Source organism: Malus domestica, chromosome 14 (assembly GCF_042453785.1).
Source record: "Malus domestica chromosome 14, GDT2T_hap1".
Classification (NCBI taxonomy): domain Eukaryota; kingdom Viridiplantae; phylum Streptophyta; class Magnoliopsida; order Rosales; family Rosaceae; genus Malus; species Malus domestica.
This window is the reverse complement of record NC_091674.1, coordinates 5,702,718-5,839,722: the sequence shown is the minus strand read 5'-3', so window position 1 is coordinate 5,839,722 and position 137,005 is coordinate 5,702,718. Positions and strand designations below refer to the sequence as shown.

Here is a 137,005-nt window from a genome sequence, read left to right as displayed (position 1 = left end):
TCTTGGATTCCTTTTCCTTCTTGGACTTGGAAAACTTCTTTGTTGCTGAAACTTGAGGCCATTGAGGTTTAACTTTCCTACTTCAAGTAGGAAACCTTGTTTGAGTAGGAATTTTCAATCTTCTAGGAATCCCACTTCAACTAGGAAACCTTCTTCAACTAGGAATCCTTTGTCAACTAGGATTCCATCTTTAATTAAGCATTTTCCTACTTCAACTAGGAAACCTTGTTCAAGTAGGAATCATCATCTTCAAATCTTCAATTTCGTCCATTCTTTTGGCTCCAAGTATGTGATGTCCAATCCAAGCTCAATTGTGCTCCAAAAGGTTCCAAAATGCACCACTTTGCATACTTTGCCCTTAAAACCTGAAAATACATAAAACTAGCTTAAAAGACTACTTTACTTAAGGAAAAACAACTTAAATGCACAAGAACTAGCTAACTAAGGCGCATAAATATGCTCCTATCAATGATAAGCAATATTTATTGGTACTGGAAAAGGCAGATAATGGAACACAACCATCAAATGTGCTATTATCCTATCAGGACTTTTGTGTTCAAATTAAAGGACTTTCGATTTGTTACACGACGAGATAAATGGGTAAACTTCTTGACAACCACATTTTATCAAACCAAAGTCGAAAGAATGAGTAATATGGGAGTATTCTCAGAATCAGAATTCGTATTAATGTTTTTAAGCCTTTGCGATGGTGTGTGGCTGTTCAAATTGATGTCTCTATGGTGACGGTCGATGTTCGTTATGAAAATCTACCCCTAAGTGCTTTCTCTATGGGATGATAGATGATAAGCTCATATTTATATATATTTTACATAAAATTCACTTGTCTTTTCTTAGTTAGTTCCTTATATTTTTGAGCTATTTACTATGTTTTTGTGTTTTGTGTGATTTATCAAGCAAAGAAAAGAAAAGTAGCACAAGTGAATTATTAAGTAACAAATTCGTCAAAACTGCCTGTGCAGATTATCTAACTTTGGAAGCATGTTACAAACAGCTCAAAATGAATGAGAGAATGAGCCTTATATGCGTGGAAAGCTACGGATGTCTATTTTCTGGATCAATTTACGGATTGTTAATCTCATTTTTCTAGAAGAAGTTATGGGCATTGTAACACTGAAAGGTCAGAAAAGGGCTAAGCAGATTTGGCTAATAAAAAGAGAAAGGCAACACATGGGCAAAGGAAACACACACACATGGGCAGAAAATGGGTGGATTGTTGGCTGAAATAATGAAGAACATGTGTCTACAAATGCAAAGGAAAAACACACACACATGGGCAAAGGAAACACACACACATGGGTAGGAATTGTGTGTGTTTTGTGGTTGAAATGATGAAGCATGTGTGTGTAAATGTAAAGGAAAATATGGCAGAAAATGTGTGTGTTTTGTGGTTGAAATGATGAAGCATGTGTGTGTCAATGTAAAGGGGAAACATGACAACACACACCCACACAAGCTGCACATGCAAAGGAAATGGAGTGGTTCTCTCTCAAGCCTATAAATACCACCTCCCATATTCATCAACAAAACAGATTTTCTCCTTGCTTTGGCCGAAACTTCCCACCACCATTCTCTCTAATTTCAGCCAAAAACCACCCCTAGCCACACCACCCATCAATCCTAAACCTTTCCATACCATTCCCCATCCATTCTACACCATAAAAACCACCCAAAACCGTCCAAAACCTCTAGTGCCGCTGCTTGCAAGGAAGGAAAGAGAAGGAACATCTTGTGCCGTGCCTATGCATAAGCCTTGGGAGTGTTGGAGCGTTTCTAGGTGTTTTCTATCTTTGATTTCAATGTTTAAATTAAGTTATCTTTGTGTAATTGCGAGTATGAGGAACTAAACCCCCCTTGGCTAGGGGGGGATTCAAAACCATGTTTATGCTTGCTATATGATTTGATTACTTCCAATTGCGTTTAATGAATTGTGAATTTAATTTACTTATCTCTATGAATTAAAACTAATTTGTGTATGTTGGTTGAGAGTGCACGCTTAATTTTCATGCATAAGTTTGATGCTAGGATATAAGGAAGTTTCACCTAATCGTTATGAACTTATATTCATAAGTAGTAAAGGTTGTTGATCACAATCGTGTTAAGTAAATTCTTGGCATAAGTTTCATGCAATTCATAGTAACGAGTGCCTCATCAATGCTTATGTTTTTCATAGAACTTAATGATTCTTGCGTGTATCTCTATTATGCAATTCATGTAGGGAACTTGTAGGGAATGTTTTGGGTTGTCGTATGCAATCATCCAACCTAATAACTTGTGGAAAAACTGAGGGTTAATTAGTGCAATTCACGGTTAATTTGGGGCGTTGAGTATTCATGGTTTGTCGAAGAGCAATTGGAAATCATTTTGTATGCAAGTATAACATGTGTGGAGAAGAACCCCTTAGCTAGCTTCTCATCCATTCAATTTGATCAATCTCGTTTTAAAACCTATTTTGTTTTACAAAGTTCTTGTTTTGTTTTCAAATTCGTCTAAAATCAATCCCTCTTTATTTTGTTGAGTCATATTAGTTAGAAATCAATTTAGTTTGTGTTTTTAAGTGACTTGAGTCAAGTTATAACATATTTTCGTTCAAATTCTTCCTTAGTGTTCAAAACTGCCCAGATTGTGTTTTTAAGGCAGTTTTGAGTGTTTAGGTGCTGTTTTGAGTCTTTTGGTTTGTTTTAGTGTTTTAAAGTATAGTTTTGCATTCTTTGAGTCTAGTTTAGTGTTTTAAACTTTGTTTTTACGTTTTCAAGTTAGTTTCCAAGTGATTTAGCAATCCCTCCTAATCCCCGGCCTAGAACGATCCCTACTTACATACTTTACTACATTTGATAAAAAGAGGGTTTAATTTGTGTGCTTATATATTTCGCATCAATAGACCATATTGAGGACCAGTGTGAGAAATTTTGTGGAAAAAATGATGATGATAAAGCTAAGCTTTATGGTAGATGGTTCCAAGATGATGTTTTATCCCCTGAATATAGAAAACCATCAAGGAAATGCTTTGGTCTGAGCCTAGATGGTCCATGAGAGTTTCGAATTCTATAGAGGTCGATGGAATGCAGAAGGAAGATGAAGTTACAGTGCAAATTCCAGAAGTGGTGTGGGGGGGGCATCGAGATGACCGGACAACGGACGAAAATTCCGTGAATGAATATGGTTGGGGGTTATAACACGATGATGATGCACATAACCGACAATTAAGGCCATTCATACCTAACCTTAATGATTTGGCACCGTTTTTGGATGTAACTGATAATTCCACTGCAATCATTCCTTATGAGGCTGCACCTATTTTATGTCAGAGTCAATGCAATAATGACGAGGAAAGAAGGAGCACAATTATGCCATAATCTTTGGACCTTCACAACAACATTATGATTTTTGGAATGCAAATTCAAGGGGAGCATTTACACCTCCCTATTAAAGATGTTGTTATGCTGGACCAAGACCGAGTTCAACCTAGGCGTGGGACTATGATCGTTATTAGAGGCTCAAGAAAAGAGCCCAACCAAATGCAATCAGGAATAGAACTAGAAAAGGTTGTCTTTGTACATGAGGCAGGGATAGGAACACGACAAGGGCAATGGGGATAACAAGTTTTGGGAGAGGACATAACTGAATGGTCGTTAGGATCCAAACCTTTTAATTTGGCCCCTTTTTATATATGACAGTCAGGCACATGAACAAAGAAGAAATAGACTGGGTAGGGTACTACATACATTGCTCGAAGGAGACAAAGAAGAGCACAACGGAAACTCCCTGAGTTGGGGAAGAGAAGTGAACAAGAAGTAGGTGATAATTGTAATAGGCATGAACCCAAGCGAAGGTTTGTGTTGTATTCTTATATGAATTCTACAACGACGGAGGCTGACGAGTATTAGCTTCGCCAACACCAATGAGTTGTGTAAGCCGGAATTACCTGGGGCTTGGGAACCACCTAGCAATTCATGCACTGAAGATACTAGTTTTCTCAAAAGATCCCAATGTGATTTTTCTATGTGAAACAAAAAGCTCAGTGGAGTACATGGAGAAATTAAAATCACAATTAAAGTTTGATTTTATTTTTACGGTACCTAGTAAAGGATGTTTGTGAGGTTTATGTGTGGTGTGGAATGAGAAGGCCAATCTTTCACTGCAAACGTATTCTCTTAACCATATAGGCTTAGAAGTAGTGGATTGGGAGATAGAGAGCATTGGAGATTGACATTCTTCTATGGTTTTTCAGCGGGGAGTGATCGCCATAAATCATGGTTTTGAATGATTGTATACGAACTCGACTCTACCTTGGTGTTGTGTGGGGGATTTTAATGAAGTTTATATATGAATGAACATGAAGGGGGAGACTTGAGAAGCGATAGACAAATGGAGGGATTTCGTAATGCATTGGGAACTTGCCAACTTACAGATTTGGATTTAACTAGATACAAATTTACTTGGGCAATGACACGCGGTTGAGGTATAAAAGTAAGATTGGACCGAGCAATGGCTAACCAGAAATGGCTTAACCTGTTCCCCAGATATCGTGTTGTGCATCTAAATCCTACATCATCAAACCATGTTCCTATCTTAGTTGATTGGCTGGGAAGAAATGAAGAACGACACAAAAAGTTATTTAGATATGAAGGGTGGAATATGAAAGAAGGGTGTGTAGAGGCGATAAAAACAGAGGGTGGGCAGCAACTTTCAATGGATCCCCAATGTATCAGGTTACAGAAAAGGTTAAATCAACAAGAGTCCAATTACTCCAGTGGGCTAAGAACTCAAAACGTACACTTCCAAGGGACATCAAAGCAACAGAGGATCAGTTGAATACTTTAGTTAGGCAACCATTTATGGAAACCACAATTGCACAACATTGTGATTTGTATACAAAATTCCACTCGTTACTTGAATAGGAGGAAGTGTTTTGGAGACAACGATCGAAGGAAAACTGCTAAAGCTTGGGGACCAAAATACTTGATTTTTTCATCAAAAAGAAAATCGAAGACAAATGGCTAATTGCTTATATGGATTGTCTGACGAGGAAGGTGTGTGGAAAGAGGATAAAGCAGGTGTGGAGGAGGTAATTGTGAATTACTTTTCGAAATTATTTGATTCTCAAGATTCTCAAGGACCTACAGTGTGTGACGAAATAATGGAAAATGTTGCACCACGAGTATCAGAGAGTATGAATGTGGAACTCCTCCTTCCATTTTCTAATGAGGAGATAAAGTTTGCTTTGTTTCAAAATGCATCATGAAAGCTCCAGGACCGGGTGGAATGTCTCCATGTTTCTATCAAAAGCATTGGGCAATTGTTGGCGAGGACGTTTACAATGTGGTAAGATCATTATTATCTTTCGGAGTTATGTTGCGGAAAATAAATTACACTCATGTCACTTTAATTCTTAAGAACAAAGATCCTACTGTGATGACACAAGTGTGCCCAATTAGCTTATGCAATGTAATTTATAAAGTCTACTTTAAAGTGATTACCAACCGTCTGAAATGGATTTTGTCATAAATTATTTTTCCATCACAAAGTGCTTTTGTTCCAGGAAGATTAATCTAAGATAACAACATGGTTGCATCCGAAATTGCCCATTATTTGCATAAGAAATCCAGTGGTTGGGATGAAATTATGGCATTGAAATTGGATATTAGTAAGGCCTACGATCGTATCGAATGGAGTTTTTTTTTTTTTTTTTTACAGCAAATGATGAGAAAACTAGGTTTCGTCGAGGCATGGATCAATCTAATCATGATGTGTGTTACAACAATGTCGTATTCATTTAAATTAAATGGGCATCCTATGGGATATGTTCATCGAAAAAGAGGAATTCGACAAGGTGATCCCTTTTCGCCATTTCTGTTTGTCTTATGTGTGGAGGGTTTATCATCACTGTTTGATGCATGGGAGAGAACAGGAAGAATTAGAAGGGTTAAAGTTTGTAAAGGGGCGCCAAGTGTGCACCACTTACTATTTGCAGACAATAGTTTCATATTTGCTCGGGGCACTCTTCAGGAGTGCATCCAAGTGAAACAATTATTAAAAACATTTGGCCAAACTATTAACTACTTGAAAAGTTATGTGGCGTTTAGTGGAAACCTTACTGATTGTGATGGACAACTACTAGCGAATTACTTGGGCATGGCCCGAGTGAAATACCATGATCATTATTTGGGGCTTCCGGTCTTTGTGGGGAATGAGAAGAAAGAAGCGTTTGCCTATGTTGATGCACAAAACCGAAGGGGTCTTGGAACAACGTAAATCCGACCGTGAATCTGCAAGAAATGTAAATAACACAAGATGTATTGTGGTTCACCCTAATGTTTGGGCTACGTCCACACTGATATTGTATTTCTCTAAGAGGGAGAGATAAAGAGCCTTTGTAATGAGAGTGAGGCTATTATCTGAATATGAGAGGCTTAAGGGTTGTGAGGGTGAGGAGGCCCTTTTATAGAATAAGGGCTCCTCACTTATTACATATTTGCTCCTCCATTTATTACATAATTACACTTGAGTCCCCCGAGTATTTATACGAGGCCTAAATACGGAGGCCCTAAGTATGGTACAAACAGTAGTCCCCCAAGTCTTCAGTCAAGAGAGTCTTTTGCTAGAGACTTGAAATTCAGTCCATGTGTGGGCCGAAGTAACTAGATGTCGTCTAGGACTGATACTCGATATGAGGCAGTGCCCAATCTAAAATGATGCTCAACTAGAAGTAGCACATGTTGCGAGGCTGTTTTGCTTGTGGCTTATGTTACCTTGGTTGGCTCGGCTTGTGGCGTTTGAAGGTGAGGAAGTCCCTTTTATAGAATAAGGGCTCGCTCCTTAATACCTAAATGATGGGCTAGAGTTGATGCTCGCGGTGAGGCGGTTGCTCAGCAGGCGGCGATGCTCTCTAATGATGGTGAGGGAGTCCCTTTTATAGAATAAGGGCTCGCTCCTCAATACATAAGTGATGGGCTAAGAGTTGATGCTCGCGGCGATGCGGTTGATCAGCAGGCGGCGATGTTCTCTAATGAAGGTGAAGGAGTCCCTTTTATAGAATAAGGGTTCGCTCTTCAATACATAAGTGATGGGTGCTCTCTAACGAAAGTGAGGGAGTTCCTTTTATAAAATAAGGGCTCGCTTCTCAGTATATGAATAATGGGCTAGAGTCCCCCAAGCATTTTTCATGAGGCCCAATTGTGTAAGCCCAATATATGGTACATAGTGTAGTCCCCCAAGTCTTCAGTCAATAGAGGGTGTTGACTGGAGACTTCAAATTCAATCCATGTATTGGCCGAAGTGGCGGTTGTTCGGAGGTGGTATTTGTATACCTTGCACTGAAGCTTTGTAGGTGAAGCTTTGTAAGTGAAGCTTTGAAGCTAGAGCTCTGTAAATGAAGCTTTCGAAGCTAGAGCTCTGTAAATGAAGCTTTTGAAGCGAGATTGACATGAGTGATGCTCATGAATGTTTATGTTGATTAACATGAGTGATGCTCATGGATGTTGACATGAGTGATGCTCATGAATGTTGACATAAATTATGGTCATGAATGTTTATGTATGATTGTCATGAGTGATGCTTATGAATGTTTATGTATGAATGACATGAGTAATGCTCATGTATGATTTTGGAGTATTGGATGTACTTTTGATCACCTGGTTGGTGATAATAGCGACAGGTTGCCGAATAATTTTGGAGTACTGAACGTACTTTTGATCACCTAGTTGGTGATAATAAAGGGCTTGGCTCTTTTGGGCATATGGGCCTTCGCCCTCCACATAACATTCTAGCCCATTACTTTGGGCTTGCCTTTTTTTTATTTTTTTTTATTACCCTCTGATGGGGTTATACAGATATCTCCGAAAGATACGAAAAATAAATTACATCATTCAAAAATAAATCTGACCCTTTGCTCAATGGGTCACGCCTATAATTCCCTTTTCTGCATGCCATCACCATCGCAATTATGTCTGCTTACTTTTATCCTCTTTTGCTTTCTGCTTTTGCTTTTACTTTCTCTTTTCCTCCAGACCTCTCTCTATCTCTGTCTCTGTCTCTGCGCTGCTGTCCATTTGTAAAGAGCATCTTTAGAGGTCATCACTCATGAGCTCCGCGACCACTTCTTTGGAGGTCATCAACCCACATGTGCTTGCATGCACCTGATCCATTTAATCACAGAGAATTAATGGAAAGCATCGCCGGGCAAAAGCAAAAGCATACCAATATCAGTCTCCTTTTTTCTTTTTCTTTTTTCTACTTTTTAGTAACATCATGATCTTTTTCTTTTTTCTTTTTCTGTTTTGTCCCTACTGTCTTTCTCTCTGTCTCTATCTTTTTCTTTTTCTATTTTGTCTTGCTTTTGCTGTCTTTTAGAAAATGGCAGACAATAATAACATAGTTAATAATAGAAAATCCTTGTAGACCTTCCCAAGAGCAAAAATAGAGTATTCTGCCATAACTTTGTCCACAAACCCTAGATGCGTTTCGAGCTTTAAACAGACTTTGGAGACCAGGGAAAGGTACTCCAACTTCTTTAGACCGTTGTCGGCAGCTGCCATTGTTTCCAGTAGGATTGATCGATTCGAAGACGAATTACAGCAAGGTTTTAATCTCTTGGAAATTTCAGGGACTCATTGTGGTGTGGAGCTCGTACTTAGTCTCTGGGAAAATCACCAAGACTTCGTCTTGCTCCTCTAGCCGCTCGACTTCTTGCTCACTTAGCCGGGCAGCGACGTCGTGGAAGACGTTCTGGTAAGTTCTGAGTTACTGGCCGTTGGTCCAGGGTCATTGGCACGGTCATGCCATTCAATCACCGTCGCATCTTTCCTGGCTCCTTGAAACATGATGTACGGCTTCATCATCGGCACTCCCATTTTCTCTATGTAACATCCAGGCTTGATTAGGATGACAACATTGATCGTGTTGTTCACCAGGACTGCATTGACGGTGGACTGGACAGACTGGAAGTCCCCGAAGCCGTTCACGTCGACCATGATCAGGCGGTGGCCGCTGGGTCCAACCCACTTGTGGTGGGGTTTGGAGTTGAAAACTTGAGGCTTCCCCAGATTCTCCACCTTCTCGTTTAAACATCTAGCTCCGGAAACGCAGTCGTTGCACAAGCCAGAGATGCCCAAGAAAATCAACAGAAGGCCAATAGCTTGATTCCTTGTGATGAACATGGCTTCTGTAGATACAAAAATGTTGTTTTGTCTCCCTTCAGGTTCTCTTTAAACAAACATGTGGAGAGTATATAGATCCGACTTTTGAGTTTCTTTTGTGTTGAGAGAGAGAGAAGAGAGAGAGATTGAGCGTGATGAGAAATGTGGCATGTTTTAAAAGGGATGAGAGAAGAAAGAGTTGGGAGTTACAAATGGAAATTATTTATTTGGTGGTGTCCTTGCAGCGGTGCACTGTAGGGTTGACATGGAGGTGAAGCGTTGCCGTAGCAGTCATAGATAGTGGGAGAGTTGGGTTATGGCTCGTCGAAAACTTGGTTACCTATGAATTTGGAGGCAAGGTTGCTACCACGGTGGAAAACACTCCTCCAAACGTTGTCTTTAGCATGAGCAGATACTAGTGTGTCTGGGGTTTCTGGTGTTCTCGGGCTCATCGACATCGCCAACTTGCTCAACTTTCCTTCCCCTTCTTTTACATTCAAGGACTTAGGAGACACCTTTCTAAGCCTGCCGAGGCCGCGTTTTGGCTGAGGTCCGACGACAATATCATCCCAAAGCTTTTCAAGAAGAACCATTTTTGCTCTCTCTAGCTATTCACTTGATAAGAGTGGATGAATGTCTGTGACTTAAGTGTTATTGCATGAGAGAGAAAGTGGGGAGAAAGAAAGAGAGAGACAGGGAGATGGGTTTTGCAGTGACTATGCAGGTGTTTGTTCTTGGGTTTCTGCAGATTCAAGGTGGAGTGTGGTGAGGTCTCACGGTGGTGAGATGAAAAAATGAAAGAGAACCGACATAGCTTTTTGTGTCGATTCCCACAGATGGCGCCAAATGTTGATGCACAAAACCGAAGGGGTCTTGGAACAACGTAAATCCGACCGTGAATTTGCACGAAATGTAAATAACACAATATGTATCGTGGTTCACTCTAATGTTTGGGCTACGTCCATACTGATATTGTATTTCTCTGAGAGGATTGTGAGGGAGAGAGCCTCTGAGAGTGAGGCTTTAAGAGGGTGAGGGTTAGGCCTAAGAATTGGCTTCCCTAATGAGGAGAGTGAGGAGTCATTTTATAGAATAAGGGCTCCTCACTTATTACATATTTGCCCCTTCATTTATTACATAATTACATTTGAGTCCTTCAAGTATTTATACGAGGTCTAAATACGGAAATCTTAAGTATGGTATAAACAGTAGTCCCCCAAGTCTTCAGTCAAGAGAGTCTTTTGGCTGGAGACTTAAAATTTAGTCCATGTGTGGGCCGAAGTAACTAGATGTCATCTAGGACTGATACTCGATATGAGGCGGTGCCCAATCTGAAATAATGCTCAACCAGAAGTAGCACATGTTGCGAGGCTACTCTGTTTGTGGCTTATGTTGCCTTGGTTGGCACGGCTTATGCCGTTGAAGGTGAGAGAGTTTCTTTTATAGAATAAGGGCTCGCTCCTCAATACATAAGTTATGGGCTAAGAGTTGATGTTCGCGGCGAGGCGGTTGCTTAGTAGGTGGCAATGTTCTCTAATGATGGTGAATGAGTCCCTTTTATAAAATAAGGGCTCGCTCCTCAATACATAAGTGATGGGTTAGGAGTGATGCTCGTGGCGAGGCGGTTGCTCAGCAGGCGGCGATGTTTTCTAATGAAGGTGAGGGAGTCCTTTTTATAAAATAAGGGCTCGCTTCTCAGTACATGAATAATGGGTTAGGAGTGATGCTCGCGGTGAGTTGGTTGCTTAGTAGGCGGCGATGCTCCTCTAATGATGGTGAGGGAGTCTTTTTTATAAAATAAGAGCTCGCTCCTCAGTACATGAATAATGGGTTAAGTCCCCTAAGTATTTTTTATGAGGCCCAGTTGAGGCCTAATATATATGGTACATAATGTTGTTGATGCACAAAACCGGAGGGGTCTTGGAACAACGTAAATCCGACTGTGAATGTGTAGGAAAGTAAAGAACACAAGATGTATCGTGGTCCACCCCAATGTTTGGGCTACGTCCACACTGATATTGTATTTCTCTAAGAGGATTGTGAGGGAAAGAGCCTCTGAGATTGAGGGTTTGAGAGGGTGATGGTCAGGCTTAAGAATTGGCCTCCCTAATGAGGAGAGTGATGAGTCATTTTATAGAATAAGGGCTCCTCACTTATTACATATTTGCCCATTCATTTATTACATAATTACATTTGAGTCCTCCGAGTATTTATACGAGGTCTAAATACGGGGCCCTAAGTATGATATAAACAGTAGTCCCCCAAGTCTTCAGTCAAGAGAATCTTTTGGCTGGAGACTTGAAATTCAGTCCATGTGTAGGCCGAAGTAACTAGATGTCATCTAGGACTAATACTCGATATGAGGCGGTGCCCAATCTGAAATGATGCTCAACCAGAAATAGCACATGTTGCGAGGCTACTCTGCTTATAGCTTGTGTTGCCTTGGTTGGCTCGGCTTGGGGCGTTTGAAGGTGAAGAAGTCCCTTTTATAGAATAAGGGCTCACTCCTCAATACACAAGTGATAGGCTAAGAGTTGATGTTCGCGGCGAGGCGGTTGCTCAATAGACGATGATGTTCTCTAATGATGGTGAGAGACTCCCTTTTATAAAATAAGGATTTGCTCCTCAGTACATAAATGATGGGTTATGAGTGATGCCCGCTGCGAGCTGGTTGCTCAGCAGGCGGCGATGCTCTCTAATGAAGGTGAGGGAGTCCTTTTTATAAAATAAGGGCTCGCTCCTCAGTACATGAATAATGGGTTAGGAGTGATGCTCGCGGTGAGCCGGTTGCTTAGTAGGCAGCGATACTCTCTAATGATGGTAAGGGAGTCATTTTTATAAAATAAGGGCTCGTTCCTCCATACATGAATAATGGGTTAAGTCCCCTAAGTATGTTTTATGAGGCGCAATTGAGGCCCAATGTATGGTACATAATGTCGACCCCCAAGTTTTCGGTCAATAGAGTCTGTTGGCTGGAGACTTTAAATTGAATCCATGTATGGGTCGAAGTGGCGGTTGTTCGGAAGCGGTATTTGTATACCCTGCACTGAAGCTTTGTGGGTGAAGCTTTGCAAGTGAAGTTTTAAAGCTGAAGCTTTTGTAAGTGAAGCTTTTCAAGCTGGAGCTCTCGAAGCTGGAGCTCTGTAAATGAAGCTTTCGAAGCTGATTAACATGAGTGATGCTCATGAATATTTATGTTGATTGACATGAGTGATGCTTATGGATGTTGACATGAATGATGCTCATGAATGTTTATGTTGATTGACATGAGTGATGCTCATGGATGTTGACATAAGTGATGCTCATGAATGTTGACATGAGTGATGCTCATGAACGTTGACATGAATGATGGTCATGAATGTTTATGTATGATTAACATGAGTGATGCTCATGAATGTTTATGTATGATTAACATGAGTGGTGCTCATGTATAATTTTTTAGTACTAGACGTACTTTTGATCACCTGGTTGGTGATAATAGAGGGCCTGGCCGCCAAATAATTTTTTGTAGTACTGGACATACTTTTGATTACCCGATTGGTGATAATAGAGGGCCGGCTGCCGAATAATTTTTTGTAGTACTGGACGTACTTTTGATCACCTGGTTGGTGATAATAGAGGGTCTGGCTCTTTTGGGCATATAGGCCTTCACCCTTCACATAACATTCCAGCCCATTATTTTGGGCTTGACGGTTTTTTTTATAATTTTTATTACCCTCTGATGGGGTTTATACAGATGTCTCTGAACGATAAGAAAAATAAATCACATCATTCAAAAACAAGAAAAGTAAATCACATCATTATTATGGGATGTTTATTCCTTGCTTTTGCAATGTGGGTGTTTATTCTTTGCTTTTGCATGTGGGTGGTTGATGGCGCACCTTCTTCTGTGAGATCCAGAACACATATCTGTGTTTGCCCCAGCATCAAACATTACTTTTACTTTCTTCTTTTATTCCTGTCATTTCTCCTTTCCGCTTTCTCTTTTGCACCACACTCTCTCTCTCTCAGTCTTTGTCTCTACTTTGCTGTTATGCATGTACACACTATCTTTTACCGTTACTGCTTTGTCAGACGCTCCAATTTGCAACTTTTGAGGGCCCAGAATTGTAACAACACAACATCTCAGAATACTTGCAGTACATTCTCCCCAAATCCAGAGGTAAATCCTTTAGTTCACCTTTCTTGATTCCAGCTTCAGAAAGGAATTTTTTCAAGGTTTTAGAGAACCCATTGTTTTCCAGGAACCGAGCCACGGCGCGGAGGGGTGGACCCTTCTAGTCGGGACTCAGAGTTTGTGCTCCGTTGGCAGAGCTATTGGGCTTCCTATGCTCCATGTCTTCGATTGCAAAGAGAACTTGGCCAGGCTTGAATGCGAGAAGGGTAGGGTAGGCTTGAACTGGGTTTCTGCAGATTTGAGACAGGCCCGCCGCAATAGAGAAGGACGAGGAGGGAGGTTTTGGGCCTCAAATTTCATGGCTTCTGAAGTAGCACCTCAGCTTCATTCTCTTCTTGATCGCTCTCCCGCTCCTTGCTCCTGCGATGCTTGTTTTCCGAGCACGGGATCAGCTACAATGGCCAGCTATTTTACAGCGCCATCAAACGACGAACGAGATTCGTTGTCCAGGACGACGTTCTGTACCCGCATCTCACGGTGACTGAGACTCCGATCGATGCTGGAGGACCCAACGTGGTTGTAACCGCCTGAACTATGGACCTGTCCATCAGGGCCAGAATTCCTGGAGCTCCTCAAATTCATTAGAGAAGTTGTCTTTGGACCCAAGTACTCAATCCATCTTGATGGACCCTCCCATTCTTGTGATCGCACAGAAGTTGGTGACAGTGATGAATCTTGGCTAGAGAAATGTTGTCTCGATTTTGCCATTGGTAATAGTAATCAAGACAAAAAGTCAAAGCTGCGAACTTGAAAGGCAGAGCAGGCAGAGGCAGGTGAAGATCATGGAGCTCAGATCTGATTTTTTTTCTCTCTCTCTCTCTCTATTTTCTCGCTCTAAACCCGCCACAGAGGCCTAGGCAAGAACTGGCTAACTCTCTGGAAGTTCTGGAAGACACTAAGTCCAGCAATTTTTAGAGTGGTGCTTGCGCTTTATGACGCCCTGAGCTCCCGCGATGTCGACACGGTGCTCCAGATCATCGCCCCGACCTCGAGTGGTGGTTCCACGGTCCGTCGACCCATCAGTTCTTGATGCACCTCCTCACCGACTCTCCAAACAAATCGTTTCAGCTCGTCCCCTAGTCCATCACCTCCTTTGGTCCCCCCGTTCTCGTCGAGGGCTGCGACCGCGACTGCTCCATTTCTTGGGTCCATGCCTGGACCGTCGTCCACTCCATCTTAAAGTTTCACCTGATTAGTCGGAGATTCAGAGAATCCAGTGAAATGGGAGCTCATCGATTTGACGAGGAAGAAGAAGAAGATGGAAGACTGGGCTGATGAAAAATGAGCAAAATACAGATAGGGAAAACAGGAGAAAGAGAGAGAGAGAGAGCTGATGAGTGTTTGAGATTTGGATCTTTTCTGTTTTTGGGTTTTTGGGATTTTGCAGATTCACGACGGAGGTGAAAAAAATGAAAGAGAACCGACACAACTTTTCGTATCGATTCCCACAGACGGCGCCAAATGTTGATGCACAAATCGGAGGGGTCTTGGAACAACGTAAATCCGACCGTGAATCTGTAAGAAAGTAAAGAACACAAGATGTATCATGGTTCACCCCAATGTTTGGGCTACGTCCACACTGATATTGTATTTCTCTGAGAGGATTGTGAGGGAAAGAGCCTCTGAGAGTGAGGCTTTGAGAGGGTAAGGGTCAGGCCTAAGAATTGGCCTCCCTAATGAGGAGAGTGAGGAGTCCTTTTATAGAATAAGGGTTCCTCACTTATTACATATTTGCCCCTTCATTTATTACATAATTACATTTGAGTTCTTTGAGTATTTATACGATGTCTAAATACGGATGCCCTAAGTATGATATAAACAGCCTACATTAAGGATAGACCATGGAAAAAGCTTAATGGTTGGAGAGGGAGTCTTTTGAGTAGTGCATGAAAATAAATTTTGATCAAGAGCGTTGCTCAAGTGGTGCCATTGTAAACTATGCAAACCTTTTTGTTACCAAAGTTTTTTTGTGATGAATTGAATCAAATAGTAGCAAAATCTTGTTGGGGGAGACAACAAGGTCAAATGAGAATACATTGGATTCGTTGGAGAAAACTATGTAAGCCAAAAAGTAAAGGTGGGTTGGGTTTCAAGGATCTCTATGCTTTCAATCTTGCGTTGTTAGCAAAGCAGGGATAGAGGCGCTTACAACAACCATCGTCACTTGCAGTATGGCTCTTTAAGTCTAAGTACTACCCTCAAACCGATTTCTTATCTGCACAAGTTAAACAGAATTCATTGTTTTGATGGCGCAACATTACTGTTGCCTGTACTGTAATCCGTAAGGGTGCACGGTAGAGCGTTGTAGATGGTTCAAAAATTTGCATATGGAGAGATAGTTGGCTGCCCAAACGTAATTTTTTTAAAGTTCTTAGTCCCATACCAATGGGAATGGATCACAATCCCAAAGTCATCAGGTTGATTACTGAGGATGGAAGTCCATCATGAAAATGGAAGCAATACATAACCTATTTGTTAAGGAAGAGGTAGCACTAATCAAACGTATCCCTCTTAGCATGTTCAATACAGATGATATCTTAATATGGAGTGTGGAGTTAAATGGAAAGTTTACAACGAGGAGTGCATACCATTTGGCACGGTATTGTGGGGAAGTAAACGGGAATGAACCTAGTGGTTCGATAATGGTTGCGGAGGTCAAATTTTTTAGGAAAGTGATATGGAGAGCTCACTTGTTGAGGAATGTAAAAATCTATGTGTAAAAATGTTGCATGAATGTATTACCGACAAGGAACAACTTGAGGAAAAAGAAATTAAATATCCTAACAACGTGTTTGTTTTGTGACAGGGATGTGGAAATGATTGATCACGTGATGAGGTTTTGTCCCCGTGCGATGGTGGTGTGGTTTTCTAGTCCGCTGGGTATCAGAAGCCAAGGGGATAGGCGACAGAGCTTGATGGAATGGATAATTGCCATTGCAAGTTCGATGTTAAGGGAAAGTTTTGACTTGGTAATGGTTTTAATTTGATGCATATGGATAGAACGTAATGCAATGTTGTGGTATGGAAAGGCTCTGGAGCCTTCGGAAATGCACTGTAAAGTGCAGACATGGCTACATAAATTCCATAAATGGCATGGGCCGAGGAAGAACACCAATGTGGTCACTGGCAGCCATGGAAGCTGCCAGAAAATGGGTGGATTAAAAGTAATTTTGATGCGACATGGGATGAACAGTTAGAGATTGGAGGAGTGGGGGTAGTGATATGAAACGACAAATGGGAGTTCATGGTTGTAGTAGCAATGAGAGTTGAGGGAATTGGTTCTCCATTGTTGGTAGAGATTATGGCAGCAAGGGAAGCAATGATTTTTTTATAACAGCAGCATACTACACACGTGGAAGTTGAAAGGGATGCTCTGATGGTGACCATGACACTTCAACTTGAGGGCCTAAATGATTCATCTCCTTTTGGGCACATTATTGCAAATACTAGACAGATTTCAAATGGTTTTTCTTTGTGCAAGGTTACATTTGGCCGACGCTCGACGAACATGGTGGCATATAGGTTGGCTAGATTGAGTTTTAGCCCTTGATACTCCGATATCTTGGTTCGAGGAACCTCCTGATGTAATAATAGACCTTTTAATTGAGGATAGTAATCATATGTAATCTCTCATGGTGCGGGACGCACTTTTTCCCTTCGTCCGAGTTGAAATCCCTAATAAGGTTTTTATCGAGACCCACTGTATGCATCCTATCCTGTTTGTACGTATTCAATTTCCTATCAATGAATATCGTACCTTCACTAAAAAAAAACACTTCCAAATGAATTCTTACCCTAATTACAACTCTTCTCATTATCTTTTATTGTCGTTATAATATCATTTAAAAATCATTAATTTTGGAGACCGTTATGAACAATTATCTAACAAATAAAATAATATCCTCGTTATGGAGCATCAATCAAATGACATTTGCACGAAGAAATGTTGTCACATTGTCCTTGAATAAAGAATGACTCATCATCGTTAATGTAAGAATGACTCTTTAACATCTTAAGTCCAACATTTGAAGTAACTACGACTACGAGCAAGGATTGGACGCGAACAACTGTCTCTAGCAAAATACTTTATGCACAAGGATTGGAAACTTTTCGAGTTCGTTTGAACGATTTGAACATAATGACGGGTTTTTACACGATTGCTAAACAGATTATCATCTGATACAGCCAACATTCTGGTTCCTCACAGAACGATCAACGATGTTAAAGCCACCTAAAGAGTTTCTAACAAGAACGACATCAGTTTATACATATAGCTAACATCGAAAACAAAATAGTAGGCAAGCGAGGGAAATGAGGATGCATAAAGTAGGCGCCTGTTATCTATCATTCAATCTAATCCAGAACTATGATACAGTACAGATATACAAGCTCTAATGAGACACCTCCTAAAAAAATTCACCTGAAAAGCAAAACTTCAAAAATATCAGCTACGATACGTGTACACAATCAAATCCCATACCCTGATCTACTGATGCAAAATACCTTCAAGTCAACTGTAAATCTTCCACACATGCCATCAGAAAGAAGCAAACATCATCTGAAAATATAAGACAAGGAAATCGTATGTTAGTCCTCAGAAAAATGTCAAATGCAATTACAACAGTCATGAAGGAGCTAAGGCTTTCCACTTACCTAACAATCAAGCAAAATAAAGTGATTTGGTTGGTCCCGTCAGCCAGCTGCAGCTGATTGTCAACCAGATGAGCAGAGACGATTAATGAACAAAAAATTAGTTTGCTCATGTCAAGAATTCCGATCGCATTTGCTTCAACTTGTATGTACTAGCTTGTTTTCTACGTACTAGGACGCAACTGGCTATAAAACTCAGTGAAGTCAAGCCGAAACAGGAGGAACTTTAAATCAACATGTTGTTGCATGGGTAACTTGGAAATAAAATCCTCAAGCAATGATGAATATTCTTTTGATAGTGTGTCTAAATCTTGTCCCATATTCCGAAGAAATTCACCAGCACGTTGTGTGAGGGCTTTCCTGCCTTCACTAATCCAGGATCCAGGCTCTGAGGACCTATCATTTGATCGCTTTTTTGTTTTACTCTTGTCTCGAGAGGGTAAAGAGGATTCCATGGTTCTGCAATAAACAATCTGAGACATTAGTTTATCAGTAAAAGAAAACATAAGGAAAACAAAGGAAACAAGAAATGAGATAGCAGTTTTTTGGTTCACAAACAGTGATCATAGAAAAAGAATAGTACCTTGCTTGCAACTCATTAATCCCTTCAGACAATCGATCTGCATGACTTCGGAATTTCAGTATAAGATCAAACAAGGCAAAGAGTGAATTGTAAAGGGTTTGGGACCGTTCTCCAAGGAGAGATTTCTCCACAATTGAATGGAGGTACTTTTCATGTGCAGCAAGTAGATCATCAAGGTCCTTGGCCACCTCCATTTCGTCCAAGAAATGGGACCAGGACACCTCCAAGACTTCAAACATAATATAGTACTGCAAGTTTGAGACAAAATGATTCATTTCATCCCAAAGAACCTGGCATCGTCTCAGAGTTGAAAGTAACTGCAACTTAACTGCATGGGGAAGCTTCATAAATGAACGAGAGGTGATACAATTTGGCTTCATTGTCTTCCAAATACCAATAAGGGCATGCTCTACTCGCCGAAGCTTCCACAAGAAATTAAAAATTCTTAAATACTTTGTCATCACAGACTCTGTAAAAACAGTATCTAAAGGAACCCTTGCATCATATTCCAATGAGAACACATCCCAGCCCCTATCTCCGGTTCCATGTGGCATCATCTTTACCTTCAACCTATCCAATATGTCACGATCATCATACTGAGCATTAGATGCTCGAATTGCAGTTTCAAGCAATCCAGCTAGCTGAAAAGAGCTTATAGTGTTAGCAGGTTCAGAGAGCTCAGGCCCAACAATATCCATTAGATACTGAACAAAGTCACCCTGTCCAAGGAGTAAATACCGCTTTATTGCAAGACAGTGCTCCTTGAACTTATACTGGTTGTAAATAACATCCAACAAATGCTTATCAACTCTCTTTGCTGCTCCATCCACCAAAGACTCAAGAGCATCACTTTCACCATATCCAAGACCCCATCTTTTTGTTGTGGTACCAGCAGCAGCTGCAGCTTCTGTTGCAGCATCAGCCCAACCACGATCCTCACAACAGACACGAAGGAAATTGATTGACTTGCCTGTCCTCAGGATGCGTTGAGCAAGAGATTGTGAAATAAAAGAAGGAAGCATTCCGGCATGGAGCATGTAACCCTCCCTCCAAAGGGACTCAGCTTTCACTGGCTGGCCCACTACAAAGAATTCTGCAAAAACATCTTCTAACTCCCCTTCCAAAACCCAACTCCTCACCATCTCAAATAGAGGAGAACACACCCTCCGAAGTAAACGTCCCATGAACTCGTGCACCAATGGGTCACCATGTTGGGCATGCAAATGAATAGCCCCAGCCATTGCCCCACCTCTTAAGACCCTACATTTATCAACCAAAACAGCCATCAACCGCATTTTCACCATTGGCTCGGCAAACCAAACAGACAATCTCCTCAGCGAAAGATAATTCCCTGAGCTCGCTGTCTCTGAAACCAATGGAATCGGATTCATCGACTGTGCTTCAAGCACTGCCAACAACTTATAATAATCGGAGAGCTCATCTTGCAATGCAGCACAAAAGGCCTGCCCGATGGTTCCAACGTCTTCAGATGGAAACCCATCCATACTCTCTGAAATATACCCTTTAACCTTCCTAAACAACCACCCCAATTCACAAAGCTTCCGAACCATAATGCTGGTTGCTCGAGGCACCTTAATCAGATCAGATAAAGCATAACCATCAGCACTACTATCAAACTTCACATACTTTCCATCAATTCCTTGGCAGGCATACAACACATCTCTCACCAAAACCTCTTCAGAAACTTCATTCTCTTCTTTAATCAAATTCACATACTCCCTAAACGCAATTTCACGAAGATTTTCCGGGTCTTTAGAAACCAACAAAACCCCATTATTCCAACCCTTTTCCTTATTTCCCCTACCCACCAAAACCCTCGATTCCTTCCCCGATTCGGCATCATTAAACCCCAAATTCGGCAACAAAACCGAAGAATCCAACTGTGTCTTCCCATTTTTCCGATCCTCCGATATAATTTTAAGCAAATAAACGACTGCCCATTTGTTATTTACACTCCCTGGTCCGGTTTTGGACGCGAATTTGGTATAAAGGTCGGCAAAAGTGAGAGCTTGCGAGGACTTACCTTGAGTGGCGAGGCGGCGCTTGGTGGACTCGGCTATGGCGGTGGCGTCGGGAGCCACGGACGGATTTAATCGGCTGGAGATCAAGCGGAAAGCGTAGCGAAGCGAGCTCTGGAATTCCGGGGAGTTTGGAGTCGGTGGGTGAGATTCGGAATTGGGGTTTTGGGAGCGGAGGCGGATGACGAGCTCTTTGATCAGATCTGCAACTTTTTGCTGGTCTTCTTCCTCCATTGGTGAGAGAAGAAAGTCGAAGTGGGAAGGGGAGAGTGGGGATCTTGCGAGTGTGGGAGTGATTTGGAGAGGGTGAGAGTGTTGAGTGTGACTGCAGGGTTTTTGATTTTTTTTTTGTTGGGCGCGGAAATGGGGTTCTTCTTTTTCGTTTTATCATCGAAAAACACCCTCTTCTTTTTGGGAAAACAAAAGTGCACTATCATCATGGAGATGAAAACAAAACTAATAATTCTTTCACATTTTTAACAATTTCCAACTAAAAAAAACAGTGTTATGAATAATTTTTCTTGAATTATTGACTAAAAAAAATTCTCTAATACTTTGTTTTGCTAGAAAAGCAAATATAGGTCCTGAATTTTGTGATCTAACACTAGTCGTAACATTTGCAAGAAAAAAGATCTACCGATACAAAAGAAAATCTAACGGATAAAATAATTTAGAAAATTATTTAAATTACCCAAAAACTCTATAAATACATGTTTCATAAAGTCGGTTTAATGAATTTTCAATTTTTATCGGAATCTAAATATTTTTGGGTTAAAATGTTCATAAAATAAATTATGATAATCTACATTAATTTTATTTTGAAAAAAAAGTTACCAAAAAAAATTTATCCTAAATTCATTCTTTAATAATCTAATGTTAAAATTTTAACCCAGAACCATTGGAATAGAAAAATTATTTCTAGGTTAAAACTTAAATTTTTTTAGTTAAAAATTTAGGTTTTTTCTTTCTTTTTTAGTACATCAATATTTTTACTCTAGGGAGAAGTTAGGCTAAGCCATACAATTGGCAGCCTAATTTGGTATGAGATTCGAACCTAAGACTTCATACTTCCAAGCGAAGATGAATATCGCCAGACCGTAGTATTAAGTGACAAAAATTTAGGTATTTACCCCAAGTATCAGAGTTGGTTTTAGCAATGAAGGTAAACTTTTAATTTATTTTTTATTTTTTAAGGTCACGTTTTGCTCGCTTGTGGATTAATGTCCATAGAAGCCCAACAAAACTCAGCATCCAACAAATCCAAAGACAAAAGGTCTAACAAACAAAGCCCACCATAAGAATGACAATGCAACCCAAAAAAAAGGAGGGGAAAGGAAGAACATGTGAAACAAAATGCCAATTGTTGTAAAATCGACTGTGTGTGCAGTGGAATAAATGAAACAAGACACAAAATTTACGAGGTTCCTCTACAGTCAGTGTGACTGGAGTACGTCCTCGGGGCAGCAGTGGTGCTTTCATTATAATTTGAAATAATAGGAGTACAAAGATAACTCTCTCTATTATCTCATCTCATCTTCCTCTATTCTCTCTCTTCCTCTTCCTTCTCTCTCTTCCTCTTCCTTCCTTCCTCTCTTTTCCTCTTCCTTCCTTCCTCTCTTTCTTTCCCGTGAACTCCCCTCACTTCATTCCTCTTCTTCCTTTATATAAACAAAAGAAAGCACTATTCACTTTACAAATTTTCCATAAATGAATAGTGAAAATACTGTACATAAATAGTAACAAACTATTCATGTGGACCATCCACGCACTATTTACAACACTCCCCCTTGGATGGCCACAAATCTTCGATTGACTCGTTAAAATCTTGATCTGTCTTGGATGCTCCCCTTGATGAGTATCTTCCCCTGATTTCAAATCATTTAGGTTGATCATTGATCGTTCTGCTTTAGTTTCTTAGTAAGAAGAGTTGCTGAAAGAGGTGCTTTACTTGTTGTTAACTTTCCACAGGCTTGTTCTTGAACTGGGCTAGAGGACTTTCTGCTAGACTTGCATCCAAAGGTCTGAATTTACTCCTTTGATCTGGAGCAGATTTGATTCAAAAGTGGTGGACACTTGATCTTGAATCAGACTTGTGATTTCTTCAAGGACCTCAGAGGCTTGATCTTGAATAAAGTTGTACCGTGAAGAGCTTCACGTGGCAAGTGATCTTCGACTTTGTCGGGGATGAGTCAGCACGTGTTTGTTGCGCTTGTCTCCACATGCTCCAATGTATCATTTTCACTTTCCTTACTTGCTCCCCTTGCTTAAGTAGTATTTTCCTTGGTTTTCCCCCATGCATGTGTGGCATATTCTCCTGCAGTATTTGCCTTCTGATGCAGGAGTGGAATGCAACCCTTGCATTTGGATGGTTCATCACTTCTTGGTGACCGGAGACCCAGTTCCAACAACAGTTGAAGATGACTACTCGAGAGCTAGGTAAGCAATCGAGAAAGGTTCCAAGCAGTTTGTTCCTTACCTGGAGTTTGAGTGGAGGTTCCGACATACTGCTTTCTTTATCCTTGTCTTTGCAGGTAAGAACAAGGATAAAGGAAAGGACAGGGAGATTGCATGATATGAGATAATCTTGCTCTGGTCCCTGAAGATATGTGATAATCTTGCTCTGGTGTGACATGTTTGAAGAGGTATTCTTGGAGAGGAAGAAAACTGAGTATTTCGAGATGCTATGTTGAAGATGCATTCTCGGAGATGAGGAAGAGTTAGGTATTCTTGCAGTGTTGCAGGTCTGCCTTGTTATGGAGAACAGAGGTCGACATATATAGAGATTTCTCAATAGCAAGTGGTGGTACTGTGCTTTTACTCTTGTCAGCAACTGTGGTGTAAATAGAACAGTAAGATTTACGCGTTTTCAACTTTGTCAGAGATCTTTGACAAAATTGCACGCGACATCTGAAAAAGCTGGGATTACGTCTGAAAAATGCCAACGAACTTTATTCAGGAAAATCTGGCTTTTGAAATTCGGAGAGCGGTGCCTCTTTGATCTTTGAACGAGTGGCTCTGTTGCCTCTTCTTTTATAGAGACATCAATTGTGTTCAAGAGTATGCTCAGAAAGTTGCTGCCTGTAGAAATTTCCTCGATCTTGCACTTCTGAAATTTTATTTGACCTCTGTTTTTCCTTCATCATTTCTGAAAAATGATTTGCCCATCTAACATTTGCTTAGATTTGAGTCTTAGGAGTGATACAGACGAGCAGCGTCATGATAATATATGGCGTCCGTCCTTCTTATCTTCTAATGGTCCTCTTACGGTTGGGGACTCTGTGATGAAGAATAACATAACCGCTACTGTGGTAGCTAGGAATCTTCTCACTCCAAGGGATAACAAGATCCTTTCAGAACGGTCTGAAGAGTTGGTCGTTCAAGACTCCTTGGCTCTCAGTGTTCAGTGTGCTGGCTCTGTGTCCAATATGGGCCAACGCCTACTTGCTCAAACTCGCCAAGTTGAATCATTGATGGTGGAGGTGGCAAGTCTTAAACAAGAGATCAGAGGGCTCAAGCACGAGAATAGGGTGTTACACGTGCTTGCAAATAGTTACTCTACGAGCATGAAAAGAAAGCTCGTCCAACTACAGGAATCCGAAAGTCGGATTCAAAGTGATCACCAGAGGTTCGTTGCTAGATTCCGAAAGCAACTGATGCCTTCCCCTTCTGGTGTTTTGCTAAGTACTGGGGTGCCACATGATCAATCTCCAGTGCCTCCCCCTTCTGGGGTACTTCCGAGTACTGAGGCTTCACATGAGCAACCTTTGTGAAGGCTCCATCCTGTTTGTTTGTTTTAACTCATGTGTATGTATATATCTGTAATTTCTTGGAGATATTAATAAATAAGCTTTATTTCATTCAATGTATTGTGTCAAATACAATAAAGCATATACTTCACTAAGATGTGGTACTTCTGAACCAAATATTAATTTATCTTTACCCTCATGAAGATAAATGATTATTCTTAGTGTCTTCATCATATGAGTATTCAACTCATAATCTTCAATCCATATGGTTTTTTAATATCATAAATATCATGGATAAGATTCGTGTTGGTAGATTGTTCGATCTGCAGCTCGAGACAATAATTCCTTCAACACTTTATAATTTTTTCTAGACTCTTCAGGAGTCCCAATTTAATATCATCAACTCTTCAAGAGTTCTAATTTAATGTCATTGACTCTTGCAAGAGATTTTAGTATGTTGCAACAATATTATAGTGATAGTACTCACTAAGGCAATTTATATCATTCATTGGTATTAAGTACATATTTTATGTTTTACCCTTCAGGGGCTTACTTCAAGCAGTTTGAATCCTTTAGGGATTTTCTACACTTCATGACACATTTTCCTTTGGAATTTATACAGAGCAATTTGCTCCCATGTATACTTGAGGGATTTACTTATGGAGATATGATGTGAGCGACTCACAACCCTTCGTATATAATTCTCCATTTATATGAACTCGTTTACAAGAGTTCAATTAGTAATCTTGTGTCATATCATGTGAGTGTATTTCACTGTATTACAAATGCCCATATGTAACCTCCTTGGTTCAACATCTTTTGGCTATTTGTATTTTATTCAAATATATAGGTCCATTTTTCCACGTTCTTACAACATTGTAATGGAATTGCCTTTCTCCATTTTTGGCCAATAATTTTCCTTTTGTCGACAAACAAAAGAACGTGACTCAATATTAACACAGCTCATTGATGAATTTAGTAGCTACTTGTAAAAACCAAAATTATCATTGGTTATCATCAATCCGTGATCCCATATTCTCATATGCATGCGCATGCATAAAAGCTTTTTTTTAATTTCTTTTGGATATCCATTGCCTCTTCAAGGGCATTATACTATCTCTTCCAGGATAGTCGTAATTTAGAGAATTCGGATCATAACCTCATTTTGAGCGTTATAGAGCTTGAATTTTAATCTCCACTTCTAGGAGTTGAGTCATTGGAACCTATACGTCTATCATGCTACATGCAAGAGACATCAATATTCCCATGTCTGCGGATTGTCCTTTCTAGAACGTATTATCCATGCAGCGACTGTCATGCTTCTGGCATGCAACAATTATGCTTCAGGAATGTAATAGTTCAGTAGTGCATATTCCTTTTTTTTTTTCGAATGACTGAACCTTTTGAGTCTAAAGGTCTGCCACGCTTCAGACGTGCAACAGATAAATCATTTACTGCCTCATTATATTGTCCAATGAGGACATCAATTCTTGTAGGCACATTTGCAGTAAGTATATGTGATTTCATCACTTTCGTTGCATCATTCAATTATTCCAATTTCATTTTCTCATTGTTTGTTTCGTGAATCAAAATAAGACAAATTATCTTCGTTCTTCTGGAACGATCTTTTCTCATCATTCTTCTGTAATGATATTTTCTCATCGTTCTTCTGGAACGATGTTATTTTCTCCCCCTAATGGCAGGAAAACTATCTTATCAAAATCATAGTCCGCAAATCATGCGGTAAACATATCCCCAGTCAAGGGTTCCAAATATTGAATGATAGATGGTGTTCAACATCAATGCCTAATCTACGATGATGCCTCATTTCAGTACGTTGTGGCAGTCTTACAGGCACATAGATAACACAACCAAAAACTCGTAAATGTATAATGTTTGGCTAGTTCCCAAACACGAGTTGTACTGAGCAATATTGATGGTTGGAAATTGGTCTCATCCGAACTTAATAATGCGTCATGTAAAATGACATGTCCCCATGTAGAAAACTGGTAATTTCGTTTTCATGAGCAGAGCGCGAGTAATCAATTTCATCCGCTTAATAAATGCTTCTGCTAAACCATTTTTAAGTATGGACATAAGGAATTTCTGGTCCTTATTAAATAGTCTATGGACTGAGACTTTTATGACCTTTATTATAATTAAGTTGAGGCACTGTGGCTCTTCAAACTTAAGGTACTCATCAAGGAATTTCATGTCCTGATCTTCAGGATCAAAGGACTTCATGCCTGATCTTTTTGTATGATGGAACTTCGGGTCCAATCATTTTATATGATGAGGATCAAGAAACTGCAGGTTCTGATCTGATCAAGGAACTTTGGGTCTTATATATACTCATTGTAACAAAAAATAAGTACAATAAATAAATTAAAGCAATAGGCGGTAATTCCAGCCATAGTAAATAAATTGAACAATAAATAAATTAAAGCTTGTGACAAGGGCTTTAATTCAGCACCATTCACATAAATCAAAACTTAAAGCAGTAGGCGGTAAAACCGTCCATGATAAATAAATTGTTTTAAAGTAAATAGAACTTGTGACATGGGCTTTAAACCAACACCATGCACATAAATATCAAAGCTTTAAAGCAAAGGGTAATAATTCTACCCACTGTAAATAAATTGCTTTGAATAAATAGAACTTGTGAAAGTGTTTTAAGCCAATACCATTCACATAAATAAATATATACATATTTTCTTCTTTCTTTTCAGATGGTGTAACACCATCCAAAAACCTTTACCTTTATTTTATTTTATTATTTTCTTATTCAATCACATGCTACAACATTCCAACAACTTTTGTTTTTATTTCTTTTATTTTACATGGTGCAACGCACCTTTCTAAATCATTGGCCCCATTTCCCCTTTTCTTTGTGTATATCTACCAGTCTCGAAACCCAGTACCAGCTGGGTTGTTGTGGGAGTTACACAAAACCAATTCAATCCAAAAAGGCTACCAGAGACTGGCGTTGTTCTTGCATGGCCCAAAGAACATGGCATCGCAAAGCAAGAACCTCTCCATAGAGACATAGATGACAATGAGGTTGACGAAGGCACAAGAGAGGGAGGCCTGTGTGGGGTCAGTCATGCCATCACCATCTCAGACAACTGAGGATTCATGGAGGTCCTCGAGATCCATTGACACGATCTGGGTTTCCAAATCTAATGAGATTCTTCTGGATCTCTGGAAACCAGTTGTCAGGTACGAGTTTTCTTATCTCGTGACGACTTCAGGTCGTTGGAAATTTCAATTCGCACCGGAATTCGGTGGGGCGCTTCTGGCGTGGTGGGAGAAACGAAAAATGGACATACCTTTGCTTGTTTTGCTGCACCTTTGTTTGTCTGTAAGATCTCTCCATCTTTCTTATCCACGAGAGAAAAATAGATTGCAGGTCTAGCAGGGATAAGGATTAGCACATCAATAGTTAGAGTGATAAAAGAAAAAGTGATAAAAGAAAGGTTGATGGATTTTTGTGACAAGATGATCTTCCCTGTTTGACATGTCTGGCTTGCCGTCTCTACTCTGTGAGATTTTAGCTGACCGATGTGAAAGGTAGATAATGCTTCACCAGATTTATGATATTGTGCTTTCCACTGACATGAGAGCTTCTCGTGCTGATAACGTGTTGTAAAATCGACTGTGGGTGCAGTGGAATAAATGAAACAAGACACAAAATTTACAAGGTTCCTCTACAGTCAGTGTGACTGGAGTACGTCCTCGGGGCAGCAGTGGTGCTTTCATTATAATTTGAAATAATAGGAGTACAAAGATAACTCTCTCTATTATCTCCTCTCATCTTCCTCTATTCTCTCTCTTCCTCTTCCTTCTCTCTCTTCCTCTTCCTTCCTTCCTCTCTTTTCCTCTTCCTTCCTTCCTCTCTTTCTTTCCCGTGAACTCCCCTCACTTCATTCCTCTTCTTCCTTTATATAAACAAAAGAAAGCACTATTCACTTTACAAATTTTCCACAAATGAATAGTGAAAATACTGTGCATAAATAGTAACAAACTATTCATGTGGACCATCCACGCACTATTTACAACACCAATTACATTTTTCACCCTTCTATTTTTATTTTTTATTTTTTTTAATAAATGATATTATCTATACTAAAAGGGGTGGGGGAGTGAGCTAAGCCTTACAATAGGCTACTCATAATAATGTGGTTCAAATTCATCTTTGATTAAAATCGAACTTAAGACCTCTCACTTATAAGTGAAAAGGAATATCACTAGACCGTAGTACTAAGTGACTTCACCTTTCTAGTTTAGGTTCAATAACCTTTTGGTCCGAGCCTATGAAAAACTAACACTTTTAAAGCACTTTAATTTGTGAATTCTTACACTATTAGCTTTTTTACTAAAAAATTGTTACATGCATTAAACCACAAGGGCGATTTACTCTATATCCTTTTGCATACTCGGCCTAGCCAAGTTAAATAGAGCAATGCGATTCGTTCTTTGCATCACAATTCAAATTCCTATTATTACAATAGTCAACTTTTCAGTATGGTGCCAATATTTGACCACCATATACGTTGTTAATGTGATCACTCGATATTTAGTTCGACCATTATTGCACACTTCATTTTATCTTTTGTACATATTATGTTGATTTTTGTTATTTGATTATCTTCAATTCATTCGATTCGATAATTGAAAATTGAGAGGGGTGAGTGGATAACACCAACCTATACGAATATGTCAATTTTAAAAGCTCAAATTTCAAAATGGTGAGACTTGGCTTTATACCTCAAGTCGTATATATGGCTCGTTTACTAATTCGTCACATGGATGAAAGAATTTGAATTAAGGAGCAATTGAAGCGATGAGGAGTTTGAATAGGTAGAGTCCAACTCATATTTATGTTGAAGTTGTTTATTAGAGTTTTCTGTAATCAAAGTAATACTATTACCGACTCCTCTATGTTTAATATACATGTACACCGTAACTAGAATTTGACTCCTTACTTTAATTCTGATTACGAATTGGTAAACGCCACTAAGTATTCATCTTCGTACTCGGATTCCTATATTTGAATGCTCCACCAATATCAATTACATTAGAAACGAAATAAATAACATAAATAACATTGAATCGACATATGTTTGTAAATTCAAACTTTCAATATTTGAGAGCCGGTCGCATTGCGTTAATTAGGTTTAGTTGCACCCAAAGCTTTGTAAATAGTCTAAACAAATTTGTCATGTAGGCAAATTAAGATTTTGAGGCTTTGCTTCTTAGGATCACTGGAGCTTTGGTTACTCATACACGTCACCAAGATAATGGTATTGCACATCGTCTAGCACACTATGCTCTATACAACGACTCTATCTTCTGTTCCTAGTTTGAGGATCCACCCGATTTCATTTCGAATTTGTTATTAACTGAATGTAATTGACTATGGTACTGCCTTAAAATGCCTTGCTTGTATGTTGTGTTGACACGCCCAACTCTAATATTCCCTGAACACCAGGGTAAACATGTGTTAGCCGACACCCGAAGGTGACGAAGCCATTTTAGGATGCATGAGAACAACGAATATAAATAAAAGTTATGAATTAAAATTTAATGATTATGCAAATGAGGAACGTGTTCAGAGCATACAATCTAACTAAAACACTAAAGGGAAGAATAATATAAAATTGAATGAGCAAAGAAATGGGTCTTACACCGAGATGACTCAAAGATGCCGATGCGGAAGTGCCTTGATGCTAGGATTGTACTCCTCAATTCTAAGTCATGAGGGGGCGCAAAACAAACATGAGGGGGCGCAAAGTTTTATGGAAAATTCAATAGGATAATATGTAATAGGTTTTCCGTAAACTCTAGCATGCCATAAAACCTTTCATAAAACATATATCGTATATAGTGTGCTAACTAGTGGTATCATAATCGACCCGAACACCCCTACATCACCCGACCCGAAGGCCTATATATAAATCTTCAAACGACCTGTAGGCCCCTACATCACCCGACCCGAAGGACAATATATAAATCTTCATTCGACCCGTAGGCCCCTACATCACTCGACCCGAAGACCAATATATAAATCTTCAAATGACCCATAGGCCCCTACATCACCCAACCCGAAGGCCAATAAATAAATCTTCATCGGCCGTTGGCATAACAATGACCACTATATGCGCACATAACATTGAATATAATCTTTCCAAACATAGGTATGTATATCTCAAAATCATCTTCATAGCATATAGTAATCCATCATATATACTATAAAGAAGTGTAAAGAAAATATGTTCATGAATAGTATATAGTCATTCATCATATATACTACAAAGAAGATAAGTTCGATAAAATATGGTATTCCAAAATATCAGTAAAGCATGATAATCATATAATGTAAATCCAATTTACTTATAAAACATTACCATTAAATCATCATTTTCATGTATGCATTTCGACTATTAAAACATGCATTTTAGAAGGGGTCCACTCACAGATACATCGCCATTGAAAAGCAATGCAAACTAGCGCAAACGGAAACACCACAATAAATGCACCTAAGCACATAAAGGGTCCAATTAATAAAACTCTATTAAAATGATTGAATTTGGGAAAATGGACGTCAAAAACGGATTTAGGATGTCGAAATTAGCCTAGGAAGGGTCTCGGACAAAACCTGAAAAAGTCAACGGTTAATAGGTCGGGTCAAGTCAACGTTAAACCTTAGGGGTTAGAATGTTGATAACTGTTTAGTATTATACATATATATATATATATATATGTATGTATGTGTGTATGTATATATGTATGTATGTATGTATGTATGTATCAACTTGGTCCACTCATGTTTGTTTTGCCCCCCCTCGGGATTTAGAATCGAGGCGTACAATCCCGCGTCAAGGCATCTTTGAGTCCTCTTGGTGCAGGACCCATTCCTTTGCTCATTCAATTTTATATTATTCTTCCCTTTAGTGTTGTAGCTAGATTGTATGCTCTGAACACGTTTCTCATTTGCATATCATTGTATTTTAATTCATAACTTTTATTTATATTCGTTGTTCTCATGCATCCTAATATGGCTTCATCACCTTCGGGTGTCGGCCAGCATTTGCCTACGCTGGTGTTCAGGAAATATCAGGATTGGACGTGTCATGTGTAATCTGCCTATTTTGATAAATGGAATCTACTACCAAATCGTAGTTTGAAATCATTGTTGGAGAATAGATCCTCCCATGTCGAGCATATGACAAAATACAATACAACTTATAAATATGATATTTCATTGTTAAGATCACCGAGACTTTTTGTGATAAAATTCAATACCTAATAATAAGTGATAATGTTGAGACACTATCAACGATATTGCTAGTGAATCCGCGTGGCCCTACAAAGTTTATCAACCATTGCAATACATAATGCATGGTTTACCTACCCATTAATTTTTCTTTTTAATATCAAAGAGGTTACCTAATATTCTAATTTTTATATAGTTGAAGCAGATACTAGAGTAGGAACAGAAGATATGACAAATTTTTGTTAATATTAATGGCCAATTATCTACTCGAGAACATTATCTTATATAAATAAAATTAATGTTTGGAACTTGCTCGAATCGAATAATTAAATAATTATTGTGTAACTAACGTTTCTCTAAGATCCAATATTTGATGGTCGATCTTACTAACAAACACTGTATACCCTAAGGATATTCATCTTCAAATGCTAGTGAAATGTTTCAAGCTTGACTCATATTGAAAAAACATATAATATTTGTATGAGTTCGATACTTATTTATATGACTGACCAATTCTATTGCTTAGCTAAATAGAAGTTGTGTTGAGTTCAACATTTAGTCATGACTGATAAACCATATTGCTTAGCGCAATTCTCCTCTTCTTAAAGTACGATATTGTTGCAAGTGGTGAATTGTCGTAGCAGATAAAGCTTTCCTCTTCAACTTACTGTGTTCCAAGTTCAACCCACCTCTGTCTTCTTATTTCTCTTTCTTGATATATTTTAGAATAGTAATATAGTTTGTAATAAACAAAATTTAAATGTTCCTAGAATCAACCAAGGACGTGCCAACGTGGTGTGGTCCATGTTTCTGGTGAATGCTGAAGCCATTATTAAGTACCATTTAACCTTGTATGGCTAAATATTGTATGTGTAATATGTGGGTTTGTTGCATATATTTTTGACAGGACCACCCTCCAAAGCTCCAAATATTGTTTGTATGATTGCATTGCACCCCAACAACTTTGGTCTCACGAGACAACAACACAGCTCCCAAATTACTACTTTTATGCTGGAATCACCAGTCTCAAGTGATCGTGATGCTCACTATCTTATTTATCACCGTTAGATGAGTTTAAATTTTGACATCTGTATAGTAGATATACAAAAAAAACTCAAAATTTCAACTCATCCAATGAATAAATAAGGTGGTAAACATTACCACCATTTGAAGATGGTGAGCAAAAATGCACTCAGAAACAGGGTCTTCTAAGAAGCAGTCAATACCCAAATGGTGAAAAGGTGAAAATACATACAAACTTCCAAAGTTCCTAGAAGCAGTCAAACTAAATTTTGGATTATCTTACTCTTGCTTTAAGGTTGGAGCGCAAAGAAATTATATCAAATTAATCATGTTTAAGGAATGATTATGTGTGAAATGTTTTCTACTTAGCAACTATATTAAATTTCCTTTCCTCGACATCAGTCCTGGTACTAAAACATGCATTGACATTAACCAATCAATATTGGTTATCTTAACAAACTTGTGTAGCGCCATGAATTTAACAATAATGTTAGAGGATTTCAGACCTGTGCATTAGAGGATTGTGTTTATGAATTATGTAGTCTTTGCATGACTTGGTCTTTTATCATCTAGACGTCTTGACAATATGTAGTTTCTTCTTCTTTTCGATCAATGAAATATGAAGTTAGTTAAGTGTTTTTTCACACACAACAATGTTATTTTTTATTACAATACAAGAGCTTCACATTTGAAGATGAGTGCTTTTAGAGACGCTTATAAAAAATAAAATAAAAAAGCAAACGATGCATATATGAGTTTAGCCGAGTTAATTAGAGCAGTTTGCACCACCTTCTGCACTCAAGTTCAAATTCCTCTTTTCATGATTTAAATAAATTTAATGTAATTATTTATCGTTTATACTTTAAAACAGTTGGAGAATAGGATCCCGCATCGGCGGGCATATGACAAAAAAATATACAATTAATATATGGGATTTAGCATCATTGAAACTTTTTATGATAAAACTACTAGTCTTATTCCACCACCATCGTTGCCACCGCCACCGCCGAGTACGCTACTATTGCCACAATCGCCGCCACTGCTACCTCTATACAATAACTACCGCACCCTACTATTGGCCCCAACACGATACCCCGCCATTGTCGTTGCCATTATCAACGAGGTCGTCTTCACCACTATCGCCGCCACCACCACTACCATGTCTATTTTTGTCATTTACACAAATTGTATCACTTACATTAAAATTTACCAAACGCTTTTACACTACTTTTCATAATCACAACACTTTCTAAAATATAGTTTATCAAATGCTCAATTATTTTATTTTACAACTGATAATTTTTAATGAACAACAAAAGCAATTTTGACTTCTTTTTCTAAATCTAACCAAAATGAAAAAGTAAATTATACAGTTACAATATACAAATTGCAAAAGTTCTCGAAATAGTAAAAGTATTTTTAGATTTTTTTTTCCTCTTATTGTGTACATCAACGCACCAAATGACGTGTTAATGTTGTGGTATCACATCTTGTTGACATGATATTACGAATCTACCAAAATTAAAACTATCATAGACAAAAAGAAATGTTTTTGTGCACTTTACTTTAGGGTAGGGAGTGATTTAAACCCGAAACACCGTGAATTTAAAAATAAGACTTTATTCACCCAAGTCTCTTTTTGTGACTTGTGTGCTGTGTGTGAAGTGGGAAATTCAAATTTCATCCTTGGAAAAAAGTGAGTCAGTCTAGAAACATAAAGCTAAAGGCCGTCAACGTGCTTGAAAAAAAAAAAAAACCAAAAAGGACTGGGATACATTCAAACGTCGCGTGCGGGTTGAGGCACAATTGGTCCACTCTTTAGGTAAAATTAAATTTAAACAAAAATTCATGAATTAATAATTAAAGAAAACATTTCACTATTTTCTTTTCTCATAAAACAAACTTCTTATACAATAATATATATTTTATTAAAATCATGTTTTTAGATTATATTTATAGATTATATGCTATAGCGATTGATGATTGAATTTTTTTCTTTAATGATTTACAAAATTTAATTAAAGCAGATAGTTTCCCTTGCATCACCTAAAAAACATACCACTACAAGGTATTACTACTTGGTTCCCATAAAATATACATAATATTTGTATGAGGAAAATAAAATTAAAAATTAGATAAGAGTTAGAATTTATAAATTGATATGTACTAATTCCCTTACTTAGATTCATAAATATAAAAATATAGAAATTCCGCGTGCAAAAAAATTAAAATTTGAGACCTCCAATTTCAGTTAAAATTCTATAGGTGTCATTTCCAAACTCCTATAATTGAGAGTTTGAAACCAAAAAAAAAAAAAATCTGACCACCCCCACATGTCACCACCACCTACCGCCTATCACCACCATCACCACCACCACCACCACCATCCCCATGCACCATCATCATCACCATTACGGTTGCTGCCACAAGCACATACTATTGTGGCCCCCAACTGCTGCCACCACCACTACTACTAACACATTTTCTAACTACTATATCTCATTTATATATTAATGACTCTATCCACAAAATTAATTTTGTATTCAACTTTCAATGTTATTCTAGGTTAATCAAACAAAAAAAAAAATCCTAAATTCTAAATAAAAAATTCGGCAATTTTTATTGGGTTTTGGTCATTTTGAAATTCCGTCATAATAAATTTTCTTGTCCAAATACAATGTTTAAGTAATTATAAATCCCAAAACAGAAATCAAATATTTTACTTTAAAAAACACACAAGAAACAAAAAGAAGCTAAATTAAAATAACAAAAACAAAAGCGCATTTTCTTAAGTGATTCTGAAGCATAGAGACAACAGAGGCCATCGATAGCCAGCACCGATACGAGCAAGGCACTCCCATTTTCTTCAATTTTCCATATCCTGGTAATCCGCGTGTTGCTTCTGGGCTCGCTGTTCGATTCTGTTTATGTTTTTGGTGTTGTTTTTGGGTTGCAATCTGGGTTCTTTGTCTGTTTTAGCAATTGGGAGGGAGACCCAGTTGTCTAATTTTGCATGAAATGGTGGTTTGGGTTGGAAATTTCCACTGGGTATCTGTGTTTTGGTTTCTTCTTTGTAATTTATGTTGTGGTTTTTGTTTTTTCTTTTGTAGTATTTGGGTTTCTGGAGGGGAATGGGGATTTTTTTGTTGTGCCTGGATTTATTTGCACTGCTATTTTAGACGAAGGGAAAGTTGGTTTTTGGCAACAACCCAGATTTTAGTTTAAAATTTGCATATCTGGGTTGAATATTTTTATTTGAATTTGTTTGCTCTCTCTCTATATCTCTAAGGTAGATTTTGGTAAGGTTAATTTGAATTTTTGTTGGGTTTTTGGGTGCAAAATTGGGGTATGCTTGTTGTTGTACTACTATTATGGTACCTTTTTTGTTTCTTTGGATTGATTGAGAGAGCTGGTTGCTTTTAATGTCCTCTTGTGTAAATTTTTGAACTTAGTATTTTTAGTGCAAATGAGGAATGTGGGTTTTAGTCAAAGCACAGTTCTGAATTGATCTGGGATTGTCCTTATCTTGCCGGATGTGTTTATAAATCTGAATTTGCCTATGTGACGGTCGAAAAGTCGGAAAAGGAAAATCCATATGTTCCATGTCTCATCTCTCTTTTGAAGTTGAAAACTTTACATATTTTAGTATAAAATTTTGCAGGATGCATGATTGCTTCTTCAATCTCCATAATTTCCTTGCTTCCATTTAAGATGAACTCTGTCATTGCTACATAACATCTATGCGGTAATAAAACTTGAACATTGATATGCATACTAAAGTTTTATAAAAAGCAATTGATCTTATAATTGTCGGATTCATGATTTACCAATAGTTTCAAGAGGGTTTTTACTGTGCCTTGGTGGTATGCTGAAATACTCATTGGTAAAACAAAATCCAATTTTATCCCAGTAATCGATTTACTGATATTAGAGGTCGCACTTGGTGCGATGGCAAGTGCCTTCGCCCATGAGCGGTAGGTCTCGGGTTCGAGACTTGGGAGCAGCCTCTCCATAAATGGGGGTAAGGTTAGCCGACATTCACCTCTCCCAAATCCTACGTAAAGCGGGAGCCTTGTGCACTGGGTACGACCTTTTTTAATCGATTTACTGATATTATAAGTGCTTGAAGAGCATTTTCGAAGCTACTATGGAAAAGTGGAGATATTTATAGGTCGTCGACTGTAAGAGATTGGGAATCTCCTGCTGCCAATCAAGAAGCTTTTCCGAGTTCTTTTGATATCACAAAGCAACTGGAGGTTGCATGAAACATTCTTGATAACCTTGTTATTTGTCATTTCTCTGGACTTTGGACTAGAGCCAAATAATACACTCTTTAGAAAGTATTTCATTCATAGTATGTGAAGTACTTATAAAACTCTTTATTCATCTTGTTTTGACAGAGATAAGCATGTCCACGGAGAACTGAGGATGGAATAGAGGGAAAGTAGATTACTCTGTGTCTTATGAGCCAGAATTTTTGTGAAATTTGAATCACTTGTGGCTCCTGGTGGAATTTTGTAAGGGGGTTCTTTAGATTTGCATCGTTCGTGCTCCTGGGGCACTTTGCAAGGGGGTTTTGAGTCTGTGGATTATGACATGGCAATCGCTAAGTCGGAGGCAGGTAGCAATAGTATGCTAAGTAAGACTACCCCTGGTTTGGGTGGAAAGCATGGTCTGTATTCAACAAATGGTGTGCATGAGTTACTTGAGTGCCCTGTCTGCACGAATTTGATGTACCCTCCTATTCATCAGGTACATGTGCATTTAGGACATATTGTGTTTCACCTGAATCTTCTTTTCTGAATCTGAATTGATCCTACTATATATCACTATAATCTTTGAAAATTTATTACTCTTGCCCTCATACTTGCAATAGCAGAAGTTCAACATTCAGTGAAGCAATGCAATCATGACCTGTTCTAACTACTCTTTAATGATGTTACAAGTTAAATATTATCAGTGTACACAGGATGGAGATAATTGGATGATGTTCGGTAATAGGTGTTGAATCAGCTCATTGTCAGTGAAGCTTTTGACTGCTGGTTTCTGGCAGTGGAGTGGATGGTTAAAGGAGGGAATATAAAGTTTGGTTGCTCCAACATAAAGTGATTCTCATTAGTGTTGAGGGAGACGTTTTGTGATTGTAGTAGAATATCGTTTTAGCCCAATTTGCAAACTTCCATCGCTGTTTTCATTTCTTTATCTCCTTTTGATTTTCTGGGACTGACTCATGATCTTCATATATTATCTTATTTTAGTTCCCACTGTAATTCTGAGCTGCCCTGGATTAATTTGGTCTGAGTTTACTTCAATATGTCAAAGTGTATGGAACTGCCATGCTGTCTCCTTCCTCGTTTTAACTGCCAAAAATAAGAATGTTATGCCTCTGTAGATGTTATGACCCCTTTGTTTTAGTTGTTATTGCTAGCTTAATTTAGGTAATTATGTGTATTATTATTCATACTATCCACAGGGTATTGTATATATAGTACAGTCAACCAATTAATTTTATTACTCTTAATTTTTGGTTTGCTGAAGGCTAAATTGCAATGGCTATGTGCTTTTATTCAAGCAGAACATTATTTGCTTGCTTACTGTTGGGGTTCAGATTTCCTTGAACCCCTTGAAGTGACCAATCTCTCACTTTCTCGTCTTTAACTTTACTCTCTTCCTGTAATTGAACACTGGGGGTAGTGTCCTGTCATCTGGAATCACATGTTCTTTTTACTAATTCTTACTGTTTCTAAATTCTTCTTTTGCAGTGTCCTAATGGCCACACGCTATGTTCAGACTGCAAGATAAGGGTGCACAATTGTTGCCCCACTTGTCGCTATGAGCTTGGAGATATAAGGTGTTTGGCTTTGGAGAAAGTTGCTGAATCGTTGGAACTTCCATGCCGATACCAGAGTTTAGGCTGTCATGATATTTTTCCGTACTACAGCAAGCTCAAACATGAGCAACACTGTCGATTTCGTCTATACAACTGCCCTTATGCTGGATCTGAGTGCTCTGTTACAGGTGATATCCCCACTCTCGTTGGGCATCTTAAGGAGGATCACAAGGTTGACATGCATGATGGGTGCACCTTCAACCATAGATATGTTAAAGCAAACCCAAATGAAGTTGAAAATGCAACTTGGATGCTTACTGTAAGTTTTTTATTTTAATATTTTAAACGTGTTACAAGAATTATAAATTTATGTAGTTAAACCCCATACCTTTTTTAATATTTTTTTTTGGTGTGCATACAATGTTCAGTAGCAATATTTATACTGATTCTGCTTGAAAATTTAACTTTTGTATTACCGGCACCATGAATTATTTTTTCTCTTTCAGGTCTTCAATTGTTTCGGAAGACAGTTCTGTTTGCACTTTGAGGCCTTCCAATTAGGAATGGCTCCGGTCTACATGGCTTTTTTACGATTCATGGGTGATGATATTGAAGCTAAGAAGTTCAGCTATAGTTTGGAAGTTGGTGCAAATGGCCGTAAGCTAATATGGCAGGGGATCCCTAGGAGTATTCGTGACAGTCATGGAAAAGTTCGGGACAGCCAGGATGGACTCATTATTCAGAGGAACCTGGCTCTCTATTTCTCAGGCGGGGATAGGCAAGAACTAAAGTTGAGGATTACTGGCCGTATATGGAAAGAAGAATGAAGGTCTGGGTAGATGATTGGTGTTTAGGTGTACAGTTAAAAACTGAGACTAGCTAGGGTAGCTCCACGTAGAAGCGTCAATGTGTTTCGCTTGGTTTTCTTCGTTTGAACTTGGAGTTGGAAGTGACTGAGCTTGAGGGTATTTTGAAAACTTGATTATCCGCTGACCGCTGTAAGATCAGAGCTGCAGCTTAGCGTCGGAAAATGGATATTTGGGTTATTTAAGGGGTTTGATTCTGTATCCTTTGCTCTCAAGACTGACACAAAGTCCCTGGCTTTATATGTATCTAAATACACCTATTGCCATGTATTTTGTGCCTGTGTTTCTGATGTAATGTGGCCATTAACACTGTATGGCCTGAAGTAATGAATCCATTCAAGAGATTTCTTCTTTTGCTTGGCTTGGTCTGAATCAAACTTCTGCAAAACTGGCATTGTTGGCAAATAAATTGGGCATAAATGTTCTCATGGTCATTGGATGACCTAATAATGCATGGTCGTTCACCCTTGGATTTGATATCAAAGGTGGAGAATAAATGGATGTGCTATTAGTGTGTTAATCTCACCTTTGACATCAAATTCAAAGGCGAGCGGGGATGAATCTTTGACCACCTGGTGGCTAAGAGAATGGAACTTATTGAGTATGATATTCCTTATAGAGCAGCAGCTGCTTGCTTTTGGGTTGGACTACAGCCTAACTCGGTCAATTCATGCCAAAAAATGTGGCAGGAACATGACATGATAGCAACCGTTTTCTGAAAGAGAGGAATGCCCAAGCTACCACATTTGTGAAACAATAATTTTGATAGTCTCCAACTTTTCATGCCAATTTTGTATTATCGACTGATATGACATTTTTTATTTGTTCTGAGTAGAAAAAGTCCCGATTGAGCTCAAATAAGAAGGAAACAAATAAAACACCGTCACACCAATTGATACTGTAAAATTGGTGTCTCAAATATTGTGAAAGCATGGATAGTATCTGGAGGTGATAAACCATGAATAATTGCTGCTATCACAGAAGAGTTTCAATAAGGGTTTATAACTCAAGACTTAGTACTAGGGGTGGGCACGGGCCGGGCCGGGCCCAATTTTGAAGGAACCGGACCGGACCTAGGCTCAAAGGAAACGGGCCGGGCCGGACCGGGGATTACATTTTCTAATATAGGAACCGGACCTTACTCGGCCCGGTTGAAATGGGCCAGTTCGGGCCGGGTCCATGGGTCCCTTTTTTTTTTTTTTTTGGTTTGAAAAAAAAATTGCACAGATTGCAAACTGCACAGATTTGCACAGATTGCAAAAAACAATACATCCAAAATGATTCCATCCAAGTTCATAGATTAACAACAATACATCCAAAATAACAATATTACATCGTCCAACATCTAAAAATCAAATCAACATACAAAATATCTGAAAGTCCAAGACATCTGCAATAAATTCCTAACTAACATCCAAAACCACATCCAACGTCCCAGTTCCAACAACAAACCTCATTGAATCTGTAAACAAAAATAGAATATAAACATGACATTTTTAACGTCCAACATCATATTATCCTCAAGAATTTGGCGCCAACCTTTCCAATCCCAAGACTGTGAGATAGCGAACTACAACACCATACAGAAAACCCTACATTTCAGATTCAATGAAATAAAAACAAACCAACACAGCTAGAATAGAAACAAGCCACTGGGACTTTTTTAACATTCATTATTTACTTCTTATCTTTATCTTCTTATGATGAACTGGATCTTTAATTATTTAAATCCCAACTGTACTAAAATAGATACCAAACCTAACCCTATTGATCACCAGGAGCCATAGAAAACATCGCTTTATGTTGGCAAAAACAAAATTTCAGGCACAAAAAATGCATAAGCTATTAATTAAAAAAAAAGAAGAGCCTTCCCAAGTTGCTATACCTCAAAAAAGCACAAATAATGTCATTACTCCTGCAATCCATACCAGAACCAGGACAGAAACGATGGAACACACAAACCACCAAGAATGAAAAAGGAAACAAATCACTTAATCACACACACACACACACAAGGACAGGACCAAAGAACAAAACCATAAAACCTTAAACTTTCTAAGCATAGACCAGAAAAACAAAATTAAAGAAAAAACAGATAACAACAACAAAATCCAAATATAGCAGTGATGTTGAAACTAAAGAATATGGCAAATTGAGAACCATATGCATATATATAATTGGTACCATACCACACACACACACACACACACACACAAAGACTGGTCCATCTATAATACGACACTAACAAAATCCAATGATAATTAAATCAACCATTACACAACAACTGATCCCAAGTGAGAACCATCTGTATATATATAATTGGTACCATACTACCATTAAAGTAGAACACAGTTCCCGCAAATTCATCAACAATACATGAGTTTGTATGAACGTAATTGTGACAATAAAAATTTATGAAAAGACTGTTAACCTTAATATGAACCTTTAGAGTAAAAATTTAGTACAAATTATGCTTCTTCTACAGGTACGAAAATTTAGCTCAATTAAGTATTAACTCTGAAAACACCAAATAAACAAGCTAAAAAAAAAATCAGAAAATCCACCAAATCAGCAAGAACAAACATGAATATCCCAATAGATTGAGCACATATTACATACATCCCAATAGATCAAAGTTCAAACTACAAAGTTACAAACATCAGAGGTTAAAGAACCTATATATATATAAAAAAAAGTGGTTAAAGAATTCACCTGAACTGGCGAGGGTGGAGTGTTGGTGATCGTGAGTCGCGACGGCGGTGATTTCGTCGGGAATGAGAGAAGTGAATCGAGAAGATGGGTGGTACATGTGCTTGGGTTCTCTAGGTTTGGGGTGAGATGTCGTTGAGGAGAACAATCGAGAAGAAGATCAGCAGTGGTGGTCGTCAGGGCCCAGACTCACGACGGCGATGATGTTGGGGGTGGGCAAGGAGATGACTGACGGGGAGTGACGGACTGTGGGTGGTGGAACCGTGGAAGGGAGGGGCTCAAGGGAGGGGACGAGGTCACTAGAGACGGAGAGGTTGAGGGTCGAGAGAGACTCGATCAGATTCAGAGATACTAAGGTAAAAACCAACAGTCATGATTGGAAGGTATGTTTATTTTCAATATGGGCCGTCCATTTCAATTATAAACAGGCCGGTTCGGGGCCCCGTTTTTCTATACATCTGGAACCGGCCTGCCCTGCCCATGTCATTGCCCCGGCCCGCCCTGCCCCGTTTCCCCTATTAAAAAACAGGAATCGGCCCGTACCCTCCCCGAACCTTGATTACCCATCCCGACCTGCGGTTCCTGTACCCGTTTGCCCACCCCTACTTAGTACTGGCTTGGTACTGAGGTGCTTTTATAAAAAGTGGGTACCAAAAAAAGCTAAGCTCAAAAAATTGTTTGGTAAACACTTAAAAACAATTTATTTTCACAATTTTGGGTGAAAAAAAAAAACTGAAAACGTGAAGTAGCAAAAATGAGCTTATTCTCACAACACACCAGAAACAGTTTTTATTTTTTATTTTTTTTATTTTTTATTTTTTATTTTTTTTAAAGCACAACAATACCAAACCAAGTGATGAAAATAAGTTTTCTTTTACTTTCAGCAAAATCAAAGTCACTGGGCAAGTGTGCTTGGCAGAGTAGTAGCAAAGCAAAGTTAACTTTGTATAGATTTCAAAAGTACACCATCACCCGCGTAACTAATACACTGCTATGTGGGAGGAAATTTACACATAACTTTGTATAATTGGCATCAGATGCCACGATAAAGAATACTCACGACTATAATTATTTGATTCACTTACTGAGATTTTATGTACAACACTTCAGATTTCTCGACTGTACCAGAGCTATAAGCTACATATTGGTCTTTGAAAATTCTTTTGCATTGTAGTATTTTCTCGCTCTTTTTTGGATTTTCTTTTACTTTCTTAGGTCCATTTGGTACCTTTTTTTTTCTTTCACCATAAATGGGGGTAAGGCTAGCCGACATTCACCTCTCCCAGACCCTGCGTAAAGCGGAAGCCTTGTGCACTGGGTACGACCATAACCAGTTTTACTTTGAAGTTAAGCTATAAAAATTGTTTGAGAAAAATAAAATATCATGCCTATTTTATTAAAAGCAATGATATCCAGACAACAAATTTTGTAAGTTTTTCATAAAAAGCGGAGTTGAGCTTTTAATGAATATTTTCAATTCCTATAACACCTTCATTAGGTTTTAAAATGACATTATTTATTCTTATATACACATTCTATCCATTGGAGAATAAAGTGACGGCCACCACTTACCAACACCACCACCGTCATTACCACCACCATTGTTGCCACGACCACAACCATAACCTCCACCTCTACCACCACAACCACAAATGCAACCACCTCCATTGCTGCCACTACCAGCGGCACTACCGCAACCACCGCCACTGTCCTTACCACTATTGTTATTTTGTACCCTAACCACCATATCCCTATAATTGGTAGCACCATCATACCCCAAATATTGCCGCCATCACCACCACCACCACCGTTGCCACTACCACCACCACTATCCCCACCACCACCCCTACCACTATCGCTGCCACCACTATCACCACCATCGTTGCCACCACCCCCCTACCACTGGTGTCGTCGCCACACCCCCACTACCATGTCCATTTTTGTTATTACATACAGTTATATCACTTTAACATTAAAATTTATCAAACGCTTTTATATTGCTTTTCATACTCACAACACTTTTAAAAATATAGTTTATCAAACGTCAATTGCTTTATTTTACAAGTAATTATTCTTAAAGTGTAACAACCCGTCCCTAATTTTACTACTTTATTAATTTTAAAAGTGTGAATTGATGAAAATATCCAGGTGGATTTTTCGAATTGGGGTGTGTCATAAAGCACATCAAAAACACTTTTAAAAACAATCTAACACTGACATCACCAAGCTGCTTTTGCTTTGAAAATCAATCACTATATAGCTAACTCATCAGCCTTATCTTCAAGTACTTCACAAACTGCTCATCAAACCTCTAAATATTAAAAAATATTGGAAATCTAGTACCAAAAAGAAAAACTTACAAGTTACAAGAACGATTCACTGTTATGGAAGTTATGTTCTCGTCTCTAATTACTTGCCAAGACTTAACAAAGAAGGCTAGATGCATATGTGGAGGTAGCCATGTTTAGCCAGTCGAGTTGGAATTGTATTTTGGATTTTCGGTTTTGTGGCTCTACGTTTCTCTCTGTTTTCCATACAATTTGATTTATTTAAACATCATAAGAAATTATGTAGCATAGCCCAGAAAGCTATTGAAAACCTATCATGAACAAAATCCATAAAAGACATACATACAACACCAGTCCTATCTCTATGCCTTAAAAAAAAAAAAAAGGTTAAAGACATTTTACACTAGTGACGTGTGCTTAAGTAAAAAATCTTTCCGAAAAAAATTACGCATGACAAAATTTTGGGTTAGAAAAAAGAGTGTCACACACATGCCAGCCAAGTCTATAATAAGGCAATTCGGAGTGGTAAACACCAATGCCTCTAACAAAAGTTTGAAAGAATAACGTGTCTTCGCATGTATATGTTTACTTACCAGGAATGAGGATTGAATATAATTCTTGAGTTTCTTAAAGTTACTGAAATATGCGTATGAATATCACTTCATATCCTAACTTTCGCATATATCTGAAATCGGAAAAGTATGTTTTACCCTTAAATTTGTAATCAAATACCTAAAAATTAGGAATCAAATCAACTAAGAAACCATGTGTTCTGATTCCCTTTCCTTACTTTCTCTATACTAAAACCCGGTGAAAAAGTACTGTTCACTAACAGTGCCGTTCCGGTTTCGTCCCTCATTTTCTTCAGAAAATCCTCATTGTACCCCAAAAAGAATTGTTAATCTTTTTTCTGGTCCAAAAAAGATTTGCTAATCAGATTATGCTTTATGTATATTTCAAAAATTTAAGCTCTCTTTATCAACTAAAAGAAGGTGAAAAAAAATATTTTTGTCTTCTATCACAAAATAAAATAATGAACGATAAAGTAAATTTGCACAAACTAAATTTTGCATTTTTTAAAATACATCACCTACATGTGACCATAACAAATCTCTAATTTTAAAAATAAAAACAAAAACAAAAACTCATCATCATTTCCACGTTCTCTCTTTCTCGCCCTCTCTCTCCTCATTTAAAAAAAAACATAACAATAACAGAAACGACAAGAAATAGATAATATTAATCAATTTGTCTGGTGAAGTTTTGGCCGTTGGATTACCATAAACATCATGCATGCATGATGCATGATATGAGGAAATAGGAAATAGAAAGAGGACGTGCAACGTGAGGACGTGCAACGTGGTGACATGTAAACGTAGACGAAGTAGGGTTTGTTTTAGGCCCGAGGTTCCCGCGAAATATAGAAGCACGACGTGCCCTCTCTCTCGTCCGGTCGTCCCAAAACAAGAGAGCTCATCCATCACAAACAAATATGCACAAACATTTATCAAACATTGCTGTTTTCTTCCTCCGTTTCTTCTCTGTCCCTCCTCTGGTTCCTCATCATTCTTTAAATTCTGCGGTCAGTTTTCGTTTCATCATTCTTCGACCTGCATTTCTTCAACTTGTATCATATTTCCGTTCTTTTTTCCATAAAAATCGACCACTTTGCTTTTTTGATTTGTTCTAAGCGGTTGATTTATATATTTATTATTTAATTTTAACAAGAGGGTATGCATCCTTATGTTTGGTTTTCATTTTTCTACTTCGCTTACCCAGAAACCAGATAGATCTTAATTGCTTGCTCCTGTTTGATTTGTGTTTTTATTTATTTATGAATTTCGGACAAAAATGAAACATATAGGATGCAATTTGAAGGCGGATTTTTCATTTTTGTTTGTTGTTGATTATAAATTGATGTGGGTTTTTTTTTTTTTTTTTTGGAATTGCAGGAATAATTTTATTCCGAAATATTTTTGTTGGTGAATAAAATTAATTGTGTAGAATATTAGCAATTGTGGTGATACATGGTTTGTTAATCTTGCTGTGCCACCACAACTTGAAAAATGAGCTGCTGCGGGGGTGCGGAGGAGGAAAACTTCGGCCCACCTGCTAATCAATACACCGCCCCGCCCAGAGGTGGGAATACATATGGAGGAGGAGGAGGAGGAGGTATTTTTTAATCTTTCTTAATTTCTAATAATTTGCTATTTGTGATTTATGAGGACCATTGTGTTGCTGGTAATTATTAGAGGACAATTTCATTCAAATTACAAGTTAAAATTAAACAATGTTCTCTTCACTTGTTTGCTAGGTCAAGTCAAAAACCATTTCTTTAGCAAAAATGCATCTCCTTACTGCAGTTATTGAGGCATTTCAGTATGAGCGGCTGTATTAGCATGAGTTTGGTTGTCCAACTTCTTAGCTTAAGTCCATTAGACAATTGCTAGCCGGTAGAAGTAAGGCCTCGCGAGGCCTTTAGGATTCGATAGGAATGGATAACCATTCAAATGACGGCACACGATGTAGGAAAATTTCATCTTACGGATTACCAAATAAGTGGCTTTGGGTTAGTCCAAGTGGTGAATGAGGGCAGGCAAAATCTAATATAACTGGAGTAAATATTGTGTGGAATGAGTTTGGAGGTTTCTTATTGAGAACCCCATTGAAACGAGAGCTATGATACCATGTCAGACAATGATTACATGACCTTGTCAAAGGCTAAACTGTTAATTAGATGATCAGTCGACAATGTATCAAGCTATTGAGAACACATTGAGAATCAGGTGGGAGGTTTTATATTGAGAACCTATTGAAACAAGAGCTTTGATACCATGTTAGACAATGACTACATGACCTTATCGAATATTAAGTTGTTGATTAGATAATCGGTTGACATTGTGTTGATCCTAAAAATTACCAAGCCTACGTGGCGCACATGCTGAGTAACTAATGAACTAACTACGTCCTTTGATTGTGTACGGGGCGTGCCAACTCATCGGCCGAGCTTGGCCGAGGAGTAAAATGTGTTGATGTGGTGTTGAATGCTGCTGACTTCTTGATCTCGCGATTGCGGCCGAGGAAGGAACACGTCTCGGCCTTCGGGTTCTAGAGCCTGAAGACAAGGTTGCTAGCTCTGCGAAGTTCACAACTCGTCTGTTACATCCCACATCACCCAGGGGAGTGGATCCTCTATGTCTTATATGTGTATTCTCATCTCCTATAGCACGGGGCTTTTTGGGAGCTCACTAGCTTCGAGTTCCATCGGAACTCCGAAGTTAAGCGAGTTCGTGCGAGAGCAATCCCAGGATGGGTGACCCACTGGGAAGTTCTCGTGTGAGTTCCCAGAAACAAAACTGTGAGGGTGTGGTCGAGGCCCAAAGCGTACAATATCGTGCTACGGTGGAGTCGAGCCCAAGATGTGACAATTTGGTATCAGAGCCAATCCTTGGCCGGAAGTGTGCCGACGAGGACGTTGGGCCCCCAAGGGGGTGGATTGTAACATCCCACATCACCCAGGGGAGTGGATCATGTATGCCTTATATGTATATTCTCATCTCTACCTAGCACGAGGCCTTTTGGGAGCTCACTGGCTTCGGGTTCCATCGGAACTCCAAAGTTAAGCGAGTTCGCGCGAGAGCAATCCCAAGATGGGTGACCCACTAGGAAGTTCTCATGTGAGTTTCCAGAAACAAAACCGTGAGGGCGTGGTCGGGGCCCAAAGCGGACAATATCGTGATACGGTGGAGTTGAGCTTGGGATGTGGTGGGGGCTCGGGCCAGGATGTGACAAAATTTCGGGCCCCTAAGAGGGTTGGATTGTTACATCCTACATTGCCTAGGGGAGTGGATCCTCTATGCCTTATATGTGTATTCTCATCTCCTATATCACGAGGGCTTTTGGGAGCTCACTAGCTTCGAGTTCCATCGGAATTCCGAAGTTAAGCGAGTTCATGCGAGAGCAATCACATGATGAGTGACCTACTGGGAAGTTCTCATGTGAGTTCCCAGAAACAAAACTGTGAGGTGTGGTCAGGGCTCAAAGTTGACAATATCGTGCTACGGTGGAGTTGAGCCTGGGATGTGACATCGTCGGTGTTGGATTCGGTCACAGTGATTATATTCGTGTAAGTATAAGCACGCCGAATTGACACCAAACTATATAGGCACAAGTACTCAAAACAAATGTACGTCTTGATTGTGAAAGTGGTTCTGCCGTCAGAATGCCGAACTCTAAACCCTACTTGTGAATAACCAATCATAAACAACTTGGCGTTCAATGTGCCGAGCCTAGTAATTCGTAACACCTACTTCGCCGAGAAGGCTAATGAGATGACCTCTCCCAATAAGGATTCGAAAATCCCTCTCGACTGAGACTTGGATAGATAACCAGTCAGCCTCGACGCAGTGCTGTTTATCCAAACTGAAGGTGCTTCGCGGTCGGCTGATTCTACAGCGGCAATGCTGTTTATCCAAACTGAAGATGTTTGCCGGTTGCCTTCACAGTGCTGTTTATCCAAACTGAAGATGTGTCGGCGGAAAAGAAAATGAAAAATTTCAAGGTTGTTGAGAGGTTTGGCGTAGAGCGAGAATTTGCGCATGGCAGTTTGTGTGTTGAGTTGGTGGGGGCCTTTTCCGTTGCACATTGCCTCTGTCTTTATAGGGACGTATCTTTTGCTTGGCATGGCCAGATAATTTTGTAGAGTTCCACTGCAACTCTAATTCGTGGAATTGGAATTGATCCACATAAGAAACCAAGGCATATCCTTCAAACTAAGCCGTGAGATTTGTTCCAAGACTTTTCAAACCTAATAAAAGTCCTTCTAGGCTTATCACATCACATTTCTAGCCCACCTAGGCTTCTCTTCATAAAAACTCCATCAGTAGCCATGCTTTGTCTGATTATCAAAACACCATAGAAAACGGCCTAGCCTACTTAGGTTCCTTGTGTCATCATTATCCAAGACCATGATTTTCCTTTATCCCATTATTCCACGTGGTTCTGCATGCAAATCCATTCAAATATGGAACTGTGCAACTAACTGGATATCAAGTTGCACGGCAAGCCTTCCATGACTCGCTCTACTGCCGTATTAATTGTAAGGGGTTGGCAAGCAGCCAGCTGTGCAATCTCCTTTAATTTCTCCACAACCCGATAAAACCCTTAATTATTTGCAATAAAATCCTACGTGTATCTCTGCAAGCTTTAAGGATATTTTCAAGATAATTACTACGATTAAAATCAATAGTAATGCCAACCAAATTATCTTAACGGTCTAGAACCATACCCACTTAACGGCCTTGATACCACGGGCCAATGGTGTAATTTTGGGTCCAAACACATTGTATCAAGCTAACAAAGTCAATTTAATTATCCATATGTCAAACATATTTTTTGACCTTCATGCATATGCATACTTGTGTCACAAAGGTTCTAAAAGACACTAGGCACTAGTCGGGCGGCCGGCTAGGTGGGTCCTAGGGGCACATAGGCGGCTAAGCGGGTCCTAGCTGGGCACCTAGACGGACTAGGCGGATTTAAGTAAATCTATATATTTCGTGTAAATAAGTGTTTGTTTATACTTAAAATATATATAATTTTATCATAAACTACAAAATAGAATGACATATATATTATGAAGTATTGGACATAATGAAAACATAGGGAACAATCATATAATGTGTGCTCATTTAAGTATTCAACAAGTCTTTACAATTTATTTTAAAAAAAAATGCAAAATGAAACCTATCTATTTTATGTTTAAGTGAGTCGCAACCTAGTCGATGCCTAGGCGGTTTTGGACGGGCTAGACGGGTGCCTAGGCGGTCTAGTTGGGCGCCTTAGCAGGTCTAGACGCCATTTTTTAATTTTCAAACACCTAGGCATTAATTGGGGCGGTGGCCAACCGCCTAGCGCTTAGATGGAGATTTTTAGAATAGTCTCACAAATCAGTATTCACCTCTTGAAGCATTACAAACCATTGCATTGTGTTACAGGCAATGACAGAGGAGAGCCAAGGGGTTCCAATACGGTTAAAAGCGGAGCTCCACAGAAGGCCTTACCGATTGAAATACCATCTATGTCTTTGGATGAACTAAATAGGTTAACGGGTAACTTTGGTCCGAAGGCTTTGATAGGAGAAGGTTCTTATGGCCGGGTTTTCCATGCAAAACTGAGTAATGGTAAGGCTGCTGCTATAAAGAAAATGGACACGGGTACATCTCAAGAGCCGGACTCTGACTTTTCAGTACAAGTAAGATTTGGGACCACCTGTTTTTCGACAAAGACAATGTTGCACTTTTTACTTAAAATGCAGGATCAATCTTGTACAGTTATCAACAGTGTCAAGACTCAAGCATGAGCATTTTGTGGAGTTGATGGGGTATTGCTTGGACGCAAATAACCGAATTTTGATATATGAGTTTGCAACCATGGGATCTTTACATGACATATTGCATGGTATACTTATTTACATCATCTGCTTTTGTGTTTGTTTCTACAATTTTTTTCGTTCAAGATCAATTCATTTTCTTGTTAATTCTGCTTCAGGAAGAAAAGGAGTACAAGGGGCTGAACCAGGTCCAGTTCTTAGTTGGAATCAGAGAATTAAAATTGCCTATGGTGCAGCCAAAGGTCTCGAGTATCTCCATGAAAAGGTTCAACCTTCAATTGTTCACCGTGACGTGAGATCCAGCAATGTCCTGCTCTTTGATGACCATGTTGCCAAAATTGCGGACTTCAATTTGTCAAATCAGTCATCGGACACGGCCGCGCGACTGCATTCGACTAGAGTGTTGGGAACGTTTGGCTATCATGCTCCTGAGTAAGCCTCGGTTCTTGTTTCCTGAATGTTTGATTTGATTTTACTAATCTAAAAGAATATTAACTACTAGCTTAGAAGTTGTTCATTAGCTTGAGTTTGATGTATTGCGTCCCCTATAATGGTTATAAAGTGATGCACGTGCTGCATGTTAAGGTTTAGTATATATGGTATTATATTCTCTTCCTAAACTGACGTTGTCAGATTGTGAATCTAACAATTGGCAAGAAAACATTTTTAGTATATAATATAATCTTCTCTACACTAACTTTACCATTATTTTCTGCCATCATGCATAATGTTTTCTCCCTGTGTTCACATTGTAATTTCCTTCTTTATTTATAAAAAGGATAATACTTGTATTTGCCCTTCGGGATGAACTCATTCCTCCACTTACAGATACGTTATTCACTGTTAAAATTTTATATTTGGAATTGCTCAGTTTCTTAATATCCATTTGAAGATCATCTCTACAAAATATCATTCGCATCGGACATTGTTTAGTCATATAAAATGTATCAAAATAAATCAACAATGTAGATAATGAATCGTTAATTTGTTTGATACATTTGAATGACTAAATAATCCCAGATTAGAATGACATTTTGTAGAGATGATCTTCAAATGAAGATTAAGAGAATTAACGGTTTCAATTAAAAAATTTTAATGGTAAAATAATGTTATTTGTAAGGGGAGAATGAACTGGGAATGCAAGCATTATCGCAAGCATTATCCATTTATAAAATCGTTGCTTTTATTTTTGTTTTTTATTCAGGTATGCGATGACAGGGCAAATTACTCAGAAAAGTGATGTTTACAGTTTTGGAGTTGTTTTACTAGAGCTTTTGACAGGAAGAAAGCCCGTAGACCATACAATGCCAAAGGGGCAACAAAGTCTTGTTACTTGGGTACACATATTTCTCAGACTCTCTAACTTGCTTTTAGCAGTGCTTTTCTGAAAACCTCTAATCTGAATACATACAATTTAAACATACAGGCAACTCCAAGACTGAGTGAGGATAAAGTGAAGCAGTGTGTTGATCCCAAGCTAAACAATGACTACCCACCAAAGGCAATTGCTAAGGTTTGCTTTGGAATCCTTTCTCTTAACAAACTAAATTACTATGAACACTCTGGGAATCCCATGAAACAAAAATGACCAAATCTCACAATCTCAAAATAGTTATAGGACTCATTTCGTGCTTAGAATTGGAATAGATAACTTATAAAATTCAAGGTATAGTAAGTACCGGTTTCGGATTGTTTAGCTTTCTTATAAGCAGGAGTGAAAAAAAGGCTCCAATTTGTGTTTGGTAACTCAACCTCATTCAAAGCAGAAAAGTGGAAGCAGCTGAGAGTTGCTTTTAAAATAACCCACTTTTTTTTACCAAAACACGGATGCACAATAGCCATTAATAAAATTTTCAATATGACCTCACCATCGTTCTTTCTGAGAATCAAACATATTTCCTTATCTCCTGTTGAGAAAAATTTAGAATAAACAACTCTAAATTTTATATGTCAAAGAAGAAATTCACTCGAAAATTTGAGACACAACAAAAGACTTTATTAAACTGAAAATATTACAAAGAAAGCTTTCAACTCTCACAAACACTATAAGACTTGTAGTCTTATTTTCTTCTTCACTTCTCGATGATTTACAAAGCTAGAGTACTTGGGTATTTATAGCAAGCTATATGAGATATACACCACACATAACCACACATTTATTTAAACTAATTAATTCCCACACAAAGTGCTTTGCAGCAAACTTGCCACAAAATATCATCTATTCCACACATGTTGAGAAGTTTCTATGAACTTCAACAAATTGCTAGAGATAGGACTTGGGCTTTATCATTTGTGCTTTGTATGACAGCTTGTGTTGGAATTTTGGGCTGACATTGATTCTTAACATCTCCCAGGCTCCCAACTCAATCTAGGAATCCCATGAAACAAAAATGACCAAACCTCATAATCTCAAAATAGTTATAGGCCTCATTTGGTGCGCCTAGAATTGGAGTGGGTAATTCATAAAATTCAAAGTATATTAAAGATATCAGCTAATGACTTACTGGATCGTAAGGGATTAGACATTAAGAAAAAATGGAGGACTGGAAGGGATAAATTTCCCGATTGACAAACTAAGAGTGAATATCAACTAGTTTCTCTAGAAGAAAGCTAAGACGCTCACACGTGCATGGGTGATTGTTAGCCATCAATGGGCGTGGACCCGTGAAAAACTAATCATATTATATCACACTATAGCTAAATTAGGCTATTCGTCTTGATTAGTTAATTTCTAAATTTTGGTTTTCATGCAATGTCTCAGTTGGCAGCAGTAGCAGCACTTTGTGTTCAATATGAAGCTGACTTCAGGCCAAACATGACGATCGTTGTGAAGGCTCTACAGCCACTGCTAAACGCAAAACCTGCAGGCCCAGAGACAAATGCTTAGACATATACTCTACCAAGTACCACATGCATGCATGCAGAATCAGCAACTTGTCTGGTGTACGTGTGATTTGTAACGTATCTTTCTTTTTTGTAATCCTATTCCTGCATTATGCTCCACTGAATCGATTGTCATTTATCTGATTCAGTGCCCGGTGTAAGATATTTGCATTTGGCAGATGGAATGGTGATTCCCTAGTTTGATCAACTTTTTTGTATTTTCTTTTTCTCTTTTTAACTCTCTTGTCACTTGAATTGAAAAGGTTTAGAAACTACGATTCAGATCAAACAAATAGACCGTCTACACATATACAAACTGTGGATGGAAATATCTGCCACAAGGCGATCTGCTTGAATGAGATGTGTGATTTGGTTCGGAAAATCTGCAACCAAAAAGCAATGTTTATGGGAGGGCCTCCTCAGCCCAAGTCAGTTGTGTTTGTTGCGTGCAATCAACACTTGAGTACAAGTATTTGAGTTTGTGGCATAAGTTTGACGTTAAAATAAACTTACCCTGTTGAGAGCAAAGTGAGGCTAGCTACAGTAGAAAACTAGATGTGATATGCAAGGTAGTTGCAGAGGACATGTAGCAGGCGCTGAGTCTATGTAGGAGGCACTCCTCTAAAATGGAGAAGATAACAGAGGCTATGGCAGGCAATTGAGCCATGACAACGGGTGCCTGGCTTTAGCCACTTACCATTGAGCTGCTACGCCAGGTCCATTATAATGGGCTTCGTGTGCGATTGATGTGGTGTGTGGTCCGCGTCGAGTGAATCTTTGGACTCATCGGGAGTCGTCCTCGCCGTGATTTGTGTAGCAAGGACTCCTGGACTGATTTTATATTTCCACACAAACTTCTGAAGCTATACCACATTTACTAATCACATCTTTATAATCTCTCTTAATTGATATGTATTTCATATTGTTGATTACTATTCCGAGATGAATCTCATATTTAATAATTGATAGCTTGTAGTGAACAGCCCTTATGAAAACAACCGAAAGCAGCCTTTGGTAAGCGCCAGTCGCATAAGACGACCAGGTTATGCCGAGTCAGAAAGGCTTACCAATCACATATTTATAACCTCTCTCCCAATCAAACCCTAGGTGTCTACCTCCATCGTCGCCAGCCTCTGGCTATGGCTGGGGGCCAGTGGCAGCCTCTCCCTTCCTTCTCCTAGCCCTTCCTCCCTTCCTCTTCCCCCTCTTCCCCATCCCAGCCTTCTCCCCCTAGCCATACGCGACTTCCCCTCCCCACCTCACGCCGAGCACTCCTTCCCGGCCATTACCTACCTCCTCTCACCTCCCGTGCTTCTCTCCCATCATTTTGGGTGCAGATTTCCATGGATTTATGCCTTATACCCTGGCTCGGGCCATGCCCTTTCAAGATTTTCTTTGATTTGGCGTTCGTTTTCTTGGTGTGGGGTTTGGATTTATGTTGCAGATGGGTTGGATCCACCTTCGTCAACTTGATTCCATGGTGGTGTCACCTTCCTTGCCTGGTTTGGGTGGATGCACTAACTTGTGCACAAAGATTTGGCGGCTCGACTTTTGCGGCTCGTTTGTGCGGCTCAGCTTGATCTGGTGGCTCGACTTGTACATCTCGATGTGACTTGGCTTGTGTGTCTTGGACCTGACGGCTTCGCTGTCTGTTACGCTTGCTCTTATGGTTTTCGATGTGTGGATGTTGGTACCCCATTGTTCGGTGTATTTGTAGATGGCCTGGGTCTAAGTGCATTATCCCCTACTGTGATGAGTTGACCAACATATCCCTTCTCGGTGTAGTCTAGTTGTGTTCCACTCGCCTTATGTGGACCAAGGTGGCGCTGATGTTTTGGCTAGATTGGTCTTCACCTTTGTGCGATACGTGATGTAGTCTCGTCTGTCAACTATGGCTTGGTGTGGTCTCACTCTAACGCGATGACTTTATGTGGCCTCGCTATTCAGTGATGACCATTGTGGTTGCCTGTATTTCTCTGTTGCGATTATCATTTATTATGACAAATCTGTACTGGTAGCACTTGTGCACTTGGTGATTGTGTGTTTGTGCTTGTGGTTGTCTACTAGAAGTTTACTCTTATTTGCCTGTCTATGCAAATTCACACTAGATCAATTTATTTGTCACTGGAGTTATGTACCCAATGACACCCTTGTAATTGTTTGTGTTGATTAATGAAATACTACGCTATCGTTTCTTGTCAAAAAAAAAATAAAAAAAAATAAAACCTCTTTAATTGATGTGTGTTTCATATTGTTGACTACTTTTCGGGATATATCTCATATTTAATGACCACTTGATTATCCTTCTTCTAAAATACTATTTACTTATATAAACGTGTACACCAACATTTCTTCAAGAGAATTTGTATGAAATGTTTAGGGTTAACTCCATTGCCTATGCTGTTTTTTAGAACACTAGGTAACATTTGTATCATTGACAACATAAGGCAGTGCCATGCCCCACAATCAGGTTGGATAAGTCTAAAAGGGATGTCAGTGGATGATTAGGTATGAAGTTAGCATATAGAACCACATAGCTAACTTCCCCACAAAAGATACCTAAGCATCACTTAATTGAAATCGTCACATATATTAACTTTCATCAATTAACTCGTATTCGAGAATAATAATGTTATCCAAACACCAAACGTAAATCCAGGAACATATGATATTGTTAACAAGTAAACCAAATCTACTAGGGAGTTTGGCCAATGTGGCCTTCCATGTCAAAATTTTGCTCTTCAAAATGTGTTAGGTGGAGCAAAATTAGTCTCATGGATTGACTACGGGAATGAGACTCCTCAACAACATTGGTAGGAGTACGGACAAGTGTATAACCAATGATATATTCCGTCAGAGTGGAAGTAAATTCTGCAGGGTTTTGGGAAGATTGTCCCTTATTCTTGAAGTTTTAGGTCTTAGGTGCTAAGGATCACGCTTTTGATTGTGATTGCATCCCTTAACAGGCCTGATTCTACCATATGTTGGGAAACAAGCTCGAAAGCAGAGTATGTTTTTGGTGCATCCTTGCCAAAGCAGGGTAGAACCATTCGGTAGACTCTAGGAGAAATTGAATCTTTACCATTTGGTGCATCCTAGCGGAATCATTGGGTACCTTTCTCTCACATTTGTGGTAGTAAACAGATCCGAGAATTTGGAAACTTTTGCTTTCTACAATGCTGCTGCAAGAGCAAGTTAGACATGGAAGGACGAGAAAAAATCTTCTCCAGTTAAAATTCGATCGGATATAAACTTTAAAATTTTACCTATTCATGGACATAAAGATTTTAATAATGTCTTGCTTCAAGCAAGATATCATCTTTGCATGATTGGAACGGTTCGTAAAAGTGAGTCAAAGGGCCAGGAAATCCTTATTAGTGAGGTACTTCAATGTGTAATGCTTTAAGCAAAAGTCTTCGAATGAATATTATGCGGAGGCTTATTGAGCTCTTCCACACCATAGTTGGCTACAATTAATGGTTTCGCAGCTTTTCGTAATCAAGCAGAGTGTCACATTTGGTGTTCACATAAAACAGTTTTTAATCAAAACGTCCAAGTCAGTGAAATGCAGTTTGACAATTCGCTGAATGGAGGAAACAATATTGTGATTGGTGCTGTGGGAAATAAAATCTCCATGAGCACCAAAGTTAAAACATTCGGGTTCTAAGACATGGTTTGGTTTAAACTGATTAATCATGGAGAATTTTGGATCTCAACATGAGTGGTGTGTGTTAAGAAACTTTTCCGAAACTTTAGGTTCGGATTATGAACTTTAGGTTTATAATAACTGTAAAAAGGCAATATATAAAAGACGAATATAATGATAGTGGGTAGCTTCAGATGCTTTGTGTGAAAGTTTAGAGAACGACCATAAAAATATGGAGCTTTAAGTAAAAACAAAAATTATTATTTTGATCGGCTGGGCTGTGAGTCAGCGAGAGAGAAGTGGGGTTTATAGAACCCAGGCCCAAATATTCGTATTTTCTTATATAAAAGATGACAAAGAAAATCAAACAACAATTGATTACTGTTGCAGTCATATTTAGAATAGGAATGTAATTGTGTAAATCCTAGGGAATCTGGAAAAGTATCTTATATTCCTATTAGGACTAGATTACCTATTAAATGTTGTAATCATAAAGGGAAAGGTTTTATCCTTCCTACTACTATAAATAAAGGAACAATGGGGTGAATCAAACACACCTCACAATTAAATCAATCTCTCTTCTCTCTATAGTGGTCCGCCCCCTCTTTCTTTCTCTAAACCCTAGATCGTTCAATCAAATAGGCCAACAATACGTTATTAGCACGCTCTTGCCAGAAGTTAAGGAATTGACACATCGTTGGAGGAGGCTATCATCCACCAAATTCAAAAGCTTATTCGTTTTCTGCTTATCAGGTACGCTTAAAATAAAGAAGATATTTGAAATGTCCACGAAGCATGAAAACATTCCCCATGATGCATGAACCCCTCTATGTTTATATTTTTCTTTCGATTCATATATATATATATATATATATATATATTGTATATGTTAATATATTTGGCAATATATATATTTGTTTCATGTATCGCACAATTAAATTGTTATGTGGAATTTGTGAGTCAATTTATATAAAATAAATTAGAAGCATATTTAGGGTTTTTCCTAAACCCTAAAGGATTTTGAAAAAAAAAAAGAAGGGGGGATTGGACATGGTGTGGCATACCACCGCATTATCACTGTGGAAGCAGCCACCAGGCCTCGGCCTGGCACTCACCTCGGCAGGGCCTGAAGTCCCATGCCCATACTGCTGCATTGGCCTGCAGCTATGACACCAGCCTTTTTTAGGCTGGGCCTTCACTCAAACCCACATGCCAGCCCACAAGGCTGAATTTTTGTCCTCATGTGCATCACCTACAAGGCCAGCTCCTGCTGGGCCTTGTCCCGTGCACCCTCTTTCGGCCCAAACGAAAACCTAGCTGCAGCTGGGGGATTTCTTGCACCCCGTGGCCTGCAGCCACCATTCAGACCGATCGCTTGCACTCTGCAGATAACTTGTACACTATTCACCAGAAGCCAGAAGAGTCATTACGTATGTATGCTGGCCGCTTCAGCCATGAGTATTCCGGTTGTGCCGAGGCAGATGACAAGACTGCCCTCAAAGCCTTTACGGCAGGCCTACGTGACTGTTTCTTCAAGTATATGATCAATGCCAACACTTGGAAGACTTACTCTGAGGTGATGGCATAGGCTTACAACCATGCCTCCGCTGAGGTAAGGACATATCAAGGGAAACCCCCTACAGCCACCCCTTATCAGAAAGTAGGGAATGGAAGCCAGATCCAACCAAATGAGAAGACCTCGACCTTCCAAATGGCAGCGGTGCCTCCCCCTGCCTTACTTAATACTTTGTCAAGTCAATAGACATATCAATCTCATGGTAAAAGGAAAGATTTCCATCCTCATCAGTCTCATTTTAGTAAAAAGAGTACGAGACATTACCCCGATAACCAAGGGTATCGCCATGATAATCTCAACCCCAGGCAGTCAACACAATGGGTCAAGCACGTGTCAGGATAGCCCCTACCTCGAGGTATGAGGCATACACACCTTTGAACGCCACATGTGTGGCCATTTACCTTAGCATAGCACACTTGATACCGAAGTTAAAGCCAAGGCACTCGGATTACAAGCCCACGAAGAACACGGGCATGTTTTGCTACTACCATGAGTATAACGGCCATGATGGCGAGAAGTGTATCACCTTCCGTGATCATATTGAAGCATTGGCACGTGAAGGAAAAATTGATCAATTCCTCCTTCACCCTCCAAGGGGTAACCGTAACCAACGCTAGGTGAATTTGATATATTCCATAAATGGTGGCACACCCATAACTAAATCTTCCAACAGGGCCATGAAAAATAGTGAACGAGCTTTAAGGTCTGGTCACCAAGTGTTTCATGTAGAAGACATCAGGGGAGGTAAGTATCAAAAGCCTAATTGGGATCCAATATGTTTCTACCCTGAGGAAGAAACAGGTATAATTTACCCTCACAACGACCCACTGATCGTGGAAGCTCACATAGCCAACTTTGAAGTACGACGAATTCTGGTAGACACGGGGGCTTTGGTCAATATCATGTTTACTGAAGCTTTCAGGGCACTTAATATAGCTGAACACTTGCTCGATCGCTCAATTTCCCCTCTGATAAGCTTCTCTGGTGATATCGTGCAACCTTTGGGGAGCATACACTTACCTTTCACCATTGGTACATGCCCTTACACAGCTACCATTACCACTAACTTCCTGGTGGTTGATTGCCTAACGGCATACAATGTCATCTTCGGACGCACAGGTATCAATGATCTCAAGGCCATGGTATCCACACATATGTTGTTGATGAAATTTCCAACCCCTTATGGCAATGGTTACATCAGAGGAGATCAACTTAGTGCACGATCATGTTACAACACTTCGGTCAAGCAACAACATTTGCCTGTGCCCAAGGAAACCCTTTCTATACATGACCAAGTCATAAAGACCAGCCCAGACGAAGCCAACTTGGATCTTCATGGTGGCAACAGTCAACCCAACGATCATCGATATGACTCTTTCACCCAGCAAGCACAACCCGCTGAAGAGTTAGAGAAGGTCTTTATATCAAAAGATTATCTAGATCGTTTGGTGAAGATTGGCACCACCTTGTCACCATCAATTCGGTTGGCATTGATCTCTCTTTTGCAAGAGAACACTGAGGTCTTCGCCTGGTCATATGAGGACATGCCAGGCATCTCTCCCGATATCATCTGTCATTGCTTAAGTATTGACCCCAATACCAAGCCAGTGAGACAGAAGCGAAGATCTTATGACGCTGAACGGTACGAGGCAATGAAGGTAGAAGTTGAAAAACTCAAAGGCATATGCTTCGTTCGCGAAGTCAATTATCCAACGTGGGTAGCAAATGTTGTCCTTGTTAAGAAGAATCCGATCAAGGAAAGTCTCCTGCTCCAAAAGGTCTTGTGGAGAATGTGTGTCGATTACACCGATCTAAATAAAGGATGCTCGAATGATAGCTTTCCTCTTCCTCTCATAGACAGACTTATAGACTCTACGGTAGAATGTGAACTCCTGAGCTTCATGGATGCTTACTCAGGATACAACCAAATCCTCATGAACCCTTTGGACCAAGAACACACAGCCTTTACTACTGATAGGGGACTATATTGCTATAAAGTCATGCCCTTCAGCCTAAAGAATGCAGGAGCGACTTATCAGAGACTGGTTTATTCAATGTTCGCAAAACAGATTGGGAAGAGCATGGAAGTTTACGTTGATAATATGCTAGTCAAGAGCAAACATGCTGACCAACACATCACCAACCTATCTGAAACTTTCACCATTCTGAAGAGGTATCAAATGAGGTTGAACCCCAACAAATGTGCCTTCGGCGTTGGCTCTGGCAAATTCTTAGGCTTCATGATAAGCCAATGAAGCATTAAGGCTAATCCCGAGAAGATCAAAGCAATCCTCGACATGAAGGAACCGATAACTTCAAAAGACATCCAGAGCCTTACTGGCAAGGTGGCAGCCTTAACTAGGTTCATCTCTAAGGCTACAGACAGATGTGCTCATTTCTTCAAAGTACTTAAGGGAAGTAAGAAGTATATTACATGGACTGATGAATGTGCTGAGGCATTTAAGAACCTCAAAGACTACATGAGTAAAGCCCATTTGCTTTCCAAACCTGAGGTTGGTGACACTCTCATTATTTATCTATCAGTATCGGCTTCAGCAGTAAGTTCCGTTCTCATTTTAAATGATGGTAATGTCGAACGACATGTCTACTATTCTAGCAAGGCCTTACAAGATGCGAAGACACGATACTCCAACATTGAGAAATTGGCTCTAGCATTGGTCATGTCTGCTCGAAAACTTCGCCTTACTTCCAAGCACACTCAATCATCATGCTACCAATCATCATCTTCGACAGATACTCCAAAGTCCTAACACTTCTGGACGAATGATCAAATGGGCGATAACATTAGGTGAGTTTGACATCTCCTACCAACCAAAGCCAGCTGAGAAGGGCCAAGCAGTGGCAGACTTCATCGCCGACTTCACATATCCTGTTGAAATTGTTTCTATGCCTAAAGAAGTGGTTTCATTACCATCAGTAGCTTAGAAAATAGAACCAACAACACTAGCATGGAGTCTATATGTTGATGGCTCGTCCAACCAACAGGGTTGTGGAGCAGGACTAGTCCTTATGACCCATAACAAAGTGGCAATGGAGTATGCTTTTCGTTTCAAATTCAAGGCGTCAAACAATGAGGCCGAATATAAAGCCCTCCTAGCAGGCTTACGTTTGGCCAAACACCTTGGGGTTAAACGAATTGATATCTTCAGTGACTCCTAATTGATGGTTAACCAGGTCACCAACAACTTTGATGCTAAAGATAGCTCCATGGCAGCATATCTGGCACAAACGCAATTGTTGCTCAAGCATTACCACTACCAGATCACCCAAATTCCTCGTGCGGTAAACAGTCATGCAAATACTTTGGCTCGCCTCGCCTTAGCTATCGAAGACAAGATTGGGAGAAAAATTCAAGTCGAATTGTTGGCAGCACCAAGCACCATGGATGCGAAAGTGTGCAACTTACAACTAGGGGATATTTGGATTGCCCCGATTTATAGATTCCTTACTCATGGCACCCTTCCAAATGACAAAGTCCAAGCTAAGCAGATTCAATACAAGGCTACCCGTTACTTGATCATTAATGACCAACTCTAAGTTCAACATCAACTTATGTTTTGCCTCCCCAGCTCATCCCCAGTCTAATGGACAAGTTGAAGCCATCAACAAAATAATCAAGCGAACTTTGAAAACCAGCTTGGACAAGGCTAAAGGTTGTTGGCCAGAATTTGTACCCCAAGTTCTTTGGTCATACCGCACTTCATATCGGACATCAACAAGAGAAACCCCATTCTCACTTGCTTTTGGTACAGAGGCAGTTGTCCCAGTTGAGCTTGAGCAAGCAACGTTCCGAATCCAGAACTACGTGCAAAGCGAAAATGACAAACAACTTACCCTAAACTTAGATCTAGTCGAGGAACATAGAAACCAGGCTTACTTGAGGAATGTCGCCTACAAGCAACGCATCTCCAACTACTATGACTCAAGGGTCAAACCTCGTTTTTTCAAAGTGGGGGACTGGGTATTGAAGAAAAGATTACTCTGCGACAGAATCCCGAGTGAAGGAACACTTAGTCCAAACTAGGATGGATCGTTTGAAGTTGTTGGCATCAGTTGCCCTGGCTCCTACAAGCTTAGAAGCTCTGATGGCAAGACCCTTGGCCATCCATGGAACGCTGATCACTTGAAGTACTATTACAAGTAAACTCACATTGTACAAGTGTTAAACTTCAGCCGTTCGGCATCCTATGTAATGAAGATTATTGGACATGAATTCAATAAAGAGGTGGTTTAGACAACTTGGTCCTAATCCTTTTACATTCCTAGCAATGAAACACTTGGGTTCAAAGCTTCAACATGAATGCTTCCAACATGAAACAAAGTCTAAGTATATGTCAACAAGACTATACAAATAAACGAACAGCTTCACAATATATTCGTTCAATCATATATTCTAACACATTCATACATAAGCCAACTGTGCTTTGAAAGGGTTCAACATACTTTGTGTCATTCGACACTTGCTACAATATGCCTAGACACATTGCCTTTATTCTCACCAACCAGGTGATGAAATGTAAAGAAGACACTCATCTTTATGCCACCAATCAGGTGATGAAATGTACAACCCCTACTCTCCTTCATGCCACCAACCAGGTGATGAAATCTACAACCCGTACGGTAATATCATTTGGCAACTTGCCACTCATGCCACCAACCAGGTGAAGAAGAAACTCATCTTCATGCCACCAACCAGGTGATGAAATGTACAACCCGTACTCTCCTTCATGCCACCAACCAGGTGATGAAATGTACAACCCGTACTCTAATATCATTTGGCAACTTGCCATTCATGCCACAAATCAGGTGATGAAATGTACAACCCGTACTCTCCTTCATGCCACCAATCATGTGATCAAATGTACAACCCGTACTCTAATATCATTTGGCAACTTGCCATTCATGCTACCAACCAGTTGAAGAATGAACTTATCTTCATGTCACCAACCAGGTGAATAAGGAACTCATCCTCGTGCCACCAACCAGGTGATGAAATGTGATGAAAGGTGATGAAGGAACTCACATTCATACCACCAACCAAGTGATGAAAGTAACTCACCATTCATTCCACCTACCAGAAGACGAATGGTATAACTTGTACATGTGAACTCGTAGCATTCATAAATAATCAAAAACCCTCAAGCTTGACAACTCAACTAAAGGAGCATTTATGCCCAATAAGAGTTATAGTCACCAACAAAGTTTTATTGCAAGCCAACAACATCTTTAGTGCATGGCATACGAAGATCAAGCTATTCAGCCTTCTTGCATCTGCTTCAGACATTTCCCCTCTGTAACAATATAAACACTACAACTCGTAGAAAGCTTCACACATTATTGATCAAGATAGTGTGAAGCAAAATCAATTTATGGTGCCAACAAGAGCTTCATCAAAGGAGTTTAACCACAATTCTCAAAAGCTTCACACACTCTTGATCAAGACAGTGTGAAGTAAAACCAATTTATGGTGCCAACAAGAGCTTCATCAATGGAGTTCAACCACAATTCTCAAAAGCTTCACACATTATTGATCAAGACAGTTTGAAGTAAAACCAATTTATGGTGCCAACAAGAGCTTCATCAATGGAAGGTAACCACAATTCTCAAAAACTTCACACACTCTTGATCAAGACAGTGTGAAGCAAAACCAATTTATGGTGCCAACAAGAGCTTCATCAATGGAGGGCAACCATAATTCTCAAAAGCTTCACACACTCTTGATCAAGACAGTGTGAAGCAAAACCAATTTATGGTGCCAACAAGAGCTTCATCAAAGGAGGGCAACCACAATTCTCAAAAGCTTCACACACTCTTGATCAAGATAGTGTGAAGCAAAACCAATTATGGTGCCACCAAGAGCTTCATCAATAGAGGACAACCGCAATTCTCAAAAGCTTCACACACTCTTGATCAAGATAGTGTGAAGCAAAACCAATTTATGGTGCCAATAAAAGCATCATCAAAGGAGTTGAACCACAATTCTCAAAAGCTTCACACACTCTTGATCAAGAAAGTGTGAAACAAAACCAATTTATGGTGCCAACAAAAGCTTCATCAATGAAGGGCAATTACAACTCGTAGAAAGCTTCACACACTCTTGATCAGGACTGTTTGAAGCAAATTCAATTTATATGGTTCATCCAAACCTTCGACTACTACAAGGTGTGGCTTGCATCACAATCTCTTGCTCAACAGTGTGGAAGCAAAATTTGTATGTGTTGTATCTCCCACATTTTCAAATTTCTAATTTTCCCAAAAAAAGAAGAAAGGACATTGGGAAATTCAACAAAGTTTCACCATAAAAGCTTCAACAACAAAAGCTTCATTAATGGAGGACAACTACAAATTCTCAAAAGCTTCACACTATCTTGATCAAGAGAGTGTGAAGCAAAATGAATTCATGGTACCCAACAAAGCTTCACCACAAAAGCTTCACCAACAAAAGCTTTATCAATGGAGGACAACTACAAATTCTCAAAAACTTCACACTATCTTGATCAAGATAGTGTGAAGCAAAATCAATTCATGGTACCCAATAAAAGCTTCAACTCCAAAGCTTCACCTACAAAGCTTCAACTCCAAAGCTTCACCTACAAAAGCTTCACCCACAAAAACTTCACCCACAATAGCTTCACCTATAAAAGCTTCACCCACAAAAGCTTCACCCACCACAAAAGCTTCACCCACAAAAGCTTTCACCCACCACAAAAGCTTCACCTACAAAAGCTTCACCCACAATAGCTTTACCTACAAAAGCTTTACCCATAAAAGCTTCACCAACAAAAGCTTCACCCATAAAAGCTTCACCCACCACAAAAGCTTCACCCACAAAAGCTTCACCCACCACAAAAGCTACCCCCACCACAAAAGCTTCACCCACAAAAGCTTCCCTCACAAAAGCTTCCCCTACCACAAAAGCTTCACCCACAAAAAAAAAAAAAAACAAAAGCTTCCGAAAATTCAGAAATTCGAAAATTAAAAAAAAAAAAAATTGCTTAGGCCTCTTCTTCTTTAGGCCTAACAACTTTTATAACAAATATATATGAATGAGGAGTTTTGGGCTACCAGTTAGAAAGGAAAATAGTGAAATTTTTTTTACTTTGGAAACTTGGCTATTAGCAAGACACCTCCTTCGTCAACTCCCTCGACCGGAGACTTGGGGGACTCCTACCATATGCTACTACACCTTGATACTCGGAAGTCTCACAAGCACTCAATGACTTAGATTTTTTCAAGTCTTCAATCGAGAAGTTTTCCTTACTCGGGAAATTAAGGGAGCACTACCTCAACCTACATGCTTCACTCACAAAGCTTCAACATACAAGCTTCAACAAAAGGAAAAATTCAAAGAACTTGGTGAAGAAAGACCTTGGTGTATTTAACACAATACGTTGAAATAAAGCAAAGTTTATTTATTGATATCTCTGATAAGTTACAAATATGTACATATACATGAATCAAAATAAATAAATAAGAGGGAGCCTTCACAAAGGTTGCTCAGGAAAAGTTTCAGTAGTCGACAAAGCCTCAGAAAGAGGAGGCACCAAAGGGTGATTATTCGGAGTCTCAATACTAGGCAGAACCCCAGAAGAAGGAGACACCGAATGTTGATCATTTGGAGCTTCATTACGCGGTACAGCCCCAGAAGATGAAGGCAATAAATGCCTTTGGAACAAACCCACAAACCTCTGATGATCAAGTAAAATCTGACCATCAGATCCCTGCAGCTGGTCGAGCTTCCTCTTTATGTTTGTAGCATAGTCATATGCAAACCTGTGAACTGTTTATTCTCATGCTTGAGCCATCTGATCTCCCATTTGAGACTTATCACTTCAGCAGCCAATGATTCAACTTGGCGGGTTTGAGCAAATAGGTGTTGGGCCATATTAGACACAGAACCTGCACACTGAACATTGAGAGCTAGAGAATTCTTAACATCCAACTCATCATACCGTTTGGAAAGTAGTCTGTTATCTTTGGGAGTGAGAAGGTTTCTGGCCACCATTGCAGCAGTCATATCATTCTTCATCACAGAGTCCCCAACGGTAAGAGGACCAGTAGGGGATAAGAAGGATGGGCGCCATATGTTGTCTTGAGAAGGCATGGTTGCCTCTTCATCAAAGTTTAAGTCAAAACGATGGTCGGATAGGCTAGACATTCTTAGAAATGATGAAGGAGAAATGAGGTGCAATAAATCTCTGAAGTAAGGGGAAAATTCCTACAAGCAATAACTCTCTGAATGTACTTCTTGCACACAATTGGTGCCCTTATAAAAGAAAGGGCAACAGGACCGTTGATTCAAAAATCGAAGAGGCACCACTTTCCACATGTAACATTAGCTCCTCGGGTACCGTAGTTAACTTTGCCAAAGATCTCTGACAAAGTTTAGACACATAAATTTTGAAGGTCCAGCTACCCTACTATTACCCACAAGGGTAAGGGAACAGCACCACTGCTTGATAACTAGAAAGTCATAATGTGTGTCAACCTCCGTGCTCCGTGGCAAGGCAGATTGGCAAAAAATGCCTAACCTTTACTCACATTCGAGAAAACACTCATAACAAGATTGCTAGCTTAAAAATCGAAGATGCACTGCTCTCCGAATCTCGAGAGCCAGACTCCCAACATGATTATGTGCTCAAAAATCGAAGAGGCACCGCCTTCAGAATTTCGAGAGCCAGACTCTTAACAGGATTACTTTCTAAAAAATCGAAGAGAGACTGCTATCCGAATCTCAAGAGTCAGACTCCCAACATGATTGCTTTCTCAAAAATCGAAGATGCACCATTATCTGAATCTCAAGAGCCAGATCCCCGACATGATTGCTTGTTCGAAAACCGAAGAGGCACCGCTTTCCGAACTTCAAGAGCCAGATTTCCTTGGATAAAGCTTGTCTACAATCTTTACACGCAACATCAGCTTTCCAGATACCACATACCACTTTTTCAAAGTGCTTTGACAAAGTTCAAACACGTGAAGCTTGCAGCTCCCACTACATTGCTATGACCAAGAAGAGTAAAGGAATAACACTACTACTTGTTGTTAGGGAGACTCTTATATATGTCAACATCCATCCTCCATAGCCAGGCAAACCTGCAAATAAAAAAAATGCTCAACTTTTCTTCACGTCTAAGAGGGCACTCTCAGCAGAGTCTCTCGAAATACTCAGCTTCTTTTCCCCCCGATAATACTTCTACAAACAAGCCACACCAGAGCAAGAGTATCTCATATCATCAGGGTTAAAATCAAGAGTATCTCATATCTCATGCTTTTTCCCTATCTTTTCATTTGGCCTTGTTCTTACCTGCAAGACAAGGAGAAAGAGAGAAATCAGTTAGCACTTGGAATCAAGCTTCTAGTCAGGAACTGACTGCCTGGAACCCTTTGCCTGATTACTTACTTGACATTGCTCTCGAGTACTTATCTTCAACATCTTATGCTTCCAGAGAAGATACCACATCTGTCTGAGGAACATATAGGGTAAGTGAGAAGGATACAAGGAAGCATGTGGAAACAAGCGTAACAGAACACGTGCCGATACATCCACTACTTTGTCAACAACAAAAATACCTCATATCATCAGGGTTGAATGTACTCTAGATTTAATGGACTTGTTTTGACCCTCAAATTCTTGAGTCGGCCTCATACTCTGGAGGAAACCAGAAAACCCTCCAGCCCAGTTCAAGAATAAGCCTGTGGAAAGTTACTTATTCAAAAGCAAAAGTATCTCATATCATATTTTCTCATTTTTCTTCTTCTTATCCTTCTTGCTACCTGCGAGACAGGGAGAATGAGAACAATCAGCTGGAACTCAAAATCAAACTTCTGATCTGGGACTGATTACTTGGAACTCTGATTGCTTACCTTGTTTGTCACCTCTTTCGGCAAATCTCCTAGCTCGGCGACTTGGGGGACTCCTACTACATGGTTTGTATCGCGCTTGACCAAGCCTGAAACTACAAGTAAGCTTCAAGTCAAATTGATACATTACCTTGTGCATCTCCATCTGTTAAAGATACCACCCTTGGACAGAGGAAAAGTACTTCCAGAGAAGATGCCACATCTACATATAAGACAGATAAGGCAAGTGAAAATGATACCACACTTCATTACTTAGAAGTTTCATGATTACTTAATGGATTGGATCTTGCAAGTCCCCAATCGAGGAGTTTCCCTTACTTGGGAACTCATAGGAGCACTGTTTGTACCATACTTGACCAATCTCGAAACTACTAAGCATCGGTCAACGTTATACTATCAAAGACGCATAAGAGTTTCCCTCAAACCAGGAGGCCAATCACAACGCGACACGCGTCGACATTAGAAGCCAATCATAGCGTGACATGTGTCAACATCAGAAGCCAATCACAACACGAAACGTGTCAATGTCAGAATGAAACTAGAAACTTTCTTCTATAAATAGAAATCATTCTCTCACAATATTTCCTAATGTCATTTGTACTAAATCATTCACTAGTACTCACAAAAGGAGAGCTTGAACCTATGTGCTTGTGTAAACCCTTCACAATTAATGAGAACTCCTTTACTCTGTGGACGTGGCCAATCTTAGTGAACCACCTACATCTTGTGTTTGCTTCCTTGTCTCTATCCATTTACATACTTATCCACACTAGTGACCGGAGCAATCTAGCGAAGGTCACAAACTTAACATTTTTTGTTGTACCAAAGTCCTCACTGATTTTGTGCATTAACATGGTGGAATAGAACACACCTCATAATTACACATCTATCTCATTCTCTCTGCCTATTGCCGCACCCCTCTCTCTAAGGCCTCTATAATTGCTCAGTAAATTATGCCTATAACACGTTATCAGCACGCTCTTGACGCTGTGCTAACAAGAAAATTTATTCTTTAATCAGGGGAGTATTACGTTTTAATCATTCTTCTTATGATTAATTCATTATTTTATTGAATTGATCTACATGCTATTGATTTAATTTAATTTTTCTATGTTAAACGTGATACAACACATTGGAGATGCAATTCAGGCTTTCCGAGAAGGATCTTCTACAAATTCAAAGGCTTTTGTTGTTTTCTGCCAGTCAGGTACGTTTAAAATAAAGTAAGATATTTGAAATGACCATGAAGTATGAAAACATTCCCCCCTATGTTTATATTTTCCTTCCGATATATATATATTGTATATGTTTATATATTTGTCAATATATATATATTTGTTTCATGCATTACGCAATTTTTGCTATGTGGAATTTGTGAGTCAAAGAATTGAAAGAAATTAGAAGCAAATAGGGTTTTTCAAACCCTAGGTATTTTGAAAAGAAAAAAAAATTAAATTTTGGAAAAAAATTTCAGTTGAGTCGCGACCTGTAGCCACGCCAACCTAAACCGAGCATGCATCTTAAGGCTTGGGCACTGGACCCGTGAGGCAGCAGCCTTTAGGCTTGCTGCATGTGCATGAGCACCAGACATGCGCCTGGGTTTCTTATTGAAGGCCTACAGCCTTTTTCCTGCTTGCAACAATCATTCATCTCGCCCCAAAGCTCGAAGCCTGGTGTTGACTGGGCCTACTCTAGCGTCAACCAGAAGCCAGCACAAGTTGGGCTTTTTTCATGAGTTAGCCCAAAGCCAGCAAGCCTAGGCCTCTAGGATCTAACCCTTTTTTTTTTCCTGATCCGCTGACCTGCATTTATGGTAGGCTGTTTTGCAGCCTTATTCCCGTGGCATGTGACATCACAGCAAGCATGCAGACTTGCTTTACTTGTTATGGGGCTACCCAATTGCAGCCTACCCGAGCCTAATATAGGCCTAATTTATTTGTATAGCCTGCATCTAATATTAAATAATTATTGGCCTTACACAAATTTTATTTTTGCTTCTATGATCGATCCCAAATGGTCTCGATCTTTTGAATTAATTAAAAGTGACCTGCAGTTCATTAATCTGATAATGAATCCAAAATTATTGACCTGAAAATCACTTTTGGACATTAACGATTTAATATTTTATTTCTTTTCTTTGAACCGTTGACATACTTTCGTAGTCTCGAAGCACTCAAACTTGAGTTCCTGAAGCAACCCAAATCCACCACACTTAATTGTATATTGCATTATGTGTTCTTGTGGGAACCTCTCTTTTATGAACTAAACGTTCATAAACTAAATTGAACATGTAGTTTCCAATTTAATGCCTTTGAAATCCGAAGTTTTCATAAAAGAATACACCCATGAAAACCCGACTTTTTCATGAAAACCATGTCTTAGAACTCGAATGTTCTAACTTTGATGCTTATGGATGATTCATTCTCATAGCACCAATCACAATCTTGTTCCTTCCAATTCAATGGATTGTCGAACCGTCATAAGTTTGATTTTCCTGATTTGGGCGTTTTCTATTAGAAATCACTTTATGTGGGGTACAAGACGTGAATCTCCACTTGACTATCAACAAGCTAAGAAACCATTGCAGCCAACAATGGCATGGAAGAGCTGAATAAGCCTCTGCCATTACCTTCATTCTAAGACTTATGCTCAAAGTATTACAAATGGAAATACCTCCCAATTGAGGATTCCATGGCTCTTTGGCTCGCTTTTACGGACCGTCTAATCATGAAGGACATTGCCTGAAGCACACCATGATTATGTCCATGAATGAGTATAATTCTGAAGTTTATAAATCCAATTGAATTTTTTACTAGAGAAAACTTTTCTTGTCTTTCCATGTTTCTAACTCGTCCCTGAAGCAGCAATGTAGAAAACGAAAGTTTACCAAATTCTCGGATCTGATTACTACCACAAACGTGAGAAAAAGGTATGGATCCAGTTTGGCTGAAGTCTACCGAATTGCTCGACCCAGTTCCTCAAAGCCTACCGAATGGTGATGCACTGCTTTAGCAGGGATACACCTAATGACATATTCTCTCACAATCCAATTTCGAGTTTGTTTTTACAACATATGGTAGAATCAGGGCCTGCCAAGGTGTGGCATCATGCCCAAAGCATGATCCTTAGTACCTAAGACCTAAAACTTCAAGAATAAGAGAAAATATTCTCGAACCTTAACCTTGCAGAATTTACTTCCGTCTCAATAGAATAAATCATTGGTTATGCACCTGTTCGTGCCCCTACCAATGTTGTTAAGGAGTATCATTATAGTAGTCAATATGTGACACTAATTTTGCTCCACCAAACACTGTTGGAATAGCAGAATTTTAACATGGATAGCCTTGTTGGCCGAATCCCCTTAGTAAACCATTTACTTTGTGAACATTTTTCCATGTTCTTGGATTCACGTTTGGTGTATGTTTTACTTATAGATAATCTTATTGATATTGTCCTCGAATATGAGTTAATTGAATAATGTTTCTTAATACATGTGACCGATTCAATTAAACACGTGATTAGGTAGGAATGTGGGAAAGTTAGTTGTCTGGATGAATGCGTACTACGCACACTAACTTTACACCTAAATCACATCTCTAACAACGACTGCAGGTCTATCTAACCTGATTAAGAGTATTGGCACGCTCCTCATTGTATGAATGGTACTGAATTACCATTTAAGGGACCTTAAATTATCCATGACGTTGAGTTTTTAAGGATATTCGAGATGACAATGATCATAAATGAAACCACTGAAGAAAATAAAGTGAAATATCTTTGCACCACCTCCAAAAAATGAGCCTAAAGCTTTGATTTGAGGCCAATGGATTGTTTCCCAACTGGGAACACGCCACATGTGGCTGGCCTGGACCCTGGTGATTGAGTAGTTTACTTGCTTTGGCATGACCTTTTGGGACACTTAAGTCGAACAATGATGCTACAACACATCTCCTTACCTGAAGTAAAGATCTTGTGCTTACAAGCACACTTTGCCAAGCATGCTCATTAGGGAAATTGATTTTCTATATCATTCCTCGCAAAGATACGACACGACTATCTTTTCACAGTGGATTCAAAGGAATATATGTGGACCAATCCAACCAAAATGCGGACCATATAAAATACTTATGGTTTTGGTTGATGAATCGACAAACTGATCACATGTTTGTCCACAAACATTGCTGCTAAACCTCCTGGCCGATTACGGGTTCACCACCCTACTTATCCCTTAAGGTCTGGGAAACTGGATAATGTCGGAGAGTTTATATTGATGATTTTCGATAAAATATTGCATGTATTTTGGGTTTATAATTGAACATTGAAATCCCATGTTCACCCCAAAGAGCCTCGCCTAGTAATCATAAAGCGCAATTTAAATGATCGCCCGAGTTTTGGTAAACGTACCAAGTTTTTAGTTTCTGCCTAGGGCTATGCAATCCTTGTACGCAGTTATGTTGGTCTGCCTTGAGGCCCATTGCCACCCAACCTATATGACGTTACAGTTGGTTACTGGGTACGAACCTGACGATTTTCGTATTTACGTATTTAAGTGTGCATTCCATGTGTCAAGTTGAGCCGTCGCAACGTACCACCATGGGTCCTCAAAGAAGAATGTGTATCTTTTGTCGATCATGATTCTCCTTCACACTAGCTCTATTTGAGCCCTTGCATGCGATCTCTTTACCGTTCATTTGCGGGTTATCACTTTAATGAGACAATCTTCCTGCCGTTAAGGGGAGATAAGAACGTCAACGTTCTTGGAGAACGACATGAATTTGCTTGGACGTTGCCTACTATGTCTCATTTTGATCCCCATACCGCATAAGTTTGATAAGCAAGTGCGATGAATTCTAGTTTTTAGAATGTTGCTCCAGACGCATTCATCTGATCTAGCTAAAATGGTGAGATCATATATCAGTTGCAAACATGCCTGCAAGGATAGATGTACTTAACGGACGTCGAGTCAACATCTTTAAAGGGTGTGCCGCCCCTGTTGGACGATTTGGACGCCCATGTTGGACGGTTCGGTACACTGGCGGATAGCCAATCAATCTATCTTGGCCTAAAGCACAACATATTATTCGGTTCGTAGGATTCGCTTCCCTAGAAGAGGAAGAGACAGCACAACAATGAATCTAAACTCGATCGCTGTCTCAAATCATTTCCATCTCATGAGATTAATCCGGATTACTCCCAAGACTTGAAGTTCTTGGTCCAGTATACTAGTTTGGGGTGAGCTGAATGGAATTGAAATGAGATTACCATCGATGATGTTTTCACTTATATGGTAGCTACTGACATAAATGAAAAGCAACGATATCAAACCGTGTTCCGTTGATTAAGTGACAATGTAGAACTGATTGGACAATTACAATCCAGGTCAAATTCCTTACCAAAGTGTGTATTGGATCTGTTGTTCCTACACTGCCCAAGGTAACTCTGTTGTGTTCCAAGTGAGAAATGAAGCATTATGAGATAAATAAAATAGTGCAATATGATGAACGTCTTACAACGTAATGTTTATCTCAAAATGTCATGTGATTGATAGCAGCATTATGAAATGTGGTTAGTATTTTCTCCATGGGGATATAGATATGGAGATTTACATGTAAATTCTCGAAGAATTACATAGACTGGTTCAAATAGTTCTAAAACCACGGAACACCCTTTTAACTTGCTTGAGGTTTTCACTTACAATCCGACGGATGTGGTATACCTGTCTAAGTGATTATGTGATTAGTTAGGGATATGAACTACGCCTTTGCGTGTTAAACTATGAAGTTTTATTCCAAATTGCTAGAGCTACAGTTTATGTCGTTGACATGAATCTCACTAAAACTTCAGAAATGCTTGAGAAAACTGCCTCGCACCTGAAGATGGAATTTGAGACGAAAGATCTTGGGAAAACTCGTTTATACCTTGACCTGAAGTTGAAGTATTTTTCTGACAGTATTTTGTCTACCAGTCGAACTACACCCTGAATGAGTCACCTTTGAGTATGCCCATGATCGTCTATATGTTATATACAAATGAGACCCTTGAAGAGGTTATGGAATCTAAAATTCCATATCTAAAGTTCAACTTTACGCTTCGTTGTACTTAACTCATTGTATTTAGACAAGACATCTCATTCGTTGTTGATCTTGGTAAAAATGCAGCACCGCGCCTATATGCAACCACTGAATTGATATTAAAGACGTACCCTAAAGGTACTACGAGGATAAATCCTAACGCATCTCAGCGAATCCAACCCCCCTGATCCTCGAAATTATGCTTGCCTCGTTTGTTATGCTGATGCAGGTTACTTATCAAACCCGCACAAGGCAAAATCCCAAAATGGTTATATCTTTACTGTTATGGATATCGCAATATCTTGGAGGTCCATGATATGACCTTAGTTGCGAAATCTTTGAATCGTTCCAAGACTCACCTTACTTCACTATGTCACAAGTGAGACATGGTTAGGAGTTCTTGTTGAGCATATTCGAAGTACTTGCTATGTTTTCATCCATCGTTGAGTCTGAACGACGATCCATGAAGATTATGCCCCATGTATCAACCCGACCAAGCTATGATACATCAATGAAGTCAACACTAAGACATATTGCGTTTACATCTACATCAACAAAGCATCATGAGATTGAAGTTATGCAAGCCGATCCCAAGCAACCTTGCCGACCTCTATACGATATCACTGCCGAAGTCAACCTTCCAGAAGCTTGTCCGAGGAATTGGTATGCCTAACTATTCATATGCAATGCTTGTAGTTCTCATTTGGAAGTTATGTCAAATTCAGGGGAGTATCCAGAAATATACTCACTTGATCTTAATGTACTCTTTTTACCTACGATTAGGAGCATTTTTTCCACTGGGTTTTTGCTACCTAACTAGGTTTTAACGAGGCACCTATCTTGAGCTGATCATACCTTTGTGAGCTCTTCTACTTGTGTCCAAAAGACGTATAGTTTTGACTTAATGCAACTTCTCACTTTTCTCCTTAGACTATGAGTTTTTCTCCCACCTTGGGTTTTACCATAGCAAGGTTTTGTGAGTTTTACCTTTTTATGCATTCTTCCGTTGATTTGAGACTTGCATTTGCTTATTGTGCCGACAACTTCATCAACTATACTTACTTCATCACTGAAGACCTGATGTGCCAAGGGAGAGTGTTGCAGTCCTATTAGATTATGAATGTGATTGTGTAAATTATAGTATAATTTGGAATATCTCTTATATTCCTATTAAGAGTAGATTACCTATTAAATGTTGTAATCCTAAAGGGTAAGGAATTAACCTTCTCTACTACTATAAATAAAGGCACAATGGGATGAAATAGAACACACATCACAATTACACATCTCTATCATTCTCTCTACCTATTGCCGCACCCCTCTCTTTAAAGCTTCTATAATTGTTCAGGAAATTATACCTACAACATATATAAATGTATGTGGACAGATGATTGAAAAGAAAGTATCAAATTATGAAATTATTTTACCTTGGAATTTTAATCCTGTTAATTTGTAACGTAAAACAGTATTTCTCTCTCTCTCTCTCTCTCTCTCTCTGTGGCTCATTTCGTTTTAACCGCCTCTCGTAGAGCTTACCATTACCAAAGCCTTGAAGCCTTCCCTTGTCCCTCTCCTCGCTCTCCAAATATATACGCAGCACCAAATCTCATCGTCCTCAACCAAAACCCCCATTGCATCCCCCTTTCTCTCTGAATCCCTTCTCACTTCTCACCCCTGCAATCCAATCCAATCCAATTCAATTCAACCCACCATCCCAATCCGATTCACCTCCGACGCAATTCATTTCGATCCGAGAACCGTCAACTTCTCGATCTATAATCCCCAGATTAATTATCGTTTGTTTTATTCATTAAATGCTTGATTTTTGATCGGATTGGATCCGAATCGGACGGCGAACGCGTGCCTGGGGATGGGAAGAGCCGGTGAATGAGAATTCTATGAGTGCTTGAACCAAATATGCCCGGTTTAGCTCAGAGAAATGACCAATTCAGTAATGGGTCGTCGCCCATTTACTCACTATCTTCGCCCAACGGATTTTGGTCCAAGCATCGTGGCGATGTTAGCTACAATCAGCTCCAGAGGGTACTCTATTTTTTTTTAATTTATTCGATTTTTTCTTTAAATTTGGGTTGAGATTAATTTGGATTAGTTTTCATATTGTGTTTGATCAACGAATTAAATGGGTGTTTTGCGTTTGAATTGGATCTTGTACTATTTGTACTTGTTTGATTGTTCATTGGAGAGCTAGTTTTCGTCGGAATATCGGTGTTTTGTTAATCAGATCCACTTTACTTGTTTGTGTGTATGTATATATGTCCTTAGTGAGAATATAATCTTGTAATTATGTACTTGAGTTAATAATTGCGTAATGTGTACCGTTATAGGAGAATGTTTCTCATTATGTTTTTGTTTCCAAATGGCTCTTCACATGCGTGGTAACGGAAGAAAAGTAAGTACAAAGAAAGAAATTTTATGTTTTTGTATTATCCAGGCGCGATATCTGAATGAAGCTGTCTGGTTATACCAAGTTTAGTGCACCTTTATTGCTTAGTTTATAGTAAGTTAGTAATGCTTACAGGCTTGGACTTAGAACGTATTCACAGATATACACATGTAGACTCTTTCATCGATGCAAGCACGTTACAGGTAGAAAAGTTGCATTCATTGCTTCTTGATAAATGATATCATTTCCCAGTTACTGATCCTAAAACTGTGGTTCGTTTGATGGTATTTGCAGTTGGGATTGAATAAGAAGTTCCTTGTAGTAATACTAACATTTGGGAATTTATGGATTGTATAATAACCTATAATTATTCCATTTTTTTTTTACTCATTGATGTCTGACAAGTCTCTTACGAAGTTCTATATACCTTTGATGTAGTTTTGGAGTGATCTATCACCACAAGCTCGACAGAAGCTTCTCAGGATTGACAAGCAAACCCTTTTTGAACAAGCTCGGAAGAACATGTACTGCTCTAGATGCAATGGGTTACTGCTTGAAGGTTTTTTTCAGATTGTCATGTATGGCAAGTCTTTGAAGCAGGAGGGAACATGCGAGCAACTATCCTGCAACAGGTCAAGGGCCCCCAAAAATCAAAATGATGGTGGATCAAGTATTAGTAATGGGTGCCATGACGAAATACCAGATCCATCTGTCCATCCTTGGGGTGGTCTAACCATAACGCGTGAGGGGTCATTGACGCTGATTGATTGCTATTTGTATTGTAATTCTCTCAAGGGACTTCAAAATGTAAGTTATAATTTTATTATTTCATGACTTTGGTGTACAAGCCAATTTCATTCTAGTAGCTGATTTTTTTTGTTTTTTGCTTGAATTAGGTGTTTGACAGTGCACGTGCAAGAGAACGAGAACGTGAGTTGCTTTATCCTGATGCATGTGGCGGGGGAGGTCGGGGTTGGATAAGCCAAGGAATGGCAAGTTATGGCAGAGGACATGGAACAAGAGAAACTTGTGCATTGCACACTGCTAGGCTTTCTTGCGATACATTGGTTGATTTCTGGTCAGCACTTGGAGAAGAAACTCGACAGTCTCTTCTTAGGATGAAGGAAGAGGATTTTATTGAGAGGCTCATGTACAGGTGTTTAGCTATTCATGTATCCCTTTCTCAAGAGATTCAATATAAAATAGTGGAAGTGATGTATTTCTTCTTTCTGGTTGAGAGAAGCGCTGTATGTTTAGTTATGGTTTGTGGAGGAAGTTTTGGTTATTAGAACTGCAAGATTAGTAATGATATTGAGGATGTTCAGCCTGGTGAAGCTAATAGGGAAGAGAAAAGAAGGTTCACTTGGTACAATAGCTGCCCATTATTAGCCGACGCATCCTTGAAGGCTTTACATAGGCCTGAAACATACTCTTTTCTTTGAATTACATTTGAATTTGGGTTCATGCGCATAGTAACTATTATGACGGTATTTGAAAATCCTCACCAAAACATATGCAGGTGAATAAAAAGTAATAGCGTGAATGATTAATCTACCAGTGGCTTTTCATGTTGCAACATCTGGCCGTTTTGTATGTAGCATGAAGTTATACGTTATTTTGTCCTCTAAAATTGCCTAGTCTAGAGTTATGTTTGCAGCAATTACTTCCTTAAGTTTGGATATCCTAAAAGTCCTCATCATTTACTTTTATTCTGGGTTGTCTTAAGATTTTGATGTTCCTGTCACAGGTTTGATAGCAAGAGATTTTGCAGAGATTGCAGAAGGAATGTGATTCGTGAGTTCAAGGAGCTAAAGGAGCTGAAGCGCTTGAGGAGGGAACCTCGCTGCACTAATTGGTTTTGTGTTGCAGACACCGCATTTCAGTATGAGGTGTGGCCTCATATGTTTCTTTAATTTTGTTCTTTTCTCTGGTTTTTGTTGTGATTTTTGTGTTCTCAAGTTTTTCAAGAGCAGACTAGTGAGAATTTTTTTTTGATAGTTGAACCATTTTTTATAAGTACGGATGATGCGACTGTCGTTTTAATCTCTTTTTTGCTGTCATTACAGGTATCTGATGCCTCAGTACAAGCTGATTGGCGCCATACTTTTGCCGACACTGTTGGTACATACCATCATTTTGAGTGGGCAGTTGGAACAGGCGAGGGAAAATCAGATATTCTGGAATTTGAAAATGTTGGCATGAATGGAAGTGTGAAGGTCAATGGTCTAGATCTCGGTGGTTTAAGTGCATGCTACATTACCCTGAGGGCTTGGAAACTAGATGGCCGTTGCACCGAGCTTTCTGTAAAAGCTCATGCATTGAAGGGTCAAGAATGTGTTCACTGTAGGCTTATTGTCGGAGATGGCTATGTAACAATCACAAGAGGAGAAAGTATTAGAAGATTTTTTGAGCATGCTGAAGAGGCAGAGGAAGAAGAGGTAGTTAAGATCCCTAAAGGCTTAGTGTTATTATTTATGTTCTCAGTTCTCCAGAAACAGTTGAGATTTATATTATATCTTACGGGGTTAGACCTAAAGAAGTGTTGTTATTTAATGTGTTTTTCAGGATGATGATTCTATGGACAAAGATGGAAATGAACTGGATGGAGAATGCTCCCGTCCGCAAAAACATGCGAAGAGTCCTGAACTTGCTCGAGAATTTCTACTAGATGCTGCAACTGTTATTTTCAAGGAACAGGCATGTTCAGTCTGCTGATGTTGTTGTGTGTTAAGTTTATCGTTGTTCATTATATAAACTCAGCTCCTTTGTTTGTTTACCTGTGTTAACATAAATTAAGATCCTTCATATACCATATTGTATTCTTAAACCTCAGTTAGGTAGTATACAATTCGGTCTATAAGACATCTGGGTGCAATGTGGAAAGTAAGAGAGAAATTATATTTTCTATGCTAGGAATGATGTCAAATAGTGGTGTTGTCAATGGTGCCTAGGGAATGCAATCACAATAGTTCGGTATTGTTACTATTTAAACCTTTTTATTTAACTATTGAGGAAATGGTATTTAAAAGTTGTGTTTTCCTTGGAGAAACTACGGTAGGGAGAGGGTTAAAGATTCAATGTTAGGTTGTAGTCTTGGCCAACAAGAGGAAAAAAGGCAAAAGAAAGTGAGTGTGGCTGCACGTTGCACACAATGTCTTCATAGCAGAGATGCTTAGATTTTTGGAGTTCGGAGTTATGTTGGCATGATGCTGTAAAACTACTCACTATGTGTGTGTGTGCGCATTGCTGGCAGATTTCTTAGTATGCATGTTGTGTGTGACTGTAATATAAGTATTCTCTGTCTGATTGTGAATGTCAATCTTTCAGGTGGAAAAAGCATTTAGAGAAGGAACAGCTCGTCAAAATGCACATAGCATCTTTGTTTGTCTTGCACTAAAACTGCTGGAAGAGCGAGTTCATGTTGCCTGCAAAGATATAATTACTCTTGAAAAGCAGGTCTTAAATCTTGTTATATTTCGGGCCGTAAAAATCTTGTTATATATTCAAAGATAACATACTAGGTAGAAAAATGAGGAGCCATTTTACGTTTTAGGAGAAACACTTCTGATGACTTTGCACCTTTTCTCTACAGATGAAGCTTCTAGAAGAGGAAGAAAAAGAAAAGCGTGAAGAAGAAGAGCGCAAAGAGAGGAGAAGAACAAAAGAAAGAGAGAAAAAATTGCGAAGAAAGGAGAGGTTGAAAGGGAAAGAAAAAGACAAAGATATGGAATGTTCTGAAGTAAATGAAACTCCTGCTCTTGATGTTGTCTCCAAGGAAGAATCATCACTACATGCTGATGAGGAGCCTAATAGTTCCATTAGCTGCAAGGATTCAGTTATTGAAGCTGATGATCAGATTTTATCTAGGCCTGGATCTCCTGAGACACGTGATGAACAGTTCCAAAAAGATTTTATCATTTTAAAAAGTGAAGACCACTGTTATGAAAGTCCTGATGGTGAAATCACCAATGGAAGAGGTGATACTGGTTCTTTTACAGTTGAGCAATCAAAGTTTTCACGACGGAGATTAAAATATAGGAGAGAAGCTCAACTAGATGCATCTTTGAAGTGGTCTGACCGACACAGATATGCCACTGTTTCAGACAGTGCTTCTGTGGTTAGTAGATCTGAGTCGAGATGTAATGCTGACAATTTTGAGACTCCATCAAGGGTCATCAATGGATCAAATAGGCAATTAAGAGTGAATGGCCCGAAGTCCAGTGGTCGACATAGTGGTCCTAAGTTTACTGAGAAGTTTCTCTCCCCAAGTAACAGGATGAGTGACAGATACGACTTCAATTCTTGCAGCTGTAACAAAAACACTGAATATAGAGCAAAGGTAGAACCCCATGTTTCTGCTGCCAGATTGGGATGGGATACTAAAACTGCAAGTAAGTCAGAATCTGCATTAGATATGTCCAAGCAATTCTATCGTGGTAACAGGTATAACCAAGTAGGAGACTTGCGTGATAGTTGTGTAAGACCCAAAAGCAAAGTCAATTATGGGGACAATCCTAGTAGAGATTTGGTTCATCCCAAGAAAATTTGGGAGCCCATGTATCCTAGAAGTAACTCAGACTCCGATGTTACCTTGAGGTCATTTGCTTTCAAGCATGAAGATAAAATCGTGAAGTCACCTGGTGATATATGTGCAGGTGAAGATGGGGTAGATGCAGGTGAGATTGATGAGGATAATAACTTGAAGGAATCAAGAAAATCCAGCACAGGAATGGATGTCAACTGTCAGAGTGGATTTCATGCAGGAGCACAGGATTCTTGCAACTCAACAAAAGCCACTTATGAGGAGATTGGATTATGCCCTACCGGTTCTGTACTTAATTCCATTGACTCTACATCAAATGGAACTTCTGACCCCACTGTCAGCAGTACTTCTAATTCTGATAACTGCTCGTCATGCCTAAGTGAGGGAGATAGCAATACAACCTCGTCACATCATGGACATCAGGAATCTTCATCCACATCAGATTCAGAAGATGCCAGCCAGCAATCAGGAGGAAGGGAAACTTCTATATTCATTCCAAATGGTTTCCGAGACCATGAAGTTGGTATGGAGAATAATCAGAGTGCAAAAGGAGAGTCTATCGAAAGCAGGACACCGATTGGTCCTTCTCTGAGTGGAGCAGGGAGTAACATTTTTGGGAATCCATCAACAAAAATTGCTCAGAGTTTTGATAGTGGTTTGTCTGCTGTTAATGTGGGTTCACAGCATCATGGCATGCTTCCTCTGATGCATAACCAAAATGTACAGTTTCCTGTGTTTCAAGGTCCTTCAACAATGGGTTACTATCACCAAAGTCCAGTTTCATGGCCTGCTGCTCCAGCAAATGGAATGCTAACATTTCCGAACCATTACTTATATGCTGGTCCTCTTGGGTATGGTATAAATGGAAATTCAGGCTTCTGCATGCAGTATCCTGTGCAGCACATACCTCCCTTGTTTACTACCCCTGGCTCCGTTCCAATTTATCAGCCAGTCATCAACAGAGAGGAGCAAACTCAGATATCTACCCCGTGTATGCAAGACTATCCTAATGAAGCTAGTACAGAGAGTGTGGATCCATCTGGAGCTCATTCAAGGCAAGCAACACCAACTGGAGAAAGAGCGAACGATGATAATTCTGGAAAATTGCATACGAACAATGATGGCTTTTCCTTATTCCATTATGGTGGCCCTGTTGCTAATCCACCGGGATATATGCCTTCGAAAGAACAGACTGTTACGGATTCTCCTTTAAAATGTTCGGATCATGTTGAGAATGATCAGGCATGTTACAAGAAGGAGGCTACCATTGAAGAATACAACCTGTTTGCAGCAAGTAATGGCATAAGGTTTCAATTCTTCTGAGGTAAGAAGGTGTGAGGCGGCTGTTGAGGAATATGCAGTCCCTATCTTCTTATATCGAGATGAAGGTTTGCGGTACTTGGTACTCAATAATCTTCCTTTGAAAAATTCCAATTTTTAGCTCAATAGTTTTGCGTTTATCGATTTGCCCCGTTGGTTTTTGTTTTTCCTATAGTAGAGAGAAAAAGGTTGGGAGAGTGCTACAATGTTTGAAGAGTTTTCTTTTTCGTTGTTCTTTAATTAATGAAGAATTTGTTGGTATGGAAGTTTACTCTTGTATTTTAGAGCCTGTTTTAGGATTTTGAACCTCCTAAAGCATTTTATTAAAAGAATTTTCTGGGATGATGAAAATAATGGAGCTTATATGATGAGGAATTTATGTGTTATGTCTTGAGTGCAAATCTTTTGAGTTTTCCATCAAATTTTGATGGCTTGAAATTTTGTTTACCATCTGTGACTGAATAAATCTTCCTCTATTGGTTGTTGGTCAAGGACTTCTTCACCATCACTCGATCATTATCAAACTAATTGCAACCCCTTGTTTTTCGTTCGGAAGGATCGTGTCGGAGCACCTTCTACTTCTAATCGGTTATTAACTAGACCAGAATGAGTCCCAACGAGCCCATAAGACGTGATACCATTTTTTCTCATTGGGTTGGATTAGAAACCAAAGTTTTTGAGCAACCAGTCCCGCAAACAACTCAAACGATGAAAAGTATTGTTAATTCCTCCTTGCTCATTCCAAGTTCGAAGTTCAGTAAGTTCAATGACCTTCAACGAGAGTCCAATTTTTGAACAGAGGCAAGCGAAAGCTACCTAACTTGCTCAGCACGGCACAAGGGTTAAATGGCCGAAAAGAAACATAAGGCAGGGAGTAGGGCAAAAGAACCAGTCTTCAAAAATAAAACGATGTGTGAATCTATAAATTTTCAATTGAATCCACTGTTTCTTGCACATGAAATTGTCAAAGTTTAAATCAACCATCAGTTTCTTGCCCCAACAAACTTTAATACAGCAAGATAAAAACAAGGTTCATCAACATATTCGGTTAATTCGAAAGAATGTTCGGTTGCCGCTTCCTCTAAAGTACTCTTCTCAGGCAAGTCAGAAGTTACAACATCTGGATACTGTCGTCGTTGCTGCTCCAAAACTTCTCTTCCTTGGGGATGGCTAATAACAAGTCTCGCACCTATACGAGGAACACCCACAACTCAGACTCAAGAGTGATACATTGAAAGAATGCAACAGCTAATGGTAGATTTATCACTCTCCAAAAAAATTTCTCCTTACTAATTTTAACACGAAACTTTCAATTTATGGATTCATACAGGCAAATACGTATAACTTTGGGTGAGTCCTGAATGAAATGTTAGGACGAGTGTATACCAATTAATGACATTTCATTAAGGCTGAGAAGCAGTAGTATATATCAAGCATGAATGAAAAGAAAAATGGATGATATTATGAAAATCACCTTGTGTAAAACACCTTGCAAGTGTTTTAAACACTTCGTCAAGCTTCAAGGGCACGGCTGGAAGGCAATAAAGGAACACAACATCTAAGGGCGCCCACTTATCAGGTACATATATCAATTCTCCTTGCCAACACTTAACCTTGTCATATTTTTCTTTAATGCCAGCTAAAACAAAAAGTGAATCATGGACAACAAGCAGGAGACTGCAGGGTGATGATTCAACCAACCGATCCACAAATCCTTCAGAACCAATTGAAACCATAACCCTTGAAGCTTCTTCAATCTCTCCTGCGGATATAATGCGATCAATCTTAAGGTTATAATCTTGGTTGGAACTGAAATCACCTGAATCAAGAAAGGACCAGTCTTTCTCAGCAAAATCGTCAAAGTTGATTACAGACACTACGCCTTCATTTGATGGAGCCGTGGCACCAAAAGGTGTTTGGCGAGTATGCAAAGACTGATGTGCAATAAAAGGAAATGAAAGAGAAAGATGTGGGACACAATGATTCCGGCGATAAACACGGTTTATGACCACATGTTGAGGTTGTGTTTGAATACAAGGCAGGAACTGACATCTAGGCAAGGAAACGAAAAGAGAGTGAGATGAGAAAACAGAATTCATTGCAAAGAACTACTGAATTTCCTATTGGATGTTTCTGGTGTAAAACAAACAACTTCAGAAGCTTAATTATTGATAAACAGAGATGGACCAAAATGGTTTCTGTTAATATTTCGAAAGTAGCTCAGTTCAACTTGTTATCGCCACCCTTACACTTATCTCTTCGATCAAAACCCCTGCATATAAGAACAAGAAGAAAGCATTACTCACAGTCCTTAAACTGACATCTACAATGCTTATTATTCAACTTCAAAAAGATAACATCAACTCTCCTTCAATTAAACAGAAAGGTACAACACCACACGAAAACCAGAGACTCGAAAAAGGTGATCCTACAGTAGCATTACCACTGTTATCAATTTCCACACAGCCTCAAACCCCTATACCGGTATCCGACGGAGATTATCTCTTATCGAATCGGAATTCTCTTGCAACAATAATTAACTTTCTTCAAACAAATATACCCAACAACAAATGTTCGTTTGTTTCACATTTCAGAACCTGAAAGAAGACAAGATTATAAAACCCAACCCAAAGTTCCAAAAGTCATCATCTTTCTCTCGATTTTCCCTCCATTTTCCAAGTAACCAAACACAGAACTAAATTGGTAAACCAAACAAACAAACAAACAAACCCAAAATAACTGATTTCTTCTATGCACAAATCATAAAAACGACGACCCAGAAGAGGAAATTTGAAAGCATAAAGGGAAAACGAAAGGGAGTAAAAGGAAATTTCGACAGAATTTCAAATTCGAATTCGTTTCTTTTGGGTGATGGTTAGATCAAAATTTACTTACCCAGAGTCCTGCTTTGGAAATTGAACCTCGATGGCGAATGCAGAACTCAGAGCCTCCTCCCAATGGGTATCACTGCAAAGCTCTAGTCCTGATAGTTCGACTCCTATCTCTTTAAACCCTAATTTTGAACTCTTTTTGGGGTTCAACTTCCGCCGCTACTTTATCCTCAGAAAAAGTCACCAGAAACGATTACTGTAAAATAGGATTATGTTTCCTTTGGCACAATTGAAAGATAACTCTTTTAAGGATCTTAATCGTGTCGTTAATCGTATATTGTACGACCAATTTTCATAAGATATTATTTATATTTAATTTAAAGTAAAAATATTTAAAATAATTTTTGATCTATGATGTATAATAAATGGATACGATTAGAGGATTCCCAAATCCTCACAAGGAGGATACGAAGTGAATCCTCATTCCTTTTATCCTACCTCACTTCATTGAAGTATCAAAAAATAAAAAATAAAAAATTTAGGATTTACACCTTAATTAATTTCTAAAATGGGATGTCCGACATCAAAAAACTTTTCATGACGCAAGCAATGTTGTCGGTTATTTTATCTGTCACTACATGAATTTCTGATAGATTTTTTGCAAATATCTGACAGAAATAAGCTTTCTCCTTATGAGAAGCTGTTCTTTCGCAAAATGCATGTGGCCCGCATCTCCAATGGGTTACCCACCCACCCCTTCTCGATCCTCATCTATCCTAGATTGCCTGGCGAGTTGGGCTGCGGACCTCAATTCGCATACATTCGAGGTGTGCCTCATGATTCTATAGGCTTTTCTTGTCGTTGCTCACCGTAAGAACCGCACAAAACACAGTACGGTTCGGTCTCGACTCTCGACTCGCCTCTCCTAAGGTTATCATGAGTAGGAATGATGTCAAGGGCAATTTTCCACAGCCCGATCTTTACCTTAGGTGGAGCACAAGCAGCCCATAGTTTTTTCCACAACGCCCCAAAAGGATTGGAGACAGCGAACGAAGATGGCGCATCCCTGCGAGATTGAACCCAGTCCCTGGCATTATGATATGCGCTTTTCACACTGAACAACCCTTTCCTATCGTAGTGCCTAATAAGTCTACGGTTTAGATGTGTATAATTTTTTCTTTCTAAACGTTAATAATTGAATTACACGAACTATGTAAAAGCTACAAACAATATCAATAAAACATAACTAAAATCACGCTACTTAATTTCTTCTTATCACATAAAATATTAAAACTTTGAGACTTCTATTCCTCCTAAAGAGCAAATTCATATATGGATTGTCATACATAATATTGACAATGACAAGCCTTATGCTGTGGATCGACACGATTGTTAGAAATCATTATGTAAGCTCACTAAAACAAGGTCAAATGTGTATAAATTTTTTCTTTCTAAATGATCATAATTGAATTTCACAAATTGTATAAGTTGAGAACAATATCTATACAATATAACTAAAATCACACTACTTAATTTCTTCTTATCATATAAAATATTAAAACTTTGAGACTTCTATTCCATCTAAAGAGCAAATTCATATATCATATATGGAGTGTCATATAATCTTCACAAGCCTTATGCCATGGATCGACACGATTTTCGGAAAGCACAAGACAAACCTTTCATAATATAATTACTCGGAAACGAGTAATTATTCATCCATAACAACACATTTATTTAATCTTAAAAAAAAAAAAATTTACAATGTTTATCCACCCAAATCATAAACAACAAAGCAATCTTCGTTATAAAAAATAAAAGAACAACAAAATGTCTCTAAAATACAACACTCAAAAGACATAGCACAAGAGTGGTAACGGCCAACCCAAGCTTCGAAAAATAAATAGTCGGGGCACTGCTTGGATTTGAGTTTGGATGAGAATCTGAAGGCAAAGATTCCTGAGGTGCCGGGTTAGGACTTGCCAGCGAACTCTGCGGTATAGGAAGTGTAACCTTGATATCAACCTTTTGTCCCGCTTGACAGTGGCCTGGAGCACCACAAAGAAAGTAATAGTGGTCGGGCCTTCTAAGGGTGATGGTATCGGAACCAGAGGTATAAACTGTGATCGCAGCGGTAGTATTGCAAGATTCAAAATCTTGCTTGGTAACTTGCATCAAGTTGTGGTATTGACTATTGTAAGCGAATATAAGAGTATCGCCGACATGAAACTCTTTTGTTGAAGCCCACTTGTTGTAATCAACGAGACCTCGAGATGTCCACCCATCAGAATCGCCAACTCTATAAACATCACCTAAACAAACACCAGAAAGCACCATCATCACGAAGAAAATTAGTGCAGCAGTATTTCGCAGAGCCATGGCTAAAGAAATAGAAAAGGTAGGACAAATCGAGAGTGATTGACTGAAATTTGTTTGAGTGAAAGACTCGACGCGACCTTGCATATATATAGATCAACTTGCTTTCTCCTAGTCCGGTTCGGAATAGGTTTCCAAATTCCACTTAGTATTAGTAGTAGGAAATAATATATACACATTGTTTCATAAAATGAGTAGTACTACTAACCGGATTCAGTTTTTGATAATAAAACAATCTACTAGTAGGATACGGAAGTATACATTTTTCTCATAAAATAGGTTTTTATATAATTGCGGCAATGTTAATTAGGCCCGGCTCGCAAATTATATATACTAAAACTGGGTTGGAAACGGCACTATTCATTAATAATGTCCGGACGGAAATGCCCTTGCTTCTCTGTTTTCTTTCCGTTTGTCTCGCTTGCTTCATGCGCCGGAGAGACGTTTTTGCCCCTGTTTTCCACGTGTCGGTCATCCTTATTCTCTCGACTTCGAGAGTCTTCTTAACGAGTTAGGGTTTTGTTCCTTCGTTGCCTTTCCTGATTTCGGCTTTGGTCTTTTCGTTTTGCCCGTTCTTTCTTCCAATCCTCTACTTCTATGTGGTCTCCGTTCTTTGTTTCGCAGAAAGGTTTGCTGATTTTTGTGGTTTAAGGGACTTTGTGGTTGCCGGGCCGTTATGCGTCTATTTACACTTGGGGTTTTTTTGCGTTCCGAGGGTTTCGACATCTCTGATCCAGGGTAATGAATTCCTGATGTTTGCCCCTTTTTTCCGTTTTGGATTTCTGGGTTGTGGCTATGATTTTGGCCGATTTCCAGCCCTTTTCAGGGGTGGCGTCTTTCCACCCCACTGTGGAACAAGTGTGATTCAGCCAAGGTATATTTTATAATCATTTTCTTTCGGTTTTTATTTTTTATTTTTCCTTTGTTTCAATGAAACCTTAATCGTTTCCTTTTATTGCCAGTTGTGGTGCTCTCTTGGGTTTTCCCTGTTAAAAGAGAATTTTGCATTTTCGTTCTTCGGTTGGCAAATCTCGGATGGCATATGCAATGCTGCTGTAATTTTTTGGGTATGTTTTTTGCGCTTCTATTTTTTTTCGGTTCGGACATGGATTGATAATTATTGGATTTAAATGGAGTCGTAGTTTTTGGGGAAAATATGGGAGGAGTTGTTGAGGTTGTGTGAAGGTTTGTTTTTTCTGGGTTTTATGCTGGGGTTACAAACACAGAGAGGAGGAGAGGAAACATTAGTTTAGATTGTGATTTAATTTTTTTTTTTATGTTCTTGGTGGTATAAATTGTGTGAGTGCAGTTGTTTTAAAATTATTTGGGTGCGTTTTTTATGGTTATGCTTTTTTCCAGTATGGATTAAAATGGATTTGGAATTTTTGAGAATAAATTAAAGGGTCGTTGGAATTTTGGAAGCCTATGTGCTTTTGCTGAACGTGCAGACAATCTTGAAAATGTGTGTCAAAAGACTAATGTTTGTATATAAAAATTGCAGCCATGTGGTAAAGAGCAATGGTTCATTAAACTAAATGTCAAAGAACAAATCCATGTGTTGACTGCGTTGAAAGGCACAAATTTTTTTGACATGTTTGGGTTTTATCTCATATGGGTTAGATGTCTGTTTGATTTGTTAAACCTGTGTATCTGCATTTGTCTTATTCATGTGGATTAGTGGAAAAACAAAATGGTATTGCTCTGACAAATTGTTGCTCACTTACAGGTCTGAAGACTAATGTTACAAATTGTGATTCCAAATCAGCTTATCCTTAATTCACAAATACCAAGATCGTTATTTATCTGTGAGTACATGTGATTTATAAATTGACATTCTCACAGAGTTTTTTCTGATTGTGTTGGTTGTCATATCAATTGGTGTTATTCCTTTTTCACAGTTCAAAAATCTCTTCCGTCTTAAACTCAATGTCAATGGATAAATCCATATATTGGCTACCTTGAAAGACACAAATTGTTTTTACATGTTTGAGTTTTATCTCAGGTGGGTTAGATGTATGTTTGATTTGTTAAACCTATGCATTGCAGTCTGTCTTATTCATGTGGATTAATGCAAAAACATAATAGTATTGGCCTGACAGATTGTTGTTCACTTGCAGGTTACAAAACTAATACTACAACTTCTGTTTCCAGATCAGTTTATCCGCAATTTGCAAATACCAAGGTCATTAGTTATCTTTGAGCACATGTGATTTAAAAATTCACTGTCACTGACTTTGCTCTGCTGATTAAATTCTGTGATCAGTTTAGTTTTTTTGCTTTGTTTGATCATTTGATTAGTCGTTGGACTGTACGGATTAAATTACGTATAGAGATAAGAAGTGTTGTTTTTTATTTTTTCCATTGAGATTGGTTTTTAGATTTGATTTATAAAAAATAAAAATAAAAAAACTGACAAAGAAATGATACGCAGTGATATAGAATGGTTAAATTATGATCTTAGTATCTGTGAGCACATTCGAATTGTAAAATCTGGCAAATTATTTGAAGCAATTCTGATTTCAGCTTTTTGGACTATACAAATAGGAAGATGAGGAGATAAAAAGAAGTACAAAGGGATGCATTTAGCTTCCACTTTTTCATCATTTATTTGGTCAATTCTTGCATTGTTTTATTTGGTGAATTCTTGATTAACGACTGGTTCTTCTTGGTTGGTCTAATTGGGTAACTTAAGAATTTCATCTGTTGATTAAATTTCATGTCAGAATTTTTTTGTCCTGATGGATCCTTTTTTTTTTACCATTATTCAATTTTTTTTAATGATGTAGCTGAGTTCAGTATTCCTTTGGAGTCTCTGCAAGTTTAAAGTAATCTATGTTGTTGTTGTTTTGATTGTGCGTTTTGTGACTTACGCTATTTTAATAAGAATGTTTTCAATTTACTGTAATCTCAATCTCAATGGATTTTTTATGATACGCCTTATTAGTGAATTTATCTACATTTTTCAAATGTTGGTCTCGACGATTGTGATCATTGCACTGTGGATTTTGTTTGAATTCCTAAATTGTGTCGAACATTTGACAAGTGCTTCTTGAATAAATTTCGAGTAAAGAATGTCCAAATATGACAATTTCAGGGTTTCAAATTCATTGGAAAATATGAAATAATTTTGCATAGTTTATGATTAATGCGAAACATTGATACTTTTGTAGTGATATATGCTTTTGGAGAAAGTTGTAAAGTTTGATACTTTTCAGCTTTAATCTACTTTTTCCGTTGTCTTAAGGTATAGATTCCCGCATTTAATTTACTTTTTTTTCCAGGAGCAGTTTGAAGGATTAAAATGTTGTCATTTGGTATAGATGATCTTGGTTTAGCAAATTGATAGCGAGATGGAACACTCCTAACTGCATTGTAACTCCTAACTACGTTGTAAGTTCTACTCACTCATCCTATAAGAGTTGCTTCATAATTGTAATATTCAAAGCCAGATAGCTATTTCAGTTATGGTTCGATTATTATTTTCCTTTTCAATTGTTATTCTTCATTTTTGATGTGGTTGCTGTTTGTGATTTCCATGCAATATGATCCATACTCTCAGTTTTCTTTTGAGAATTCCTCTCTTTGCCTTTTCCCAATGTTAATATTTTTCGCTATGATAGAAATTTTAGGGTCTATGTTAGTATATATATTAATTTTGATCCTACAAGTTCAAGGCATTGATGATGGAATTAAGTTCAACGCTGCTCATTGTTCCTTTTGTAGATAAGGTTGTACAGGAGCAAGACGTAGCACCGCAGCATCGCGCGGGTAGTCTTGCTAGTAATTACTATTAACGAGTTAAGGGCTTCGCTATAGAAAATGGATCTACAACCAAGACAAGATTAGAAAAAATTAAATGGATTTATTTGTTACAAATCGTAGTATATAATAAACGCTTGAGTCCACCGATGAAGTAGGCATTCACCTAATAAGAATTAAAATATATAATCTCACAAATTCATTATAATTATACAAATGAGATGCATGAATGTATTCTTACTCCCTTCTAATTTCGCTAACACTTACCTAGGGCACCCAAGTTGGCTTGCACGTCTTATACCATACTTATACCACTTAACTTTGAATACTATAGGATATGAGTTAGCACCCATCTATCCCTTGATCACAAATTTCAATTTAATTCTCAATTTTCACTTGTCATATAGGCCTTTTCTCAACACCCAAATTTATTCAAGTCTTTCCTCCAACGTCTAGCGAACATATACAAATTTTCAGATTATATATCCAAAGCCTTCTATGTCTTCTGAATATATTCACAACTCAACACTTCACACAACTCATGCATCATGTTTTTCTTGACTGCGCGAGTGTTTATGCTTATGCAATACAACATTATGTCAACAGTCACATACTATCTAATAATCGTACAAATTTCAATATGGATCAAGCTATAGACATCAAAGTGATAATCGTACTGACTATTGACCAACAGAAATTTAGTACATTGATTTAGGTTTCGGACGCAAATCACCTACAAATACCAAACTTTGCCAATCTGCAATACTGCTAATCGTTGACCTCACGGAAATTTACTATGAAAATAAACAAGAAAATGACGAGCACTTGGTAGATAATTTCACAGAAACAGGTGCAACTTTCAAGCGCCACCGGCAATCGAAATTTGTAACCAGATTCACGCATAGTTTCATTCAAAGTTTACGGCAGTCATAGAACTACTCAACAAAATACACCAGAATTTCTGATTAAAATTTGCATGCAAAATTCAAAAATTAAATCAGCTTTTGAATGATGTGCAACAAAAGAAAACAAAAGCAGGTAGACAATCACGTAAACAAAACAGGAAAACAGAAAAAACATGAAGAACGCAGTGGAATTCGACATGAAGTCCTATTCGTAGGCAAAGAGCAAGTACCTGCTCTTTTTCTTAGTAAGAAACTGCCTTGGTCTCGTTGAGTAAGAAGAGGCTCTCGTCATAAGAATCGACAGAGCAATATTGATATCGAGAAATCCCAAGATTTTTCAATTCTTTGTTTACAAGTTCTAGGGAAACTAGTTCATGCTTTGATATTTTGATGATACTACCGAAACAGTGAAGGTCTCCTCCAATAAGCATCAATAACACTTCGCCATTGTTCCTAAAGCATAATCTCCCATCGGCATGTGTAATCTGGAAATCAATGTTTGGATGCAGTGGCTCCATTTTTGCATCTGAGAGTGAGAGCTTCTCCATAACTTCCAATATCGACTTCTCTTTTACAGAATCCGCTCTTTTACACTCTGAATTGAACCTTCTATCTTCCCTATCAGACGACATCATTTCTCAAGCAGGTGTCTTTGCCACTCTCTTTTAGTGATAAACAGAAATGAACAATTCAAGAAGCCCTGCATATAACAACAAGAACAAGAAGAAAGCATTATCCTCAATTCTTAAACTGATACAGTGCTTAATTATTCAACTCCGGAAAGCTAAAATCAACTCTTTTTCAGGGATTAAACAGACACGTGCAACATATTAACACACATTCCAACTCAGCATAATAGTTTTCTGTTTGTTTTGTGTAACTAATTTTGTCTTAATGTAATTAGTTACACTTGATTAGGTGCTAATCATTATTTACAGATGTATATATACTCAATTGTAAACATTCTTTCATTCAATGAAAACATAACAGTTCATAAATGTCATATGGTATCAACCGCCTCTTCGCGATCCTCACCAACATCCTATGATTCGTAACTTCACCGACCTACAAATCTTGATCGATTTTCTTTCAATTCTTGCTCTCTAATCTCTGTTCTTCTTGATCTTTGATCTCTGCTTCTCCGATGACATCTTCAACTTCGTCTTAGATGAATCCTGACATTCTCGCCCCCAATTCTTCTCTGATGAACCCTAACCCTAATCCCCCAATTTCATCAATTCTTCTATTACAGTCTAGAATATCAGTTGTATGGTTCGAACAAAGCTTAAACGAGATAATTATCTCATCTGGAAGATGCTTTTTGCTCCAATTTTTCGCCGGTACAAGCTTATTGGAATTCTTGATGGCACTGAAGCATGTCCACCGCCATATATGCTTGATATCCTTTGCCAAAGCACTGGTGTTCCGAATCCAGCTTTTGAAGCTTGGTATGAGAAGGATCAAAACATCCTCATCTGATTGAATTCGACTATTTCTGAAGAAATCATACCTTTCATCGTTGGAGTCTCCTTTTCTTGAAAACTTTGGTTGAATCTTGAACAACGTTTTGGTGGAGTTTCAGTTGCACACATTTACCAGCTCCGCACTCATCTTCACTCGGTTAAGAAAGGTGATCTTGCAATATCTGAATACCTTCAGCAAATTAAGAGTATCTCAGACGTTATAATGGTTGCCGGCATGCCAATTTCCGATCATGATATCATTGTAGTTACACTCAATGGTCTCTCTGACAAGTACGAGTCATTTATTGACTCTATCATGCTGCGAATTTCCTCCACATCTCTTGATGAACTTCATGGCCTGTTGATCAACAAAGAACTTTTTATGAATCGAAAGAAGAAATTTGTTGTTGCAGCAATTATAGAACCTTTTCAAGCCTTTGTTGCTTAGTCTCAGCACTCTCATGCTCCTCTTCTTCCAACGCCACAATTCAATGCTTTTCCACAAGCCTTTGCTGCACCGTATTCTATCTCCAAAAATTACTGTAGTAACAATCGTGGCAACAATCGCAATTTCAACAATTATCGAGGCAACTCTTACAATCAAAACCGTTCTTCAGGAGGTTATCGCCAGCACTCTGGTGGTTGAGTTCCCTGTCAAATCTATCACTCTCTGGACCATGAAGCTATTGATTGCTTTGACCGCATGAATCATGCATTTGCTGGAAAAACTCCACTGGCAAAATTGGCAGCAATGTGTGCTCATACCACTGCTAAGTCTTCTTCTCCCACTTGGATTTTGGACTCTGGCGCTACCTCCCATATCACGAATGATATCTCTACCATTCATTCTCCTATGGCTTATAATGGTGAAGACAAGGTTTATATCTGTGATGGTCAAGGTATGCCTATTCACCACACTGGTACTTCTGTTCTTAAAACTTCAGTTGCTGCATTTAAGTTGAATAATGTTCTTCATGTTCCTCAAATGAAGTTTAATCTTCTTTTTGCCTATCAATTTTTAAAGGATAATTACTGCAAATTAATCCTTGATTCTGATGGTTCCACAATCAAGGATCGTTCTACGGGGAATATGCATTTTCAGGGCCAGATAGCTCTGGTTTTTATCCAGTACAAGGCACTTCCCATGTTACTATCAGTGATCCAGTATCTACATCTTCCTATGCTAATGTTGGTACTCCAACATCATTACAACTTTGGTATAAGAGATTTGGTCATCCCTCTTCTGCAATTTTCAAGAAGATCTTATGTAGAAATAAACTTGCTTATACTGGTAAACAGTTTGTAAAGTTCTTTTGTCAGGATTGTGCAAATGGAAAAAATCACAAATTGCCATTCTCTGTAAGCACTAGTAGTACTACTCATAGTCTCAAACTTGTCCATTGTGATGTTTGGGGCCCTGCTCCCATCTCTTTTGTTAGTGGATATCGATTCTATGTCTTGTTTGTTGATGAGTTTACAAAATAAAATTGGTTTTTTCCTTTGAAGTCAAAGTCTGAGGTCTTCTCCATATTTGTATACTTTAAATCCTATGTTGAGAAGTTGACTGGAAATCAAATAAAAATTCTACATTCTGATTCTGGGGGAGAGTTCATAAGTTCTCAGTTTAATTCATTTATTCTTCAACATGGTATTCTACATCAATTTAGCTGCTCTCATACACCGGAGCAAAATGGGTGTGTTGAAAGGAAATATAGGTATTTAACTGAGACCACTAGAACATTGCTTGCTGCCTCTAAAGTTCCTCATAAATTTTGGGTTGAGGCTTTCTCCACTGCATTTTATCTAGTCAACAAATTACCTATTTCTAGTTTAGATAAATCTCCATGGGAACTTCTATTTAATAAACCTCCAGATTATTCGAGGTTAAAGGTTTTTAGGTGTAGTTGCTATCCCTGGCTAAAACCTTATGTCTTATCTAAGCTTGATGGTAAAAGTAAACCATGTGCCTTCCTTGGCTACAGTTTGCAGCACAAGGGTTATCGATGTTTAGATATGCAAACATCTTAGATATACATCTCCAGGCATGTATTGTTTAATGAGACTCATTTTCCTTTTCATCAGGTGCAACTTCAACCCCCCTATCAATCTTCCTTTTCCACTCCAGATTCCTTATTTGTTTTACCATTTCCAACTACTTCCCATCTCTCACCATTGCACCTTATATTATATCAATTTCACCATTACAAAATGCTAGTACTATATCTTCACCTTTTACCTCTCATCCCGATTCTCCATCCATTCAATCTTCTATTTCTCCAATTCCCCCTCCACCTCCTACCAATACTCACCCAATGATAACTTGTTCCAAAGATGGAATTTTCAAACCTAAGGCCTTGACAGCAACTAAACATCATATTGATCATCTTCAATTTGTTCCTACCACATATTTACAAGCTGCTAAGCATAACCACTGGAGACAAGTTATGTTAGAGGAATTTCAGGCCTTACAGTCCACTGGTACATGGACTTTTGATCCCTTTTCTCCCAATCAAAATTTAATTGGTTGTAAATGGGTGTTTCGGATAAAGAGAAAACCTGATGGCTCCGTTGACAGATACAAGGCTTGTTTAGTAGCCAAAGGCTTTCATCAACAAAAAGGTGTGGACTTTAAGGAAACTTTTAGCCTTGTTGCAAAGCCAATGACTATTCAGATCTTATTAACATTGGTTGTTCAGTTTGACTGGTTTTTAAACCAACCGGACATAAGTAATGCTTTTCTTCATGGTTCTCTCAAAGAGGAGGTATTCATGCAGCAACCTCCAAGTTTTATTGACTTTTCTAAGCCTTTTCATGTTTGCAAGTTACAAAAATCACTATATGACAAATTGTTTCAAGCTTTGTTATCTCTTGAATTCTCAAATTCACAGTTAGATTGCTCCTTGTTTGTCACATTTTCTCCATCACTAGTGATTGTCTTGGTGTATGTAGATGATATCTTGGTTACTGGTCCCAATTCATCTGTCTGCAAGATTTTATTACTAAACTTCGCAAACTATTTTGCAGTCAAGGACTTAGGTCCTCTTCATTATTTCTTAGGACTGGAAGTTCACAGGTCTTCAGAGGGCATTTTCCTTTCCCAAGGGAAATATGCACTTGATTTACTCCTCAAGACCAAGATGGAAGACTACAAACCATGTTCCACACCTCTTGGCAGTCAGAAATTAGATTATTTTGGTTTTCTGTTATCTAATTCTCATGAGTATAGGTCCATTGTGGGTGCTCTCCAATATTTGACATGGCCACGCCCTGACTTATCCTTTGCCGTTAATCAAGTTTTCCAATTCCTTCACTGTCCAAGAGATACACATTATCAAGTTGTGAAAAGAATCCTCCGTTTTCCCAAAGGATTTGTTGATCAAGGTTTATGGTTTCGAAAAGGTCCATTACATCTCACTGCATTTTCTGATGTTGATTAGGCTGGATGTGTTTATGACAGGTGCTTAACTAATGGATATTATGTGTATTTGGTTGGCAACCTTATCAGTTTGAGTGCTAAAAAGCAAAGCACTGTTGCTCGATCTTCTATAGAACTTAGTATCGGTCCTTAACACATACTGCAGCAGAGATTACTTGGGTTTGTAAGATTTTTAGAGACATTGGCTTTCCCTTATGCAAAGTTCCTGTTTTGTGGTGTGATAATGTCTCTGCCATCTCCTTCTCTTCGAATCCAGTTTTTCATGCTCGTACCAAACATGTAGAAATAGATTATCACTATATTTGAGAGTGAGTTCTGTCTTATCTTCTTCATGTCAACTATGTGTCTACTCAACACCAAATTGCTGATATTCACACAAAAGCTCTATCTAAAGCTCAGTTCCAGCTTTTACAATCCAAGCTTTCACTCGGGTCTCATCCTATCAGCTTGCCGGGGAGTATTAACACACATTTTAGCTCAGCGTAATATTTTTCTGTTTGTTTTGTGTAACTAATTTTGTCTTAATGTAATTAGTTACACTTGATTAGGTGATAATCATTATTGACAGATGTATATATACGTAATTATAAACATTCTTTCATTCAATGAAAGTTCATAAATCTCATACAACAACCCATGGAAACTGCAAACTCGAAAACCATTGCTACTAACAACAACATCTATGTCTACTGATAGCCAATGAAAGCACGAACACCGTCATTACTGCAACGTTGACATGATCGAACCATTGCCATTACTTAGTTTGATTACTCATAACCATTGCCACATAACAACAACAACAAAGGCTTTTCCCACTAAATGGGGTATGCTATATGAATCCTAGAACATCATTGTGCTTAGTTCTGTGTCGCTTCATCCGTTAGATCTAAGTATTCTAAGTCTTTTCTTAGAGTCTCTTCCAAAGTCTTCCTAGGTTTTCCTCTACCCCTTCAGCCCTGAACCTTCTAACCGGAGCGTCAGTAGGCCTTCTTTTCACATGTCCAAACCACCGTAACCGATTTTATCTCATCTTTCCTTCAATTTCGGTTACTCATACTTTACCTCGGATATCCTCATTCCTTATCTTGTCCTTTCTCGTGTGTCCACACATCTAACGAAGCATTCTCATCTCCTCTACACCCAGTACATGTTGATGCTTCACCACCCAAAATTCCATGCCATAAAGCATTACCGGCCTTATTGCCATCCTATAGAATTTTCCCTTGAGCTTCAGTGGCATACGACGGTCACACAAAACTCCTGATGCACTCTTCCACTTCATCCATCCAGTTTGTGTTCTATGGTTGAGGTCTTCATCCAACTATCCGTTCTTTTACAAGATAGATCCTAAGTAGCGAAAGCGGTCGCTCTTTGTCACTTCCTGATCTCCAATCCTCACCCCTAACTCATTTGAGCCTCTGTTTGCCCTGAACTTGCACTCCATATACTCTGTCTTTGACCGACTTAGGCGAAGACCTTTAGATTCCAACTCTAAGATTCCTTCTTAGCCTTAACCTTTGTCTGTACCTCCTCCTTCCACCACCAAGATTCCTTTTGGTGTGGAGCAAAGCCCTTGGACTCTCCTAATACCCCTTTTGCTACTTTTTGGATACAACTAGCCATGAAATCCCACATTTGGCTAGCTTCCCCCTCTCTATCCCAAACAAATTGGGTTATTACTTTCTCTTTAAAAATGGCTTGTTTTTCTCATTTTAGATTCCACCATCTAGTCCTTGGGCACTTCAAGGTCTTGTTCTTTTCTCTCTCTCTCTTTTGATATGTACATCCATCACCAACAAGCGATGTTGATTAGCCAAGCTCTCTCCCAGTATAACTTTGCAATCCTTACAAGTTATACGATCCCCCTTCTTCATTAGAAGAAAATCTATTTGTCTTTTTGACGACCCGCAATCACATGTTCTTCTCTCTTCTTAAAGAAGGTGCTGGCTAAGAAGAGATCGTATGCCATTGCAAAATCCAAGATAATTCAGAAAATATAATGCAGTTCAATGTAGTGGCATTTTAAGCATCTTTGAGTGATAAGATTGTTCACAACATAATTACTTAACAAAAAGTTTGATTATTTTGGTAAATAATACATGAAAATTGATAACAATAACTGTAAAATATCCCCAAAAATGTCACCACAAACGATTACTGTAAAAGATGATGACATTTCCTTTGAAACAAATTAAAAAAAAAAACTCTTTTATCCTATATCACTTCAATGACGTACAAAAAATAAATAAATAAAAATGAGGAGTTAAACATTAATTGATTTTTAAAACGGGTATAAGGAGGTTTCAATTTAAGCATTTTTACGCCCCTAGCAAAGCTTCCTTTGTCAAGTTGATATCATCCGCTAAATGATGGCTTGCTCATGTTTCAAATCAACTTTAGTAATGACGTGTGGGATGGGGGAATTGAACCTAGAACCTTGGGGTTAAGTAGTTGTCCAGCAAAAAAACGTATTAAAGTCCCTACACAAACAAGTAGTTGTCTTGAGTCACACCGAGATCCTCAAAATCTCACATCTAAACATTTAGAGGTAATTAAGTTAAGAGATAAAATGAGTGTAACATAAAAACATAAAATTTTAATTAGTGGTATTGAGAGATAAGGATTAGACTGGCATGAGACACCTCTGAGATAATTATTTAAGCTCACTAAAGAAGGTGAAATGTGTATGATATTTTTCTTTCTATATGATCATCATCGGAATTCACAAACTATGTAAGTTGCGAACAGTATTAATAAAACATAACTCAAATCAAGTGACTTAATTTCTTCATAAACTACTCGAAAACAAGAGTAAATTCATCCATAACAACACATTTATTCAATCTTCAACAAAAAATTCTTTTAAACAAAAGTTACGAAGTTTATCCACCAAAACCATTAAGAACACAAGCAAACTTAGTCATAAAAAGTTAATAAATATAAGAACTACAGAATTTCTCTAAAATACAACACTCAAAAGACATAACACAAGAGTGGTAACGGCCAACCCAAGCTTCGAAAAATAAATTGTCTGAGCACTGCTTGGAGTTGAGCTTGGATGAGAGTCTGAGGACAATGATCCATGAGGCGCCGGCTTTGGACTTGCTAGTGAACTTTGTGGTATCGGTAGGGTAACCTTGACATCAATCTTTTGTCCCGCTTGACAATGGCCGGGAGCACCACAAAGGAAGTAATAGTGGTCGGGCCTTTTAAGGGTGATGGTATCAGAACCAGAGGTATAAACTGCAATCGTAGCGGTAGTATTGCAAGATTCAAAATCTTGCTTGGTAACTTGCATCAAGTTGTGGAACTGACTATTGTAAGCAAATATGAGAGTATCGCCGACATGAAACTCTTTCGTTGAAGCCCACTTGTTGTAATTGACGAGACCTCGAGATGTCCACCCATCAGAATCGCCAACTCTATAAACATCACCAACACAAACACCAGAAAGCACCATCATCACGAAGAAAATTAGTGTAGAAGTGTTTCGCAGAGACATGGCTAAAGAAATAGTGGAGGAAAGACAAATCGAGAGTGAAGGAAAGGAATGATTGACTGAAATTTGTTTGAGTGAAAGAATCTACGAGACCTTGCATATATATAGAATGTGCTTTCTCCTAGTGTGGTTCGGAATAGGTTTCCAATTTCCACTTACTAATAGTAGTAGGAAATGGTAATGTTTATTGCTTCATAAATGGATAGCAGAATGAGTAGTACTACTAACTGGATTCAGTTTTTGATAAGAATACTGTCTACTAGTAGGATACGGATGTATACATTTTTTCCATAAATAGGTTTTTATATAATTACGGCAATGTCATGACCCGACGAGCTAGGGTGTCCGTCATATCTTCGCTATAGAAAAAGGATCTATAACCTAGACATGATTAGAAAAAATTAAAATTATTATTTGTAACAAATCGTAGTATACAATAAACGGTTGTGTTCATTATAACTTGTATATAAGATTTATGGAAGGGTAATGCTAGGGAGAGCAATTATTTAGACCAAATTTTGTAAATCATATGACGTGGTTATTGATGATTGAATTATTATTAGTGACAAGTCATATATGGTTTGCAAATTTAATCTAAAAGTTGATCTACCCAACAGTAGTGTTTATGAAATACACAACAGAATAACATTGTACAACGAATACTAGTCCACTGACTAGCTAGTTCACCGACGAAGTAGGCATTCGCCTAATAAGAATTATAATATATAATATTTTGCAAATTCATTGCACAAAACAAGGATTATAATATACAAATGAGATGCTTGAATGCACTTTTATTCCCTTCTAATCCTGCTAACACATACCTAGGGCACCCAAGTTTACACGTTCCATACTATGCTTATATCACTTGACTTCGAATACTATAGAATATAAATTAGCTCCCGTCTATCCCTTACACAACAACAACAACAACAACAAAGCCTTTTCCCACTAAGTGGGGTCGGCTATATGAATCCTAGAACGCCATTGCGCTCGGTTTTGTGTCATGTCCTCCGTTAGAACCAAGTACTCTAAGTCTTTTCTTAGAGTCTCTTCCAAAGTTTTCCTAGGTCTTCCTCTACCCCTTTGGCCCTGAACCTCTGTCCCGTAGTCACATCTTCGAACCGGAGCGTCAGTAGGCCTTCTTTGCACATGTCCAAATCACCGGAACCGATTTTCTCTCATCTTTCCTTCAATTTCGGCCACTCCTACTTTACCTCGAATATCCTCATTTCCAATCTTATCATTTCTTGTGTGCCCACACATCCCACGAAGCATCCTCGTCTCCGCCACACCCATTTTGTGTACGTGTTGATGCTTCACCGCCCAACATTCTGTGCCATACAACATCGCTGGCCTTATTGCCGTCCTATAAAATTTTCCCTTGAGCTTCAGTGGCCTACGACGGTTACACAACCCGCCGGATGCACTCTTACACTTCATCTATCCAACTTCTATTCTATGGTTGAGATCTCTCTAATTCTCCGTTCTCTTGCACGATATATCCTAGGTAGCGAAAACGGTCGCTTTTTGTGATCTTCGCTAGATTGCTCCGATCATTAGTGTGGATAAGTATATAAATGGATATAGATAGGAAAGCAAACACAAGATGTACGTGGTTCACCCAGATTGGCTACGTCCACGGAATAGAGGAGTTCTCATTAATTGTGAAGGGTTTACACAAGTACATAGGTTCAAGCTTTCCTTTAGTGAGTACAGGTGAATGATTTAGTACAAATGACATTAGGAAATATTGTGGGAGAATGATCTCGTAATCACGAAACTTCTAAGTATCGGAATGTGGTATCGTCTTGACTTGCCTTATCTGTCTCACAGGTAGATGTGGCATCTTCTCTGGAAGTACTCTTCCTCCATCCAGGGGTGGTATCTGTAACTGGTGGAGATGCACAAGGTAATGTATCAATTTCACTTGAAGCTTACTTGTAGTTTCAGGCTTGGTCAAGCGCGATACAAACCATGTAGTAGGAGTCCCTCAAGTTGCCGAGCTAGGGGATTTGCTGAAAGAGGTGACAGACAAGGTAAGCAATCAGAGCTCCGGCTGATTGTTCACATTCTCCCTATCTTGCAGGCAGCATGAAGGATAAAGAGAAGAAAAATGAGAAGAGATGATATGGGATACTTTTGCTTTTGAAGAAGTAACTTTCCACAGGCTTATTCTTGAACTGAGCTGGAGGGTTTTCTGGTTTCCTCCAGAGTATAAGGCCGACTGAAGAATTTGAGGGTCAAAACAAGTCCATCAAATCTATAGTACGTTCGACCCTACTGATATGGGATACTTTTGCTTTGACAGAGTAATGGATGTATCGGCACGTGTGCTGTTACGCTTGTCTCCACATGCTTCCTTGTATCCTTCTCACTTGCCCTATCTGTTCCTCAGGCAGATGCGGTATCTTCCCTGGAAGCATAAGATGTTGAAGATGAGTACTCGAGAGCAATGCCAGGTAAGTAAGTTCCAGGCAGTCAGTTCCTGGCTGGAAGCTTGATTCCAAGTGCTGACTGATTGCTCTCTTTCTCCTTGTCTTGCAGGTAAGAACAAGGCCAAAGGAAAAGACAGGGAAAAAGCATGATATGGGATACTCTTGCTTTTAACCCTGATGATATGAGATATTCTTGCTCTAGTATAACTTGTTTGCAGAGGTATTATCGGGGGGAAAGAAAGCTGAATATTTCGAAAGGCTTCGTTGAGAGTGCCATCTCATATATGAGGAAGGGTTGAGCATTTTTGCAGGTCTGTCTGTCCGTTGGGGATGGAGGTTGACATATATAGGAGTCTCCTTAACAACAAGTAGTAATGCTATTCCTTTACCCTGTCAGAGCACTTTGAAAAAGTGGTATGTGGTATGTGGAAAGCTGATGTTGCGTGTGAAGATTACAGACAGCTTTATCCAAGGAGATCCGGCTCTTGTAGTTGGGAAAGTGTTGCCTCTTCGGTTTTCGAACAAGCAATCCTATCAGGGATCTGGCTCTCGAGATTCGGAGAACGATGTCTCTTCGATTTTTGAGAAAGCAATCCTGCTGGGGGTCTGGCTCTCGAGATTCGGAGAGCGGTGTCTCTTCAATTTTTGAGAAGGTAATCATGTTGGGAGTCTGGCTCTCGAGATTCGGGGGGCGGTGCCTCTTCGATTTTGGAGCAAGCAATCTTGTTGGGAGTGTTTTCTCGAATGTGAGTAAAGGTTGGGCATGTTTGCTAGTCTACCTTGCCACGAAGCACAGAGGTTGACACACAGGGACTTTCCAATTATCCAGCAATGGTACTGTTCCTTTACCCTCTCTTCGATTTTTGAGAAAGTAGTCATGTTGGGAGTCTGGCTCTCGAGATTCGGAGGACGGTGCCTCTTCGATTTTGGAGCAAGCAATCTTGTTGGGAGTGTTTTCTCGAATGTGAGTAAAGGTTGGGCATGTTTGCTAGTCTACCTTGCCACGAAGCACAGAGGTTGACACACAGGGACTTTCCAATTATCCAGCAGTGATACTGTTCCTTTACCCTTGTGGGTAATAATATGGGGTAGCTAGACCTTCAAAATTTATGTGTCTAAACTTTGTTAGTGCTGTTTCTTTGCTATTCTTTTACCCGTCTTGGTCAGAGCGATGTAGTGGAAGCTGCAAGCTTCACGTGCTCAACTTTGGCAGAGAACTTTGGCAAAGTTATCTGTGATACACATGAGCTACTATTGCGTGTGGGAAGTGGGTGATTGAACAGTAAGACTCATGTGCTTTCTACTTCACCAGAAGTCTTCGACAGAATGCCCATAATTTCCGCAAAGCTGAGTGTGCGTGTGACAGGTGCTGCCAAGGCTGGAAAAGTAGGTGCCTCTTCGATTTCTGAGATCGGCCCTCGTGGTCTCTGAGCAGCCCAACTTTTGAGAAAGCAAGCGCCTCTTCGATTTCTGAGATCGGCCTTCGTGGTCTTTGAGCAGCCCAACTTTTGAGAAAGCAGACGCCTCTTCGATTTCTGAGATCGACCCTCGTGGTCTCTGAGCAGCCCAGCTTTTGAGAAAGCAAACGCCTCTTCGATTTCTGAGCAGGCGCCTCTTCGATTTCTGAAGCTCCGTCGAGTGCAGATTTTTATAGGGGCTGGCATTAAGTTCCAAAGCACACTTGAATCTCCACCAGTAGAAGCTCCATTCTTACACTTCTAAGATCTTGATTTGTTCGACCTCTTCTCTCTTCAACACCTTTGAAAATGTCTGGCCCCTCCGACCGTCGTTTTGACTTGAACCTTGTTGAAGAGGCAGCCCCGCCTTCTCCAGACAACATATGGCGCCCATCCTTCGTCTCCCCTACTGGTCCTCTTACCGTTGGGGATTCCGTTATGAAGAATGATATGACCGCTGCGGTGGTGGCCAGGAACCTTCTCACTCCCAAAGATAACAGACTACTTTCCAAACGATCTGATGAGTTAGCTGTTAAGGATTCTCTGGCTCTCAGTGTTCAGTGTGCAGGTTCTGTGTCTAATATGGCCCAACGCCTATTTGCTCGAACCCGCCAAGTTGAATCATTGGCGGCTGAAGTGATGAGTCTCAAACAGGAGATTAGAGGGCTCAAGCATGAGAATAAACAGTTGCACCGTCTCGCACATGACTATGCTACAAACATGAAGAGGAAGCTGGACCAGATGAAGGAATCTGATGGTCAGGTTTTACTTGATCATCAGAGATTTGTGGGTTTGTTCCAAAGGCATTTATTGCCTTCGTCTTCTGGGGCTGTACCGCGTAATGAAGCTCCAAATGATCAACCTCTGATGCCTCCTCCTTCTAGGGTTCTGTCCAGTACTGAGGCTCCGAATGATCCCCCTCCGGTGCCTTCTCTTTCTGGGGCTCTACCGACTGCTGCGACTTCTCCTAAGCAACCTTTGTGAAGGCTCTCTCTTGTTTGTTTATTTTGACTCATGTATATGTACATATTTGTAGCTTATCGGGGATATCAATAAATAAGCTTTCCTTCATTTCAACGTATTGTGTTAAATACACCAAAGCCTTCTTCTCTAAGTTCTTTGAATTTTCTTTTGTTGGAGCTTTGTGAGTGGAGCATGTAGGTTGAGGTAGTGTTCCCTTAATTTCCTGAGTGAGGAAAACTTCTCGGTTGGAGACTTGGAAAATCCAAGTCACTGAGTGGGATCGGCTACATGAATCTTAGAACGCCATTGTGCTCGGTCCTGTGTCATGTCCTTCGTTAGATCCAAGTACTCTAAGTCTTTTCTTAGAGTCTCTTCCAAAGTTTTCTTAGGTCTTCCTCTACCCCTTCGGCCCTGAACCTCTGTCCCATAGTCGCATCTTCTAATCGGAGCGTCAGTAGGCCTTCTTTGCACATGTCCAAACCACCGTAACCGATTTTCTCTCATCTTTCCTTCAATTTCGGCTACTCCTACTTTACCCCGGATATTCTCATTCCTAATCTTATCCTTTCTCGTGTGCCCACACATCCAACGAAGCATCCTCATCTCCGCTACACCCATTTTGTGTACGTGTTGATGCTTCACCGCCCAACATTCTGTGCCATACAGCATCGCCGGCCTTATTGCCGTCCTATAAAATTTTCCCTTGAGCTTCAGTGGCATACGGCGGTCACACAACACGCCGGATGCACTCTTCCACTTCATCCATCCAGCTTGTATTCTATGGTTGAGATCTCCATCTAATTCTCCGTTCTTTTGCAAGATAGATCCTAGGTAACGAAAACGATCGCTCTTTGGTATTTCTTGATCACCGATCCTCACCCCTAACTCGTTTTGGCCTCCATTTGCACTGAACTTGCACTCCATATATTCTGTCTTTGATCGGCTTAGGCGAAGACCTTTAGATTCCAACACTTCTTTCCAAAGGTTAAGCTTTGCATTTACCCCTTCCTGAGTTTCATCTATCAACACTATATCGTCTGCGAAAGTCTATCCCTTACACAAATTTTAAAATTTAATTCTCAATTTTCAATTGTTATATAGGCCCTTCTATCAATGCCCAAATGTATATTCAAGTCTTTCCTCCAATGTCTGGTGAATGTATATACAAATTTCAAATTATATATCCAAAGCCTTCTCCGTCTTCTGAATATATATTCACAACTCATCTGAACACCACTCATGCACCATTGTTTTCTTGGTTGCACGAGTGGCTTATGCATATGCAATACAACATAGTTTCAATAGTCACATGCTATCTAATAATCATACAAATTTCAATACGGATCAAGTTATTAGACATCAAAGTGAATCGTACTATCAACAATATAAATGAAAAAAATATCACCTTACCACTCTCTTGAGCCCCAAACATCCGTACAACACCATAACCTAATAGGTGCCCCTCCTCCTCCTCCTCCTCCTCTCTTTCTCTCTGTTTTCACCTTCTATTTTCACTAAATCGCTATAGTTTGCTTCCATTTGTGTTTCACTATATGTGATAGACTTAACCAATACAATAAAAAAATTGGCTTGAAGCCTTTACATAATATAAAAGTAACAGATGGATGACAGGTAGAGTGGTATGAGAAGGGGAGAAATCTTATCTTGCTGGTGTCGTTCCTTAGTTGTTCTTCTTCTTCTTCACTTATATCAAGGTTGTTGCTACTGGATGCTTAAAATATCTTCACTTAAATCTCAAGTAGTCCACCTCTTATCATCTCATTGCAAAATTTAGAACAAAAATGAATACAGAATATTGCAGCTAAATGATTAAGGTTTGGGTTATGCTAGGAAGATCACATTTGTAACCACATTTAGTAGGTCTCATTTTTTATTAGAAAAATAATTTAGATGTAGTTACGAAATATGGTTTCCCTAGCAATTTTCTTAAGATTTCTCTCGCTAGTGAGTCAACACTCTTTTTTTTTTTTAGGGTAAAATAGAATTTCATTCATAAATAACCAAGTCATACAATGTCACTCATATGAAAACGAATTCGAAAGACCTCTGAAGAACCTTGACTAACAAAACCTAGTGGGAAAAAGCTCGATGAAGGAAGAGGCCTCGCATGCACATAACACTTAGACTTCCATCACAGATTCGACATGAACAAGGTCCATAAGCCACGAAGGACCAGTATCCACCCACATTGACAACTCACGACATTGTAGGCTGAATTGGGCTAGACGATGTGCAGTCCCATTAGCATCCCTTGAAACATGGTTCACAACCACCTGGTTGACACTCAAAAAGCTCGAATGCTATCGACATAAACACCATAAGCAGCCAAGCACTCCTAATATTGGTTAATCAATTGGACATACCTCAATGAATCTGATTCCACTATCAACCGAACACATCCCAAGTCCATTGCCAATTTCAATCCTTTCTTAATGGCATGAAGCTCTAAAACAAGAACTGAAATCAAAGAAGGAGCTGGTATAGACATCACACCTACGAAATCACCATTAGACCCACGAACAATCTCTCCAATTCCATGACATCCATCTGTCGTATCCACACCGCCATCAACATTTAACTTGAAAAACCCCACCGACGGGGGGACCCAGGAACTGATTTGACGTTTAAATGAGGAAGTTCTCCTATGTGCAGCATTCATCACCTCTGCCATATAGTTCCTCACTAAATTTTTTAAACTTTCTGCATCAGAATTTACATTTTCAAAGTAGAAAGAGTTTCAAAGCATTCCAAAGTGTCCATGAACAGATGAAAAATAGTTCCAAACTAGTCCAGAAAGATTTTCAAATGCAAACATAAGCCATTGCAAAGTTGAATCATAGCTAATCTCCGTCACCGACATCGGGAAACCTAGAGAAGAAAGAACATGTTTGCTAAGCAGACAGTCCCTCACGGCATGAATGGTAGTTTCAATTCCCTTTGACAACGCCAACACCCTGCGTTGTTCGTCACTCGTCGGAACTACAACCTTTCTCTAGTAGGGATTATTTCATTATCATGCCTCCAAATGAAATGAAGAATCTTTGGTGGTAATTTGAGCTTCCATAGATGTTTCCAGAACATTTGTTGTTGAGAAACCAAAGGATCAAGACAAATATTCAAATTAATCAGGTGTCGAGATTCCAAAGCCACCCAATATCTAATTTTAACTGTATATCTCCCATTGGCTGTGAAATACCAAATTCTCCGATCCAATGAAGTTCCACTTAGCGGAATGGATAAAATTGTCTCCAATTCATCAAATTCAAAACTTGCATATATTTTTCCTACATCCCAGGACCCCAAATTCGAAATGAGATCACATAACTTAGTTGAAATCGGGAGATGAATTGGTGATGTCACATAGAAGTTATTATCTCTAGGTACCCAAGCATCGCCAAAAACATGCACCAACCTATTATCCCCAATTCGACAACGCATACCTTTCTGCAAGAGCTCACGATTCCATAAAATGGATCTCCATGTATACGCTGGTGCCAAGCCAAACTCCGCAGACATGAACTCCGAGTTTTCAAAATACCTCTCCTTGAGCATCCTAGCAACCAAAGTATTTGGAAACTCCAACAAATGTCATCCCTATTTACATAACAAAGCTTGATTGAAACATGACAACTCACGGAAACCCATTCCTCCAACAACTCATAGGAATATGAAAGACAATCGTTGTATTGTATAGGAGGGAACCGCTTGACATACAGCCTTGAGAAGCACGTGCTTACTTGCCTTGGATAGCATTTTGCCTTCCCACCCATTAACCTTCGACCATAATCTATCTTTCAGAGACCGAAACATTCGTCACTTATCATTTCCAACAATTGTTGGGAGTCCAAGGTATCGTTCATGACATGGAACAATAGGGACACCCAACAACTCTTGAATTTTTGTTTTAATCTCCTAATCCATGGAAGAACTGAAACAAAAGGCCGATTTATAAAATTAACTTTCTGTCCTAATGCCTTCTCATATACATCAATCACTCTTTTCAATTCGGTCACCTCTTCTATTTTTGCATCACAAAACAAGAGACTATCATTTGCAAAAAATAGGTGGTTAACCGGAGGGGTAGATGGCGCTACCTTAACCCCATGAATTTTCCCAGCCGACTCATCATGTTGTAATACAGCCGATAATCCTTCTGCTACAATCAGGAATAAATACGGAGAAATAGGATCACCTTGACATAAACCACGAGTCGAAGAGAAATTCCCAAAAGAATACCCCTGCATGAGAACTGGAAGTTACACACTTCATAATCAGGTTATTGAAAACCATCGGAAAATCCATCTTAATCATCATTTTCTTCAAGAAACCCCACTCAACCCGGTCATATGCCTTGGCCATATCCAACTTCAAAATAACCTTCTTTCTCCCTTTCTTCCCCCGAACTTTCAAACAATGTATCGATTCAAAAGCCGCCAAAACGTTATCATGAATCATATGTTAAGGAATAAAAACACTCTGAAATTCAGATATAACATACGACAAAACCCGTTTCAACCTATTTGCTACTACTTTGGAAATGATCTTATACAGAACATTACATAAACTGATTGGTCAAAACTCAGTTACTCTCGTGGGAGCCGCCACTTTAGGAATTAACACAATCAATGTAGTATTAAAACTTGCAACATCATTATTACCATTCAAAACATCTAGGCACAAATTACTCACCTCATCACCCACCACATCCCAATACTTCTGGAAAAATAATGCTGGCATAGCATTAGGCCCCGACGATTTTGTTGGTGTTGAATTGTAATCTTGTTTATGTACCAAGAAAAATGGTCCAGTCTAAAGCAAATGCATGCATGTGCTAGAAAATTCTAGCAATACACTATGTCGATGGCACTATGCTAGAAAACTCTAGAAATATTAGGAATGCATATTGCAACTTGTAAAATCGTGTGGACATTAGGCAAAGCCTAAGTCGGTGTGCATTAGCTAGAAATATCTAGCAATAAGGTAAGTCGGCAAACCTTGCCTATAAATAGGTGAGGTGCTAAGCTATGTAATGAAGTAAAAAAGAAAGTGAGAAGTGAGAAAAAGAGTGAAGAAGTGTGAGAGTGTTTGGGTGTTTCCTCTTGTATTAGTTTATTGTGAGAATAAAAATTTTATGTAATACTTTGAGTGTATTTTCTTTCTCTTGCCTATCAATTTCGCTGCATTACATTCTTCTTTGTGAGATAAATATCTGCAAAGTAGTGAAGTCTTTTTAAGCCCCAACAAAGTGGTACCAGAGCTATGGCTAGCAGCGCTATGGTAGCCTTTCAAGTTCCAGTGCTCAACAAAAACTTTGGTAATTGGAGTATCAAAATGAAGGCTCTTTTGGGAGCACATGATGTCTGGGAAGTCGTGGACAAAGACTACATTGAGCCAAAAGATGAAGTTACTCGGTCTCAACCCTAGAAGGAGAGTTTGAAAGATTCAAGAAAGAAAGACAAGAAGGCTATTTACCTCATCTACCAAGCATTAGATGACAATGGCTTTGAGAAGGTCTCGAGTGCAACCTCCACCAAGCAAGCGTGAAAGAAGCTTCAAACCTCTTATAAAAAAGTCGAACAAGTGAAAAAGGTTCGTCTTCAAGTATTAAGAGGTTAGTTCGAATCTCTACAAATGAAAGAGTCTGAATCAATCTCCGATTATTTCTCAAGAGTCTTAGCCGTTTCCAACCAATTAAAAAGAAACGGTAAAAAGTTGGAAGATGTTAGAATTATAGAGAAGATACTACGCTCGTTGGACCCTAAGTTCGAGTACATTGTCGTGACGATTAAAGAAACCAAAAACTTGGAAGAAATTAGTGTAGAGCAGTTAATGGGTTTGCTACAAGCATATGAAGAGAACCATAAGAAGAGGCAACATAATGATAATCAGCTCCTCAAGACGCATGTCCAGCTTAAGAAGAAGAAGAAAGCTTCGACAACGAGAGAAGCCAATACGGAAGAAGTCATGGCCAAGGTCACGGACGTGGACATGGGTGTAGACGTGGTTGGAACTTCAACAACCATAGCAACTACGAAATATGAGAAAGATCAACAAAAGGTCGTGGAAGATGATGCTCAAACTTGAGGTATGAAAAATCTCAAGTTCAATGCTATAATTGTCAAAAGTTTGGGCATTATGCTTGGGAATGTAGAACTCTAAGTAACATATCTGATGAGAAGGTCAATTATGTGAAAGAAGAGAATGGCATTATGCTACTAGCATGCAAGAACAATGATGGAGACCAAGACAATACATGGTACCTTGGCACCGGCACCAGCAACCATATGTGCAGAAGAAGAAGCATGTTCGTAGAGCTCAATGAATTGGTGAGTGGCAACGTTTCTTTTGGAGACGAATCCAAAATACCCATAAAAGGAAAAGGTAACATCCTTATTCCCTTGAAAAATGACGATCACCAATTAATTTCAAATGTCCACTACGTGCCCAATATGAAAAGCAACATCTTAAGTTTGGGTCAACTCTTAGAAAAAGGTTATGATATTCATATGAAAAATTATAGCCTTTTTCTTAGAGATGACAAAGGAAGATTAATTTCCAAGGTGAAAGTGTCAAAGAATAGGATGTTTCCTATGAATATTCAAAATGATGTTGCGAAGTGGCTCAAAACATATTACAAAGACACATCTTGGCTTTGGCATCTTCGTTTTGAGCATCTTAACTTTGGGAGATTGGAGTTATTATCCAAGGAGATGGTGAGAGGCTTACCGTGCATCAGTCACTCTGATCAAGTTTGCGAAGGATGTTTACTTGGGAAACAGTTCAGGAAAAGCTTTCCAAATGAGTCGACCACAAAAGCCTAGAAGCCATTCGAGCTCATTCACACCGATGTGTGAAGTCCAATAAAACCAAGCTCTTTCGGTAAAAATAATTATTTCCTTCTCTTCATTGATGATTTTTCAAGGAAAACTTGGGTGTATTTCTTGAAGGAGAAATCAGAGGTCTTTGGAGCATTCAAGAAGTTCAAAGTCGTAGTAGAAAGTGATAGTGGTTGCAAGATCAAAGCTATGAGATTTGATCGAGGAGAAGAATTCACTTCAAAGGAATTTCAAGAATTATGTGAAGTCAATGGAATTCGTCGACCTTTTATAGTTCCAAGATCCCTCAACAAAATGTTGTGACGGAAAGAAAAAAATTGAACTATCATCGACATGGCTCGAAATATGCTCAAAAGCAAGAAGTTGCCTAAAGAGTTGTGGGCAGAAGCTGTAGGATGTGCTATCTACCTATCCAATAGGTCTCCAACAAGAAGTGTGTAGGGAAAGACTCCTCAAGAAGCATGGAGTGAAAGAAAACCAGGTATCTCTCATCAAAAAGTTTTTGGAAGTATAGCTGTTGACCCTAGAAATTACAAAGCCTACGTGGCGCGCAGGCCGAATATATTCTAAGCTAACTACGTCCTTCGGTGATTGCGGGGCGTGCCAACTCGTCGGCCGAGGCTCGGCCGAGGAGTAAATTTGATGATGCTGCGTTGGGTCGCGCTACTGACTTCTGCGTCTTGCGATTGCGGCCGAGAAAGGAACGCGTCTCGGCCTCTTGGGCTCTCGAGCCTGAAGACAAGGCTGCTATTTCTTACAAAGTTCACGAACCGAATTCGGCTTACAATGTGCCGAATGTAATAACTGTAACACCTCACCTCGCCGAGAAGGCTAATGAGATGACCTCGACCAACAAGGATTCGAAAACCCTTCTCGACCGAGACTTGGATAGGCAGTCGACCGTTCTCGCCGCAGTGCTGTTGATGCCAACGGAAGATACTGCGAGACCGACCGACTCTACGGTGACAGAGCTATCTATGCCGACTTAAGATATCACCGGTTGCTTCCACAGTGCTGTTGATGCCAACGGAAGATGTGTCAGCGAAAAAGGAAAAGAAAAAGATCTCAAGTTGTGAGAGTTTGCGCAGGGCAATTTTGTATTGATTTTTGTGTCTTTTAAATGGTGCTTGCAGCCTGGTATTTATAGAAGCAGATGTGTGCCGTTGCTTCACCAATATAGAATTTGATTTTAACTCAAACTCGTCAACTAGAATTTCAGTCAAAGGCTTCCAACAGCCTATCTTTTAGATGCCATGCTGGAACCAAAGCGTTATCTCCTATTTATTTTAACAGGACTCGGCAATAAAGGACACTACCTCTAATAATTCCAATGCAAGTTCAAATCTTGATCCATCCACCAAGCGTGTCCAGGTGCATGAAAATCAATTTCACTTGTGCTATGACTCTGAAAACTTTATCTTTATTTCTCTGCCAATGCCCATGCCTTATCACATCAACCAAAGGACTTTTTCATCTTGAAAATCTGACCTTGACATGCAATCCTAGTCAAAGATTCAACCTCAAAATCCACATGTCCCTTTTGTAGCAACCTAATGTAGTTTATTTGATTGGATGCTTGACACCTCGCCAAGGATATTCGGTGGTGCTCCTTGATCTCAATTCGCACTCTCCAGGACTATCCTAATATTTTTCAAGATAATTACTACAATAACCCAATAGTAATTTCTAGAAAAATATGAAATCCAACGGTCTAGAACCCAATCATTCAACGGCCTTGTTCGAGCCGATAGTGTAAAATCGGGTCCAAACATTGCCCCCCAGTTTCCTTGAGCTTCGGCTCGTAAGCCGAATGGTTAAGGAAACTGATTTGCGCTTTGGAGTCGCCGACTTTAAGCACCTTAATAGACCACCTCGACCACCCCATAATTGGTGGATGACTCGGTTGGGCCACCGAGAAAACTAGGCCGAGAGAAAGGACCATACTCGGCAACAATATACCCCGCCGAGCTCGGTATGCATGGTTATATAATGATGAAAGAGAGCTGCCGGGATCCCATTCGGAGGGTCGAGAAAAATTGGGTCGAGGTCGAGACGCACACCAGCTGAATGCACCAGTTGAAGAACTGTCAATAATGTCTCTACTTTGCATGTCGAATTACCACTAAAGCATGTCTTTAAGGCTGTTTATATATATATATATATATAGCCTGATAGACTGCATGTCAGAATGAAACACCATCATTTTCCTTTGAGCTCCATGGCTGCCTGATGCGATACAAAAATGGCAAGCTCGGCCTAAAGCACTGAGAGCTGAGACACCACAGCAAACAATAGATATATATATATATATATATATATATATATATATATATATATATATATATATATAGTTTTGGTCTTGGTCGATAACCTTTATGCCGAGGTGCCGAGGCCGAGACTTATATATGTCGAGGCCGACTACTATATATATATTTGGGACTCCTCGGCCATCGAATATATATATATATATATATATATATATTTTTTTTTTTTTTTTTTTTTTTAATATATATATATTCGGCCAAACAAGTGCATTCGTAAATGCTACATGCCAAAATGTTCCTCGCCCCCCTTAATTTTCTTATGCATCGGCCTAAAAAGCCGAATGGGTTGAGAAAATAATTTATTCAATATTTTTTAATAACAGAAAACAAAAGTGGCCGAACTATAAAGCGGAGGAGGCCAACGATGCTTTATTCCAAGCCGAGATTTTTGTATATCAACACAGCCAATCCAATTTTGCATTGAGCCGAATAAAAAATGATCTCCGAATATATTTAACTTGGAAAAATATTTTTTATCGGCCGCCGAATATGTTGAACAATTATTATGCCCCCCAGGCACAATAATTTCGCAAATTTCAGCTTTGAACTCGAACAACTTAGCCGAACGGGATTTCTCCATATCGGCTTTATCACCAATAATCATATCAATTGGCGTGATTTTTTCGGCTAGGCCTATGTCTTCAATTACCATATCAATCGATTGGTCTTGTTCGTCATTGGAGCACTCCTCTGACGAATCATTTTCTGAGTCGATTTGTGGCTCAGAAACTTTAACTTTTTCTTCTAGGCCTACCACACTTCCAGTCTCGACCGAAAAAATAGGTGGCCTAGGTTTTTCTTCTTGGCCGACCATATATTCAGCCTCGACCGAAAAAATAGGTGGCCTTTGTTCTTTGGCCAAATTAACAATTTTCTTAGGCCGATGTCTGATTACGGCCGGAGCGAAAAATTGCCCCCCGGCCTTTGGGCCTAACCATTTTTCAAATGGAATTGATCTGTAATCAGAAACGTAAGGAAAATTTTCTTCATCTAGCCAGGCATTAAATCGAGCCCTGTCTTCATTTACCCATTGCCTTTGCAGGGTAACAAGAGCTTTTATTTCCAACATGCAAGCGAATGACTTTTGCATCTCTCTATGGCCACGAAGAACTTTTTCTGCTTCCAAAGATTTTTTACATTCCTCATTATGTTTTTTCAATTCCTCCAGGATCTCGTACAATCGGCTACGTTGAGCCAGATTGGAATCTTGATATATCATGTGAACTTCGTAGTTTTAGCACTGGGTCCCACTGGGCGTGCCAAAATGTTGACCCTAGAAATTACAAAGCCTACGTGGCGCGCAGGCCGAATATATTCTAAGCTAACTACGTCCTTCGGTGATTGCGGGGCGTGCCAACTCGTCGGCCGAGGCTCGGCCGAGGAGTAAATTTGATGATGCTGCGTTGGGTCGCGCTACTGACTTCTGCGTCTTGCGATTGCGGCCGAGAAAGGAACGCGTCTCGGCCTCTTGGGCTCTCGAGCCTGAAGACAAGGCTGCTATTTCTTACAAAGTTCACGAACCGAATTCGGCTTACAATGTGCCGAATGTAATAACTGTAACACCTCACCTCGCCGAGAAGGCTAATGAGATGACCTCGACCAACAAGGATTCGAAAACCCTTCTCGACCGAGACTTGGATAGGCAGTCGACCGTTCTCGCCGCAGTGCTGTTGATGCCAACGGAAGATACTGCGAGACCGACCGACTCTACGGTGACAGAGCTATCTATGCCGACTTAAGATATCACCGGTTGCTTCCACAGTGCTGTTGATGCCAACGGAAGATGTGTCAGCGAAAAAGGAAAAGAAAAAGATCTCAAGTTGTGAGAGTTTGCGCAGGGCAATTTTGTATTGATTTTTGTGTCTTTTAAATGGTGCTTGCAGCCTGGTATTTATAGAAGCAGATGTGTGCCGTTGCTTCACCAATATAGAATTTGATTTTAACTCAAACTCGTCAACTAGAATTTCAGTCAAAGGCTTCCAACAGCCTATCTTTTAGATGCCATGCTGGAACCAAAGCGTTATCTCCTATTTATTTTAACAGGACTCGGCAATAAAGGACACTACCTCTAATAATTCCAATGCAAGTTCAAATCTTGATCCATCCACCAAGCGTGTCCAGGTGCATGAAAATCAATTTCACTTGTGCTATGACTCTGAAAACTTTATCTTTATTTCTCTGCCAATGCCCATGCCTTATCACATCAACCAAAGGACTTTTTCATCTTGAAAATCTGACCTTGACATGCAATCCTAGTCAAAGATTCAACCTCAAAATCCACATGTCCCTTTTGTAGCAACCTAATGTAGTTTATTTGATTGGATGCTTGACACCTCGCCAAGGATATTCGGTGGTGCTCCTTGATCTCAATTCGCACTCTCCAGGACTATCCTAATATTTTTCAAGATAATTACTACAATAACCCAATAGTAATTTCTAGAAAAATATGAAATCCAACGGTCTAGAACCCAATCATTCAACGGCCTTGTTCGAGCCGATAGTGTAAAATCGGGTCCAAACAATAGCGTATGTACATGTACCAAACGAGAGGTGAACCAAACTCGATGATAAAAGTAAGAAGTTCATCTTCATTGGCTATGACTCAAATTCAAAAGGCTATAAGCTGTATAATCCGAACAATGGGAAAACGATGATCAGTCAAGACGTGATGTTTGATGAAGAAGGAGAATGGGATTTTGGCTCTCATGCAAGTGATCTCAGCTTCTTTCCTCAATTTGAAGAAGAGAATGAACAAGGGATGATGGAGCAAGCAAGAAAGGTTCAACAAGAATCCACTACTCCACCAACCTCACCAATATCAAGCAATCATGGCAATTCACTAGCATCAACATCGTCAAGTGGGAGTCTAAATGAAAGAGAAGTACCACGCACAAGAAATATACGAAATATTTATGAGGTAGCTAAAAGACTTGATAATCCTACACTTTTCTGTCTCTTTGCTGATTGTGAACCAGTTGACTCCCAAGAAGCAGTGCAAGATACTAAGTGAAGGAAAGTAATGGATGAAGAAAATAAAAGCAATCCAGAAAAATGATACATGGGAACTCGCTACTTTTCCGAAATGACACAAAGCCATCGGAGTCAAGTGGGTGTACAAGACAGAAAAATGCCAACGGTGAGGTCGAAAGATACAAGGCAAAACTAGTGGCAAACGACTATAGTCAAAGAGCCGAAATCGATGAGGTATTTGCACCCGTTGCTCATTTGGAAACAATATGATTACTAATTTTATTGGCAGCTCAAAACAAATGGAAGATTCAACAAATGGATGTGAAGTTCGCTTTCCTAAATGGAGTCCTTGAAGAACAAGTCTACATTCAGTAACCATCAGGCTATGAAATCAAAGGGCATGAAGACAAGGTTCTAAAGCTGAAGAAATCCCTCAATGGGTTAAAACAAACGCCAAGAGCATGGAATAGTCGCATCAACAAGTACTTCCAGGAGAACAACTTCACCAAGTGCCCTCATGAACATGCTCTTTACGTCAAAGTCAAAGATGTAGATATTTTGATTATGTGCTTATATGTGGATGATCTAATCTTTATCGGAAGTAATCCAAGCATTTTTTAAGAGTTCAAGAGAGTGATGACCAAAGAATTCGAGATGACTGACATCGAGTTGATGGCATACTACCTAGGCATTGAAGTCAAGTAGAACGAAGAAGGTATTTTCATCTCCCAAGAAAGCTACACAAAGAAGATACTGAAAAAGTTCAAAATAGACAACTGTAAGCCCATAAGCACGCCAGTGGAGTGCAGAGTCAAACTAACCAAGCATGACAAAGAAGAAAGCGTAGATCCAACATTTTTCAAGAGTCTAATTGGAAGCTTGCGCTACTTGACTTGCATAAGACCAGACATTCTCTATGTTGTCGGATTAGTCAGTCGTTACATGGAGAATCCCACAACTACACATTTGAAGACCGCCAAAAGAATTCTTCAATACCTTAAAGATACTATTAACTTTGGCTTGTTCTATTCAAGTTCTGATAACTACAAACTTGTTGGATATAGCGCCAATGATTGGGTAGGAGATTCTGATGATAGAAGAAGCACTACTGGATTTGTGTTCTTCATGGAAGACACTGCATTCACATGGATGTCGATTGTCACACTATCTACCTATGAAGCTGAATACGTAGTTGCTACCACATGCGTCTGTGAAGCAATTTGGCTGAGAAACTTGCTGAAAGAATTAAGCATGCCACAAGAAGAACCAACAAAGATCTATGTTGACAACAAGTTTGCAATAGCTTTAGCAAAGAATTTGGTATTCCAAGATAGGAACAAGCACATAGATACCCGTTATCACTACATAAGAGAAGTGCATTGCAAGAAATGATGTGCAAGTGGAATATGTGAAGTCTCAAGACCAAGTCGTCGACATATTCACTAAGCCACTCAAACAAGAAGACTTTGTCATACTGAGGGATTCAATCGGCGTCACAAAACAAGATTAAGGGGGGATGTTGAATTGTAATCTTGTTTATGGCCCAAGAAAAATGGTCCAGCCCAAAGCAAATGCATGCATGTGCTAGACAATTCTAGCAATACACTATGTCGGTGGCACTATGCTAGAAAACTCTAGAAATATTAGGAATGCATATTGCAAGTTGTAAAATTGTGTGGACATTAGGCAAAGCCTAAGTCGGTGTGCATTAGCTACAAAGATCTAGCAATAAGGTAAGTTGGCAAACCTTGCCTATAAATAGGTGAGGTGCTAAGCTATGTAATGAAGTAAAAAAGAGAGCAAGAAGTGAGAAAAAGAATGAAGAACTGTGAGAGTATTTGAGTGTTTTCTCTTGTATTAGTTTATTGTGAGAATTAAAATTTTGTGTAATACTTTGAGTGTTATTTCTTTCTTTTTCCTATCAATTCTGCTGCATTACATTCTTCTTTGTAAGATAAACATCTCCAAAGTAATGAAGTCTTTTTAAGCCCAACAGTTGGACCTATCGCCTTCAAAGCAGGACTGATTTTAAAGTTTGCAGGAACTTTATTATTGACTACCTGAAATATCTCGTCATCGATTTCCAAATTATTGGAACTGAAAAGCTTCAAGAAGAATGCCACAATTATTTTCATCCAACACCCCTTTGAACCCATTAATCTTCGCATGGAAATTAGCATGCTTATGGAAAAAGGAAGTTTTCCGATCTCCATAGCTTAGACTATTAACTCTCGATCGTTGTTGCCAATTAATTTCTTCTTGTTCCAGATACTCGTCAATTTCATTGGCAAGCAGTTGCCGCTCCAAATAATTATCTTCCGTGGGTAAAGAGAGTTGAAGTTCCTCCAACTTTTGCCAAGCCCCCTGAATTTTTTGTCTTGGATTCCCAAATTTCTCTCTTGACCAATTCCTTAACGCACCAGCATACTTCGTAATATTGGTCATAGGTTGAACTCCATCTCTCCAGACCCTTTAGTACAATCTCACGGCATTCATCCGCGTTAGCCCAATTTTGCTCAAAAAGGAACCTACGCGGTCCGGTTGATTTCAATAGTCTCCATTTATTTCATCATCCTCAATAAGGATAGGTAAATGATCAGAAACTTCAGACACCAAATGATAGGTAGAAAACCCACCCCAATGTTGAATGAGGCTTAAATTACCAAAACCCCGATCCACCCTCGCTTTAACATTTGCCTCTCCCTTGCGTCTATTATCCCACGTAAATTCATTACCAATAAAATCAAATTGATTTAATAGAAATGATTCTTGAAAAAAGCTTCAATTTGTGAGATCGGTCTCGTACGGAAACTACACACTTCATTAATATCCAAGACTTCATTGAAATCACCACAACATAACCATGCGCGGTTCATTACATTCACAATATAGAGTCTGTAGTAAATTCCAAGAGTGAAAACGATACGCTTAATTTGGATTACCATAGAAAACCGTGAACTGGAACGTATACCCGTCAACCAAACGCACCATGACGTCAATATGGCTAGTATATGACAATCGAAAAGCCACATTTATTCCAGCCCTCCATAGAAGGCATAAACCACCTCCTTGCCCGACACGGGGTACACACAATACTCCTTGCATACCCAATTGAAATTTTAACCTACCCATTTGATTCGCATTCATCCTAGTTTCAGAGAGGAAGATAAAGAATGGCTTATTGTCCTGAAGTAAAAACTTCAGGTCTCGGAATGTCCGTCGGTTGCCAAGCCCACGAACATTCCAGCTGAGGACTAACATTGGGACTTGGGAAACCCCTCAAGGCTGGTCTTCTCCGCCTGGTCACACTCCATACTTGGTAACACTCTTCGTTTATTATCACCTCGCACCACAAAAGGAATTATTTCAGTAGACATAACGTTCTCCTCACCTAACTTTCTCTTCCCCACACCCACCATTTGAACCCCGGAAATCAGAATAGTTAGTGGGTGTTGAGTTTTCCTTGGTCTACCACGCCCTCTTCCTCTACCCTTCCCTAAGGATGTGCCAGTACTGCGTTTAACAAGAGGCACCGGAGTTGTAGAGATTGCACTCAGACAGATACACGTAGGTTGTATAGACTTCCACCTCAGTACAGAGTGGTGAATAATCACCATAATAATTAGGGTAGTGCGGGAGACCAAAATTTTAAATTAAATTTTGTACACTCAATGATAAGGTTGTTGATGGCTGGATTATTACTGTAGGTATTGATTAACATGCTTATTTTCTCTTGGTGACACATAATTTGGCTTACAATTTATTTAAAATTTTAATCTCTCTAACATTATCTTAATTATTAACTTCTAATGATTACCACCACCTCACCCTTGAGAGAAAATTTCCAGCCAATTCTACTTAAAAATTTCACTTCAAGCGCTATAGCTCAATGTGTATGGTTACGCACATTGACAAAGTAACTGAAGGCCTGACAAATCAATCTAATATACATTGCTACAAACTTGCACACCATATTATAATTTATAATGAAGTGTTAATTATAGCTAGGCTTCAATTATATTTTCATAGTAAAAAGCCTCACATTGAAATGTGAATATTTTTTTTTCTTCCTAACCGAAATTTATCAAATATAGCCAAAAACTAACTCCTAATTTCAAAAATGTCACTTTTTATAAAATCTTTCAAATATATCCAAAATTTCACTTAAATAGACACAAATACCCAAAAATTTAACAATTAAATAAATTAAAGGTTTTTTAGCTATTGTCGCCTCAAGCTCCGGTCCAACTTCACCTTCTCTTCTACACTCCAACACAACCCTATCCCCTTCGACCCCCTCATCACCTACATTGAGTGCCGTCGCGGTTACCGCAAGTAAGAGCAGCGGAATTTCAATCATGCCTTCAATGCCTTTTTTCTTACTAATATCATTTTTAGTTTTAAATATAAAAATAGTTTTTAAAGTTAATCCACATGTCGTTATATGATTGTATTTGTGAGACCCACGTGGCGCCACATCATTACACTAACAGAGCAATTGACAGATTTTTCACGAAAAAACTAAAATGATTACGATGGACAAATTCAAAGGACTAAAATGATTCACGATAGACAAATTCAAGAACACTATTATTGATTATCATTAATTGTTAAACAGCAAATTAAGGAGTTATGTTAATGTCACGAATCATTTTGGCTAAAAAGCCTTTAATTTATTTTATTGTTAAATTTGAGGGTATTTGTGTATATTTAAATAGAATTTTGGATATATTTGAAAGATTTTATAAAAAAAATGACATTTTTTAAATGAAGGGTTAATTTTTTGCTATATTTGATAAATACTCCTTCACAAGCCTTATGATGCTATGGATTGACATGATTGTTGCAATGTACTAGCTAGATAAACCTTTTTAATATAACTACTCGTGAACAAGAGTAAATATTCATCAACAACACATCAATTTACTCTTAAAAAAATTCCTTTAAACAAAACTTTCAAAGTTTATCCACCCAAATGATTAACAACAAAAGCAATCTTAGTTTTAAAATAAAAAGTAAATAAAAGAACTACAACCTGTCTCTAAAATACAGCACTCAAAAGACATAACACAAGAGTGGTAACGGCCAATCCAAGCTTCGAAAAATAAATAGTCGGAGCACTGCTTGGAGTTGAGCTTGGATGAGAGTCTGAAGGTAATGATCCCTGAGGTGCCGGGTTTGGACTTGCCAGCGAACTCTGCGGTATAGGAAGGGTAACCTTGATATCCAGCTTTTGTCCCGCTTGACAATGGCCGGGAGCACCACAAAGAAAGTAATAGTGGTCGGGCCTTTTAAGAGTGATGGTGTCGGAACCAGAGGTATAAACTGCGATAGCAGCGGTAGTGTTGCAAGATTCAAAATCTTGTTTCGTAACTTGCATCAAGTTGTGGAATTGACTATTGTAAGCGAATATGAGAGTATCACCGACATGAAACTCTTTTGTTGAAGCCCACTTGTTGTAATCAACGAGACCCCTAGATGTCCACCCATCATAATCGCCAACTTTAAAAACATCACCTAAACAAACACCAGAAAGCACCATCATCATCACGAAGAAAATTAGTGCAATAGTGTTTTGCAGAGCCATGGCTAAAGAAATAGAAGAGGAAGGACAAATCGAGAGTGAAGGAAAGGAACTGAAATTTGTTTGAGTGAAAGACTTGACGCGACCTTGCATATATATAGATCAATGTGCTTTCTCCTAGTCCGGTTCGGAATAGGTTTCCAAATTGCAATTACTAGTAGTAGTAGTAGGAAATAATATATGTATGTTGTTTCGCAAATGGATGGCAGAATGAGTATACTAACAGGATTCAGTTTTTGACAAGAAAACAATCTACCAGTAGGATACTAGCTAGGATACGGAAGTATACATTTTTTCCAATAAAATAGATTTTTATTTAATTGTGGGAATGTCACGTCCGGCTCGCAAATAAGAAAAAATTAAAATTTATTTGTAACAAATCGAAGTATATAATAAATTGAGTATTAGGAATTGTAAATAAGATTTATGGATACACTGCAGATCATTGTACAACGAATTCTAGTCCACTAACTAGTTCACCGATGAAGCAGGCATTCGCCTAATAAGAATTAAAATATATAATATTTCACAAATTTATTGCACAAAACAAGGATTATAATTATTCAAATGAGATGTATGAATGTACTCTCATTCTCTTTTAATCCCACTAACTCATACTTAGGACACCAAGCATGCACGTCCAATACCATGCTTATACTACTTGTCTTCAAATACTATAGAATATGAGTTAGCACTAGTAGAAAAAAGCTCATCTACCACGGTGGATGTCCGTGATAAATTGCAAACTACCACGGACATCGTGCCCGTTAGTATTCTGGATGTGATAAAAAGTCTCTATTTCTACCACAGGCTATGCTCGTTGTCAAATGCAATGTAACCACGAATTGTGCTTGTGGTATATTGGAATCTAATACCACGTGTTTTGGCCATTGTGGATTACAAATTGATCACGGCTATTGCCCGTGGTATAAAATTTTCCGAAAATTAAAAAAAAAAATCAATAAACAAATATATATATATATATATAAAGATATTTATTTACAAGATTGCATATTTACTTTATAAAAATTCACATATTCAAATATTAAACTAAAAGCTAACAACAAAATGAGTAGTTATATTAAGAAAACCAAATCACTGAGTTATGCTACAGTAGTGTACCAAAACATGTAGACTTTGTTTCACTCTAAAACAAACTCAAGTCCTAGTTCCATCCTTGGTCCTCCAATGATATTCATCTTCTCTGCAATCCTTTCTTCAAGCCAATCACAATTCAAATTTGCAGGTGCCCAAACATAGTAGTTGATATTTGAATTATAAACCCTCATGAAGTAGAACCACCAACCACCTATGAGACAAACAAGGAAAAATATAAAGCTTAGAAATCAAAACTCAACACCTAAGGACATCATACACAAAACAATTCAAATTCACAAAGTCAATTAGACAAAAGGCAAGTAATCATGATCCAAGTGAGTACACGGTGCATGTCAAAAAAATACCTAAGACACCTGAAATTATAAGGACCAAAGAGTCAAGGAACATTGAAACTTCATTTAGCATTAGATATAGTACATACCAATACTTGTTCAACATCCGGCAAAGGAATCATCTTTAATTCTCCTTTTCCATATAACACTTAGGTAGTCAACTCGTCCTGTACGCCATGATAGAAATTTCATTTACTACAGTTCAAACAAGAGAGATAGCAATACCTTATGACCCAATTCTTCCAACCAAAACCTTTCTTTGATCCTGAAATTCAATGTGGCAGTATAACAAAACATAAAGAAACTTACACCACGCATAGCAGACTCTCGAGTTTGTTCTTTTACTCTTATAATTCAAACATAATTATGCAGGAACACTAAACTCCCATTATGCAATTTGTTTAAATCAATGCCCCAAAATTAATTTCATCACAATTCATTAGACAATGATAAATTAATCCCACCAATTTAGGAACCCAACAATTTTCTTCATCATTTCAACAAGTTACCATAACCAGAGACTTAAAACAATAAAATAAAAAAAATGAAGCTTAATTACCCCAAGTGAAAAGCAACCTATCTGAGGCAGCAGAGGCGGTGTGCTCGCGATCGCGAGCAATGTCCAACCACCACCAATTAGCCCCCGCCATGCACCTAAAAAGCTCCAGAGAGCTGCTTCGGGATCCTTAACTGCTGCTCCTTCCCATTCCGACCCGTCTGCTCGGACATGCAATATCCTCACATGTAAATCGCCCTTTTCGTCGGAATGCTCACCGGCCGGTTACGACCCAGAAGCTCATCAATGTCAATTTCCATAAATTTCCTTCACAATCTGAACCACAAAGTTGCAAGTCAACGAATTTGACAAAAAAATTAACAAATTTTAATCCAATTGAAGGAGAAAGTTGGGAGCTTTACAAAATGAGTTCTCTATTTGGTTACCGGGGAAATGGAATAGTGGTGAATTGGGATTTTATCGGCAGCCAAACAGAGGGGAGAGAGGGAGAGAGAGAGAGTAGCGGAGATACCTAAGGACTCAAGGTGGACGAGGAAGAAAGGAGAAAACTGAAAAATGATTGTTGTTGGTGAAATGTTAAGAGAGAGGAGAGTGATAGAGTTCAATTTAATTTCTCACGATTTGGGGAGGGGGAGTTGTGCGGTTACTAGCTGATGGGATGAGATAAACCAATAAATAAAATTTGAGAAGTGTACGGGAGTGCTGTGAAATTTTCAAATTTCAAAGATGTTAGAAATTTTGCAAAATTCTTGTCCCGCCTTCTCTAAATTTTTTAGTTAAGTGTGTGTGATTCCACCACATATTATGTCCGTGATGGATAACAAAAAAACGATGTGGGGGTTAACAATAATAACCACAAGCATTGTCCGTGGTGGTTTTAGTATATTTATTACGTGCAATTTTGCGCGTGGTCATTCATTGCTATTTTACAACAAGCTAAGATTTGTCCGTGATAATATATTGTTATTACTACGTGCTTATTATGCCCGTGGTAAATTTGTACTTTTTATAACGAGCTCATAAAGTCCGTGATAAAATTATCGTGGTAGATGAGTTGTTGTGTTGTAGTGTAGCACCCGTCTATCCCTTAATCACAAATTTTTTAATTTTATTCTCAACTTTCACTTGTTATATAGGCCATTCTCTCGACGCCCAAATATGTATTCAAGTCTTTCCTCCAATGTCTAGTGAATATATACAAATTTCAAATTATATTTCCAAGGCCTTCTTCGTCTTCTGAATACATTCACAACTCAACGCTTAACACAACTCATGCACCATATTTTTCTTGATTGTGCGAGTGTTTATGCATATGCAGTACAAAATGTCAATAGTCACATGCTATCTAATAATCATACAAATTTCAATACCGATCAAGCTATTATATATCAAAGTGACAATCGTACAAGCAAAAAAATGAACAATTCAAGAAGCCCAGCATATAACAAGAACAAGAAGAAAGCATTATCCTCAATCCTTAAACTGATACAATGCTTAATTATTCAACTCTTGAAACATAAAATCAACTCTTTTTCAGGGATTAAATAGAAACGTATGACAACCCAAGGAACCTGCAGACTCGAAAAACAGTGATCCTGTAGTAGCATTATCATTCTTATCAACTTCCGCGCAGCATATTAAACCATTGCTACTAATATCATTAGCTATTATCGGCGTCTTCTTGTAATGTATATTATATGCAATTCAAACGCAGCAGTAGCACACATGAGAAAGGGAATGTTTAGGCTACTAGCACTGATCCATTGAAGAAAACATGTCATTTGAACAAAATATCCTTATTGTACACATCAACAAAACGTCCTTATTGGCATGTAGAAACATTTGTTTTTTTTTTGTTTTTTGGGACAAACAATAGATAATCTACTCTAAATTCATCTAGAATATGGAGAGGGGTGAGGGTTTGAACACCGGACACAATGAGTTGAGAAAGAAGAATGTATTCACCATGGCAATCCACCACTTTCTATGTATGTAGAAACATCTGAGCCCTCAATTAAGCGTGTTGTCTCTCTTCACAGAATGTCAATTGTGTTGTCTCGCTTGACTGAAATAACACTATTCACATAAACAGAAGCTTGAATAAATCTTGGATTATCCACGCCACGAATAGAAACGTACTTACGTGTTTTTGTGCTTAAGTTGTAGGAGACTATATGCCCATTAGCGCTAACTATCAGAAGCTCGTCGCTCTTCCAAATTTTCAGTGGAATCAAATGTCCTGTAAAGTTCCAATGCTTAAGTGTTTTTATCCATGAACCTTTCACCTCCTCTATTATATAATAAAAGAGCAATGGAGTCATTCCATACTGCAAGACTCTTAAGCCACCCATTGATGTTACGGAAGTTATCTGGAAGGGGTATATTATGAAACACCTCCTCGCTCATATCGAATGAAAGGATGAATTCATTATCTTGTGGAACAGAAGCTGCATACCAGTAAAAAATTCCCTTGAAGTACATATCAAAGGAAGCCATCTAGAAGGCATTAACTTTGATATCGCACTCGATCACTCTCCAAGAATTAGTACCCAAGGTGTATACTGCTGCTTTTCTTCTAGGCGTGCATACTTCTTCTTCACTAGAAGGCCTAGGCAAAAAGTTGACAATTCTAACAACCTTGTACTGTTTAGTTTTGGAATCATAACCGAATCCCGTGGCATTGCTATACGTGATGATTTCTTCTCCTTTGTCAATACCTAAATGACGGCGAGGCCATGGAGGGTGAAGAAGACAAGACTCGGGAAGAAGCTTGAATTCCTTGATTGCTGGATTGCATAAAACAATAATGTCGTTGGGATATTGTAGACAGATGATCCCATCACAATGACCTAACATTTTTACGTTAAAAGGAAGTTTCCTCAACCAGAAGTTGTCAACGTCAACAGTTACAGCATGATGAACATCACCATCATTAATAACATCGTCGAAAAGATTAAGTAACGAAAATACATCCATCATATCTGGCGTCAGGTTGATTTTGTTGCGGATGAAGTTTTCCTCCTTGTCCTTTATGTTGGTGCCCTTGGGGACGGTAAGCTTGACAATGATGCTAGTGGAGGAGGCCAATTTGTTGTGTTTGGGATTGGAAAGGTGCTTCTCCACGAAGTTAGGGTTCTGGATCAGATCGCACCATGACCTACGGACGCACTTGAACCGCATCAAAGACTTAGGAGGCAATCTTGACAGAATTTCCACCACCATCTCTTCGGACAATTTGCACAGCCTTGCCATTTTTTTTTTTATCAATCCTCCTCCTCCTCCCCCTCCTACGTATTTCTTTTGTATGATTGTATCTGTAGGTTTTTTTCACCTACGCGTTCATCACATCACACACACACAAAAATCGATCTCATGTTGTTTACGAAGGGTTAACTTTATTAGGTAGGGATCGAATTGTTGTTCTTTAAGAAATTAAATTCAGGTAACTGGAGAGGAACAAGATGAAGGAAAATGTTCATACCTTGGAATTCGGGTTGTGTTAAGAGTCTGAGAGGAGAGAAGTTGAAAGTAAAACTTCAAAATCCACTCAGATTCCTCATCGGTCTTCGTGGTTGCGATCCTTTCGTTTGGATGAGGAATTTCAAATGTAATGCTAGGGACAACTGTAAATTCTCTTGTTTGGGAAAGATGTGTGAAATTTGTAATGTTTAGGTCATGAAATTTATTGGTTTTTTCACAGGCAGTTTTGATGGATATATTTATCGTGAATCCAATTGTTCACGACTAAGGTTGTCATGCACCGATATTGTCTCCACCTAACCATATAGACCCAATTCTCTAGATGGTATCAAACCCAATAGACCTCATGTGTAAAGTTTTATCTCAAAAAGTCTCAATACAATTAAAGTGTTGCAACTATATTTAAACCTTAGGTTATTATTGTACTTCTATGTTAAGACTCTTCAAATTCATCTTGACCTGTATCGAGCCAACCTTTTATGTTAGTGTTTTAATACTCCTATCTAAATGCAGTTAGTTTCCCTCGTAAATTCAGAATAGCCGTTATGCAAGAGCTGTCCTTTCCTCTTTTCGATTTAATCAAGAACTTTTGCCAACGAGATTTGAACTCAAGATATTCGAAAATGGTCGGCAACATTATGCAAGAATTAAGAGTTACCGCATCTGATCATTCATAAAAATAATTTATCACCAAGATAAACCCTAAATACCATACAAACAAACAAAATTCAAATAGCTTTACGCTTTCATCAACATCATGAATGTTAATTTTATGGATACAATCATTGAACAAATCACAGTCAAGAACCAAACAACATCCATGTTAAAGATGGCCAACAAAAGCACGAAAACCGTCTTAGGCCATCAAACTGGTAAGAAACTAAGAGAAGAGTCCTTTAACTCTATAACAAGGCTAATATCCAAACAGCACCATAGTATTAACCGGAAAAAGAAAAAGAAAAGTAATTATCCTGCCGTGAAACTCTTATCAACAATTAAACTGTGATAAAGCACTTCTGTTTATGAGGAACAGAAGAGTCCTTTAACTAGATAACAAGGTTTAATTCGTTTACTTCTAAAGACAAACGCGACTTTTCGCAACACATACATAGTTTTATGCAAACTAAAACAAAAGAGCGTATATGACAATACATAGATTCAAACTCACACCAACGTTCCACTTCATAAATATCGAGACCGGGTGCAAACACAGTCTACCTTAACACTATGGTACACAAACACATACAAAGACATGCATATGTGTGTCTCTGTATTTCTTTGAATAACTTGGTTCTTTGAAAATCAATTCAAAAAGTGAAACGACCCGAAGTAGGAAAACAGAACTATGGTCAGAAAAACAAAACTATTGTAATGGTCATTGGTTACAATGTTGCATACATTTTGATGTCAGTATATACGAAATGAATTGTTAATAAAGTTCAACTAAACAACTTATTTAACATACAAGGCAGAACTAGAATGACGACGATGACCACTTAAATTTAGCTCTCAAGAGAAAGCTCCAATTCCAGACTAGAACAGAACTCACAGAAGCTGACCACAAGAGAAAGCTAACAGCAGAAAGAAACAAATGGAGACTCAATTAAATTGCATTACCACAACTTCGGCATGATCGAACCATTAACATTACTTAGTTTGATTACTCATAACCATTGCCACATAATTCAGAAAAAAAAATAATTCAGTTCAATGTAGTGGCATTTTAAGCATCTTCAAGTGCACAAAATTGTTCACAGCTTAATTACTTAACAAAAAAGTTTGATTATTTTGGCCAATAATACATGAAAATTGATAACAACGAGTAAAATTCGTCCCTTTTTAGAGACCCAATGATGATTACAAAAGTAAATCTTAATTTTCATTAGAGAATTAGAACACTAATTAAACAACAACAATAACAAATCACAACCTAACAATAATGTTTGAAAAAAAAATTACTAAAATTTAGAACAAACCCATTAGGCAGTGAGTGGAGTCCTGAGTAGTGAACCCATCAATTGGTTTTCGGGTGCGGCATGGGGAATAACCCGGAACTAGTGCCTCTCAGCGGCTAAAAGCCCAAGAACTTCTGCAAATTGGTCTGAATACTGATCAAGCACAGAAAATACAAAAACGCCATTGAACAGTTAGTCGCATCCTCCCCTTGCAGCCCTCTGTGGCTCATCTTCATCACCAACCTAAAGGGCTTACAGGGTAACTTCGCCACCGCCTTCCCCTCGAACAACGAGTTAAGCAATCTGAAGACGACGAAGAGGACGAGGGCTACGACGGCGCCGGACTTGAACTTGAAGAGCGACAAATTGTGGCTTGATTCCTTGAGGCTGCTCTCAACGCGGTCGATCTTCTTGGTCTTGGACTTTTTGGTAATTTTGGTGGCGGAGGTGGAGTTGGTCTTCATGGTCTCGAGCTTCTTGAGCGCTTTGTCGATGGAGGAGTGAAGGGACTTGTAGGAGTTGGTGCGGTAGATGAAAACTCATGAGATCGCCTCGCAAATGACAGTGGTGCAGAAGGAGATGCCTTCCACCGTCAGGCTGTCCGAGTACTTGAGGCCGAAGAGGAAGGAGGCGGTGACCATCGGAAAATCGCCGAGAAAACGCAAAGAAAATTTGAATATTGGAGCGTTTGATCTGATTTGGTGGTGCGTAGATTTGTTTAGTTTAGATTGTGAGATGTAGTGGACTTTTTCTATGGGCCTAATTCTAATGTTGGTCTGGGGCCTTGCCTTGCGCCTTGAGCTTTTTTATATTTTTCTAATTGTTAAAAAATCTATTTTTACTGTCACCGCTAGTAGATGCTTGAACGTAACAAATCCTTAGTAAAAATGTTTCTTTCAAAATGCACTTCAAGTGCTTTCGGAACCTATAAATATTTTCACCTTAAGTACTTTCAGTCATTTTAAAACTATTTCCAAATGAGCCGTAATTTTATAAGATCCTTCCCGAACTAAATCTCAACGTTCTTCAATTGTTTTTGGTTGTAGGTTGTAAGACAACTTATAAAGATTTAACCTAGTGTCGAACGAAATGGTTAGGGGTGTGTATAGTAGTAGTATATAGAGTTATGAATACATGAATTTTGAGAGAGTTTAGTTGACTTTCATAAATTCATGTAGATTTTGGTTGAGCATATCTGTTTACTTTACAAGTTGGGCATAGCCCGACATCTATGCACCAACTTATTTGGGAGAGTGTTAACGTGAGCCTAACCCGTGTCTAGCAAAGTAATCTCTTGTAAATAGCATGTAGCCTTGTATATATATTGGCCTCCATAAGGAGAAGAATAACATACATAAATTTTCAAATATTTTAGCATAAATAAGACATGCTAAAAGGGTTACACTAAGGGGAGGGAGAATTCAGTTAAATTACACAATGGGTAGCCTAATTTGGTATCAAATTCGCCATCCACGATATTCGAACATAAGATCTCTCACTTCCAAATAAAGATGAATACCACCAGACCGAATTACCGAGTGGCTAGAAAGAATAAGTTAGATTGTGTAAAGAGAGACTTTGGATGCGGTCCCTAACTATGAATATTCTTTGATTGATACCTTGTTGGTTTTCAATTTTTTATCCAAGTCCCTGAAATTAATGTGATAATTTATTTCTATGTACGTTACTATATTTTTTAACTTAAAAATTTTAGTTGTTTATATAAATGAGATTTTAAATAAAAAAAACCATAATTTGTGGGATTACAAATATTAAAATATAAATATACTATTGTGTGTGTGTGTAAACATGGGTACATTCTTCAAAATCACAAAAACAAATATATATATATATATATATATATATATATATATATATATTAGGCTTAATAACATTAGTAAATTTCTCTTTATTAAACTTGACATGGATAAATTTTAAAATCAAAGAAAAAAGAATGTACCCATATAAGTTTAAAAATGGCTTAGAAAAAAATTGAATAGATTTTATATATATAAAACAATGGTACATTTTACATATAAAAAAATTGGTATATTTAAGAATGAGTACATTTTAAGATTAAAAATTTGAAAAAAATTACATGAATGGGTACATTTAATTAGCATGGGTACATTTAGCAAAATAAAAAGTACAAATAAAAAATACATATATGGGTACAAATACAAATAAAACTTTAAAAAATATGGGCACAAAAAGAAATTAATATATGGGTACAAATTAAAACTGAAAAGAAAATTGGTACAAATTAAAAAAGGGTTGCAAATTAAAAATGGGTACAAACTAAAACTAAAAATATATGATAAAAAATTTAGTCATAAATATAAATATACTAATTGTAACATTTTTAACATTAAATGAATATATTTAGAAATTAAAAAAAATATTATTGAAATAATTAATGATGTTATTAATACCCAAGGACCTTGATCAAAAATTAAAAAAGAAAATGAGTAGTAAAAAGAAGGAAGAGAACATAATTTCTCCTTGTATAAATTACTATCCTAGTTTAAATTTTCCGAAAGACTCGCTAGTCACCAATGTAATATGTATAATTGATTGAAGACAAAATCTGGTAGTATCGGATAGCATTTATTATGTCTTTTCTGGGGAGTAATTTTTGCAGTTAAGAGAACGTGGCGAAAAAAAAAAAGCCAAACAGATCTGCATGGCTTATGTTTGAAGCTAACTCTTTAGAGAACCAGACATTTTTGGTTACGATTGAAAAGCTTGACTAACCCTTCAAACAACCCTACACTTGGAATGGCTATCCCTTCGAAACGTTATTGTGAATTAGTGACTCATGACATTGATAAGATGTGAGTCTGTAGAGCGTTGTCCCGCATCAGAAAGTTGAGAAATCTTTGAAGAGCTTATCAGAAATTAAGTTATTTCTCTTTTATTAATTAGTTTTAAGATAGAACCTGAACTTTCTATATCATAGTAGGTTGACTCAAGTGTAAAGCTCAACCTCAACCGTAACTTTACCTTCGTATATATATAAGATCATCTTATTTCCACTCCAAAGTTCTTTTTTGCACACGTTATTTGGAAATCCATGAAGGGAGTGTGAGAAGCTTAATTAAATTACAAATACCCATACCAAATTAAGTGAACTGTCACCCACTCTAGCTGTTAATCCATGTAAATTACACAAGAAGTTTAACATGTCAATCAAGACTTGATAATCATTCACATATGGGATTCATTACCCTCCAGCCAAAGTGATAGTTGACGCAAGCCGTTATATTGCTCATATTGATGAAATCTGTTGGACTCAAAAGGAACAAGACAGACTTGTTTGGTTATATTCTCTTAACTCTGTACATTAACCGAGGTGATTTAGAATCTTATTTATTTGTGTTAAGACAAAGTCCTTTTGCTATGTTTCTAGTAATTATCTAAAACTCCGAGAGCACTGCGTGAAGAAAAACAAGGGGAAAAATAAAGATTAGTCCTTAAGAAAAGGGTTTTTTCGTATACTTTTATAAAAAATTTAAAATGAGCACATTAGGACGGTTGTGAATAGATTCTCCAATGATCAGAGGAGGGAGTTTGTACGTGCTTATAAGTAATTAGACTACTCTATAATAAAACCTCAACTTTCTTCATGGTATCAGAGTAGGTTGTCCATGTTTGAAGATCAACAGCCACCCAATTTGTGTTGTTAACGTGCTACACTTGAAAATTCACATACATGAAGATACGCGTTGAGAATGAATAGTTTACATGTATTTATAAATAATTAAATTACTTCTTAAATTGCCAATTATTTTTTTTTATTGCGAGATTTCAACTTTTTTCGCATCATGGTGCGGTCGTCTAGCTTGAATGAGAACCCTCTCTAGATCTTCTTGAAGATTTTTAAATCGTGTTCGTTCATCGTACATCCTACGGTCAGAAATTATTTTAAATTAAATATAAATAATATCTGACGAAAACTAACCGTACGATATATACGATGAACATACATAATTTTAGGATTAGGAGAGAATCCTCCGTCTAGCTTGGCTAGCCAGCAGAGTTTCTGTACCAAACCACCTGTCTTTGCGAGCTTTGAGTCTGACCTAGTGAAACCGAAAGTACAAGTAAATGGTGTGCAGTTTCAAAAGTCACCAGACTACACTGACTTAACTCTAGTTAGTCCTTTTCTCTCTGGTGAGAACACAGGTTAGTGAGTCCGTTTTTCCATCTAGTCCAAGTGTCATTACTCCTACTCACCCAATGCATGCAGCTCGTACAAGTCTTTATTTCTCTTCCCACGTTGCTTCAAACCCTAACCCAAACCTCATCCTCTACTTTCAATCAGATCCCTTTCCGGTTTACATTACCCTCTTAGTAAAATAATAAAACTATTTGGACACACTTACTAACACATCTTTTAATATATACATGGATCATACTATTCAATTCTTCTTGTACTAGAGAGAATGTTAACAAATGTGTTAATTTTGTGTGTGCAAACGGTAAAAACTCAAAACCCCTCACTTTTAACCCACTAGACCCCACCCATACAACCCCTAAATTAACCCGCATTTTCCCCTATATATACCCTCCTCCTCCACTTGGTGCTACGCCCAAGCACCACTGCTCGTCACCTCTATTTTCCTCTTTCCCTTCCCTCTTCTTGCCTCCAGTTTATTTTCCATCTCAAGAAAAAGATGTTGAATTTCATGTTTAAGTCCACTTCCATGTTCAATAATTCCAGATCCTCAGCTTACAGCTCTACCATCGCTCCATGTAACTCCATCACCTCATCAGATACCTCAATTCCAATGATGTACTCCACGTCACCAAGCCTTGGTTCGTGTCTCTGTTTGCATGATCGTGGTTCCTTTAAGTACGCATGTAATAGTTGCGACATGGCCTTCCCAACAATTCAGGCTTTGGGAGGCCACCAGAACGCTCACCGCAAAGAGAGAAATGATCTCCGTGCGAAGGGGGTTGCTCGCGCTGCTGAGGAAAACCGCAGGTTCACACCCTACGTGTCCTCACATGACCGCTGGAGATGGGCACCGCCATCTATTAACAACAATTTCATCAACAAAACCAAGACTCGAATGCGTTCATATGACTTCTACCATTTCATGGGAATGGCGGGCGATTGTAATCCGAAATGGGGTGCAGGGTTAGAGTTTGGATCAGGTTCTAAAAGAAGGAAGAGTGGTTATGAAGACAACGACGGTGCCGAGGCGGATCGTGACAAGAAGAAGGGTAAGTATGTTGATGTCGCTGATGATTTGAAAGTGGCTATGTCTAATGTGACGCTGAGCTTGGCAACAGGAAGTGGTGACATGGAGAAGTCCGGTTCTGGTTTAGATTGGGAGGACGGGGAGTACATGTACGTTGTTGGAAGTGACGGTGCAGCAAGTACTTCCAAGATTGAAGAGCTGGACTTAAATCTGAAACTCTAATAAGTTAATTTATTAGACTCTTCTCTTTCTCTCTTTCCTCACATAATAAATATGCAACCTTGTATGCATGCTTAGCTTTATCTAGGGGTAATAACCTAATTTAGAAAAACAAAATAAAACTTAGGGAGCTGATATCTGCACTCCAAAAACAATTTCGTCAAGCTCAGATCTATATGTATTTTTTGGAGGTGCAAATAATAAATCTCTAAAATTATGTATGTTATGGCCAGGGAGCGATCGAGGGAGAGAGATG

General features: G+C 38.8%; 10 protein-coding genes, 2 long non-coding RNA genes and 2 pseudogenes across 16 annotated transcripts; 5 read left to right on the top strand and 9 right to left on the bottom strand.

Annotated features, from left to right (window-relative positions):
- The first annotated feature begins 5,781 nt into the window (after window positions 1–5,781).
- Window positions 5,782–6,273, top strand: LOC139191119 (uncharacterized). The gene has a single exon (XM_070811670.1). It carries the CDS (start codon window positions 5,782–5,784, stop codon window positions 6,271–6,273), a length of 492 nt encoding a protein of 163 aa, XP_070667771.1.
- A 2,441-nt stretch (window positions 6,274–8,714) lies between these two features.
- LOC114820871 (probable pectinesterase 68) lies at window positions 8,715–9,176 on the bottom strand. Its single transcript, XM_029092185.1, has one exon. It carries the CDS (start codon window positions 9,174–9,176, stop codon window positions 8,715–8,717), a length of 462 nt encoding a protein of 153 aa, XP_028948018.1.
- Window positions 9,177–9,469: 293 nt separating this feature from the next.
- Window positions 9,470–9,748, bottom strand: LOC114821226 (auxin-repressed 12.5 kDa protein-like). Its single transcript, XM_029093225.2, has one exon. The coding sequence runs from the start codon at window positions 9,746–9,748 to the stop codon at window positions 9,470–9,472; it is 279 nt and encodes a 92-aa protein (XP_028949058.1).
- Window positions 9,749–17,650: 7,902 nt separating this feature from the next.
- On the bottom strand, window positions 17,651–20,985 carry LOC114821034 (gamma-tubulin complex component 3-like). The gene is made up of 3 exons (XM_029092739.2): window positions 18,566–20,985; window positions 17,986–18,441; window positions 17,651–17,890 (listed from the first exon to the last, which is right to left on the bottom strand). Exons 1-2 carry the CDS (start codon window positions 20,836–20,838, stop codon window positions 18,147–18,149), a joined length of 2,568 nt encoding a protein of 855 aa, XP_028948572.2. The 5' UTR covers window positions 20,839–20,985; the 3' UTR covers window positions 17,651–17,890; window positions 17,986–18,146.
- Window positions 20,986–35,377: 14,392 nt separating this feature from the next.
- On the top strand, window positions 35,378–39,697 carry LOC114821033 (E3 ubiquitin-protein ligase SINAT2-like). 3 transcript variants are annotated; one of them, XM_029092735.2, is made up of 5 exons: window positions 35,437–35,533; window positions 36,311–36,394; window positions 37,050–37,401; window positions 38,412–38,798; window positions 38,986–39,697. In XM_029092735.2, exons 3-5 carry the CDS (start codon window positions 37,246–37,248, stop codon window positions 39,304–39,306), a joined length of 864 nt encoding a protein of 287 aa, XP_028948568.1. In that variant the 5' UTR covers window positions 35,437–35,533; window positions 36,311–36,394; window positions 37,050–37,245; the 3' UTR covers window positions 39,307–39,697. The 3 variants fall into 3 exon arrangements, with proteins under 3 accessions (XP_028948566.1, XP_028948568.1, XP_070668180.1); XM_070812079.1 differs by lacking the exon at window positions 35,437–35,533 and adding an exon at window positions 36,770–36,905 and having other exon boundaries at window positions 36,311–36,582; XM_029092733.2 differs by lacking the exon at window positions 36,311–36,394 and having other exon boundaries at window positions 35,378–35,533.
- A 6,071-nt stretch (window positions 39,698–45,768) lies between these two features.
- On the top strand, window positions 45,769–53,824 carry LOC103413581 (probable protein kinase At2g41970). Its single transcript, XM_029093127.2, has 8 exons — window positions 45,769–45,924; window positions 46,295–46,514; window positions 50,339–50,595; window positions 50,675–50,801; window positions 50,892–51,165; window positions 51,938–52,070; window positions 52,160–52,246; window positions 53,495–53,824. The coding sequence occupies exons 2-8, from the start codon at window positions 46,409–46,411 to the stop codon at window positions 53,618–53,620; spliced, it is 1,110 nt and encodes a 369-aa protein (XP_028948960.1). The 5' UTR covers window positions 45,769–45,924; window positions 46,295–46,408; the 3' UTR covers window positions 53,621–53,824.
- A 22,464-nt stretch (window positions 53,825–76,288) lies between these two features.
- On the top strand, window positions 76,289–83,444 carry LOC103449685 (uncharacterized). The gene is made up of 8 exons (XM_029092689.2): window positions 76,289–76,834; window positions 77,634–78,002; window positions 78,092–78,351; window positions 78,943–79,084; window positions 79,262–79,633; window positions 79,761–79,892; window positions 80,523–80,651; window positions 80,788–83,444. Exons 1-8 carry the CDS (start codon window positions 76,709–76,711, stop codon window positions 83,059–83,061), a joined length of 3,804 nt encoding a protein of 1,267 aa, XP_028948522.2. The 5' UTR covers window positions 76,289–76,708; the 3' UTR covers window positions 83,062–83,444.
- A 508-nt stretch (window positions 83,445–83,952) lies between these two features.
- On the bottom strand, window positions 83,953–86,340 carry LOC103449684 (uncharacterized). The gene is made up of 3 exons (XM_029092690.2): window positions 85,954–86,340; window positions 84,533–85,330; window positions 83,953–84,247 (listed from the first exon to the last, which is right to left on the bottom strand). The coding sequence occupies exons 2-3, from the start codon at window positions 85,155–85,157 to the stop codon at window positions 84,042–84,044; spliced, it is 831 nt and encodes a 276-aa protein (XP_028948523.1). The 5' UTR covers window positions 85,158–85,330; window positions 85,954–86,340; the 3' UTR covers window positions 83,953–84,041.
- A 1,385-nt stretch (window positions 86,341–87,725) lies between these two features.
- Window positions 87,726–88,268, bottom strand: LOC114821201 (mavicyanin-like). The gene has a single exon (XM_029093173.2). It carries the CDS (start codon window positions 88,266–88,268, stop codon window positions 87,726–87,728), a length of 543 nt encoding a protein of 180 aa, XP_028949006.2.
- Window positions 88,269–88,648: 380 nt separating this feature from the next.
- On the top strand, window positions 88,649–92,047 carry LOC114821202 (uncharacterized). Of its 2 annotated transcripts, XR_011575411.1 has the most exons (6): window positions 88,649–89,139; window positions 89,228–89,332; window positions 89,992–90,070; window positions 90,383–90,447; window positions 90,789–91,655; window positions 91,989–92,047. It is a non-coding gene; the product is annotated as an uncharacterized lncRNA (long non-coding RNA). The 2 variants fall into 2 exon arrangements; XR_003768642.2 differs by having other exon boundaries at window positions 90,383–91,655.
- An 8,740-nt stretch (window positions 92,048–100,787) lies between these two features.
- Window positions 100,788–101,330, bottom strand: LOC114820870 (mavicyanin-like). The gene has a single exon (XM_029092184.1). It carries the CDS (start codon window positions 101,328–101,330, stop codon window positions 100,788–100,790), a length of 543 nt encoding a protein of 180 aa, XP_028948017.1.
- A 22,443-nt stretch (window positions 101,331–123,773) lies between these two features.
- LOC139191364 (uncharacterized) lies at window positions 123,774–126,567 on the bottom strand. 2 transcript variants are annotated; one of them, XR_011575387.1, is made up of 5 exons: window positions 126,290–126,567; window positions 125,931–126,203; window positions 125,461–125,538; window positions 125,043–125,229; window positions 123,774–123,853 (listed from the first exon to the last, which is right to left on the bottom strand). It is a non-coding gene; the product is annotated as an uncharacterized lncRNA (long non-coding RNA). The 2 variants fall into 2 exon arrangements; XR_011575386.1 differs by lacking the exon at window positions 123,774–123,853 and having other exon boundaries at window positions 124,979–125,229.
- Window positions 126,568–127,651: 1,084 nt separating this feature from the next.
- Window positions 127,652–129,690, bottom strand: LOC114821042 (F-box/kelch-repeat protein At3g06240-like; annotated as a pseudogene).
- A 1,379-nt stretch (window positions 129,691–131,069) lies between these two features.
- Window positions 131,070–132,028, bottom strand: LOC114821234 (uncharacterized; annotated as a pseudogene).
- Window positions 132,029–137,005: the final 4,977 nt, after the last annotated feature.

Bases quoted from the DNA above. Each gene is read 5' to 3' on its own strand.
- LOC103449684 (XM_029092690.2), bottom strand. From the start codon at position 85,157: ATGAATTCTGTTTTCTCATCTCACTCTCTTTTCGTTTCCTTGCCTAGA. The intron at 84,248-84,532 runs GTGATTTTCATA...TTCCTCGTATAG, and splicing joins TGCAAGGTGTTTTACACAAG to GTGCGAGACTTGTTATTAGC.
- LOC114821033 (XM_029092733.2), top strand. From the start codon at position 37,246: ATGGCAATCGCTAAGTCGGAGGCAGGTAGCAATAGTATGCTAAGTAAG. The intron at 37,402-38,411 runs GTACATGTGCAT...CTTCTTTTGCAG, and splicing joins TGTACCCTCCTATTCATCAG to TGTCCTAATGGCCACACGCT. The intron at 38,799-38,985 runs GTAAGTTTTTTA...TTTCTCTTTCAG, and splicing joins ATGCAACTTGGATGCTTACT to GTCTTCAATTGTTTCGGAAG.
- LOC103449685 (XM_029092689.2), top strand. From the start codon at position 76,709: ATGCCCGGTTTAGCTCAGAGAAATGACCAATTCAGTAATGGGTCGTCG. The intron at 76,835-77,633 runs GTACTCTATTTT...CCTTTGATGTAG, and splicing joins GCTACAATCAGCTCCAGAGG to TTTTGGAGTGATCTATCACC. The intron at 79,085-79,261 runs GTGTGGCCTCAT...CTGTCATTACAG, and splicing joins ACACCGCATTTCAGTATGAG to GTATCTGATGCCTCAGTACA.
- LOC114820871 (XM_029092185.1), bottom strand. From the start codon at position 9,176: ATGTTCATCACAAGGAATCAAGCTATTGGCCTTCTGTTGATTTTCTTG.
- LOC139191119 (XM_070811670.1), top strand. From the start codon at position 5,782: ATGTCGTATTCATTTAAATTAAATGGGCATCCTATGGGATATGTTCAT.
- LOC103413581 (XM_029093127.2), top strand. From the start codon at position 46,409: ATGAGCTGCTGCGGGGGTGCGGAGGAGGAAAACTTCGGCCCACCTGCT. The intron at 46,515-50,338 runs GTATTTTTTAAT...ATTGTGTTACAG, and splicing joins TGGAGGAGGAGGAGGAGGAG to GCAATGACAGAGGAGAGCCA. The intron at 50,596-50,674 runs GTAAGATTTGGG...AATCTTGTACAG, and splicing joins ACTCTGACTTTTCAGTACAA to TTATCAACAGTGTCAAGACT.
- LOC114820870 (XM_029092184.1), bottom strand. From the start codon at position 101,330: ATGTCTCTGCGAAACACTTCTACACTAATTTTCTTCGTGATGATGGTG.
- LOC114821226 (XM_029093225.2), bottom strand. From the start codon at position 9,748: ATGGTTCTTCTTGAAAAGCTTTGGGATGATATTGTCGTCGGACCTCAG.
- LOC114821034 (XM_029092739.2), bottom strand. From the start codon at position 20,838: ATGGAGGAAGAAGACCAGCAAAAAGTTGCAGATCTGATCAAAGAGCTC. The intron at 18,442-18,565 runs GTACTATTCTTT...TGTTTATTGCAG, and splicing joins ATTAATGAGTTGCAAGCAAG to AACCATGGAATCCTCTTTAC.
- LOC114821201 (XM_029093173.2), bottom strand. From the start codon at position 88,268: ATGGCTCTGCGAAATACTGCTGCACTAATTTTCTTCGTGATGATGGTG.